We start from the raw sequence: 144,179 nt of genomic DNA, 5'->3' as shown, positions 1-144,179 counted from the left end.
AGGTTATGGATAGCATTCTTGGGTATCTGTATGCTGCACATCAGTGGGCAATAAAGACACAATGTGAGTCACATGGAAAGATTTAACAAAAATGTTTCAGTTCCCATTTTGATGCCTAGACATCTACACTCCCTTGTGTTTAGTAGCATTAAAATGTATGGGTTTTTTATGAATCCCCAGATGTGCTTGTTTTCCATTTTAGGTGATAGAGATCTTGCAAAATTGTCATTTGAACACTGCAAAATTCCCAGTCTTTTAGCTTACTTTATTTGGGTGGCAGCTCTTTGGTGTGGAATTCCCAGGGCTGGGAGAGCACCACTGATGAAGTACAGTTCATTATAATGAACTACAGCTTTTGTAGCCTTGAAACTGAAAGAGACAGTGAGGATGAGGAAGGAGGAAGCTAATGAGGTGAGAAAACAAACATAGATTAAAGATGTGGGGAAGCACTACCATCAGTTGGAGTCCTAGGATAGCTACAGGAAAAATGGCCACACTCGTTCCAAAGCAAGAGGGAAGCAGTCAAGGCTGTATCAAGGTCCAAAGCATGATAAAAGGTCAAACACAAACAGAAAATATTGAGCTGCCGCCTCCCTTCACTGCTGCATTAATACTTTTGGGAAGTCCTGTTACACAAATCCCTGCTCGCTGGGCTGGATAATGCCATTAGTAGCTGTTTGCTCTGAATGAAACTGTGGATCACTGATTGTATATGATGAGGCTTCCTGCATGCAACTTGTGCTACAGTTCCTGAGAGCAAAATACAGTTTTCCCTCAGTACAAAATATTCCAGCATTAAAAAGGTGAGGTACCTGGATTCATAAACTGTGATGGGTATCTCAGAGACGCCCACTTATCCCAGCTGGTTGCCTGTTGGTGTGAGATCAGGAAAGAAGGAAAAAAGTGTACGCATCCTGTAGGATGGCAAGAATGTGACTGTAATAAAAATGTTCCCTGCTTGAAATATAACAGCCCTTTCAGTGTAATTTGAAGGCCTGCTGTTCATTTAAATTACCCACTGTGTGGGCTGTGTGCTATTATACTGCACAACATAAAAGGAATATATAGTATTTGCTTTCCCTAAAAGAAATAAGGAATGCTAACCTAGAACATTTTCAGAAAAGCATAGTCATGTTTATTTAAGAAAATTAGTTCTTGAAAAATGAAGAAAAACTTTAAAAAATTTACCATTTATGCAAGCTATTTCTGCCCTTTGCTCTGCCACTGTTACTGTACCACAGGTTATTAATATGCAACAATACGACTTTGTTTGGAGTATTATAGGCTTCAGAAGACATGGATTGTAACTGTGATAATGAGATTCTTTGTGCAGACAACCAGCTAGGCACCTGCTAAATCAAAACTTGAGTTCTCTGAGCATTTCTCTTGAGAAAAGGTGGTAGAATTGGATGCAAGAAGGTGTGTGACTTTTGTTTATAGGCTCTGCGTCATTTAGAGTATGTCTCAATAACACAGTGTGGACTGTGCAGAGATATCTGAGCCTATGCCAGATAAGCTAGCTCCAAAATCAAAAACAGTACAACCATCTTGGCTCAGCAGTTCTCTCAAAGTAATTGGCTCTACTGAAAAGTACAGTGTGATGCCTTCACTGACATGATGATTGTACATCTGGGACCTCTGCTAGTACCTGGATCCTGTGCTGCACAGATGTACACTGCCTGTAGACATGTCTAAAGAGCCCACAGGCTACACAGTGACCAAAAGATTAGTTTGCATTGGCTGAGCTAAGACTTAAAAGAGCTTTACTTACTGTGCAGCAATGCAATCACTAACACTACCACACCCATGCTGAGGGAAGTCATTCAGGTATAAAAATGGTGTACCTAAGAATATAATTTTCCTGAAAAGCCCACCTAAGTATTAGACAGTTATGGCATGGCCATAATAATAATTCTTGCAGGGTGAGATTCTCATTATTTTTACAACGGGGCTTTGCAGACTTCAGCTGAAGTTAGAGCTTGGCTAGTAGAGTTGTTTTTTTCTGTAATAGCACCTACTGAAGAAATGGGATTTCTCAGAATAATCTGAAATTTTATACAGAATATTCTTATGTAGAATAGCAAAACGTGTGCCTTATCTCTGGCCAGTTTTATAAAATACTCCAGGGCTAGCTCAAAGAAGGCTGCTGTTGCTATTGCCCTTTCCAGGGGAGATCTTTTTGTAAGAAGTAAGCAGCCTTAAACCAAATATGCAGTGGGTGAAAGCCTAGCTTCATTGAAATTAGACTTCAAGATGTGCCAGTTTACAGAGCCAAGAACTGGGGCCTTTCTGTAAGTGGGTTCTAAATAAATGATCCCTTTTCATTCTGTAACACTGCTGCAGTCCTGGAACAAGGATGAATGCAGGTATATTTTGCTCAAATCAATTGTGCTGGCATAGACAGAGAGAATACACTTGCATTAACTGCTACCACTTCATCATTCTGTGAGTAACACAATCTCACTAAATCTAGCAAATGTTCTTTCCCTGCTAAATTTGCTGACGTTTCACAGATTAACTTGATCATTCTAATTCATTGCTGAGCGAACATTAAATGTTTCATTTTATAAAATATTCTCGATATAATTTCAGGAAGAACTATGTTGATACACACAAATTGGAAATAGGCAAACAGTTTATTGAATCAAATTTTGGATGGGAAGATAATGGATAGAAAAGATTTGCTCAGAGATGGTTTGCTAATCTGTTACAGCTAACCGTGACAGATTCTCCCTAGGGAAGAGAGCTACCAAAGAAAGCAAGAGGGAGAGTAAAAGTTTGCAAGGTTTCATTGAAGTCCTTTACCTGTCTCTAAGCAAGAAAGAAGCTGTGCAATCCTTTCCCTAGCTAGTATTTCATTGCAAGAGGCTTCTGTCTTGAGATTCATGTGCTTCTTTAAAAAGCTCTTGATTTCAGTGAACTTTACAGGTATTACCAATGAACGTAACAACCATGGCATTTTCTCTGGGCAGAGACCAATGCTTCCCATTACCAGAAGGTCCCAGTTTGAGCTGCAAAGTCCATTTTGAGGTTGGAGGTTCATTTGTGTAGACCACATAGGTGTGTAATAGGAGGTTCATTATGGCAGACCATATAGGTGTGCAATTTGTTACTTCAGTTAACCCAAAATTTTACATCTATATGCTGCTTCATTTGGGGAGTTCGACTAAATGCAGTATCCCAGCTTCTTTTTCTGATGGTTTTCAGTGTACTATTATTACTTTGCAAAACATCAGCATGACCTTCTGATCTTCACTCACTACAAAAGTAACCCTAAATACAGCAGTTGAGTCCTTCACTAAGTCTTTATTGACAAAGTATTATCTGGATATTGTCAGAGTTGTCCCTTCCTAATGATTTCAGTAATCTTAAGTGATTGGGATTTTTTTTAAAATAAATATTAGCCCAGTAGTGTCGAATTTGCAGACCTTGTCACAGTGCCAACAGCCAAGAGGTGCTGGCATTGCTCTTATTCCACACAGCAAGATCTGGAGCTCAGTTCAGAAGCGCACTTTTGATTTCTTGTCAGCAAGGCACAGGATTCCCAACCTCACTCTGATGAAGCAGTAACCCCAAAAAAGCATCTCCTTGGCCAGTACAGATACATATTTTTATCTGTCATTTTATAAAGTGACCAAAATAAGAGGTTATAATAACCAAACGAAGAGTTTACACTGATCAAAACAAATTGCAAATTACATTCCAGTCTTTAACCAGCTGGCATCTTTTACCAAGATATTCTGTGTGTTCATGTCATGGCCTCACATTACTAGTGGTAGGCTACCGTGTGCTCACTACCCTTGCCTTCACTGCTCACTTTTGGACAGATCTGTGCACCCCACACCATTCTCCTGACCTCATTAGCATGCATAAGTCTGCAGAAGACATGCACGTTTGATGTTCAGTTCCCAAAAGTCCTGCATCAACCAGTACTTCCGTGAAGCCTCTACATGATCTAATGTTCTGATGAGGTCTGTAGTGAACATCATTCCACTACAAAGGAAATAAGCTTCACCACAAATGGCCTGAGCTCTTAACAGCTGTCTTCAACAGCTGAAAACAAGGATTAAGACACAGCTTCTACAATTAAATCCACCAAACCCCTTCTACCCTCAGTACAAGAGTAGCATAAGCTACATTGAAGGCTTTCCCTCCCAACCTGTCGGTCTGCTTTCAGGATACAAATGTTACACTGTGAAGGGCCTGCATGATCCCTAATGTTATGTAAAAATGACGTATTTCTTTTCACAACAGGGAAAAGCTGACCCCAGCAACTGACTGCAGTCCTGTTCCCTCCAGGACAGCTGACTTGGACATGATGGTCAACACCACCTCACTTTGCTGATTACTTGAATCTTTTAGACAGGTTTCACTGAACAACATGGCTCAACACTAGTTATTTTAACTTTTCTGTTAAAGGATTTTCCAGAAATAGTTTCCAGGCATTTATCTCAGGAATCAGAAAGAGTAAGTTTCCCAATGTCTTTTTTTCAGATGCTCTCTTGAAGTTCATCAGCCTGTCTTGAAATTCAGTACAGAAAGCTACACTGACAGAGGTTACAGTCACCAGAATAAATTCCCGTCTCATCAGACCCCCCCAAAAAGTTGTGGAGGAGGGTTTATACCATATTTTGGATTACACCTTCTTAAGAGTTTAAAGATTGAAACTTTGCTGTCTGTTCCATTTTCTGCAGTTCTTCAGTGCCTGACTAGCCAATAATAGCAACCTAGTGTGTCCCCTGCTGCTGCAGCTGTGAAAAAAAATCTATTTAAAAATATCCCACCCTGAAACAGAACAAGCCTGGGGGAGAATAATTTTTTTTATTTTTAAATTGCTAAGTTATATGTGGGAGGATATTCACTTTGGTTCTAATTCTCCAAGGAAGGATTAAAAGGGCAATGTACAGAGTAATTCAGTTGCAGCTCTGTTGAAACTAGTAGTGTTAAAATGATTTACTCCGGCCATGAATTTATCCTATAGGATATATTACATAAATAGATTTTTAAAAATATATACCATTACCCAAAGGAGTAATTAGAATCGGAGAGGCAAATCTGGATCATTTTACAATCTATCTTTTTATCAAACTTTCAGTGTCAATAAGACTAACTTTAACTTCTGGTGGCTTAAAAAAAAAAAAAAAGTTGTTTTTTTAAAATTTCCACCTTGTATACACACAAACAAAAGCACTGACACTGTCTTAGAAATCTATCAGATAAATGAATGTTTAACCAGAAGCATACTGAAGAAAATGACTTTGAATCAGAAAAACACAGAAATATATTGCTGGAAATTACATATTTTTTTATATCTCCTTGGACAGTGCTATGTGGTATAACTGTTTACCAAACAGTTGTCATTATTATAAACATTTCCTCTTGATGACCTTAAAGTGTCTGTTACTTTAGTAGAAATTCCAGTACTATGCAAAGTCAGAGTAATAATGTACTACAGCAATATGCTTGTGAATGTTTGTGGAAGTTTGAGAAAAGGAATTTTTGAGTAGCCAGTAGAAAAGACAAAATAAAAATGTACTAATTAAAATAGCTAAATAACTTAATAACTTAATAACTAATAACTTAAAAATGTATTTGTGAGGTAGGTTAAATGAGATCTAGAAAACACTTAAGGGAATATTTCCTTCAACCTTTCCCCAAGCTGGTATTTCTAGACACCAGGCCACCATACTATCACCAGGACTTGTGCTGTGTTAACGTGCTTTGATTTTGTCAGTAGAGAATTTTTTTCCTTTTGTTCTGCCTTCCAATTGTTGTGTAAATTAACCTGACACGTTCTGCACTAATAATATTCTGACTAATCAGAAACAAAGCTAAGAAAACGAAAACAGACAGAAGTCCATGTGTAACGTATCACTAGCGCTCTGCTCTGGCTCAGGGTTTCTTGGCGTTTAGGTGCAGATTTCCACATTGCAGTGATCCATTTAAACCTTATCTCACAAATACCTCCTTTCAAATCAATAAAGCTATACAGACCTGATTCTGCAGACACTGCTTTCAGTGAATTTCTGTTTGACACAGCTGAATAACCTGAGTATAAAGCTCAAGCGTAAGATATCTGATAATAGGTCTATCGTGTACAGCTAACAGGTGAGAAGAAAGAGGCCCCACTTGCCCCCTGTTTGGAAGGGTAAGACTGTCTGGCTTCGGTCAAATTCTTTGCAACATGGGATTCAAAAATGGAGAGAATACATTTCATGGCATCTGTCAGTGCCAGGTCGGTGCCAGGTCAGTGCCAGGTGAAGCACCCTGCAGCAGCAGGCTGTGGATCTGCAAAAGGCCCAGGAGTAAAATGACTGTACTTGGAGCGCATGGAGACTTTTGAAGTCACACAAAACCATTGCTAGGTGGTGCCTGACCTCAGAATAAGCAATGCCAGTGTTGCGCTTGCTGATGTTACGCCTCATTTCTAACCAACCTTTCTGACCACTAGGGATGGCTAGAGCAATTATTAGAGTTTTCCCGCTTCAGACCCTTTATGATGCCTGTGCTGGATCTCTGGGGCTTCAGATGGGACACTGGGGACTTTGCTGCCCAGCTTTTAACCATCACTGGGATGTTTTTATCACCAGACCATGAGAGACCAAGTTGGTGCTATGGCCTTCTCTTCCCACCACATGGTCACAGAAGAGGTGGACCAAGGCCAAATATACAGCTCTAAGACTCCAGTGATATTTTTTATTATTTTTTCAAGATATTCCTTATCTAGTTATTATCTAGTTTCTATCTTCCATTTTTTTTTATCACCAAGGGTAATCACATCCATGCAGTGAAAACCAGGTATATGAAAAAGACTTCTTTATCTCCTTGCTGGGCTCATGATTTAGGTTTATTTCTCATTCATTTGAACTCAGGATTGGTATCTACCTGGTGAAATCCATGTCATTGTGTCAGCTCCCAGAAGATTTGCCTGTCATGGATTAAGAAATAGTGTGACAAGTCCATTGTTCGTGCAGAATATATTCATCATTCTGTTAAAAATAATTATCCAGAATACATTATTTTTTTCTGGTCTTTTTAAGGATGGCCTGTGTGAAGACTGCAAAGTGTGCAGTGTGAAGTCCAATAGATGTGACTCAAGCCACTATTAGATTACACTTTAAGCAACACTGGAAATTTAAACTAAAGTATCCTGGTGCTCTGTTCTGCATTTTCTTCAGTAATGCAGAGCAGAAGCAGGAAAAAGAATGGTTAGTGATACAAAAGGGCACAGATAATTTACGGCACATAGCACTTGCTAATGTCAAAACAGTTGCCCTAAAACTCAGCTTCTGAAATTGGGTGTATCTTTTACAGGAAAGACTGTCAGCCCTCTCACTGATTTCTTGTCATTAAGGGGTATTGCGTACATTAATGCAGTAGTTTTGGTTTGGGGGTTGGTTTTTTTTGCTTTGTCTTTTGCATCCTCTCCCAAAAATAGTTAATTTAAGCTAATGTTGTATTCATTTGGTCTCCCAGTGATCCTTTCACCTTTTGCCCTGCTGTCATAATTCTGGCCTTGCAAACCAGGACAGAGCAAAGCCAAGCAAATTAATTAGCTCTGTAATTTATTAGAGTGCTGTTTTCATTACAGGTATCTTTAAATTGCCTTTTCTCATAACAAAGTGCCTTAGAGAGGAGCAAGTTATACCTGCAACAATTTCAGAGCTCTTTTCATTGACAGAATAGCACAAATGAGTTTTCCATAAATATTCATCATATCTATTACTGGGTTTGGTGGATAAAGCTTAATCATAAAGTATTTCCCTGTTAGTCATAAAAATTATTTTTTACAAGAAAGTTATTCATCCACTTTGTTTCCATGTGTAAGGATTTTAAGCATATATGAAGAGAAATTTGTAGTCAGGAGCCTATTAAATGCAATGAGATTTCTGCATAATAGGAAAGGAAAGGGGGCTGCTGGACAGACTAAATTGTTTCAAATATGGTAGGGTTTCAGGGTCCAGCTCCCAGAAAGATCAACCTAACGTACTAAACAGGAAGACGTGATAAAGGTCAATAAGAAGATGGAATACTTTGAGTAAGAGTAAATAAAAACTATTGTGTCTGTAGCCCTTTGGAGGACAAAGAGTACAGGAAGAAAATTAAAATAACATCTTTGACTCTCATGCTGTGGTAAAGGGCATTGTGCCTCTAACAGACTGGACTAAAATGAAGAAAATCAGACATGACCACAATTTTAACAGATGATATGGAAAAATAATGAAGAAACAGTATAAAACTGCCCTGTTTAGTTGCTCTTCAGTGAAGCATGCAGGCTAAGATAGTGGGCATCTGTTTTTCTATAGCAAGTGTTTCTTCTGCAATTGTCTGAATTAGAGTTTTAGACAACCATAGCATGTCATCAAGGGGAATTGTACCGTCTGTTCCACTGATTTCAATGTTTTTCAGAACAGACTTATTTTTTTGCATTCGTGTATTGTAATGGTTAGAGAGCTCAAATTGAGTAACAAAAATTTCCCCATACCTGTGCAATTTTGTGGTTTTAATTAGACTGCATTTAAAAATTATGTATTTCTTGGTCTCTGTGTATATATTTCTCTGTATGTATTTATATATAAATGCATAAATAAATCTATTTTTTTAATATATATACACACTTAAAGCTTGAAAAATTTCACTTAGGTAACAGTACCTATAACAGAAATTAATGTATCTGTCAGATAATTATCCATTATTTCCAGTGTATGGTACCACACTCTGTTCAGGTAGTAAACAGAACATATTATGCTCAAAAAAACCACCTTCTTTGTCTTCATAGCTACTTTGTCAGTTCCCTACCTCCACTTCAAAATTCAGGGCAAACAGAGACATTTAAAGGATCCAGCCAAAATTCCCAATGCCTTGTTTATTCATTAAACACATGCTGCTGCCTGATTTTTTTGAGAATCTCAACTACAACAATCACTGAATCTGTGCTGGTTACTGGCCATATCACAGTGCTTGTTCTTCTTTGTGCACTGAGCATTTATGTATTCAATTTCCACAGGCCACCCAATAAAAAAAATCAAACATTTTGAAAGGATGTTTCATGCAATTTTTAAAATTTACCCATAAAATGTAATTAGCACAGATCTCGTAGTTTATTTATCCCCTGAGAGGATGGAGACAAAGTAAGAAAATGCAGTGCTAGTCTTTTTCTGCTTCAAGCAGTGAAATACGACTGATGTAATTGAATTTGAAACCAGTGGGCTGCTGCCAATCATGTGCTTCTGAAAACTGATCACATGTGAACACTTTCAGGAACTGAAACACACATAAGCTAACATTTCCTAAAGGTTTGGAAATTTGCTCAGCAAATAAAACCAAAGCAAAAAACATAAAAAACCCCCACCAACTACACTGGAGATGTTTAGGATACATCAGAACACAGATGTGAGTATTTTTAGGATTAGGTGGTACTGGGGACCAGCACCATACTCTTCTGATACCAAACCTACCTATGAGTACCAAACATCAGAAACCTCTGGAGAAGAATGGGATTTCAGAATTAATGATGATGATGATGACGAAACATTCAATCAGTTGCTTTTCATGGGATATTATCATATGAAACAGCTACTACTTCTGTGTCAAAATTCCCCAACATATGGCACTCTCTGTTTAAAGTAAAGTTATATGAACAAATACTAGTCCATAAACATATTACTGTGCCTTTCAGCGACATTTACATATTTTGGCAGAACACATTTAGGGTTATTCTCTTTCATTCAGTCTTGAAAAGTAAGATGGGAGTCAGGAGCTCAGACTGTGCTTTTCAGCTTTCACCTCATCACCTAAGGTTACTGCAGGTGAACGCTTGGGTTTCCAAACTTAAAGTACTAATGAAGTGCATCAGCCCCAGTGTAAAGTTCATTTCCCGCCAACTAACTAAAAATTCTGAGAAACCGTGCCTTTTACTCACCTGCAACTGCAGATACTGAACATATTCCCAGGCTCCTGTATAGCACCTAATGGTACCTACCCCCTTTCAGTTGCAGCCTTTATTTGAAATATTCTGATCCAATCAGAATATTTCTGTGACCAGAGAAAAATGTACATATCCAGCTTCAACGGGAAAACATGACAAAATATGTGTAACAGGCGTGCTTCAGATTGAGTCAGTTGTTTTGCATGTGTCTGTTTATAGCCATTCATGTTGTGTGACTGAGTCAGAGTAAGTGTTAGAAATGGTTATAAAAAGAATCAAGGAAGCTTTGGATTTTATAATGTGTAGACTATAAACATCAATTCATTTAAGTGTCATGAGGGTTAGGATACCTTTCTCACCCCATATCAACTCAGTTCTGTCATGCTGAGTAGAATTAAGCTGGACATATTCATCCTACTGGTATTTTACAGTACAAGAAAAGCATTATGTTCATGGAAGATGGAAAATGGTTAACTCCGACAAAATAAAATTAAGCAATTATCTTTATGGGTTGATTTACCTTCTATTTCCAAACAATCCTATCTTCTCCTAATGAATCATAGTTCCTATTGACCTATGATGGAATCTATAAGTCCTCTATGTAAAACAGCTTAAGCAGGTGTAAAATGTGCAAAGTGACATCCTCTCTCCAAATTAAAAAAAAAAATTAAACAACAAAAACCAGTAAAAAATCAAGATCAAGAAATTAAAAATTATCACTTCTGCAAGAGCTCTCTTTAAGCAAGACATTAAGTTCATAGAATCACAGAATCATAGAATAATAGAATCATTAAGGCTGGAAAGGACCTCTGAGATCATCAAGTCCAACTGGTAACCTAACTGCCTGGTCCACCTCTAAACCATGTCCCTAAGCACCACATCCACATGTTTTTTGAATACTTCCAGGGACTGTGATTGTACCACTTCCCTGGGCGGGCTGTGCTACTTATGAATTAATGACATTTTTGAAAAGAGTTTTTCTTTTTATGCACAAATGTCAACTATAACTCAAGAAGAAAGAAAACAGTCTTTTTGTTCTAAGGAAAATATTAAAGAGCAGTCATTAATATATGGTGGAACAAATCCATCCTTGGCTCATCTGTTTCTGAGTCAGTGCTAAAGAGGAAAGCCAACCAAAGTGAAACAGCTGAAGTAACAGCTTCTTAACCTGCAAAGGGAAATGAACCAACTTTATTTACTTCCATGTATCATGAGTGTTTTGCATACTGTTGCTGTTATTATTTAATAACTCCATTATGGTTACGTGCAGTGATTCCAGGACTTATTCTGTTCACGGAGGGGAAGCTGAAGAGTGAGCGACAAGTCCTGAGGGTGTGAATTCCTGCCCATTTCCAAGCACACAAGCCTGTTACTAATTCTCAACATATTGCTTCTGCAGTAAAAAAGAGACCACAGAAAACTGAACTTTCACTTCCACTTCTGATTTCCAGCAGAGAAAGGAAATGATAATAAATCCCTTCGTTCATCTGGGATAAGTAGCTGTGTGGGAAGTGTCTTGTTGATAAAGACACTTGTGTCTCTGACTCTGGGTCTGTAGCCATGTCTGTGTCACTGCAGATTGTGAAAATGCTCCTGTTTCTCTTCCATCAGTTTCTGCCTTAAAACAGTTATGATGACATATCAGGACACTATATTCAGTGCTGAAACATTGCATATTAAGAGAGGTTGATATCAGTCACCGTTATCTTCCTGATCATGACATGACTTGGCCATGGCAAAGAGTGTCTCCACTGACATCCTGGAAGTATTGGTAGGAGTATTTTGCCAGACACAGATTAAAAAATAATTGCAGTTCCCCAACTTTCTTCCCAGTGAATGTTATATTTAAGAGACAGAGAAGTGATACTCAGAAGTCCTATTGCTGTCAACAAACCACTTGAGCAAGGCTGTGGTATAAATAACAGTGAACCCTCATTTCCCTAAACCCAAGAGTGTCTGCTTGCTTCCCCCACCACATTCTTCTCAAGAAATCTTTTGCATCCTCGATATTCCCCACACTCTATTTAAATACTGATGAATGTGTATGTGTCTTTGTTTCTCTTGTGCATAAAATAACTTGGGACCTACTCTCTTTTATACCGCACTTGATGTTTTTGTAGGATCAAAGTTCTCTCTTCTGAAGACCTCTTCTCCATAGCCTACAATTTTCACAGAATTTATCAGCATTTCCTTCATGAAAGTTAAAATGCATTAGAGGAAAGGCACAGGACTGGCCTCAGGTTACTTTAGTTTACTTTTGATCACACACATTTGTGGCAGACCCTGGCAAAGGTTGGGGAAATTATTATCTGACCCTATCGCAGGCAGCCAAAGAGTTTTAATGCTGTGCTTGGTTACATACAGTTTTGTTATTGAGTTCTAGAACCACAAAGCTGGCTTGTTTCTTGAGAACTCATCTAACTGTTTTCATGAGTTATATATTGCTGAAGTTTAGAGAGTAGTGTTTTCCATGTTGCTTAAGCAAATAGCTCTTCTTCAAGGTAGTCATTGGCACCCTCTTTTTCTTTTCCCTTGTGGTTTCAGCTGGGTTGGAGTTAATTTTCTTCCTAGTAGCTGGTATAGTGCTGTGTTTTGGATTTAGGATGAGAATAACGTTGATAACACACCGATGTTTTAGTTGTTGCTAAGTAATGTTTACACTAAGTCAAGGACTTTTCAGCTTCCCATGCTCTACCAGGTGCTCAAGAAGCTGGGAGGCAGCACAGCCAGGGCAGCTGACCCAGACTGGGGAAAGGGCTATTCCATACCGTATGATGTCATGCTTAGTACGTAAGCTGCGGGGAGTTGGCCAGGGAACTGGCAGCAGTGACCACTGCTCGGCTGGGCATCAGTTGGCAGGTGGTGAGCAATTGCATCGTGCATCACTTGCTTTGTATATTATTATTATTATTATTAATTAATAATTATTATTATTATTATTGTTATTATTATTATTAATTATTATTATTGCTATTATTATTGCTATTATTATTGCTATTATTATTGCTATTATTATTGCTATTATTGCTGTTATTATTGTTATTATTGTTATATATTTTACCTTATTTTATTTCAATTATTAAACTATTCTTATCTCAACCCACGAGTTTTCTCACTTTTACTGTTTCAATTCTCTTCCCCCCTCCCACTGTGGGCAGGGGAGTGAGCGAGCGGTTGTGTGGTGCTTAGATGCTGGCTAGGTTTAAACCATGAAACATATGAACTAAATCCTGTTTTGGGCTCTGGTATCCTCCACCTTTAGCATTTGATGAAGCCGTCTTGTTAGTCCTTGGTATAGCAGTCTGGGCACTGATTCTTCACCAGCTGTCTTTCTTGCTTCATATTGGAGCAGCTGATCCCAACATGCTTTGACAGACTTTCATGGTTGCTCATGACAAAATACCTCCAGGATTTTTAATCCTCTTTTTCTTTTCCCACATTTTCATGCCAGGGCACTGAAAACAGCTGCATTGTATGTCTTTGCTCTCATACCAAGTACAAACTCTGTCCTGGGGAGATTTCTAGGGACAGAGGCAGAAGCAGAAAGGAGCTTGATGTGTACGTCCACCTTGACTCTTCTCACAACACTGAATCAATTAAACTTACTGGCTTTTGTTATCAGCTACAGCAGGTCAGTGATTCACCTCTGAATTTTTCCCTCAAAAAAAAAAAAAAACCAAACCTATCTGGCACTAGGTAAAAATCAAATTTCTGAAGAAAACAGAAATCACATAAAGATACAAAACTCTGTTATTTTAAAATTGTATTCCTTTTTACATGGTGTGCATTGAACAATAAAATTATTTTTTGTGCTTAGTGCACTAAAGATTTAGATTCCAATAACTCATTTTGCTTGTTCAAAATACTCATGGAAGCCAATGTTTTCATATCTCTGTTATGTTTTCCTTAATATCTCTATACAAGATACCTCTCTTGCTTTCTAGAATTTCCACCGTTTCATTTTTTAAAAAAAATATTTCCTTTAATTTTTTTTCTCCTTTCTCAACTGGAAAGAAAAAAACAAAATAGGAACAATTTGAGAGAAAAGTAAATATTATTTTCTAAATTCAGAATGAACTCACTGAAACATTCTGTTATTGCAATTTGAAACTGCCATCTTTCAGTCATTTTTGTTCAGGGGTTTCTGCTATAATACCTTCTAGAAGTCAAGGAAATTGGTGTTAATGAAGCAGAGAGTTTGCCTTTTCCTTTAATATTTTCTTTTTTATTGACAAGTTCCTGGCAGCAGATTTGGCCTTTGACAAGAATGCCTTTTCTAACAGACAGTTGCATCCAGTAAGGTTTCAAACAACTCTATTAATAAAGTTAGTACTCTATATGCACTTTTTTGCACATGCAATTCTCCTTGAAAATCGAGGCTGTAGTGCTAGGGAGCAGCGAGGGGCAGCAGCTCAGCATGGGCAGAGATGCCCCATAGCTGCAGTGATGGGGCAGGACAGGCAGTGGCCTCCCTGGCCACTGGGAGAGCAGGGCAGGGCTAGTGACAGTAATCGGGGTCAGCCAAGAGGCCAGTGACAGCTGGGCAAGTCACAGGGTCGAGGCAGGTCTGAGGCCAGGCTGAGGTGTCAGGTCTGGTGGCCAGCACCGGGTGGGTGGGTGGCCGGGCACGGTCACAGTCACAGCTGTGGTGCAGTCCTGGAGAGGGCCTGAGCTCCACTGTGGCTCCCGAGCCAAGGCACGGAGGCTCTACTGAGACATTTCCCAGCTCTTTCTCACATGGCTCTTTCCCAGGAGCATAATGTAAGGGCACACATCAGGGCTGTCCTTGAGGACAGGCAGCCGAAGGCCTGGGGCAGCAGAGGCATCAGGGGCTGTTGCTGCATGCAGACTCTCCCTGGCACTTATTTCCTCCTTTCTTCCAGGGAAACGGAGACAATTCCAAACTATAAAAGCTAGTTTGCATCATATCCCCACCCTGAGTCTGTGATCAGAAGAAGAAATCATGCTGACCAGCAGACAGCCGTAACACATGAATTGTTATACAGCTATAGGAGAACACTCCAGCACAGGGATGCAGTGTCAAGAATGATGTTATATTAGGATTTTGCAGGATGACTACTTTGTGCTTCTTTGCTTCTCCACCTAATTACAAAGGGGATCTTTAGGGCTGTGAGCATCAGTGAGATACATGTCTCCAGCAGCCATCAGCTACTCTGTGGTTCTGAAATAATCACGCAGCTAAACAAGGAAGACATGAATTTCTTTCATTAGGAAATTGCATAAGGCTTGGCATTGCTATCTTGCTTGTCCATTTAGATTGACATCGACAAGATAAGATTCATATGCAGTAATTGTCTCAGGCTGATGGTTTAATAATGTCTCTAAATTGCTATCAACGATAAACACTAATAATTTGTCTATCATTTCATAATGTAGAAATGTGAAAGACAACCTTTATTCATTCATCTTGACTCATCTTGAGTTCCTTCATGCCCACATTTTTTACCAAATCAACAATAATCAAAGCTCTGATGAGTCATTTCCTCCACACCTTAAAAGCAATTATTTTGGCTTATTTGAGAAGCAAGAGTTTGACATTGGTGTCAAATAGATTAAAAATTAGCTTAACGGTGGCAAACAATAGCACAACAGCTCCTCCGCAGTACAAACAATAGCATTTGGGCCTGTGTACAGGCAAAAGTAAAAGAAGAAAGAAGATTCTAAACAGCAGCATAGTGTGGGTAAGAATCCAGTATAAACTTCTACTTCTTTACAATGCATTATTTAATGACTATGTGTGCTGTGATTTGTGAGCATGCAGTGCTATGTACCAATGTTGAGGTGCAAAATTTCTTCTGCATTGCCACCCCAGCATACCATAAAAAACTACTCTGTAGGTTTTGCCATTTAATCTGGTCTGGGGACCAGCTGAAAACTACTTCCAACAGCCTTACAGACTACAAGGAGGATGTGAACACAGCTTGGACACTATTGGTAGAGTATAAGAAGAGAAAATAGCAATTTTAAACTGAAAGTGTAGGGAAAAAAAAGAAAGAGTTCTTTGTTTTATAACATCCAGACTCTAACAAAATTATATGAGTATCAAGGGAAGGTACAATATAAAGGCTGCACAATCAAATTACAGTGAATGAAACAGCCAATAAACAAGAGAGAAATCAGAAGTTTCCAGTGAATGTTAGCAGAGCAAAAAGTCTGTGCAGCTGGTAAAACAGTAACAAAATTTATTATTAAATGTAAAACTTTTATATTTTATGTTTTCTTTTTGTATTATAACTCAGAGGAGCATTTTTTTCTGTCTTGTAGACATTACCTGAGACTTTGAGGTTCAGGAAAATGACATACTAAAAATATTGATTTCAGCTGAAGACTGTAAACTGATGTACAAAAAGTCCCGACCTACCCCTACCACAACCACTTAAGGCTACACATGACACCTCCCCTATTCACAGTTTGAGATTCCTGAGCTGAAAATCCATCGTGGTGCATTGTGAGAGGAGCATGCAATGTGGACAAAACTCACAAAAAGACAAAACAAAATCAAAAGCCAAAACCAAAACAAAAATATCCTAGGAAGAAACAAGTAAATACCTTTTAATTTATGACCTATAAAGAATTAGGAACTCAAGTTTTCACTGTGTGTGAATATATCATATAAAATCTGGTCATCACTATGTTTCCATACCCCGTTTCACCACATCAAAGGTTAACATCAGTTTCAAAACATTACATGATGTGCTTCCATCTCTCCTCATTATTTAACTGTCTTCCGTGAGCCCCCACCGGAAAGGCACTGTACACAGGAACAACACAGAGAGGGACCCTCAGAGTCTTGTTCAAGTCTTAGTCTTGGCTGACATGCTTTCTTCTCAAGTTTTCCTCATGTTCCTATGTTGTCCTTGATGAATAGTTAAACAGCTTTTCCTGTTAACATCATTACCTTTCCATGACAGTCTGTGTGCAAGAAACACTGCAGAGGCAAGCTCAAGTCTCATTCAATCCTAGCATCCCTTCTACAATGAGAGCAGTATAAAACAGGCCTTCAGTAAAAAATGCCAATGCCCCAAAAAGTGAAACAAACCCATTCTCTCTGTGTAACTTCCAGGTATGTTTTGCTGAGAATGCCATAGCAGTTTTCTTCTTACATTACTCTTTTCATACCTTGTGCATATTGTCTTTTTACCCTTTTGTTACATCATGCTACACATTTTGTGGGATTTTTGCTGTCAGCTGTTTTTTTGGGAAGTACCTAGCAAATCTCAGGGCACTGAAGAAAATTATGGCGATCAGCAGGATGGTCAAAAGGTAAAGTCCTAAAACTAAAACGCTAACACTTGCAAGGCTTGAGAGAACACATAGTTTATGAAGGGAAGTTGTAAATTATTGACAGGGTGCTATACCACACTTTCTGTCACAGTGAACACGTTCCATGGGCAATTAAATTTACTGACAGATGGTTTATGAATGTGTTTTTGAAAATATAAATGCACATTGTGTCTACTGTTGCAAATGAAGACTTCTGAAAGCAAGCTGCAAAGAGCCTTTAACCTAACTTGGCTTTTAAGAATGTTTTATGTGTGTCTAAGGAAGCAAGGTGACTCCTTAGTATCAGCAGCAACGAACAGCATTTATTCATTGCTTCTGTCCCTTACTGAGTTTGAAGAGGCCTCCTGAACTTTGTAGTTATAATTTCAATTAGGACACCAGGACAGCATCTGCACATAAGATTTCATGCTCCCATCCTACTCAAAGACGCACACGTCTGTGCCAGACCAGCTTAATTGACCTAGCCAGTTGTATCTGAGGTAGAACTGTCTATGTCTAACCCTTCCTTTATGAAAAACTTTTTTGTATGTCTGTAAAAGCAATATTTGTGCTCTGTTTTTCAAAAGTCTGAGGCTGTATATATTCACTCACAAGCTCTCTGATTCATTCACAAGATCTGCTCCTACCAGAAAAAGATTCAGGGACAGTTAGGCTTCCCCTCTGTTATTAAAAATAATATTTTGGGTGGCAGTTTATATTTTTTAAAAACAAGAATATACAAGACCACACAGAAACTAGCTCAAAATCTTGTTTCCAACAGTGGCCAAAAGCAAATGACGAGGGAAGACTTTACGAAAAGGGCAAACCTGCTGAATATTTTCCCAGCTGTCAACTACTTGAGTCTGAGGGACCTCCTGATCCGGACATGGTATCTTCGAATAGAAAGATCTCTGTACTGAAAACCATTCAGAGGATTTCTCTTTTATAAGCATGGCCATTTGCCTCTTAATCTAGCACCAACTCTTTGAAGTCTGCAGCAATGTGTAGCAAGACCTCCAACAGTTTAACTAGACACTGTGTGAAGAACTATGCCTTTAATTTGATTTGAACCTATCCTCTCAGTTTTAATTGCCCTTACCCAGTCACTCTATGCAACTTCTTCTTTTATAGACCTCTATCAAATCTGTGCTTGACTGTTTCCTAGGTTGAAGAGACTTATTTTTTTCCTCTCTATCGTTATTATTGCTTTCAAAATAGAACCCCTCACTATAGCAGCTATCATAGTGTAAACAGCTGCATTTAAAGTACAAATTCAATGCAAAGGTAAGGATCCAGCATAAAACAGTAAAGTGGCAATATAGAAGGTTTTTCTACAACAATCATATGACACAAGACTATTCTTAGCCAAAGCTTGTTTCCCCTTAAGTGATATAGTAATGCATAAACAAAATCATAAGATCTGTTTGCCCCTCTACCTGACCTACCTAACCATGAGAGAGAAAATGTCATAATAAATTTGCCTCAGAATCCACTTTTCATGCCTCTTTCTACTTTACATTACGATTTTTTAGCTGGAGATTCCCCTGAACTCCAGCTATGGAATATAACAAGCAGGATATTTCTTCTAGTTTTTGCACGGTGCCAAAATCTCCAAAGATGTGTTTCATCTGGCAAATGAAAATCAAGAAATATAACTCAAAAGTAGATTGTATGCTCATACGTAAGCATCTATGTGCAAATGTGCCTTACATAATTTTGATGAGGTCAATATAAACAGATGCAAAATCAAGAGTCTAAAGATTGTACAGAAAAGCCTATAAAAAACGAGAATGAATCCGAAGTACCCAAGAAGAAACATAAGGCACGGCTTCCTCTACAGGCCTTACAAAAATTAAATTACAGACCAGATGTGGAACATAAATTATATAATACAATATATAGAGAGCATTAAATAAAGATTTCTATCTAGACAGAGTAAATAATTGTACAAAACCCCACATTTTCTTTATTTTTTCAGGGAAAAATATGTGTCAGTTTGTAAAACTGAAACAAAATGTTTCCTTTCAGATTAACTGAAATCAATTTGAGCTACATCAGATTGTAGTTCTCCACTGTCATGCACTACTTCATAGGGATTACTGTCCAGGTTGTTGGAAACCCTTATTTTTTCCTATGTGTTAGCACTCAGACCAGACTACATCCCATATCATATACCTAAAAACATGGATGAGAAAGGCTTTGCATTGTTGGACATGTAGCTGAAGAAGAGAACCTAAAATACAAGCAGGAACTGAATCCAAAATTGTTGTACTGATACATTAACTGCAGGCTAATGTAGGCAATTATATTTTTATAGATTCCTTAGCAGCCTGGTTTACCAAACATGATTTCTGCTGTTGTGTATACAAAAAGACTGTTAGGCTTATCAACAGAATACTGGTGTGCTGGGGCATTTCACAGACCCCAAGCTAATGTCGCTGCACAGTACACCAGGAACCAGGATTTCAGGAGGGTAGGAGAAAGTGCCATCAGGGAATCCCTAGACACACACTTAGCCAGTTTCATAACTGGGAAGACAAGAGGAAAGAATAGTAACTTTTAAAAATGCTGTTGAGCCCTACAGCACCAGGAACAATCTGGAGGCAGTGAGGTGTGGAGTACTGCCAGTTTTCTCTGTTGAGGCTTGTTTACAGTGAGATTGCAAACTGCTTTCCCCTCCTTTAATACTGGATTTATCTAGCGCTAAGTGAGGAACTGAGCTCCGACACCACTTAATGGCGCTGATGGCAATAGCCCTGTGAACCTGGCATGTGAGCTGTCTCCCAGTGCATGAACCTGGCGTGGCAGAATGGACGAAAGGGACCAAACAATCCGGTACCTAACACTCATTCCACCACGGATGCAGGCAAACAGCACCTTACTGAGATCTCTGACAAATCCTCTAAAGCATCAGAGGAAATGCTTTTCCTGCAAGCCATCAAATGCAGTAACGAATTCTGTAACCATCCTGAAAATCAAAGGATTTGACATGATTTAAACGACATCAAATGGATATGCAGGACACAGAGGAAAAATCTGCTTCTGTGACGCTGCTCAGAAAAGTGCAAACAGACGGAGGAGAAAAAGGAAGGGAGGGCTTTCAACAGACTTTGGTGCCTTTTAAGGTAAGTGGGAACTCCCTTATTAATATTCAATATGACATCTTACTCCTGCTAAAGCTTACTAAGGGCCTGCCCCGCTAAGTTTTGCTCAGTATTAAAATACGATGTGCTAGGAAGCATTGTTTACTTTAAAAAGATTACTTACGGTTTTCCAGACCTTATGTCCTACATTACAAAGCTCTGAATACAGCTCTTGATAGCCGATTAATTTACCTTTTGACCAGCCTAGAGTGGTAAGACATGGATGAAGTAAATGGACTGTATTTGAAGTGGTTATACTTTATAGCAATATTGGTAACAGTTATTACAATATGCTGTAACTGGGTAAAAATGCCTCAAGTCGTATGTCGAAGTTTTTCCACAGAAATCTCAGTATAATGTCCCCTGCTTGAATACTAGCGTATGCTCGCCCCCAAAGCAAATGATACAAAAGAACCAAAAAAATTACTTCAGGCAGGTGCTTTCCCACTGACAGTGAGGAAAGATGAAGACTCCATGAAGCCCATCAAGTGGTACTTCAGTGATGATAGCATTATAAAATGCTATGGTATGTAAGAAACTTTTACAGACATCTGATTGTGGAAGAACCTTTCAAGCCAGCTGAAAAAAGAAATAACCCTTAGAATTGGTGAATTTTTAGTCCTCGCTTTGGGTCTTTTTCAGAATTGCAGCCATCATCGTATCTGCCTGAAGGGATGTTACATAAAAGGCTGTGTCCTAATGGACACGAGAGAGCATGCTTTATGCTCACAGAGGAGGTAAATAAGTTATGAGTACAGGTAGCAGTGGACTAATACAAGTTCTAAAAAACAATAGTTGTCTTTTATCTGTAAAAGCTGCCTTGTAGGTGCCAGGATGATTTTATATTAATTTCTAAAAAGTGTGAAATACTAGTTAAGGCATTGCATCAAAAGCAGTGGTTCCCAAAATAACAGTAATGATCTCAGTAGGAGCTCCGGTGTGTAACAGTAGAGGGATGAACTGAACAAAAATAAACCTGCAGAAGCGAGAATCATAAAAGGAGTTGTAAATCAGGAGGTGAAACTGGAAGTGAGGTCACGTTTGGGAACTGAGAATCGAGAATATTTTGACTCTTTACCCAGTTCTCCTTTATGGATAATATATGCAAGTATTTGCTACAAACTCACCAAGATCTCACAGGACCACTTTACAATGCTGCTTTAGAGCTTACCACTCACCTGCCACTCTGCTGATTATTTGAAATGGCCTTGGCTACCGTGCTGTGTATGATGATACTCTGAATAGGAATCTTCCCCTGTAAACCAGAAAAGGCAATACTGAGCATTGTGGTTTAACCCTAGATGGCAACTAAGCACCACCACCGCTTGCTCACTCCTTCTGCAGCGGGATGGGGAAAGAGAATCAGAAGAGAAAAAGTGAGAAAAGACATGGGTTGACATAAAAACAGTTTAGTAATTGAAATGAAATAAAATAAAATAATAATGAAAATAGTAATAATAGTAATAATAAATTGTAATGAAAAGGAAAATAACAAAGAGAGAGAAATAAAACCCCAGAAAGACAAGTGATGCAAACAAAAACAATTGCTCACCACCAACCAATCAATGCCCAGCCAGTCCTCGAGCAGTGGCCCCCCCACCAACTTCCCCCCCAGTTTTATTGCTGAGCATGACGTCATACGGCCTGGAATATCCCTTTGGTCAGTTAAGGTCAGCTGTTCCAGCTGGGTCCTCTCCCAACTTCTTGTGCACCCTGAGCCTACTCACTGGTGGGGTGGGGTGAGAAGCAGAAAAAGGCCTTCACTCTGTGTAAGCGCTGCTGAGCAATAGCAAAAACATCCCTGTATTATCAACACTGTGTCCAGCACAAATCCAGAACATAGCCCCACACTATCTACTATGAAGAAAATTAACTTTATCCCAGCCAAAACCAGCACACTCAGTTAAGGCATCTCTGCAAAGATGTTTTGAATAAACCTAGCTCTAAATCCACAACATTTGCTTGCCACTGGTGTACCTCTCCCTTCTCTTTACCAATACTTCTGTCTTTTGAGGTCAGTGGTAGTTCACTTACTGATGTTTAACAGCAGAGTTTTTTACTCATTATGACTTGTTCTAATTAACAGGGTATTAAAATATACTGATATCTTTCTCTCCAAATACTGTGGAAGACAGTATTCTTGACTGACCCTCCTATTCATGTTAAAAAATAAACAAATAAAAAAAAGAAGACAGAATAGAGGTTTGTCATGCTGATACTTGCAAAATATTCTGAACCTACATTTGTTGTAGACACACCTCACAGTTAAGACATCGAGACAGCAGATGCAGTGTCAAAATAAACTCTGTAAAACCCATCTGACTTTACATATTATTCCATTGACCTTCATTTGGATTGCAAAAGATGTAGCCCAAAGCAGAAGTTAGTCTTTTGTTTTTAGACAATAAAAACTAGTTTGGGTATTGAAGACGTTAATAAGATTCTTTTTTTGAAAAAGCCGTTGCATGCTTGTCTTCACAACTATACCGATATTAAGGAAAATACATTGTACAATATCTAAGATCTATGCTTACTTTATAGATAAATTGATAGTGTGATAATCCTTAACTTTAACTAAATATGTAAATGTCTTTAGTCATTTATAAGAATACATGCAATTAACTGAACATGGAGATTTATTTAATTATTGGTGAACGTTTCCACACTTCACTGAAATAAATTGTAACATCTATTGAACTCATTAATTCAAGTCAGCTACAGTCTTGTCATCTTTAATCACAGTTCTTCTCCAACCACAATTAAAGATAAATCTCTTTGTTATTTGAAAAAATAATTTCTGAGTTGTTAGGAACTTCTTTTATTTTATCAGAGCAAATATTTACCTGCAGTATCTTACTCCAAGAGCAAGAAAATAGCTTGCATCTTCTGTTTGTCTATTTTTTTCTCTTTCCTTAACAATTGTCGTGGTTTAACACCAGCTAGCAACTAAGCACCACACAGCTGCTCGCTCACTCACCCCCAGTGGGAAGGGGGAGAAACTCTGAAGGGCAAAAATGAGAAAACTTGTGGTTTAAAATAAAGACAGTTTAATAGGTAAAGCAAAAGCTGCTCATGCAAGCAAGCAAAAACAAGGAATTCATTCACTACTTCCCATCGGCAGGCAGGTGTTCAGAGCCATCTCCAGGAAAGCAGGGCTCCATCATGCATAACAGTTACTTGGGAAGACAAAGCCATCACTCTGAACGTCCCCCCCTTCCTTGAAAGAGAAATCTATGAAAGAGAAACCTATATGTCAAAATGTATGTCCAATAACTTCAGTTTGGTACTCTTCCAACAATGTGATCCATGGGTACAAGTTGCTAACCTTATAACTGAGATGGCTCCACATGTAAATCCTCAGTTAGGCTTTCATTCAGCCAGTTGCAATGAAGAAGGAATCACGGCTCTCAGGTGGCATCCTACTCACACAACTTCAGCCATTCAGAAGTTAGACCTACAGCTTAAACATTCTCCAGTCTAAAGAGAGAAAGAGTAAGATATGCAGGAGGTGGGTTGTTCCACTTACATTAGACACTTACCTTGCTATATAATCAATCATCTTTCAGCACTGTCTTTCTTCTTTGTTGGATTCTAGATGATTGACCTATACCAAATATATATGCCATTTAGGTGATGAAAGATGTCTGAAATCAGGTGGGGTGACTCTCACCTTTTTGTATGTTGTGGATTAACATGGAGTCTTCATGCAGAGTATGAACTGTATAGTGTAAATTTGCATCCTAACACAACACAAACTAGTTTCCTGAAGTAGGGTACCTCCAAGCATGACACACTCATTCTATCACCCAGAATTGTGTCCGTACAGATTCATCTTTTCACCCAGGCATTTTACTTCAAAAGATTGAGCCATGCATTATCTCAGTTTAGGCACTTTGCAGAATTCACTCTTGTACATAACAGACAAGGTAAATATGTGAAGTCTGGGTGAAATTTGGGGAAACTAAATGCCTCATGAATCCATAACAAATGGGTCACCAGAGCACCACCATGCAATCTTCAATCTCGTTCAGCATAGAATTGTTATCTTCTACTGACTTATCAATGGTTTGTGTGAAACAAGGGGGTGTTTTCAGTATGACTGCCAATGGGCAGGTGTCTAACTGTTTTACTTTTTGTCACATCAGGCATCACTGGCACCTGCAGAATGGCCAAGAACTGAATGCTTAGGTAACAAAGTAGTCCTGTTGTTCCTTTCTAGAGTAGGCTGGTTCATATAGTCTCTTGAACATATTATTGAAACTGTGTAGAATTCACATCTAAATCCATGTTGGCCAAACGAGCCATGCATAAAATGCTATCTTTGGACTACTGAACTGAGTAACTGGGAAGGAACCAATGCAGCAAATGTCAGTGACATCACAGTGAGCAGTGAGTCAAAAATTCCAGCTGTGAGAGCAGCCAGCAAAGGCTGTGCTAGCTTGCTGAGGAAGGCAAACACACAAGCGACAGTCTGAGTCCTAGAGCCAAAGAGCCACACAGTACAACATCACCCTTGAAATCCTTCTCAGTGAATTTACTTTAAACTGATTAGTCAGGCCCTTAAGCACCCTCCTTTTTCTCTATAGTTTAAAAAATATCTTTGTATAGTACCTTTTAATGAAAATCAACCATCAAAGTCCATTACCTGTAGCCTTGGCCTTTAATTTCTTTTTTCTATGAAACAGCGTAATGAACTAAGTAAGGCAAACTGAAAGCATCAGCTGATACTATGAATGATGTCAGATTATAGGTTACCTGTTGAGAAGCTGTACAAGTACAGCTTCACCTTTCAAATCTCCTTTCTTTACAGAGACTCAGCTAAGGACATCAGAACACCTATTGCTGGAAGATATGATGGTAATGGAAGAAATCTGCAAAAAGTGACATGTTACCACTGTACAGTGGTAGAGATCTTTCCAGCTTATTTTATGCAATTTATAACTTCCTGAATAACAGTTACCAAAATAACATTTTGACACCATTTTCTAGGTTATAGCTTTTTAGTGGAACAAGATTTTGATTTGGACTTCTGAGCCCAGGAAGGCCAAAAGCTCACTCCATGTGCAGTCAGAAGACAACTAAGGATTGTGAACATTTGCACATGGCTGGGGCTAGGAGTTTCGACAAGACGCCTGCTGGAAACATAATGCAAGCTAACATGTATTTCTATTAATCTCAAATACACTGTTAAGTAAAATTTAATACATTGCCTTGTACAGACTTGTAGAAAACTAGACTTGGAAAAAACAGTGAGAGGACTTCCATGTCAGGCTTCTTTCCCAACACAGGATCATGAGGTGGATGCCAGAGACTTGTTTCTGAAGACTTTCAGAGACAGTGATTACACAACCTGCCCACACTATTTATTCCAGTTACTCACTGCCTTCCTTATTAGAATGATTTTCCTCATTTCTATCCCAGGCATCTTTGGTTGAAGCTTAAGCATATTATTTCTTGTCGTAGTTACTTTTCAGAGACAGAGAGAACAGACTATTTCTTTCCTTTTTCCGTAGCCCTTTTGTTACATAAAGGTCACCATCATGTCTTCTGTTCAGTCTTTTCTTCTTCATGTTAACAGCTCCATAGGGCATGGTTCCTGGACCTCTCACCAGTTCTGTAGACTGGACTGGACTATCTCTGAATCTCTCTGCTCTAGACAGTTTCCCTACATGTTTCTGGAAATGCATGTGCGCACAACTGAAGACAGCACTAGCACTCCAATCACAGCTTTAGTAATGCTGCAGAAGTAATAGAACAAAAAGAGGATTTCACATGCTTCACTGGCTGTTCTTCTCCTCATAAAATCCAGTACAATGTTTGGGGTCTTTTGTAGTATCATGATACTGTTAATTCACATTGAGCTTGTTATAAAATGTAACCTCTGAATCACTTTCAGAAGAACTGTCATCTCCAGCTGACTCTTCTCCCCCATTTGTGCCATTAATACTCCTTCCTATGTGTGGTTCCTTGTATTTGTTCCTGTTAAATTTTGGGTTAATTTTCTTGAACATTTCTCCAAATTGTTTTCCATTTTGAATTCTAATCCTGCTTTCCAACCTGCTCCCACTTTCATTTCACTTGCAATTTTATTAAGCACACTTTGTATTCAAGCATAACTGGATAAATATTCTGTGCACAAAAATGACAGTACCATGAGCTCCATGTTCTGCTTTGTCATTTGAGTAAAAGCCTGCAGCTCTGTGTAACTATATACTCAACCACACCTCTCTGAGCATATGAGGTAAGGACTGTAGAAGTTGTTCCACTGCTGTTAGGGAAGTTTAGACCATCCTATGGCTTTTTATGTTCTTTTTTGTGCAAGCTACTTCTTTATCTTAGCTGCCACGTTTTAGAGATAAAACAGCAGCAGACAGAGATTTACTGTGGTGAATTGCACTATTGTGTCATACGGCTCTCTGCCTCACTGGCATTTTCAAGGCAATCTTTTCCTCACACCAGCGCTTCATTAAGGAGTGTGTGGTACAGTGAGAAGGCAGTTTGCTGCTATTGCCTGTTACTGTGACCGAGTAAAACTTATAGTGGGGTCAGAATGACATTCGGGGAGTCCTCGTCGTCACAGCAGCTGACTTTTCTTCATTGATGTTTGCTTTTTCTAAATTAACAAATATTAACTAAATATTATATACTGCCATCTCAGATTGACTGAAGAGCAGATTCAAAAAGCAATTTCAGACCCCAAGGACTGATTAATCCACTGTTTTTGGCATTCTACAGCTAACTCCCTATTAGGTAATCTAGCACTGTCATCCATTAAGAAAGTATATCAAAAGGAGAGAAAGTGTGGACAGACATGGCAGTAATTACTAGTACTGGACTGGCAGTCCAGAAGAAAGATGCTTTTTAACTGATTTACAGAACAGGCATAGTTTCAGCTTGGTAATACTATTCAAATACTGTGCCTCAGGGAAAACGCAACTCACTTGCTTTTAGTGTCCAGTGTATGTAGATCCCAGTGATCCCTCTGTGTTCTCCAAGGCTACCAACTGAGCTATCAGTTAAATACCTTTGTGGAGGTAATGATTTTCATTATGCAGACATTTCATTTTTTTCAAGTAGACAAAGACTTCTGTATAAACCACCAGTCATCAGCCATCCATTTCATGTTACTCATATTTAGCTGATGTATACATTGCCTCTCATCAGTTTGAGCTCCTGGGATGAAACAGTTCAACTGACCACGTGATTCACAAGTTTTCTTGTAGACCCTTAAATTGACAAGGAGAGCTTCCAAGAACACTTCTAAAACAGGAAAGAACATTTGAATAAAAGAAAATAATATTAAACACTTATTTAGCTTTTGCCCTTTCTCACTTTCTAGTCCTGAAATCACCTCTGCATATTTTTAGCCTTTGGGAAACAAGAATGTAAACAAAAAACAGAACAAGGCAAGTGCTGTAGATGGAGTCGTAGCACTATATAGGGCTGAGGTTCATCACCTTTCCAGAAGGCCCTGGTGTCAGTTGCTTATAACTTCATCAGACCATGACCTCTAAGAGTGATTTTTGCACGCTCTATTGTCTGAGTAAAATTGAATCTTTCATAATTTCACATTTAAACTTTATCAGAAACAGCTTGTCTTTTCCGCTCAAAAGGCCAGAATAAAGATATTTTTTGCCTATGTTAAAAATATTTTAAGCTATTCAGTGATGAACTCTAGTACCTCTGTGCAGTGAAACAAGGATTTGATATATGGCATGAGGCATTTTGTGAGAAAGATATTTGTTTTCTTGTCTTAGTCTGGCTAAGTTCTGTATAAGTTGCAAAGTTAGGCTCTCAAAACCTGAAAGTCAGGACTGAAGTCACATGTGTAACCATAATATACTCCACTGTGTGTATGCTGTACAATACTCAATCGCTAATTGTATAAACACAAACTAGTTTTCCACAAGACCCCTACTTCCTTCAGTTCATTAGGGAGTTGGCAGTTATTTAATAAGCAACTTGTCAATATTTCATTTTCTCTTAATGCCCATGTACAATCAAAATGTGCAGCGCAGTAAGCTATAATTCTGGCTGGCAGGGCATTGGCTGTCCTCCCAACCTCCCTGTGCAGGCACTCACAGCCACCCTCCCAGCATGGGGAGGGAGGAAGGACCTTCCTCTCTGAAAGTATGGTAAGCTAACATGCAGAAAGGCACTCCCAGGAACGACTACCGAGCCGCCTTTAATTTCTTTGAAAAACTGCAAGATGGAATAATTGAATACAATCATCTAGGGCAATGGTATCGGTTTATAGTGGTTTTATAAAAACCTGGTGGGATTCAATGATTTCTGGTTTCCATGGTCCATGTCTTCCACCCATGCAACCACATCATTTAGAGGTCAGATACAGACTTTGCTTTGGCAGCTTGGGCTCCGCACTGCTGTATGACTTGCATGAAATGAATCAGGAACTAGGGACCAAGCATCAGCTCTCCAGGTGACTCAGTGAGACTCAAAAACCCCAGCCCAGATCTGAGTGTTATTTGGCTATTTGGAGCCACCAGAACTCTTTTGAATGCATCTGCCTTCAAACTTTTTCTGTTACGTAGCTGTCTCCAGTCTCAAAGTTTAGTTTCCCCCTTTATAACATGAAGATATTAAGTACAGCATTCACACATGGTCCTTCAAGATTTGCACTCAAAAAACCGCTAAATACAGAAAAGCGTTTTTTGCCCAACACCTCATCAAAAACACCCCATCTTGCTACACAGGAGAGGCTGAAGAAACCTGGTTCTTTTAAGTAACTCCGAATTTCAAACTGTTTTATTTCAATTTTTTACACCTGCCACATCACATATTTAGAAGTTAAAAAAAAAAAAAAAAAGAAAAGAAGAGGCTAACGACAAAAGAACAAGCTTTTGATAATTAGCATATAGCATGCCTTGGTGCTTTACCACTCACATGCTATTAGAAGTGCTGTGGTGATGACACATCGGAAAGGACATTATTCATGTGTGATTAAGGTTGCTGGACATACTTAAGTGCTTCTACTTCCACCCCCAATGAGGGCTGCCTGCGGTACAGTGTCTAAGACCCCCCAGCGCTACTCTTTAACTATTGTTCTTTTCGACTCAACCATCATGTCTACATTTTTAAAATAATCTAGATAAATGTTCCTTTTTCATATAAAGCTCGTTCATTCAGCTTCTCAGTGCAGCTTCTTAAGAGTTTCGTTTCGCTATGAACATGGCTAGAAACAACATATAGGCATAAAAGATAATTTTGACAGCATTAGTCAAGACAGTCAGTAGACATAGAGAAGTCATTGTTGTATAAAATCAATGTAAATAAGACTAAAATCACGCTACCTTCTGCTTTCTGTTTTAAAGCTACGAGACCCCCAGCAGTTTCAGTTCTCAAGAAATTACAAATGTTTTCATATGTGCACTTGCATCGCCTTTGACAGAAACATGGTTGAGACAATTTTTCCCATGTTCACATTCTGAAGAGAAGATAAAAGAGATCTTTCAGGTGTCCCATATTCATGATTAATTTTAAACATTTTTTAATTGTTTTGCCTTCTGGAGCCTCATTTTTAACTTAGTGGATGTTGCTCCTGGGTTGTTCCTCTAAAGGTTTTCTATGGCCGTGTGCTGCTTCCATTCTTGCACAGACCAGCTGGACCTTATCTGTAGTGTCACAGCGGAAAAAAGAACTATTACCATGCTGATTTAATTCTTTCTCATGGCTTTGCATAATTCTAAAGGCAAGTGTGTTTTTAAAGGTATGTTTGAGTTCAAACTGATTTAGTTCAAAATAAACTATTAAAGATTGTTTTAAAGACATTTAAAACATGCATGTGTGTGTACACATGTACACATACAGAGAAAAACATGTTATTAGACCCTACCAAATTTGGGGTTTATTTTGTATCTTTCTTACAGTAGGGATTAAAGAAAAATAAGAAAACTCGCCTAAAAATTTCAGCATTAGTAACCTCTGACTGTGAAATCCTTCTGCTTTTTGGCAGAAAATCTGTCTTCTTGATGACACGCATTTTTATAGCTATTAGGACAGTTTCTTTCTGGTAAAATCCTATTGTATGTCCAAAATTAGGAAATGAGTACCAGTATAAATGGCACATTCATTTGAAGAGCCATCCTTCTGCTCCTCCTATAGACTGAAAGGCATGTTAACATTTTTGCAATCCAGTGAGGGAGGGATTCCCAAATCAATTCTACTACGGAAAAGACAGTGGTGTTCACAGCATTCGGAACAGTTCAGATAGATATTTTTTTTTTAACGTTAGTGTAGTTTTTATTCAGAGACAGGCTGTGGAAAAGTTAAGTCAGTGCTAACTCAGGTCTCAGAAAACAAAATACGATGGAAAATTGAAAAGTGCTACTTGTGCAACTTCAAGATATCCCTTGGGTTAAAACATCTCAAGTATATTGCTTCAGCATGAAGGCCCCAGCTACCTTGCAGCAGCAAACAAACTAAAACTAAATTATACCGAGGACTCTGATATTAAGGAAGTGATTATTCCAGCTGTGAAGGCAGGAAAGTAGGTTATGAGAACAGATGGTTAATATTCTGCATTATAAAAAATATTTTATAATATTTTATAGCCTGATTCATTTACAGTGAATCCTGAGTTAGAGAAGCCCATGCTGTTTGGTTAGAGGAATATCTATGACTGGGATGCAAGGTCAGCTCATGTCTGACAGGACTCATTAGTTCAGGTGCAGTGATGTGGAAATGCATCACACCTCTTCCAGGGCTAGTATTAATCCAGAATTAGTACATCTGCTTTTTGTGCATCAGTCAGAATCTGTGAATATTATAAACTGGTTTCATGAAGATACATACTGGGTGTCTCCACAACCTGTTCTCACAAAGAGGAGTACTTCTTGCTATTGGGAACACTCTTTCTGCTTCCTGAGGAAGCAATGTGGGTCCAGCTTAGATTATTAGCTCTGAGCACTACGGATGACAGCTAATACAGTTTCTAGAAGGGTTTAATAGATAAGCATAAATGCACAGATGCAGACTGCGCCAGCACTGCATCTAAGCAAATATGAGGTCCTAGACCACCATTCAAAGATAGTGACTGGCTCTGTAGGAAACAGCTGACAAATGTTACAGAGAGAATAATACTACAGCTGGATCCAAGATGGCTCTTGCGCTCTCTCTGTCTCATGTCTGCTCCCCAATCCTTGAGATTAGAGAAGGACTCATTAACAAAGACATGACATGAGACACCCAACTAATAAAAGTCTCTCTGGACCATGAAATTTGGGAGAAGTACTGTAGAGAAGCCCCATAAGCTTAGCTTATACTGAATTACCTTTACACTATTTGTAAGTATGTATGTAAATACATACATAATACTGTTTAAGTACTTTGTACTCCTTACAGCTTATAGTAAGTCCAACCATGTTTCAGCTGAAAATAAAAAATTAGGAGTTTTGTGTGCCACTAGTAGGCTTACACTGGGAACATTTTATTCTATTTCTATTTCTACATACTCTTAAGAATCTGTAGTCTTTGTCCATTCGTCTCTATTCACTGATGTCCTAGGTTCGGCATAAGTGTGGCTGCTTTTATTATCCACATGCATATATAGTACCAATGCATAAGATCAGGAGGCATGACAGCTAATAATACACCGTGTCTCACCAATGCAGTCCCCCTTAACGGTACGTTTCCATCCAGTAGTGCTCTGCTTTCATATTCCTATGATGGCTGCACAGGAATGCCTATCTAGGCACTAATCATTACAGCATACAGGAGATGGAAATGTGGATTACCCCATCCATTAACTGGTCCCCCAACCAGAGGGAATCCCAAATGGAACAGGACCAAGAAAATGTGCTCTCCATGCTCTAGCATGTCAGTACACAACCAATAATGAAAAAAAGTCTTCCGTAGATAATATGACTTTATGCTAACGCAATTCTCAGCTCTGACGTAGAATCACAGAATCATAGAACCATAGAATTGTTTAGGTTGTAAAAGACCTTTAAGATCATCAAATCCAACCATTAACTGAGCACTGCCAAGGCCACCACTAAACCATGTCCCTAAGCATCACATCTACACGTCTTTTAAATACCTCCAAGGATGGGGACTCAACCACTTCCCTGCGCAGCCTGTGCCAGTGCTTGACAACCCTTTCAATGAAGAAATTTTTCCTAATATCCAATCTAAACCTCCCTTGGCGCAACTCGAGGCCATTTCCTCTCGTCCTATTGCTTGTTACTTGGCACAAGGGAGTCAGTCCCACCTCACTACGGCCTTCTTTCAGGCAGTTATAGAGAATGGTAAGATCTCCCCTCAGCCTCCTTTTCTCCAGGCTAAACAACCCCAGCTCCCTCAGCCGCTCCTCAGAAGACTTGTGCTCTAGACCCTTCACTAGCTTTGTTGCCCTTCTCTGGACACACTCCAGCACCTCAATGTCCTTCTTGTAGTGAGGGGCCTAATACTGAACACAGTATTCGAGGTGCGGCCTCACCAGTGCTGAGTACAGGGGCACTATCACCTCCCTGGTCCTGCTGGCCACGCTGTTCCTGATACAAGCCAGGATGCTATTGGCCTTCTTGGCCACCTGGGCACACTGCTGGCTCATATTCAGCCAGCTGTCAACCAACACCCCCAGATCCTTTTCCACTGGGCAGCTTTCCAGCCACTTTTCACCAAGCCTGTAGCATCGCATGGGGTTGTTGTGACCCCAGTGCAGGACCCGGCACTTAGCCTTGTTGAATCTCATGCAGTTGGCCTCTGCCCAACAATCCAGCCTGTCCAGATCCCTCTGTAGAGCCTTCCTACCCTGCAGCAGATCAACACTCCCACCCAACTTGGTGTTGTCTGCAAACTTACTGAGGGTGCACTCGATCCCCTTGTCCAGATCACTGATAAAGATATTAAACAGAACCGGCCCCAATACTGAGCCCTGGGGAACACCACTTGTGACTGGCCGCCAACTGGATTTAACTCCATTCACCACAACTCTTTGGGCCTGGCCATCCAGCCAGTTTTTTACCCAGCAAAGAGTATGCCCGTCCAAGCCATGAGCAGCCAGTTTCTCTGGGAGAATGCTGTGGGAAATGGTGTCAAAAGCTTTACTAAAGTCCAGGTAGACAACATCCACAGCCTTCACTTTAATGTAACTACATATTTTGTAGTCATGTAAGTTCAGAAAACATCTTTTCTCAGCTGATCTACAATCTTAGCCTGCATTGTCCCACATAAATTTAAAAATGTAGGTATCATCCCTCCTCACATCATGATCTTTCACATGTAATGAATACAACCTGAGACTACTCTTACTAGTGAGCCAAACTATCAACAGTTTTATAACAGACACACATATGAATGTGATCCATTTTTTGTTTTAAGGTAAAAATAGAGGGGAAAGGTGAGAAATGTGGCTACTCCATGCAAAATTATGGTATTTAAATTGTTATAGTTATATGCACATAAAATAATGCAGGTATCATTACATTTACTGAGAGCTGATAAGGGAAATAGTTTGATGGCCCTGAATTTTCTAATTATTACTCGTAACTTCATATAGGAAGGAATATTGCTACTGACATTTCTAGTCAAAGCAGTAAATTAGTATATAACCAAAACAGTCACAATTTATAGATTCTCACAATGAGCAGCCAGGTCATTCAATTTGCTGCACATCTCCCCCAGTTTATTTCTGTGTAATTGTACTCAGCTTTCCCTAAAGATTGCCACTACTGTCTTCCACTTAAATTCAGCTATAAGTAAGTGAAATCCTTACAGAAACACAAATAGCTGGTATTTACAATGTATGAAATATCTTCAGGCCTAGTTCTTACATAAAATAGGGGTCTTTGCTACTCCTTGGATAACAGAAAGAGGCCAAAGGATATGAACTTATGGTCCTTACTTTTTCAAGCTTCTGATCCAGCTCAGTTCTTTCTGACTGTAATACAGGACATTTGCTTTTGTGTCACAACACTGCTTTCAGGCTATTGGCTTTTATTTTCTCTAAATGTTGTTTACTGCTATTGTGCTAACAATGAATCACTGCTTCTGTCAAAATTAAAATTAAGTTGATAATAAATAACTCCCAAATAGCATGTATTTTTGTTCAAATCATGACTGAATTCAATGAACTGTGCAGAAATTTTATATTCCTTAGGCAAAATGAGTCACTTATGCATTCTTCACTTTGTATAGATGTCGAGTCCCATCTTACTGACACTAACTGCTTCTACCGTAGAGATCCTTGACTTTTAGCTGTAGGTATGGTCAAGTATCAAGAATTTGGACCTCAAATTAGATTGTCTGTCTGTGGTGGTGTATATTTTGTTGCTATGTATTTTAGAGAATTTCACATTCAATCAGACAACGAAGCATCAGCCTAGCTTACAGCATTCCCTCCTATAGAAACAGAGACAGCATTTTAAAAAATGCTCAGCTTCAGCCTGTAAGTACTTTGAGAGTAACCCTTTGCACTGGAGCAGAATTCCACCAGTGCAAACTACATCTGCAAAAGTACATCTGCAAATTCCACTACACCTATAAGCCACAAACCAACCTAAAAATTCCCTCTGGAGAATGAAATAAATAATAATGCTTCAGTATGGTAGTTTAGCTGAAGAAAGGTCTCTTTCAACACACCTACTTTTATTTTCGTTAACCATCTATTCTCTGTAACGGTGAAGACAGATAGTGGGAAGACAACAGAACAGACACTTCATAACTCTAAAACTGAAGTTTGGAGAGGCTTGGTTACATAATTACTTTTTATAAATTATATTGATCCTAGAGTCAGTAGAGTAAAGAAATTAGTTTTGGGAATATTCTTTTAAATCATTTAATCAACTCTATTGTGATTCATGATAGGATAAAAAATAGATTTGAAACAAACCAGTGGTGTAAATTTCATCATCACCAACAGCAATAGCCCTCTGTTTCGATGTGTTAGGTCCTGTGACTTCAAGGGGTCATCCAAATTGCTTTCGCTATGCAGAAAAAAATGGCACATCACACATGGAACCACCAGAGCAGCTGATAACTGTAACAGTGTCATGGTACGTGACAAATTATTCAGGTTTTTTATATCAGGAGAAATCTGGACTTTGTCTACAGTAAAAGTTAAGTACAACTTCAGGGTTGAAGTTTTACCAGAAAGACACATGGCGTTTCACCCAGGCTCTATCTCTCTCCTCTTCTACCAGCATTGGTTGGCACGGCACATGGTCATGTAGTTGTAAAACCTCCCACCACAACAGATGTACCCTGGCCTTAAGCAAACTGTCATGCCTCCTGAAAGCAGAGGTCTTTCAAATCATATTGCAATAACGAAAGCATTGAAAGTCCCTCAGATGTTCCCCAAAAGTACAGAGGATTACAAAATCAATTACTGTAGCTATTATACAGCACAACTAGTGGGAGGCTACGGACAAACTATTGGTTTCTACTGTATGTATTCATATTGGGCAGGAGATTCCACAAATTTACTGAATCTTTCTAGAAACCCCAAATATACTCTGATCAAATTTTGCCAGATGAAAAGAGGAGTTAATTTACTTTAGCAATTACTGGCCTCCTATAAAGTCAGCCACACATCACAGAAAAGCTTCAGAATGATAACATGTATGTTAAGATATGATAATATGTAACATTACATGTGACACATTAAATAATATATTCCACTGTTGTGAGTCCCTTACCAAAAATCAGTACAGCAGAACTCCATAACACAATTATTTATATTAAACCTTGCATGAAATGAAAGAAAAAGTAAACTGCGGATGGCATCAAAAAATATTTATTGCCCTTCCTGGATTTGCCGTCTACTGCTGTTATGGGCTGACCCAGACCAGCAGCCAAGCACCCATGCAGCCAATTGCTCAACTCCCCCTGCCCAGCAGGACTGAGGACAGAATAGGAAGATCAAAAACATGAAAAGTCGTGTGTCAAGATAAAGAGAGTTTAACAGGTAGAAGGAAACAAAAACCCAAAGCCCAAGTGATGCATAGGTGGTCACTCACCACATCCCACAAGCACAGTGATGTCTAACAAGTCTCTGAGCAGTGGCCACCTTGGAAGATACCCCCACGCCTCCACCATTCTTCATCTACCCCCAGTTTTGATTGCTGAGTATGGTACGGGATATCCCTTTAGTCAGTTGGGGCGCAGCTCTGTCCCTTCCCAACTTCTTGTCCACCTCCAGCTTACACGCTGGGCACAGGGACAGAGTGGGAAACAGAGAAAGCCTCAACATTGTGCAAGCAGTGTCCAGGAACAGCCGAATTATTAGTGTGCTATCAATGCTGCTTTAGCCAAATTCCAAGACACAGCACCATATTGGCTGCTACGAAGAAAGTTAATGCTGTCCCAGCCAGGTCCAGTACAATTGCTCATGTATAATTTAAAGCCATGCAGTATTGATGATTTTTTCACCAATTCAAGATGAGATTTCTCCTTAAAAAACAGTTCATAGTCCAATAATGATTTTCCAAAAGCTATTTCCTGCAGATTATGCTCTGTTCACGCTTGGATGTTGATAGGAAAAGAACTGTGCCATCAAAATATGTAAGAAATGCATCACCACTACAGCAGTTACCAAAAGTCTCACTGAAATGAGTCAAAACCAGAGAACTTTTTAAGTGGTATGAAATGTAAGAGTTTTGTACTTCGGTGGGTCTATTAACTATAAGGGGTGTATGGTCCATTTTGCATTGAGGAAAGAGAGCCAGTGTTTCACCACTGAAAATAACGCCTGCATCCCACATTAGTGGTAACACTGATTTATTATGGGGAAGGAGGAAGTGGACTTTACCTCCCACTAGCACTGCCCATCACGGGACACCATGCCGTGTGATGCAGCACAGTCAGAGCTGCAGGAGACCTGCCCACTCGGGCCTCAGCGTGCCACGCATCAGCCCTCTATGACCCACAGCAGGGGCAGTTCGTCCCTGGACGGTCCCTGGCAAAGGACAGTTGCCGCCTTTTGGCTGCGTGGGGTCACCTGCAGCGGGAATTATTGCCGTGTCACACAGGGTGCGGAGGAGGCCTTGAAGAGGGACTTGCCTTCAGCTCAGTGTCTGGGCACACTGGAGTCTCCTCCACACTTGGAGTCGCTACAGAACATTTTTGATTGAAATATGGGGGGGGTTGAGTGAAATATAACAGGAAGGGGAGATATCGTGCACAGGGGAGGCCCCTGTGTTGCTCCAAAAAGAAACCCTCTAAGACTCATTTTTTCACCAAGGTACACAAAAGTACCGAAAGACACAGAACTTCAATATTCACCCAAAGTGTGCCTACTCCTTTTCTCCCTAAGAGAAGCCCACATTTGATACACTTTGATCTTCTGTCCCAAGCGTAGTGCTGAGCAGCAGCGTGTCCATCGTTCAAAGCCAGCCGCCTTCGAGGCGACGCCGCGGCCACAGGGACCCAAATCGCAGGGTGCGGAGGACACCCACATCATGGGGTCCCAAGGACAGCCACATCAGGCGGCACCAAGGGGACCCGCCTCACAGGGTCCCGGGCAGCCCCAGTGCCGCGGGGTCCGGAGCAGACAGATGCTTCCTCGCCCGCGGGAGAAGCAAACCCGGAGGGGCCGGGAGGCTGCGGCGGGCCGGGCCGTGCCGCGCCGTGCCCCCCCGCCGGGGCCGGGCGCCCTCCCGCCGGGGCCGCCGCCCGAAAGAGGGGGCCGGGGGCACGGCGGCTGCGCCCGCTGGGGAGGAGGGAGTGCGTGCCGACACCCCGTTGAGGAAGTGGCCGCGGCTGCGAGAGAAAACGAGGAAGCGGCGGCACCCGCGGCGCTAAGCGCGGGTCCAGCTCCGCTCCCGGCTGTACCCCGGCGCGGCGCGGCACGGCTCGGCTCGGCTCGGCGGAGCCGCCCGCCCGAGGGCTGCCTCCCTGCCGGCTCTCTCCCGGCGGCAGCGGCAGGAGCCGCCGGGCGGCGGGAGGAGGAGGAGGAGGCGGCGGCGGCGCGGGGCCGGAGGACCCGCAGGGAGCGGTGAGTAGCGACGCCGGGCCGACAGCACCGGGGCCCCGCCGGCGGCCGGCCCGCCGCCACCGCCCCTTTCCCGCCAGCGCTGCGCCGGGCGGCGGCGGGGCCGGGGCCGGGTGGGGCGGGCGGCGCTGCTGCCGGCTCCCGCGGGGTCCGCGGGTGTCGGGGAGTGCGGGGGGACCGGCCGAAAGAAGAGCCGGCCGGGGCCGCTGGGTCGCCGGCGGCCCGGAGCGCTGCGGAGCTGAGCGGCGGGCAGGGGGAAGGGGCGCCGGGCCGCCGGAGCCGCCTGAGGGGCGGCAGCGAGGCGGCGGCGCCGCCTCGGGGAGGGAGCGGCCGGCTGGAAACGCACCGGCCGGGAAGCCAGCGTGAAACCTGCCTCTGCTACAGCGTTTCTGAGCCCAGCGTTTGAAGAACTTCAATCTAGAACTTGAATACAAAAAAATATATTAATTATGTCTTGATACGTTGTGGTGGTAGGTTTTAAACAAAGTGTAGGGCTTCTTACATCGAAGATCTGATGCCTGACAAAACGTCTTTAAAAATGCGTTTCTTTCATATCAAACTTCCCTATTTTGTTTCCAAGAAAACAACTGTAGTCTACTACTAGAAGTGCTGAAAGTGGTTGAATGCTACGAGCCTGACGCCAGGGTCATTGCTCTTCATTTCATGTGTTTTCGCCAGCATTAGTCAATTTTCTACTTTAGCACTGTACTGCATAAACTTTGTGCTGTAGGTGGCCAGAGTAGTTTGAAGTGATGTTATTTTGGAGAAAGATGAGCAGTACTTTTGTTAGGCACCACTGACTCTGGTAGAAGAGTGGCAAGTGGCGTCCCAGTCTGGCCAAATTACATGCTATATTGTACAGTACTTCCATTTTAAAACACAATTATTCCTTGTAAAGGAATTAATTTTTTTTTTTTTAAATGTTCTTTTCTGTTAGGCTTCTTTCGTGCTCTTTTTATCCACAGAGGCTTAGATCTCCTGAGCCCTTGGGTTGAATCTGCAGCCTAATCCACGGGCACAGCCATCCGGTACAGAGCTAGTATCAGCATGCAAAGCTGTGTATTTTTACAGGCTTGGAGGCCATCAACTGTAGCAGCGTAGAGTACACTGAAGCGGTCCACTTAGAGGAACTGTGACTTTTTTTTTTTTTTTTTTTTTTTTTTTTTATCCCTGTGTTGAGCATTCAGCGATGAACAGACAAATAAGGAAGTTTGAATGTTCTTTATATTCTGACAGTTATCCTGTGGGGGAGAAGGAGTATAGTGTGGTGAAGACAAAATAGTTTGAACTAAAGGGCTTGGAATCAGTTACAATGCTCAAAAATGGCTGAAATAGATAAAAGTAAATAATTACTTCAGTTTTCACGTTCACTTGAAATAACTGCAAAATGCCCAGAGAAATGTGGTTGAAGTGTTCTGGTTTCGCTACTGTTACAAAACTCTGTCAATGTAAAGGTGAACTGTGCAGCTCTCCCATTTGCATGTTCTTGTGATTCTGATACAAGAGCAGAATTTGATCTGAAGTCGCAGGAAGACAAAAACCGAAATTTATTTTTAGCAGCAGCTAGCGGGTTATGTGGAGCACAAAATAACAGTTTAGAAGACCAATGCTAAAATTGTAAACTGAATTTAAGCACCTTTGAAGATACTGATGCAAAAAAAAAAAAATCATGTAGGGGCATTTCCTTGGTCTCCCGTTCTTTCTTTTGGATCTGTTATACCAGAGGCATTGGAAGTGGGAGAATTCACTTCTGAAATGTATGTTGTGTTCAGAGGTCATGATCTCACAATCATAATTATTTTTGCAAATTACACTTCTTTTTTCCTTCCTAATGCTTTTCCAATATGCAGGATTTAGCAGAAAGCAACGAGTCTGTTGTCATTGCTGGTTTGAATATTGTGACTGTAAGAAACTGTGTTTGTATCTGAATCCACTGAAGATACTAGGTAGTGTCATCCTTTTTCCAGCTTTATAGACTTCTGGATCAGTGCCTTGAGATCTGTTGTGTGCACATTAGACAGGCTGAGCCAGGATCTGCTTTCGGTTGCCTGTGTTTAGATCCAGAATAACACAGCTGAAAAGGGGAACTTGTCTATTTTTGTATCATAATTACAAGGAATACAACACTTATCTTCAAATGTGAGTAATAGTTACAGGAAGATCGTTCCGATGAGTTATTTAAAGTTACTTCTTTTTTACTTAAAGGTAAACACGTGCTTAAATGAGTTACTCCACTGGGGCAAGAGTACTTCATAGAATCATAGAATCGTTAAGGTTGGAAAGGACCTCTAAGATCATCGAGTCCAACCTGTTAACCTAACTGCCTGGTCCACCTCTAAACCATGTCCACGCGTTTTTTGAATACTTCCAGGGATACTTGTACCATTCAAGGTACCTGTTTAAAAGCTGAAGATGGTCTTGCAGGCATTTGTGAGTGTGAGTAGTGAGGTTCAGTCATAAGAAGGAAAAATTCTCACCTTTCAAGGATTTGCAGGATCAGCTTCTTAATTTCTAATTTAGGAAAAAAATAGCATTTTATTACAGGGAAACAGTTTCGTAATCCAATTTTAACAGTAGTTTTGCTTGCATTTGACAAGAAAATCTTGAGGGAGGAAGTGATGATAGCTCACTCTGTGTCTCAGCTGGCATTTCTAGAAAGACTTTTACAGGGAAACATTCCTAATATTTGCACCACTTTTACAGCGAAACATTATTAATTTCTGCAGTTTAATTTAAGCCCTTTCATCGCTCTTGTGAGAAAAAGAAGCCCTGGGCTTTGCAGGATGATTCCCTGCTCTTGTGTGCAGTAGAAGATAGTACAATACACAATGCTAATACTTACTTTGAGCATAGTAAAAATTATTTGATCACAAAGTTGTTGGTTAGTATTTGCATTTGCCTCCTTTAGTTTAAGGTTTCAGCAGCAAAGTTACATAGTTGATGTTGTCTAGCTTTTAATTTTGTGACACAGGGTAATATGGAGGTATACAATTAAGCAGAAGAAAACCTTTTGCCACTGACTTCTGCATTGCTTGTCAGGGTGATGGGGAAACAGCAGCATTGCAAGTGCAAGAAGTGTGAAGGAGCCTGTATGCTCCTGCATCAACAGAAACGATTCCAGGATTTGCTGTAGGAAAGGATAATTGATAAATATTCATAATGTTTGACAGAAAATATCACCTGCCTCAAAGAAATAAAATAAAATTTTGTAGTTTGTCTTTACGTTCTAAAGTTAAAATCAGGTCATAACTTCCTGTCCCTCTACATACAATGACTAAATGGCCACTTCTCTAAACATGGTTGTTGTAAAAAGGAAAGAAAGGGGAAAAATATTTTTGAACTCGCAGGGATCCTAATGCTCTAAGGAGACTTCAGTATATGCAAAATGCTGCAAGCCTTCCCTTTGTACCAGGTACCAGAACAACTAATAAAAAATTAACAAGTATTAGAACCTAAATAACCAGTGTACAGGAGTATGATACAGATAGTTTGTGCGGTTTCACTATCACTCATTTTTTAACTAGCTGATGTTGGAATGTATTAGTTTGACCAGCTAGGACTACCCTGCATTTTCTCCAACTTTGTCCTAATTTGCTTTGGGACAGTGTTCTGCAGAACAGATATGGGATGCCAGGTGTCCTGAATGGACAATATTTCCAGCAACTTCTCTTCCTTTCAAAATGCAAGGAGGCAATGCAAGGAATCTTTCAGCACTGATGCTCAGTAGAGGTAAGATGTGAGGTGCAGAAAGCTTTTGTAAAGAAGTAGGACTTGTGGCACTCTAGTATGTAAATCCAGCCATGTAAATCCGTGCGGCAACTCCTAGGCTGGGGATGGAGTTGAAATTGGCAGGAATCACAGTTGTGGCTGGAGGTAGCTAGAGAAAACACAGGCAGGAAGTGTTAGAGTAGAATATGTACCAACAAAATAGGCTTACAATTGCCTAAATATTTTAACATAATAACAGAGCCTTTTTTTTTTTAAATACTTAAAAATCCTTATCTTAAGCAACAGTTTCAGTAAAATGTGTGAAAGAACCAGGGGTCATCATCAAATACATCAGCCACAGCCTATCCCTACCCTCTGGGATGGTCTTTCTTTTATTTTTTTTCCCCTGTTTGGATAAAATAGGTAAGTGAGAAAAGGAAAAAAACACAAAACTTTTGAGACCACAGCCTCTAGAACATGTAGAAGCCAGTATACTGTCTCTTAGTTAAAGCCAGTGTAGCGGAGCGTCTGTGGGATGCTAGAGCCAAAATGTTAAAATGTGTGCTGCTGCTGACAACTGAGTGTATAGTTCTGCTTTTAAAAATTCTAGTGCCAATTTCAAAATCGGCTCTACAAATTTCAGAGTAATTAAGATCAGTTTAAAACAATGTCTTAATGTTTTTTAGAAACTAGTTTTCTTGATTTTTTGTTGGGTTACCCAAAAAGTTGATTTCTTGATCTAGATTGGAAAACTGGGGTTAGAAACCTGCTATAAAGACAATTCCACCCCTCCTGCCCCACACCCCCACCCCAACTCTTTTAAAATACATTACAGGAAAACTTAAACTGAAAAATCCTTTTCGTCATTTTGTTTGGAGGGAACATAGAAAAGGAAGCTAGTAAGCGTACTAAGCAGATGTTTATGGATAAATTCCTGCTCTGGGAAACTCAGCCCAAGTTTGATAACTTGGATCAAGAAAACAAGTTCACTCTATGCACAAACAACAAAACCAAGATTTTGGCAAGGTAAAAATCTCCAATATCTGAAATATGGGGAGTGTAAGTAAAGGAAGCAGCATTAATATAGTCATCTTGGACGTAAAGTGTTAGATTTCACTGCTGCATTTCAAAGGATACATATGAATTGCACAGTATTTTGCTCAAAAGTTAGTAAAGTAAGCAGGATGTTTAAGTGAGGATTATTTTTATAAATCAGATAATAGGATTAGCTATCTTTTGAATCAGTGGACCATCTTGTAAGTTTCTGAGAATGATGACTTATCTAAAATGAGTATCAAGAGGAAGAGCGCTGCTCTGAACAGTTCTGGTCGTGCACGCAGCAGGACACCCCAGAATTGAAGCGGGCATTGAGGGAAGCTTTCAGTGACTACGCTGTCCTCAGTTATCACGTGCAGTTGGTGAGAAACATCATGCTGCCTCAGGTGAGGTGAATGACTGTGTGACAGTCTTCATCCAGTGGATACAAGGATGCAGAGCTGTGTTCACTTGGAAGCAGTGGTGTGTTGAGGGAGTGATGCTGCGTGAAATGCAGCTGCCTCTGACTCCCAAGGGACAAGTTTCATCAAATCGAGGCAGCTTTTCGGTATCCTGGTGTAGCAACTATCTGTAGCGACAATTACCACTGGACCGTTTAGTAATGTAACCATTGATGCTGTGCAGGGAATGGCACAACGTGAGAAAAGAAGCCTGACTACAAGCTATTTTTTTCCAGCCTGGCAGTTTGTCATGCAAGAGCTAGGGAAATACTGCCTGTTGGCCCAGAACGCGCTGAGGCCAGGTGCATCCTCTCTCTGCCCAGAGTGATAAACGGGCCTTGTCAAGAGTATTTCACTGGTCCAGGTGCTGCAAATAGGCTTCCTCTGTGGGAGGGGAGGAGAAGACTCATGCTTCTCTCTGCATAGCCTTTCTGGAACATTCTCTTGTTTTACATGAGAAGTGAGGTTACAGTTAATCCACGTGGTCGTTTGCTGGCTTGAAGGGATTCCTGTCTGCTAAGAGACTGTTTGATCCACTCTTTATAGCAATGAGAAGTCAGCTTTAGCTGTGCTGCTTGTTCTGAGGATACAGGGTGGTATGGGGAGAGGACGCAGACTTAGTCTTCTGGACCACAGACTCACTGATGTGCTAATTGGTATGAGGAGCTTTTTTGCTATGCAGTCTGCCTTTCTAATGTATGTGTCCTCACAAAAGCTAGTCAGGAAGAGCTGGCTCCATTGCTGGAGGGTACTGTCTTTGGAGAGAAGCCTGCCTTTGATCTGGCTCCTAACTAGAAAACTGTTAAATAGATTTTAAGAAACTGACCCTTAATGTTGGCAGTCTGGCTGTGTGAGCTAGTACCACATCTTCAATTCAAAAAAATAAAATAAAAGTGCTTGTTCTTTCTTCCATGACTCTGTGGGTGTGAACTGTTCCTGAGTGTAATTGCCAGCAAGAGATGAGCCATTGTCAGTTACAGTGCCTCTATAGCAGAACATGAACCTTGCTATATCCTCCTACTAGGAGCTTTTCAAAGAATAAAGTAATGTGGCACAGCTTTTATAGACTCTAGAAAGTGGCACTGAGAAGTCTTGATCAGTTTTGTAGAAACTTGCCTATTCTAGGAGTATGACAAGCAAGTTGGGGGTGTTGGTTGACAGCCGCCTGAACATAAGCCAGCAGTGTGTTCAGGTGGCCAAGAAGGCCAATAGCATCCTGGCTTGTATCAGGAATAGTGTGGCCAGCAGGACCAGGGAGGTGATAGTGCCCCTGTACTCGGCACTGGTGAGGCCACAGCTCGAATACTGTGTTCAGTTTTGGGCCCCTCACTACAAGAAGGACATCGAGGTGCTGGAGCGTGTCCAGTGGAGGGCAATGAAGCTGGTGAAGGGTCTAGAGCACAGGTCTTCTGAGGAGCGGCTGAGGGAGTTGGGGTTGTTTAGCCTGGAGAAAAGGAGGCTGAGGGGAGACCTTATTGCTCTCTACAACTACCTGAAAGGAGGTTGTAGCGAGGTGGGGGTCGGTCTCTTCTCCCAAGTAATAAGCGAAAGGACTAGAGGGAATGGCCTTAAGTTGCACCAGGGGAGGTTTAGGTTAGATATTAGGAAACATTTCTTGACTGAAATGGTAGTCAGGCACTGGCACAGGCTGCCCAGGGAAGTGGTTGAGTCCCCATTCCTGGAGATACTGAGAAGACATGTAGATGTGATGCTTAGGGACATGGTTTAGTGGTGGCCCTGGCAGTGCTCGGTTAATGGTTGGACTCGATGATCTTAAGGGTCTTTTCCAACCTTAATGATTCTATGACTCTATGATTCTATGATTCTAAGTTATTTTTGTTCCTGGAATAATTTCTTTACTTTGTATAAAGCGGGATACTTCAGACTGTTTCAGGTGACAGACAGCCTTGGTCTGAAAGAGGAACCTGCCTAATTTTGCTACTCTAACTCACCACGAGGCCAGTCCATTGAGGCATCCATTCAGCAACAGGTTTTAGCAATCCTAGGGATACAGCAATTCATTTCAGAGAAATGAGTGAAGTATAACGGGATCTAAATGTTCTTGGTTTGTTGTTCACTTAACAATACACGATTGCTAATATTCATGGCTGTGGAACTGAGATTGTTATCTACATTTGTAGCCTCTACACCGGGGAATTAAGTACAGACAGACACAGCTGCACAAAGGAGGGGAGTTCATACCCTCGTAATAGCTTTGGAAATGTCAGCCTGCGACAACTAAACAACTAGTTTAAAAAAAAGTTAAATGAAGATACTTATTGGAACCCAAAAGCAAACATATCTTTTGGGTCTGCCCACTAGTAAAACCAGAGTGGTGTTTATCCCAAATTTTGAATGAAACATGTGGCATTTTTTTTTAGTCCTGTGTTGGCTTTCAAACTTTGAGACTGCTATAATAATGTCCAATTGCTGCTGGGATATCTTTTATTTTCAAGAAGGAGGTATTACTTTTCTTCCATCTTCTGTTTGATTGTAGTGACTTACTTCTAGAACTGATGATGCTTTAGTTCTGACAGATGTCTTGTTTACCAGAGATTTTTCTAAAAATACCACAAGGAATGAAAAACAAAGTTATGGATTGTGCACGTATCCACACTTGGGGCCTGCTTCTTCTGAATGAAGCCAGTCTTTCTCGGTTCTCATGGTAATAAAAATCCACAGTATCGCGAGCTCTGTGCTCAGGGCTGAAGTTTTCTTTTTTTGTGCGTGTTTGGAAATTGGGCATATATTCCAGGTTTTGCTGTCCTGGAAAATGAGGAACGTTTCGGTTCAACATTGTTGTTGGTACAACATTCTGTTAGATCTGCTTCTTCTGGCAACTTCTTTCTGAGTTGTGAAAAACAATTGACAGTAGGGAACCTTGAAAAAAAGATTTTGGAGTAATTTTTTGTGAAAGTTTAGTGATAGTTTGATGTGTCTTGTCCATAACAGTTTTGTCATAGCCGTCTCTGTAAAAAATCTTCTGTAAAAATAGTATATTCCACCTGGAAACAGGCTATGCTGACATACTTAATGTCACTGTATCTTTGAACCCGAAAATATCCACGCCATTGGGTGGGCAGTTCCATCTATTTTTAGTGATTCTCCTTGCAAGTAGGTTGCTAATATTTTTGTTTTGCTTTTCACATGTTTTCACTGACTTTCTAAGTTCATTTCACAGCTCGCTCTGCGCAGCTGTAGTAGCCTCTGTGGTACATAGAGGAGTTTTACTTTTTACTGTATTTCTGGAAAGGCACTAAACTTGAAACAAAACAAGAGAGGAACTTTATATATTATGTAACTCAGCTCAGTAGTTCATGAAGTATTCAGAGGTAGTTTTGGGTTCCCTGGGAAAGACTTTTGTAACTGCACCCCAACCCAGACTTTTTTTTGTCAGCATTGGGAAGAAACAGTTGTCCCTGTACCCTTCCGTAGTCACTGCAGAGCCCACGGCTGGTGTTGGTGAAGGTCTGTCTGTGCCCAAAGAAGTTTGCTCACACCTTGTCACAGTGGGAAAACGGGAGATTAGAGAAGGGTCTGCCTGGAGTATCTTGAATGCTTTCCTTCGGATGTTAGCTCATCCCCAATGGTTCCACTTTTTGTGTGGTGGTTTAATGGGTACCGATCACAGTAAAGTACTTTGCCCAAAAGGGAGCAGGCTTCCATACAAAAGATTCCATCTGTTTTAAGGCAGAAATGCTTGCTTTGACAGGACACATATTTAGCCAGAGGCAATGGTTGCATTTGTGATAGTGTAAGAGTTCCCTGGAAGAGGACGCACGGGAATGACTAGTAGAGCATGGCAAGGACGTGGAAGGAAGTGTTGATATTTTTGTGTTGGTGGGGTTTGTGTTTGTTTTTGGTTTTGTTTTCTAAAGGGAAAAAAAAAAGCCAAAACATTTTTTTTTTTTTTTTTTTTTTCTGTTTTTCTTAAGTATATGTGAAAGTCGTAGTTTCTACTGCCAGGGAAAGAATAATTATAATCCATAAATGCCTGGCGGCTTTTTTTTTTTTTTTTTCCCCCAGTAGCATTCTGAGCTTTTTAAAAGATCAAAGCAGAAAAACCTTTTTAGAGGAAAACTATGACATGTGAAAAGGTTATCAAAGACAGGAGAGTCCCAAAAGGAAGGTGGTGTGGAAGAGAGACAATAGATTCCTAGCATCAGTGGAGAATGTTTTTTTAGTCATCAATGCCCCTCCATGACCTCAGTACAGAAGCTTATATAGGAAACCCCTGAATAACATACGAACGCTGTGGTGCTTTTTCTAAGCATCTGTTTGCCTTATGATAGGGCAGTAATAGTGTTGCCAAGTCAAGTAGTATTTCCTCAGAAGATATTTCAATAGCTAGAGTTCCTGGAGTAGTCTGATGATATCAGAATGTCAGATGCAATTTAGAATAAATGAGGGCATTTCTGGCATGTTTCAGTGGAGTTTGGATCTATCTAACTGTCTTCAGTACAGATAAAAATGACTCTGGAAAGCAAATCCAAAGAAAAATATTTCTAAAGTCACAATTTTTTGAAGCTAATCATAATTTTAGGAGTGTTAGTGATTTTTCTTCAGTTCTTTGGATGAATAAGTCTTTGACACAAGAGGGGAGATAAATGGTGTTTTCCCTAAACCTGGTAGATGAAGCACCAATACCACCTGTTCAGCAGGCAGGTTTATGTGGCCAGAATGATGAGGATTTACATGAACAAGGGCAAACATTGTTTTCTCTTAAACTGAGAAAGCTGCTAGCAAGGCCACTAACTTTCAGAATCATGAGAACACACAAAACCTGCCACAGACTGGACAATCCCACAGGTCTCTGATGGTGTTATTAGATCCAGGCTGTGAACTCCCCAGCAGAAGAGTCTTCTGGGCTTAAAGCTACAACATCCCCTATTTGTTCCCAGAAAGACTTTAATTAAGCTACAGTTCTGTTAAAGAATACATCTCAGTGTTTAAAAACCCTAGGAGGAACACTGTAGTTATCCTAAAAGCATTGCAAGAAATCAGAAATATCTGAAAGAAAGAAAGTGCTTCTGAAACTGAATGGCTACAAAGCAAAATGTGGGACTTGGCACCCAAGACAGGTATGTCTGATAAAAGTGCAAAGAGAGAGACCAATGCTGAAGAAACAGTAAAAGTGAAATTTGCTTAAAAATTAACCGATACGCTTTATATATCTGTCAGCATTGCCCAGGAGTGTGTGTGGAACAACAGGAAAGCCTTCGAAGATGAAAGAAGGCATGTTGTAGAGTGTGAAGTGCGGGGAAAAAAACAGTGCAGCGTAATGCTTAGATCGTCAGTAAAAGGATGCAGAAATCAGAGACAGGCATTTGATGGCATGAAGAGAACTCCTCATGGAGAAGTTGGAGGAAGCACATGGAGAAGGAGGCCCAAGCATGAGTGATGGAAAGGTTGCCATAGGCTGTAAGCTGGTTAGAGGCGCAGTAGGTGGGGCTGAGACATACGGCCTTAGGCATCAGTACACAGCCAGGGCAATTCCCTGAGGAAGGTCAGCGTAGTGAAAGAGCCATGTTGGCGATCCCATGTACATCACTTTCCCCTTTGAGACAGTATTACGCACACCTCTTTCAGTATGATGAATGGGACGTTCTTTGGAGATGTCACTGTCTACAAAAGCTGTAAAAATCATCGGTGTTACTGGTTGAATAAAGTGGCATTTCAGATTTTTTTCAGTAGGTCAACAAGTTCACCCTAGTGTCCCAATCAAACTCTAGTTTGTTTGAATGACTTGAGAAAATGGCATTCTGCTTCATTTCCTTCCCTTCCCTAACGACTTACGTTTAAACATTTACTGTGTTCTTCCTTTATTTCTGCATAATTTTCTCATAAAAATTCCTCTCCTAAGGTCTGGATAGAAATTAAATCTTCATGTTTATGCAGGGAGGTAAAGAAGACATTTAAAGGTAACCTGATGAATCAAATTAAGACCGCCATTCAGCTGCCTAGACAGACTGGAAGGTGATTTTAAAGGTGAAGAAATGAGAACAGAACAATTGTTTAAATCTATTTTATTTGTTAAAATACTATAAAAATGTAAATATCTGCTTTCAATGTGAGGCAATCACAATGGGTTTATAATACCTTGATGGTAATTATGTCAGAATTTACATCAGTTTGGAGTATACTATTAAGATTATACTAAACCCTGAAAGTACTGAAATATTTAATATACCACATGAAGTCACCATCAAATGTATATTTCTAATTCTATGCACACTTCATTCCTTTCAGCTTTTAGGTGTGTTACGTAAGGTGCAAATGTGGAAAAGAATGTTAGAATGAAAAATTGTAGTGCTGTTCGCAGGGGCACACATCTTGATTACAAGAATCCTAATTAAACAAGAATATTAGAAAAAAATACATATTCACGTTGTTCTAATATTTTTTCTGTGTGTGACCAGAGAACTGTTGAAGTTCCAAGTTGCGTGCTTAAAATATCACCCTGTGCTAGAACAAATTGTTTCAGTCAGCATATTTTCATCATTCTGCGCTAATAAGCCTTTCTTTTGTCTTTTGCGTTAAAGCTTTGCTTTGCTTTAAACTTTACTTCTTTCATACATTGCTCACAGACTACTACTTTGAAAAACAAAGGAAAGGAAAACAATAGCTGTTCAGATAAAGAGCTTATTCAGAACCCTGCTTCACTACTACATGGCTTTTGGTCTTTTGTCACACTTCATCCTTTTACTCATTAAATAGTTGGATGAGTAAGCTAATCAATCAACTGTCCCTAAGTCTCCTTCCAGATTCCTGTTTGGTCTTTGTAGAAATATTCATACTCCTATTAATAATTTTTTATGTTAGAGTGGAGATCAGTACCTCAATAGCACTGTGTACGCTTCCATGCAAACCTTTCAGTAAAACAATTATTTTACCTTTATCCTTGTCTAAATATAAGAGATGAAAGAGAAGCAAGCCTATGGTAGCAGTATGGTTAGCAGAGATTCTTTCTAATGCTTCCCAGGTGAGTTTTTCTGAGTTTTGCTCCTCTGTTTTGTAAGAATATTCTGCTTCCCCGCATGCATGAAGTGTGTGAGATACTGAACTCTTGCGTTACGTCTGGAGTACCCACTGTCTGCAGCATTGATGAGGAAGTTACCTGAGGGGAAGTGGGTACCTAATTTTCCTATGTATTTGCATAATATTTTTTTTCTTTCATGTAAGATAACCATGATATTTGCTTGTATTTGTAGCTTCCTTAAAAGTCAAATTCAATGGCTACGGGGAGAGTTGCACTTTAGACCTTCTTTTACTGTTACGCTCAAGCGCATCTCTAAGGTAACCAGCCGCACTTCCTTTAGCCCTCTCAAGGCTAAAGCCTTACATTCAGCCCTCTGGGGACTTAATCTCCATCTTACAGCCTCACGTTTGTAACTGCGCTGACTTGACAAGCTCGGCATGGTTTGTTCCCTGGAGGAATTTAGAGGAGGAGAAAAGTGTGAATCCAAATACTTTTTCTTCTACTCTATTACTGATCTTAGAAGGGTATTAAACTCCCAAAAGGACGGCAAGATTTTGAAAGTCCAGCAAGAGAACACCCATCTCAAACTGAGAAATTGTTCCAAAATAGATAAGAAGTTTTTAATTGTTATCTAATGCTTTGTGTGTATATTTGGCTCCTTGCATGTCCATAGGACACTACATCAGATCAAATACTTCCTAACGTTGCTACACACTGAATATTCTTCATAAATCAGACATGGTGGAGAAACCTTGCCTTAAATCCATCAACATTAACGTGTTTTGCAAAATTAAATCAGACCTTTGTTGTCTGAAACAGTTATAAATAAATAGCTTGTGAAATCTAAGCGATCATAAGGATCCTGCTGCTGTTCTTTCAGTGATAATTGAGATATCTTCTCCATATTTTATAAGCTTTTTATATCAGGCCTTCTTATTTATTTGAGCTTTGAACTTCTCCATTTTATGTTCTGAAGAATTAGGAGGTAGTCCCTCACCACTGCCACAGCCATTTCATCTAAACTGCAACCAATGGATTTTTTTTTCCTCTTTGTTTTAGAAACTATAAACTGGCAAAAAGGAACAACATTTTTAAATGTACCCACGACAGGAAGGCATTAGGCGTAGTGTAGATACAGTGTTTTAAAAAAGTGAAGAAAATTAACCTTTAGCCAACATCTTGACTAAAAACTCATAGGATTATGAGAAAATAGAATCAGATGTGAGAGTTGTTCTGACTGATCTGTGAAATGCAGATTTCTGTAGAAGGAAATTTTCATAAACTTAGACTACTGAATTTGTCCCATTCCAAGTAAAACTTTTAAGTTGAAGTAGCAGAGTGAGAACAGTCAGCAGATGAAACCATGCAGTGCTTACCCAGCTAGAGTAGACTAATAGTGAACATTGACAGTGGAAGTTTCTAGTATTCCTCCCAAAATATTGCCTTGATATTTTTCATAATTTAATTACAAACTTTTAATTGATATTTTACAGGAGTAGCATATGGTAATTTTATATATGACATATAATGACATATATTTTCATTAAGGAGGTCACTGATGGGCTGTAGCCTTGCCTTTTTGTGAGAAGTCATAATACTCTGCAAAGATCTTAAAATTTTATCTGTATTTGTTGCCTGTTTAGTTTTATACATAAATATTTGCTCTCTGTGGAAGTCTGTACAGTTTTGGTTTAACTTTTGTAGGGAGTGGAAGGATTAAGTCACCTCCGTATGAGCTGGCTAGTGTTCATGGACTTCGTGGTCTGTATGAACTCGAACTCCAAATGAGCCTTCAACAAATGCCAGTTGAACAGAGCAGCTTTGTAGTGAACACTGTATCTCAAGATCATCATAAAACAAAAGCCTCTTACTGGTTATTTTTAAGACAATAAAACATTTGCCTGTACTCTAGGTCTTAGAAATGGGCATGCAGCATGCCTAAAAGAGAGTTTCTGTCCTCTCGGGTACCATCAGATAGATGCCTACAGCAGCCAGGTGAAGGGAGGAATCCAGAGATGACACTTACATTTGTTCTCACTACGATGAGATGTGAATAACTCTAACTTAAGGCATAAGCAGCATGACTAAACATAGAAAGTGTTACTTCTCGCACGTTTTGGCCCAGGTGAGAAGCACACAGAACATGTTGATAGACTCCTAGTAGCTGAGGTGACTGTACTTATATTTGTTTCTTCTTGTGTTTTGGGAGGTCATTTTGTAGGTATGATAAGCAAAGTCAAACAAACCAGTCTTGCACCTGGAATAGCCCTTTTTACTGTTCTTTCATTCAATGTGTTGGTCAAAGCTTCTGTCAGGGAAACTCTAGTCTCCTTACAGAGGGGTGTGTCGTGCCAAAAGTGCATTATTGCTCACAGACTTCATCTCAGAATTATAAGAAGTCTTTATGATGCCCTTAGCTCAGAGCATTCAGCACCTTAAAGAGGAGATATATTTTAATGTTTTATTGTGACTGATACCAAAGAACGATGACTTTTTGAACAAACATTCTGGGCAATTCTGGGATATCATAGGCAATTTCATCCTGCAGCTATGCAGGTTGCTGCAGCCAAGTCATTATCTGCGCTGGAATGAAGTCTCTTCACAAACTGGAGATTGTGGAGGGTATTGCCCATGACTGCTGCTAACAGAGGTCATAGTATCAATAAGGAATCCAAGATGTCCGCTCAAGACTCCACCATATCTGCTGTTTCTGTGCCATTGTCCTGCTGGGACAGGCAAAAACTTTGGCCTTTGTGGTATTTCTTGTACGTGAGAAAATTCTGAATTTGCTGTGAACTGCTAGATCTTATTTCAACTATTTTTGCCTGGTTTTCTAAAGAAACTGGCTCATGCGGTCACCATCCTGTCAGGCTCTCCCTGACAGCTTTTCACATTTGGCCTAATTTCTCAGAGGACAGGGTCTCTTGGATAGTCTGATCAATCATTTATGGGAATAAATAAAAGTGCCTGGAGGAGAACAAGCCAACACAGTACCTCCATTGCATGAAAGCATGAGCTCAACATGTGCCCGTTTTTCTAAGCCTGCAAACAGTAAATAAATAGCTGCAGCATGTTGTTTCCCTGCTATCAGTAGTTAATGGATGAGGATGAAGCTGAGGGTACTTGAGTTGGTGCTTGTGAGAATTTTGGAAGATGGAGCAAGTGCAAGTCTAATAGGAGGAGGCTGGCTTATCGTTTGGAGGCTGTAGTGCATGGTTTCATAGGAAACTAGGCCTTGTCCACAGAGCAATTTGCTGTTTCAAGGAGAGATTTGCAGGCTATTCATTAGTGGTAGTTAAAGATGAAAAGGAAAAGAGGATTGGAAGGCAAAATAGTTTTTCCTTTTTTTGCAAGCTTTTAGACAGTGTCTGCTTCTAAAAAATGGGTCCGATGGAGCAGTGTAGCTGATCAGCGAAGAATGGTTGAACTGCTTGCCCAATGTTTCTACCCCTGTGTTGACATGGTGCTGAGCCACTCACCGTGCTTTGCACATTTGCCAACAGGGCTGATACTTTTTCAGGATGAAGGAGTTTGTTTTTATGTCGAAGAATATGAAGAGGAGGACAGAACCCAATCTATGTCTTTAAATAACTATACAGAATTCATCTCAATGGCTTCTACAGCAGCCAATATCTTTGGGGAATTTTAATTAAACTCTTTTTTTTTTTTAATCTTTTATTTCTATTCCTTTGCCATGTTTAAATACAACTTTAAAAAAAAGTAAAAGAAAACTAGGTTGCTCAATGAGAAGCAAACAGCCCTTAAAAGAAAGATCCTTAGGAGCAGTTAAATTTGTGTCTTTTATTTCAGCAGTGCTATACCTGTGTACAACGGTGGCATTTCTGAGTGCCTCGTTTTAGTTAAGACTGAAGTTCTGACTCAAATCCACAAACTCAAATTGCATTAACAAAGCTAACTATTGAATCTAGACATAAAATCTGTAACTCATCTTCTAGAAAGGAGCATATAAAGACTGAATTTGTCAAAACTAATACCCTTTCACTTGCAGAGTGGAGCCTGACTGTTCAGGGTAACAGATTACTCCCTTCTAGCATAAAATGTATCATAATGGGCTTTAGAGGAAATTGAAGAACCGTGTGTAGAACTGCAGCCAGTGGATAGTAAGAGAGTCCATGCCAACACCATAATGTGTTAGCAGGTCAGACAGTTGAAGGTCAGTAAAACTGAAGCTCCAGCAAGAAGTAACAAGGTCCAGTTCCAGTCCCACAGTCTGAAGGATGAGTGTACAGGTGAGGAACCTCTGTGAACACGCTGTATCTCAGTTCTGACTGGGAGGATTCCAGCGTCAACCTTACTGCTGTCTATCCAGAGGTGACCCCAAAGGTGTGGCTACACCTTTTGTAGTTATACTTGAACTATTTTCAAATCTAATAGTTTGGCAGCAACAGCACTGCCAGAACAGCAGCATGAAGCTCATCACTGTCTAGTTTTTTGAGCATTTAGATTTCCAGGTCAACATTTAAACCCCAGTGAACGTCCTGATGTACCACTTTCTCTGCTTTCTGTATCTGAGATGAGTAGTTCAATTTAACTTGGTATGCCTATACATGCTCCCCCTTTGGAGAGTGGTTTGGTACATCTTTTAGAAAGAGTAGAGGGATTTTACTCAGAGGCTGTTGGTCCTATTGCTGTGCATACCTATCACTTCTGTTTTGTGTGTGACTTCTTAATGGATATATATGAGTTTTTTCAGTGTTTGTTTTAATACTCATAAATATGCTGAATTGTCAGTAGTGGAAAAACTTGGCATTACAGATTGCACAAAAAGCAGACCACCAAAGAGAACTTGTGTCTGGGTAACCCATCCTGAAGGGTGTATAGTAAATACTGAGACTCATCTGAGACTAAACAATACTCTGAGGAATACACTTATCTGAAACACATCAAAGTCAAAGTGAATTTTAATTTCAGTAGCCATTGCATCAGGATCTTCTGTAGCCAGGGAATGTGAGTTTCCCCACCCACCCCATTTTTATTTTACTAGCTCGTAATTTCATTCTAATGTTCTTTATCCTTTTTAGACATGAAGGTCCTACCATTTTTTTAAGTCTGAAACAAAAGGTATGGAGAAAATACTTCCATGAAAATAAATTCCCACAGATAAAGAGTGTGGTGGCATTTTTTTGTTTGTTTTAATTTTGTTCACTGCAACATTACTGAGGTGTTTTGAACAGGTACTGCAGTGCAGTACCATTCTTGGCATGAGAATTGTCTGGGATTATTTTGGCCTTTTCTCCAAGTTAGCTGTACAGTGGTGGTGAAGAGCCAGTGTGGATCATTCATCCATCCATACATCCAGTGTGTCTGTGTCCAGGCTAACCTCCACACCAATATCCCAATGGAAACCTCCTGCAGTCTCAGGATTAACATTTGGCAGCTGTGTCCTCTGTGTCCCAGCTGTCTCTGCTGCTGAGGACCACAAAGAATCACATAGAATAGAAATTATAGCAATTGTTCTTTTGTTTTGATTGTGGTGGAACATCATTTAAGCTCTTTCCTTACTGAAAACCTAGCAGAAAATCTGTTTTCTTCCACCTTTCCTTAAAGTGAGATTGAAGACTTGGAGCCTGCCTTCAAGGAGCCCTTTGCTGGAGGTGGGATGATGTATGTTCATCTCCTAACCAGCAGTATCTGTGCTGCAGAGTGGAGTAAAAAAGAATGACATGGTGACATGGGGGTGTCTGAGGGAAATAATTAAGTAGGAATGAAGGAAACAGGAATTATAGCATTCAAAGCCTCCATATTGGTAATGACCTTCAGATTAATAAAATCACAGGATCCTAGAAACATTTAGGTTGGAAAAGACCCTTGAGATCATGGAGTCCAACTGTAAACCTAGCACTGCCAAGTCCACCACTAAACCATGTCCCTAAGCACCACATCTACCCTTCTTTTAAATACCTCCAGGGGTGGGGACTTAACCACTTCCCTGGGCAGCCCGGTCCAGTGCTTGATAACCCTTTTGGTGAAGGAATTTTTCCTAATATCCTATCTAAACCTTCCCTGGCACAACTTGAGGGCATTTCTTCTTATCCTGTCACACTTGGGAAGAGATTGACACTGGTCCTGCCTGGGGCAGTGGGCTCGTGCCACTGTCCCTCTCAGCAGAGCTTCTCTCCCCCATGGCTTCCTCAGCACCTGTCCTGCCAAGAGAGACATGCAAAGTGCTGGAGCTTGTCTGATGCTAGGAGTAGAAAACCCAAGGAAGCCCCAGAAGGCTGTGGGAGGGGGGAGGTGAGGGTCTCCCAAGAGCTCTCCTTGCAGGCTGGAAAGCAGCAGCTGCAGCCCTGGGGCAGGGCAGAGAGATGCAGGGCCGGGCTGGGCTGTGCCTCTATCTCTGTGCCCCCTTGGAGGTGGGCTGCAGGGAGGGAGGGATGGAGAGCAGGAGGGGAAGCCTCGCTCTCCTCCACACCTCCCCAGTGCTCAAGCTGGGTCAGGTGAGACACCTGCGGTGAGCTATGATGAGCTGTCAGGGGACTCTGGGGGAAGAGCTGGCACACTCAAGACCCCCAAGTCCCCGTGCTCTCCCCTAGACACCACCTGGGTTAGCACAGGGTACCTGCAGGAGGCAGTCAGGGAAGGCAGGGGAACTGTCGGGGATCTTCATCACTGCCGATATCCCTGGCACTCCCATCATGCCCATGATCCTGGGACAGGCAGCGACGAGCCCTGCAGCACCACACAGGTGGGCAGAGGAGAGGGGAGTGCTGGAAGGTGCTGCCTGTGCTCAGCACCCACAGCTGCTGCTCTCCCCCACGCCAAAGCTCAAAGAGCAAGCCAAAGGTCCTGCAGGAGCCTGCACGCCTTGCATGTGCACCCACGGGAGCTCTGGACAAAATGCACGGGGACAGAGCCTGTGCCTGCTGAAAAGCAGCGAGGCCACGGGCAGTCACAGCCACTCACCCACAACATTACAGGGGTGTCTGGGGCTGCCCCCAGTGGCCACCCAGCCAGGAAGGCAGATGCCCCAAAGCGGGCAAACCTGCCCCACTGGATATTTCGCCTTGTTGAACTTCATTAAATTCCTCTCAGCCCGATTCTTCAGCCTTTCCAGATCCCTTTGAATGGCATCACAGCCCTATATGTCAGCTGCTACTTCCTGTTTCGTATCATCTGTGAACTTGCTGAGGGTGCACTCTCCTCATCATCCACCTCCTTAATGAAGATCTTAAACAGTACTGGCCCTGGGTTACAACACTATTAACTGGCCTCCAACTGGACCTTGTACTATTAATTACAACCCTCTGCAGCTTTAATGTCTCCCTTCTTTGGGGAGCTGGGAGCAGACCAGAAGATCTGCACAACATGTGGTTTGTCCTGACTGTGTCCTGTCTAGTTTTCTATAGTGTGTGAGCCTTGTTCATTTGACTTGTGTGTTCCTCATTGCTCCCTGCCCTGCCGCGGCTTCTTCACATATTCACAGAGCAGCACAGGTATTTCTCTACTGTTTCTTGACCCAGGCGCAAGCGACAGCAGATCAGCTATGGTCCACTGATGGGCCATATCTGAACTAAGCAGTAGGCACGCCACAGCTCTGCCTGCTGCAGAGCTGCCAGGGAAGGTGTCAGCCTGAAGCACCATGTGCCAAAAGGCCCCACGTTAGGACATCCATTCCTCAGTTGCAGCTTTGAACTGTGGACCCTCCCCTCTTACATGATCTTCCATGAAATCCTCTCCACCTGTGCTCAGGTAGCTCAGTTGCACGCTTTGGCCAGCTGCAAGCTGAGAGGGCTAGTAACCCCGTTCACATGCATCCTGAATTATTTAATTCTGATTCCACATACTGCTACATGGCTTCCGCAAAATCGTGCCCTTCGTTTAACTGTGAAGGGCACGTTGTTTTTACTGCTATATCCTGCACAGCAATAGAAACAGAAATTGAACTTCTGATCATTTTGTCCACTTCTAGCCGAAGTAATGGAAGGTAGGAAAGGAGAGCTGCAGTAACCTGAATAAAACACAGATAACAGTATTTTGTAGGTTAATGTTCATGGGTTTCGTATTCAGTATATATACATTTTACTTAATATATATGCATTGGAAGAAAGAATACAAGATGTGCAGTAATCTTGTCAATACGAAGAAACAACAGTGTTTTTCCTTTGATACACTTGTCGTGTTGTGTAGTTAGCCCAAAATTTGCATAATACAGTACAGATAACAGAGGTTGTCACCTATTTTGTATACTTGAGAGTATTTCAATATTGAGTTGTCACAACTGAACTTAAAAGACAAGGAAATAAAAATTCTGGCAATGAAGTTGTGAGATATTTCCTAAGGAAAAGTTTAATCTAACACACAGAAATAACACAAACATAAGCACGTATTGATAGTGTTATTCAGCATTTCACACATTCTCTGAAAGTAATTTTTCAGATGAAGTCATTTTACAGATGTGCAGGGAATAACACTTAGTGGGATTTTTCTTTTCTTTCTAGACTGAAAGAAGATGTTGAACTGTTCCTAAACGGAGTTCCTTCGTTCTTATGCCCCATAAACTGTAGATGTAACAGTCTGTGGCCAGTCCTGATTAAACAGTGATTGGATTGGGGAAGGATTTGGAGGAGAAAGTATATGAAAAACTTGTAATGTTGCAGGAAACAATTAATGACTCCATTGGTGAACTTGTGGTTACATAAGTAATTGCAGTTGTGGACTGCTTCATATGACAAAAAAGTGCTTGCAAATACTCTTGCAAGAATACAGGTCTCATTGGTGTCAATATATTCGCTTCTGATCCACTTAAATGTTACCAGCAGGTAGCTGGGGTATTCTTCCCAGTATCCATTACATAGTCATTTAAGTCTCACGAATATGAATAATAAACCAAATTCAGATTTTGTGTTCTGATGTCTCCTCTTCAATAACTTGGAAGAGACAAAAGTGATTCCAGCACAATACTTAGCTGTCCAGGCAGTGTAAATATGCCATGATGTTTAATGAAAATAAATAAATTTCTCTGCTGACAGTGTAGGTTAGGTGCTGGGATAACTCAGGGAAGACAGGACACAAGAAGGACAGTATTTCTGTAGCTAGAGTTCTGTAGAGTCCTTGTGCATGTTTTTTGAAAATCTATCATATATTAATACATATCATAATGTAATCTCTTATATACATGTAAGATATATATATTAAATATATATGAGACTATTTTTATTGTTAAATTAAGAATAAAAGAGTTGAAACCATTTCTGTTATATTCACTATTTTTCTTCAGAGATGCTGAACTTGATTCTCTTCTGTGTTTTTGTTGGTAGTGTGCCTTTGTATTATTTCAATATAAGCTGTTTGAAATTAAACTGTTCAAAAAGACACTATCTCTTTTTTTTTTTTTTACCATTAAAAAAAATTGGTAAATCTCCATGGAGAGGAATGTTAACTGTTTTAATATAAAGGACTTTTGTCCATACTCAGCCCACATACTGGCATAAGCTACTCGTATAAGCAAAATTATAATGGCACAGAACTGGAATGAAAAACTGTTCTCGCTGAATCTTTCTTACCTAGTTATTTCCTTTTACTGGGAAGCACCTCAAGGCCAGTACAAAAGGATGGATAGAGACATTCAGGCAACTGAAAATGTCAGGACCTCTATGTGACTAGGCAAAGGAGCTGAGAGGGAAAAAGTTAAAGGAAACTTGTGCAGTTATAGGAAACTTTTATATTGCTGTATAACAAGGAAAAACTTTCTATTGGCATTTAGAAAGACAACTTCTGACAATATAAAAACAAAAATGTGATCTTAGTCCCAAAATCTTTTAAAAAATGTATTACCAACATACCACATGTGAACTGCCACATTACTGGCTTATCCTCTTTTTTTTTCAACTGATACTCATGTCTCTGTCTTTGCTTTTCAGATATAGAATACTAAGTCTGCCACTTGGAAGAGAAAAAGCATGGCTTCCAGCATGGCGAACCCCGCTAACCATTTGCCATACTTCTTTGGCAATATTACACGTGAAGAAGCCGAGGAGTATCTGATGCAAGGAGGAGTGAGTGATGGGCTATACTTGCTCCGCCAAAGCCGGAATTACCTGGGAGGCTTTGCCTTATCCTTGGCCCACGGAAGGAAGGTTCATCATTATACAATTGAGAGGGAGCTGAGTGGCTCATATGCTATTGCAGGAGGCAAGTCGCACGCCAGTCCTGCTGAACTCATTAACTATCACTCAGAGGAAGCGGATGGCCTTATCTGTCTACTGAGAAAACCTTTCAACCGACCACCAGGCGTTGAACCCAAAACAGGACCCTTTGAAGATTTAAAAGAGAACCTCATCAGAGAGTATGTCAAGCAAACTTGGAATTTGCAGGTAAATCCAGGCTGATTTTGCTGTAAAGTGGTGTTTGAGTTAGGAGAAAAAGAGATCGCAGTGTTTTGTTTCCAGCTGTTGCTGTTACTACGTAGTATTTCTGGAATAATGGAATCACAGCTGTTTAAGTTTTGAATGGTGGGTTTTTTTTCCCCCAATGCAGGCAGTAATTTCAGTTTTCCTGAAATTTTACAGAACTTGGGATTTTTATGATGTCTTGGGCTAGGCATAACCTTATCTAGCGCTACATTGACTTGTGTCATCAGATTTCCACGTGCACCAAAAATTAATAGATATAATGAACAAGATACAGAAATGGTTTGTTTGATTGCTTTTGATTCTGAATTTTTATGGATTGATGTGCAGGCCGACATGGCGATACGGTGACATGTTTTACATCCTCCCCTCTTATCTGGCCTTGTTTCTGTGATGCTTATTTAGATTACGTCCAAAACAGAACTTGGCTTCTTAACTGCAGAGCACTGCCTATAGGTCTTCAGTACTGCATGTGTCAAGCAGGAATGTTCCATGCTGAGGAAGAGAGGCTGGATTTCTTCCTTAGCATGACTATGAGGAAGCCAGTCTTAACATGGAAACGCTAGTGTAGGAGGCTGCAACAGGAATATTATTTCACTTTGGGATGCCATGAGTTATCATTGTGAACATCATGGAGTTACACTGGGTTTTTAATCTCTTTTGGTACTAGCAAGTAACCCTGTGTGTTCTGCTGTGTAAAATATGTGGAGCAATGCCCAAAGTGGAAAAACCTGAAACTTATACTATATTTACTACAAGTGCTGAGGTTTACAGTTTTTTCTGATGAGTCTGAGCCCAATCTAGAAGGAAGTTGATGAACTCAAGTTGAAAACTGATGAAACTAGGGGGTTTTGCCCTCAGATTCTGGTCCAATTTTAGAGGTGATAGGTTGTAGATGGGTGTAGAACTGTGTAGATTATACCTAAAATATGAACATAGTTCATTCTAAAATTGGGACTGTCCTGTCTGCTTTGGGGAAATTTGCATTGATCTCTTCAACATTGACAACAATACAAAGCATGTTCAGTTTATTTCGGTAAACTGCCATAGGATATGTAGTATGGAGGTATGTTATGACATCTCAGAGTGACACTAAGTATATTTAGCTATGTCTCAGTAGCGTAAAAAGATGACATAATTTTCAGTTGAAATACTGATATATTAAGGGCTTAATTTACTGGTTATTTTTCGTTCCGTTTCTCAGAGGTAAAGGAAGAATCCCAGCTTTGTGATATTTGGATTACCATACATTAATTTCTGGTTTAGTATCTTTATAGCAACCAGATCTTTTCTTCACATACAATGAATACGTGCAGATTTTGGATGTCCCAAAAACAATCCAATACTGTAAGTCTACCTGTCGTGTTTTTATTGCAGAAGACAGTTTGACTGTCCCACTGTGTTTTTACCACTCTCTAGGGGCATGCCCTTGAACAAGCTATCATTAGTCAAAAGCCTCAGCTGGAGAAGTTGATTGCCACTACAGCCCATGAGAAGATGCCGTGGTTCCATGGGAGGATCTCTCGGGAAGAGTCGGAACACCGTATCCTCATTGGGTCAAGAAACAATGGAAAATTTCTGTGAGTGCTTTTTTCTGTGGTATTGCTGTTTGCCACCAGTGTTACTACACAGTTCCCTTGAATGAATCTCACATGAGAGTATGCCCGAAAAGGTGGCTCATTCACAGTGAGAGAGCCCAGTCCAGCATGATCTACATGACATAATCATTCCTATACTAAGCAAGTGTCTCCAAGATTAGGTTTCCACTTAACTGAAGATGGGAAAATATAGCAAAAGTGTGGGTCATTTTTTTTTAATCAAATACTAGGTTTAATTCTAAAGGGAGCATCAGAGAAACTCAATACCAAGAAAAATTCATTGAACTCTGTTTTATAACTGATAATCAGTACTACGTGACTGTGGTAGGTTAACCTTGGCCCACCAAGCCGCTGTCACACTCTCCCTCCTCAACAAAACAGGGGCAGAAATCAGGATGGAAAAGCTTGTGGGTCAAAATGAAGACAGGGAGATCATGTATCACTAACTTGCACGGGCAGAACAGACTCCACTTGGGGAAAAGCAATTTAATTTATTGTCAATTAGAATTGAGTTGGGCAGTAAGAAACAAGGACAAAAATGTAAAAAAACACCTTCCCCACACACACCCACACCCCCAATTTTCACAGGCTCAACTTCACTCCTTCACACCCAGCCCCTCTCCCCACCAAGCAGCGTGGGGGTGGGGGCTGCGGTCCGTCTGTAACAGCTGCTCTCTGCCACCCCTTCCTCCTCATGCTGTTCCCTGCTGCAGCGTGGGCTTTCCACAGGAAATATCCTTCAGGAAATATCCACCTGCTTGGAAGGCTGCAACGTGGACACCTGCTCCACTGTGGCCTCTCCCGCGGGCTGCAGGGGACTCTCTGCTCCAGCGCCTGGAGCACCTCCTCCCTGCCTTCTCCTCTGCCCTTGCTGTTTCTGGTTTGTGTTTGTTTTTTTCTTTCCATTGCTGCCTACCAGGCGTTTTTCTGCCCTTAATTAAGGATGTTTTCATGGAGGCGGAGGCGTCACATAGGTGGCTGAGGGGCTTGGCGGTGCCCGGCAGGGGTGTCCGCTGGTGCCAGCTGGAACCAGTTATGACCGGCTCAGGGCAGACCCTGGCCTCCTCACAGAGCCCCTGCAGGCCCGCTGCCAGAGCCTGGCCTCCTGCACCCAATGCGCTGACTTACCGACGTGGTAAAAATACCAGCAAACTGCCTGCGTTAACAACTGTTGGGATCTATAACTGTCAGTTTTCCTGGGAGCAGTGGTGGTGCTTTGTTTTGCAGTTAAGCCACAGAAGGAATTGCTTTGACCTTGGTAACGCCATTTTGTGTCTGCCACTGTCTGCGCTTACTCGACCTCATGATCTTCTGTTTTCTGAGTGCAAATGTGTCATTTAGGATAGTGACTAACAGCCGTCATCTCGTGACGATTAGAGCCAGTCAGAATCTTCTCACAAAAAAGTTTTTCTTTTGGAAAATCCTAATTTGAAAAAAATCAATGTTTTCACTGAGCCATTTTTCATGTCTGCCCCCCTGCCAAATGGAAGTGTTTATATAATGGTAGAAAATGAAGCTTAAAGGTCATGGCCAAGGAAGGATCACTCAGAGCTGTATAATTCCTGAAGTAAATTTCATTGCCTACCTACGTAGTCTCCTTCAGCACTCAACCATCTTTGACTTTTTTAGAGCTAGTCCAGAGTAAAACCGCAGGAGTGAGTGCAGGATGGATATGCTTCTTCAGTACCAACTCTTTCACTTTACTGATTTGCTGTAACTGTACCACACTAATTGCTAATGTAGATGCAACCTTCATATGTTTCCATGTTTCAGTTTTAGTTGTCAGAAACCAGAAACTCCGCTAAATCTTTATTTCCAGTAGAGTTAAACCCTGTCAGGTCTTACCTATGAATACTTTGAGTGTACTGACATCTCATTTCTTGAACTCTCTTTCATTCCCTCAGTCCTTGAATTTTTTCTCTTTCACAGTCACTCTCACCCAAGTTGCCATGCATCTTCACATTTTCAGCCTCATACTCCGTGTTTCTTGGGATCACATCCAGAGGGTCATTTAGCTGGTTGCTTTTGTAGCCATTTATGACAAAAAATTGTTATAAATTTGTTACAAATTTTGTTACATTTGTGACAAAAAAATTGTTACAAAAGTTTGTGGAGCCAAAGATTCCCCTTATCACAGATTCATCTTTTCTGAATGCTTCTTCCTATAGCACAGGAGCAGTTTCATCCATTTGATGAACATAGTTGCTGTCGTAGATTACCAGGACAGCATTACCATACCACCTCTCCTTTTCATTGCCCTGTGACTTTGCTAGTTACTTTTCCTACTTTTTAGACATAGAGGCAGGTTGATATGTAATCTGAAACAAAGCAGCAACCCTTTCTTTTAATGACCTGTTCTTTCTAAAAAATTATTACTTTCTATATTAACAGCTTACCAAATCAATGTTATATCAGCTGAGTCATGATGTTGATCATGTATTAAAACTTGCAGTTTTCCAGTTTACCTCTTGCACACATTTGTTTCTATATGGTCAAAGTGCTTCTCTTTGGGGAAAAAAAAGGAAGCTAATTTTTCTTCAAAGAAATGGATCCCTTAGCTAATATTTCTTAACAGGGATGGGCTTTGGAGTGAGGGAGTGGAATTTTTTGACGTTTTCAGTCTCTGTTAGAGACCCCAGTCTCTTTTTAATCTTCTATAAGCATTCCTACAGCTTTAAATATAAATACTTTCCCAGCATTTTCCTGTTTCCCTTAGAGATGGTGTAGGAGGCATTTCTGGTGCTGTTTGCAGTGACATCGTCGATGACCTGTGGAGGGAGCAGTCAGACCTTCTCTCGTGGGACTGGTTATGTCAGTAGGTGCATGTCTTACATAGTTCTGCTGGAACTCAGACGGCTGTTTTCATATCAGGTAGATAAACCCATAGAGGGAAAATGCTAACTTTAAGGCTCTGTTCAAACTATGAGAAGTGCCACTGGAGCTTAAATAATATGAAAATACAACTGATGATAGTATGTTGAGCTTGGGTCCCTCTTACTAAGGAGAACACTGTTTACTTCTGCATCTGTAGGGTGGTCTCCAGTGCATTAATTGTTCTTTCACAGACTGCCTATCTGGCAGGTTTAGAGGTCAGTAACCACTTAGCTGCCATTTATTCTTATGCTCCCAGGGAAGAAACAGGGCGAGATCTTCATCTGCCCCATAATTCAGCATCCAGAGCAGCAAGAAAAAAAATGTGTTGTTCATTTGTATCAGAAATCAGTTATTTTTCCTTCCAGAGCTTTTCTAGCTCTCAGATTGGTAGACCTAGAGGCTCATAGCAAATAACGAAAGAACTGTCTAATTCAGAGAGGTTTTCTCTTTTCTGCAATGGTTTGCCTAACATGGGCTTGCTTAGCAGGTGTTGAGAAATAAACCACTTGTTTGTTAACTAACTGAAACAGTAGCAGCAAAATTGTTCAGTGCTAGAGAGGTGCATTGTTTTACATTTTGGGCAGGGGCATCACATACTTTTTCCTTACCCACCAGCAGCATGTGTCAGAATCTTCTGTACGTCATCTGTGGACTGATGACTGAATTTGTGCTCATAAATGTGGCTACTTAGGGACTGTTTTTCTCACATTGGTTCAGACACTCAAGCCTGGTAGCTCACTGAAAGGAAGAACTTAGAAACATTTAATTTCTAAAAGAGAAGTTCGCTTGTTGAGTAGGAATTGGCCTGGGAACATAGAGGGAAACTAGATTTTCAATGAGATGAAGTACTCCAAGGCTATTCAACAAGTCCACAAGCGGGTGCTGGTATATGACAAAAATAATCTTGTTTATTATGGAAAAAATAATACATTTTAGAAGGCTAGAATATTTCTGTATATTCTTTTATAAGGGTCTCTAAAACTTCATTACACCAGAAATCTGCTAACTGTTTGACCTTGAAACAAAATCCAGTACAGTGGTCTCTGTGAGTACAAATCTAACGCCTAGGTTTCTTAAGCGCTGCTTTGCAGCGCTACAAGATTATCAAATCTAGAAATTTTTTTTATCTAATAAATATGGAAATAGTTTAAAAGCTTCCTGCTTGCAGTTCAAAATGTCACAAATAGCATTGTATATCTAACACTGCAACTCTTCCAAGCTGCTGGAAAAGTTCTGAGCTAACTGAGTGTCCAAAGAAGGGCAACGAAGCCAGTGAAGGGTCTAGAGCACAGGTCTTATGAGGAGCGGCTGAGGGAACTGGGATTGTTTAGCCTGGAGAAAAGGAGGCTGAGGGCAGACCTTATCGCTCTCTACAACTACCTGAAAGGAGGTTGTAGTGAGGTGAGTGTCACTCTCTTTTCCCAAGTAACAAGCAATAGGACAAGAAGAAACATCCTCAAGTTACACCAGGGGAGATTTAGATTGGATATTAGGGAAAATTTCTTCACCGAAAGGGTAGTCAGGCATTGGAACAGACTGCCCAGGGAAGTGGTTGAGTCCCCATCCCTGGAGGTATTTAAAAGACGTGTAGATGTGGTGCTTAGGGACATGGTTTAGTGGTGGACTTGGCAGTGCGAGGTTAACAGTTGGACCTGATGATCTTAAAGGTATTTTTGAACCTAAAAGATTCTATGATTCTATGAAACTGCATGTTTTACTAGGGAATTTTTAAAGGTCTTTTTAAAGTTTTTGCCATGACTGAAAAGTCAGTGAAATAAGGATGTACGTAGGTGCTATAGAGTTTGTTTTCAAAGACAAATATAGAAACAATGTCATGAAATGATGTGAAAGAGGAAGTGGTGCCCACTTCTTCTGGGAAGAACGCTCATGATAGATTGCCACTCTAGCAACAAAATTTGGATAAAAAACTATAGCAGTGGAATGGAAGGAAAATATGATATCTCTAAAATGACCTGAAGAGCAACTGAAAACAGAGAACTTTATTTAAAGTCTCAAGCCCCTGTTAGCTTCATTAACACTACTTTCCATGCTATGTAGGGTGCTGGTTCTTACCAGACTTCTGTTTTTTCATTAGACTTTACCTGGTAGGGGGCATAATTGTAGAATATAATGATCAATATTGTCTCGATGATCACAGATAATACTATTAATATTATTAATACTGTTATTAATATTTTAATAATATTATTAGTAATATTGTTAATATTATCTATGTGAGTGCATGCATGTGTAGACCAGTTGAAAAATAAACTAAAAATCTGCTAATAGTAACAGACCAGCAGTATAAGAAATGTTAGTTTTCTCTGCAGTTTCACATAGGAAACAACTGTGGTAAATGTGAGGTAGCTCTTGGCACATCTTAGTTTGTCATCAGTAGTAACCATTTCAGTTACACAAACATGTGATCTTGTATATGTGTTACGAACCAGAAATTCTGAAGCTGAAGAGAGATAAACTTCAGAAATACTGTTAAGCTTAAAAATTAAACAATAAGGAAAAAGTGAGTGAAGGCATTGCAGAATTAGCAGTTTAGTCTCTATAAACCTCTTATATGGGTTCATAGCCATATGTAGTTCACATAAAATGTGAACAGTTGTGTAAAAGGAAAATAAAAAATAATTTTAATATCACAAGAATGTCTACAATATGCAACGAGATACACTAAAGAGGACAAAACTAGCTTAGACTATTAGAATGACTCACAGCACTACTCATCATGGCATCTCATGACATCTAGAGACTAAACTGTCTCTTATTATGTCACAATAGTTAACACTAGTAACACCATTTCAAAATAACAAGTTTTGAAGTGCAATTGTCCGTAAGAGTTTTCTTGTCTTTTGTCTGACCAAAAATTTGTGTTTCCCATACATGTAGCAATCTATATTTACATTAATCTTTTGTCGTCCTCTAGGAATTTACCACTACTGGCGTGCATCCTGAGCTAGGTGGTTTAGCTGACCTTGGAGAGTGTTCTTTAGATAAATCTATCAGTATTATGTTTGTATCCATAAATGGAACTGGACATTGTTGACGTTAGACAAGGTGAAAACAATCCTACTAAATATGACCTTAATTCAGGGATATTAATTAATGATGACGTTCCTCTTCAAAATGCCAAGCAGTTGCTAGGCTTAGATGACCATAAAAATTTCCCAAGATAAATGATGAAATACAGGCAGTGAACCATGTTTCTGGAGGTGCTGTATTCCCCTGCACAGCAGCCTAGATGATGCCGACAGCTCTTTGGGAGAGCTGTTTACTGATCTTCAGTTAGGTACATAGTTAGGTGCCACTTGCAGACCACTGCAGCAGGGCTGTGGCTTCTCGAGGCTAGCTCTGCACTGTGCACTTCAGCAGCAGAGGTGCTGAAGAAAAGATGCAATCCCTGATGGGGATAGCTGTACTGAGAAGATCCCCTGTTGCAGGTGCAGTTACACAGCAAAGCTATTTGCTAGGGTTTTGGTGGAGGTTAGTGTATTTTGCTGGCAGGGCAATGCCAGCAAAATAGACTACAGTGATGCAATCCTTCTCGCAAAGGTGTTTCATCACTGTGCAGCATACCACATTAGCCTTAGGAGGAGATGAAGTTTTAGGTTCCATTGTAGATACAACAGTGTGTGGCTGAGCTAGCTCCTAAATTCTGTAGTGTGCTGACATTTCTGAAGCAGCTTTGAATATGTTACTCAACAGGGGAGAAGAAATGATGTAAATGAAGACTGTAGTCAATCCATTTTTTCCTTTGTATGATCCTTTTACAGATGGCACAAAGTTCATTCCGTACTGCCCTCTAACTTGGAACGTGTGCAGTGTGCTGCAGATATTTGAAGTGATAATGAATAGCCATGTTGTTAATAACATTACAAGAGAGATGGTCATAAGGGCAGACAAGCAGGGAATGGCTGGAGTTTGATCAGCAGTGGGGAATGTCAGTATCTCTAGCATCAAAGCTGCTATCACTGAGAAGGCAAAGCAAGGCCAAGAACAAACTTTAACACGCCCTTGGATTCAGGACTGAGAATAATTTCACGCCATTCCTAAAGCAAGCATTTTGCTAGTTTATTTTCTTCATTATTCTCCACTGTAAAATGCTGTGACTTCTTTTTTTCTACACAGTCAATGAGGCATGTTGTAATAGCAATCTATTTTTTTCACCCTTAGGGATTTTTTCCTTTAGAAAGAAAGGGATCATTTGGCTTTTCACTTGGAAGCAGAAAAAATTGGGACTTTGTTCTTTTTGCTTCTGAGCAAAAATAGAGACTTCACCAAAGGAGAGAATGGATAGCTATTTACACAGTCTGTAGTGATACTCCAGATAGTTATTGGTTGCTATTTGGGTTACATTCACAAAAACATAAAAAATACTCATAGATTACATGAAATTAAAATCAATAACTAAACCTTCTTTGCATTTCATCATGTAACAATTTGAGTTTCTCAGTTCCTTCTAAATTGCTGTTTTAAAATGTATGTCATAGAAAATCGAGATACTTTGTTGCTTTTCTAATATATCTATGAATTCAAAGTTGCTCTCAGTGAAGTTGTTCATGTTTCTGATTAATCTCAGTGGAGGAAAGGACAATATTGTTCATTTATAGGTGTTTATTATCTTTTATGTTTTTCTTCTGTAGATTTGTAATTCTCTGCAATGGCATGAAATGGAAGACAAGGTGATATGTCACTGCTGACCTCCTTCCTTGCCAAAATGCTTTTTAAAAAAATATAGCTTTTTAAAAATTAAGATTTTTTTTGTTATCAGTTTGTATTGAAGAACAGTAAATATTGTGTGTAATTTCAGAGCACGTTAAGGCAGATAGTGCGTTTGGAATTTTGGATTTTTTTCCAAAATTATGAAAATTGTTACTTTTCATAGAAGAAAATTTCCATACGTGAAGAGAGACCCCAAATCTGATGTGATGACCCTGACTAGTACAGGCAGCACCATCAAGAAGATGTGAAAACCTTGATTTCCATTTGAAGAGATTTCAGTTTATAACCTTTCAGTTTGAACAGCCTTTTTCTTTGATTCCATTTTTTATGGTAACTGTAAGGTACTAGATACTGTGTACCCAGCTGGAGTTCTGGAGGCTTAGCCTAACCTAGACAGCCATTATCACAGTCTACAAAACCAAAATGAAATTGTGAAACGTGGCCTGTGACAATCTCATCACCAGAGGCAGTAGTAGTTTTTGGTTTGGACTGTGATGGTAGGTTCTACGAGAGTGCTTTTTGGACCAGTAAGGGATCTGGTTGCCAAAACTAAGACTTAGACCATCATTTGGCTGTTGCTTCAATGCTCTTGATACTTCCGCTCTTCAGACATGTTTTGGAAGATAGCAGTACCTCCTGTTATTGTGTTTTGTAGGGATCCAAATTGTGCTGGAGTTGACAGGCTACAGTTTAAAAAACCACCTGGACCATAACCCCACAAGAACGAGGCTCCCTCTGGACCCTGGTCAATCATAAGTGTTAGAATGGAGATTTTTTGCATGTGCAGTGATAGAGCTGTCCAACAGAAGTTGCCATGACTGTGAACTGCAGATGTCTTCAGGGTCACGTAGCTGTTGGGTTGGGGGAAGGAAGAGCTCAGAAATGCAATTACAACCTTATAAACCTGAACTCTGCCTAAATCCTGCACTGGATACCGATAGGGCTGTTTGGATTTGTGCCATGGTCCTCAGAAATCAGGACTCTCTTCTCCCATTGATGCCTGTGCTCTCAAGAAATGTTTACAATGCCTCTTGTGATAGTAACAGCTCTTCCAAATGAGAATCAGTTTCGGTAGAGCTAATTATATTGGAGTCACCATTTCCCCATGTGAAACATGAAGGACATTTGTTATCGGGAAACAATCCATTGCATTTTTATAATCTTACTTGTGCTGTATTCTGAACAGAAGTCTGAATGCAATGAAATGCCATTCATTTGTGTTTTAGAAACAATGCCCTCTATTCCAAAAATATTTTTTCAAGCCTTATTTGCTAAGAGCAAGCTGGAAGAAGACAAAGTAAAAGTCATTCTTCATTTTAGCAGAACCTGTTGCTTTCCACTGGTCAGTCAGCACAGGAAATCAGCATGCTGAGAAAATACCTGCATGTCATGAAAAACCACAATGTGTTTTCATGTTGCTTTAGAGACACTAGGCAAGTTACTTCGGTTTCTGAAAAAAAACTGACCCTACTTCCCTTTTCCTTTAGCCAGTGTCCTGTTCACATCTTAGGCAATAAGAATCACTCTGCTTGAAAAAATAGTTGTCTGGGTAGTTCAAACAAAACACAATTTTAGTTCAGCCTTGAGTGAGTCAGCTGAGGAGCAGAATTTAATGCTTGCCTCTGCAATCTTCTGAGGTGTGATAGCAAGTACTAGTGTTGCACCAAGCAAAGCTTCCCAACACTTTAGTGAACATATCCTGCTATATTTCTTTTCAGGGCTTTTTAAAAATTCAAGGGAGAGTCAGTAGATTTCTGTGCACACTGGAACAAGAAAAGTTTCAGTGTTGCTGAATCTGAGGTTTTGGTAGGAAAAACCCATTATTCCAGAAAATTTTAATCTAGCTCTGCTGCTGTCTCACTGTCAGCAGCAAGTGAACAGAGGCAACTCAAACTAAAAGAAAAAGCCTACTTTCTAAACTCAGAAATGCTATGCCAGCTATGATGGAGGTAGTAGCAACTTCCTATCTACTCTGGGTCCCGTCACCAGAAGATGCTCGTCTCAGTGTGAGCTAGCCTTGAGTACATGTAAAACAACTCTGCAACGCTTTACAGGCATCTCAGATGTTGCTTGCAGATCTCCTGGAAGACGGAGATCATCCTGGCTACCTATGAATTTTAGACAATGTTTTTATGTTACATTCCATGATCTCTCCCTGGTGAAGTTTAGACCAGAAATATACCCCAATACCATGTGAAACTTCATGTGAATTTTATGGGAAATCTGCAACAAAGCATTCCATCTTTACAGAAATTATAAGAATTGATGATTACAGAAATGTGTGATTTAATTTAAATCCCCAGCCAAAAAACGAGCTGTTTCAGTGCATGAAGATTTTCCCTTTATTTGTATTTCAAATTATATTCTTTAGGTATTTTATCTTCTGCCCTTACTGTCATCTCTTTATTTCAAAATAAAAGATATGAGAGAGAAATCTTGCTTTGATGAAGGCACTTATCTGTTGTTTTTAATTTTAGGTCCACTGTAGTGGAGATTGAAGTGTAGCTGTTTGTATACGCTGGATCCTGGCCTCAGACTACTATGAGCTTTGTAGGCCTGCAGTGCAAAAACCTTCAAACACTTCCTTGCTCAGAGAGTGCTTTGTGCACTGCACAGTGTTCTGTAGCTGTCTAGCAAAGAGCTCCACATTGTGGATTTTCTACTGTCATCTGTTGCCTTCTGGGGGGGAGAAAAAAAAAGAAACTTCAGGGAATTCTATCTGAAAACAAATGACACTAAGAAATAAATGAAAGGCTTAACAAAGTGTCTTCAGAAGTTGCAGTGCTGCTTTTGCTTTGTTTTTAATTTAGAAGCTTAAAGGAAAGGGTAATTTAAAAAAGAATTTCAACCCATATGCTCATTCCCAGTAAAGAATAACCCTGAAAATCTCTCTTATTCCTACAGTATCCGAGAAAGGGACAGCAATGGTTCCTATGCCCTGTGTCTGCTGAATGATGGAAAAGTACTGCATTACCGTATTGACAGAGATAAGACAGGAAAGCTCTCCATACCGGATGGAAAAAGATTTGACACCCTCTGGCAGGTCTGTTAAATTTGAATCACCTGGTTATCTGTCATCATGTTTCCATATAACTGACTAAGGCAGCTTGTTTTACTTTGCTGTGTGACAACAGCCTTTAGCTAAACACCAACATGTTTTGGCAGGTTATTTGTCACACGTTTCCAACTTCATGTGGTTTCTATACATGAAGAAAATATATGTTAATGTAGAAAGTTATGTAAGTATAGAGAGTTTAATAATTTTTAAATGTGATGTTGCAGCTTGGCTGAGTTCAGCATTGCTGTAATTATTATTCAGTTGGCTGAACATTCTCTAGAATGGAAGACTGTTTGCATTTGCAAGTGACCATATTCAATAATAGCTATGCTAGGTATAGTCTTTTGCTAATGTCCTTTGTGACAGCAATAAACAGAATTCTAGGAAACACAAAGGGGATGGTTTAGGATACTGTACACATGCTGCATTCTTTAGCTTTGAAATTCTCTACCTTCAAGGCTGAAAAAGCATAGTTTGCTGAGGGCTGCCACCACTATATGTCTGAACCCTGGAAAATATTAAGCAATTAAGGAATGCATAGTTGACTACGCTATAGTTGCTAATACAACTGAATACTGGAGAAATGACTGTGTAAATTGAAAATGCTAAGGGAATTGAAACCCCTGCAGAAATGTCTTATGTCCTCTTGCTTAAAATTCTATTAAAACAAGTAAAGTGAGTCACAAATCTAAAATATGAGTCTTTACTTGCATATATTAATTCTTAGCCTTTCCTGTAAATGTCCTGCGTATTTGTTTCCTGGAGTCACTGGAAATTTAAGAGAAACTATGCTATCTTGTAAGTTTTTTTAATATGTCTGCAACTCTTTCACTCACAGACCCCCTCCTTTCTACCTAAATGCACCAAAGCCAAAATAGCAGTAACGAACCTATAATAAAATGGCATGGAGAGGACAATCCAGGAACACAAATGGACACAGCTATTGGTACTATACATTTATTAACTGCTTACATCCCTTTGCGACTTTGAGGTCCAAAGAAAGCATTGCGTATTAGGACAATTCCTGCACTGTAGTTATACGCATCTTGAAAAAAAAAAAAAAAGAGGGCAGGAAGCCAGAGGTATAAAAAGAAGTGATTTACTCAGAGTTGCAAAGCTGGTTAGTAGCAGAACTGGGCGTGGAATGCTGAGTCTTACAAATCCAGTTGCTGGATCAGGTTCCAGATTCATCCATCTACTTCAGAAACATGCACCCCTGCTAAACAGAAGTAAAGATGGGGTAAGAACATGTGCAGCAAAGATCTGCTGTATGCCCAGTTCATTTGCTGTGATATATACCAATTATAGTACATATGAACACAATTTTACAGAGATGATATATTTAATTATACCTCCCTTACCTTTTAATATCTTTTTCTCTCCTTCTCTCTTTTTTTTTTTTTTCCTTCTCATTCTGGTAGTTAGTTGAGCATTATTCATACAAACCAGATGGATTATTAAGGGTTCTTACCATTCCCTGTCCACAACTTGGCTCAGAAAATGGTGAGTTATTCGTTTTATTTTGATATGTATAAATAGCCATGCTAATGATGATAAAGATATGTGCATTTTTTCCACTTGCCATGTAGGTGGGTGCAGATTACGGTAGATTTAAGTTGGATAAAAAAAAGTCAGATGTTCAATTTCCAACTTTTCAAATGAGTTAAGATCTGCCAGACCACACAGGATAGAGGCAGATCCTGTAGCTTAAGGGAGGCTACCGACTCCGGTTATTGCTGGCTCTAAATTAATGTCAGATCCAAAACATGCTTTGCTGCTCAAAGTGGCAGTGTGCATTCCTTGGCCCACACACTAACAGGGTGGTCGTCCCAGCACTCCTCCAATGGTCCTTACTCCAAGCTGAGGCCAGCAGGTCAGCAGCGCTGCTCTAGGCATTCAGGTTGGGTGTAGTGAGAGGTGCACCCAACAGGTGAGTTTCTGGTAGATGAGGCGTTACTTCCCATGTTGGGGAGAGCAGAGCAGAACAAGGGATTGGCTGCACCAGATGCTGAAAATGGGGGTCAGAGAGGCATTCCTTGATAACTTGGGGGAAGGGGGGGCGGGGAGGGAGTGTCCTGGGGTCCAGTATGCTGTTTGGCCTGTCTCTTCTTTAATGTCATGTTAAATACCGATAAGACCTTGTCCTCTCTCTTGCCCTGACTGCCAGGGAAAAAAAGATGCTTCTGCTTGATCCTTGTCTAACTCGTGCTATTCCAGAAGCGGTGTTCTCTCTCTAAGGCTGCATTCCGTCATTCTGACTGGATACCAATGCCATGGTGAGAGGATATGCCCATACATTTTCCGCTCCTTTGAATCGTTTAGGCACTGCATATACTTCTGTCTCTGTGGCAGCAAGTACCGGAGTCTGATGCACATTAGAGACAAAAGCAATGAAGATGAGCCAGGAGAAACACTGTAATGTGATTTAAAAACTAGAAAGTTGGTCCCCTATGTAAAATTTTGTGTTCTTGCAGTACCTTTCTTACCTTGCTCAGTATTCTTCTGCATTTGATTCTTTTACAGATAATGTTGTTTTTCACACTCGTCCTCCTCTTCCTGGAACTCCTCCTAAGGTAAGAGTAGGTGGTGATATAGCAGTAGCATTCATTTGAGAAGGCTTCCAATCACACACTGCTCTAGGAATCCTAATGCTTGGATATTATTGCAGCAGTGAGTTTGTTTTTCTAAGGATATAAACAGTAAGTTGAAAGGAATAAACTTAACATATTCTAGCATGGTTATTGCTTTCGTCAGTGTTTTGCATGAGCTATTTATCATTTAATTTTCTGAACTTCTTTTATACATATAATGTATGTGAAAATCAGTATTTTTGATACACAAAATGCCTCATTGATGGTCATGTTCTATAGTAACTGTATCAACACAAGGCGGAGAGATACTGATTTGTTTACATTGTCCATTTTGAGAACGTGCTGACTGAAGCAGAAATGGAGGTTCACTTTGTTTTCATATTTGGTGTGTGCAGTTAACAACAGACTTTGCACAAGGATTTGATTCCTTGTGCAGTGAAATCAAGGGAACACCATGAAGAGTGAGCAAGCCCATCTGTGGTAATAATTGTGTAATTTCTTAGAGTCCATTGGTTAGAGGAGCCACCTGAGGTGTGATACATAACACCATCTCATTCAGCTGTAGTTGATCTCATCTGAAATACGGAGTTTAATTTAATTGTTTCACCACTCCCTGGAGAGCCTAATCATCTAGGTCATTATCTTGATGCAGTCTCACATTATAGAAAAAAAAATTTTTGTTCAAATAGGCAATTACATTTATTTCAGTACTGTTGAATCCCAGGGGGTCCCTGAGCAACCATTCTCATACCACCACTTTCTGAAAATCAGGTGCCCTTTTAAATCATTGGAAATTACGCAACAAAAATCAGTGCCACTTTTTTTTTAATGTTGTCCTGAGGTTTGGATCTATGCCATTTACAAGGACGACTGTGAAGTTTAAACACATGAGACCACATGTATATCATCTGATATACACACAGTTATAATGATGGAGCAAGCACATTCAGTGTGGGAGTACTATGTAGATTTCAGATTATCCGTAGAAAATTTTGCAGTTTAAGTGTAAATGAGAGTAAATTCAAGAAATCTTACTTTAGGTATTTAATTTATCAAAGAAGTAACAAAAAAAACTTGTATGTGACTAAGTTGACTGATGTTTAGGACTGTGCAATGAAAATAAACGGGCCAACCTCTTTTCATCAGTGCATTGCAGTAATACCACCCCAGTTGTTCATGATGCTTTACAGTTGAAAGACTCAGTCATGCTAACAGGGTGTGATTAATCTTGCCTAACATTAATGAACTCAAATGAAGAGCCAGTCATTCAGCAAATCACAAAGGCTCCCTTTTGAGGAATTTTGAAGCAAGAGAGAGACACATACCCATCCACATGTGACTTCAGCCTAAAAGTGGTGGAATGACTTCCCACCAATATGTGCCTATGTCTTTCCACTCAAGGGGCCTAGGTGATTCGCCAAGACTATGTGCCTTGCTTTTAGGTAGCCATTTAGGTGAGATTAATTCCACCCTTGAACATGTACTTCTTTAGCAAGTAGCTGACTTAAATATGCTTGGTCACTTGCACATTTTACACACTACCATCAATGTTTTCAGGATTGATCAGTAGTAGTTACATTTAAGACTCGTCATGATGGATAGAAGGAAGAGCACCAAAGATATGAGCGAGAAGCGTTGAGTGCATATTTTTCAAATATTGTCCTAAAATATTGTTTAAAGCTACAATATGTTTGACATTCTGAACTTCTTAAAACTGGAATCTGAATTTGATGTTTTCTTTAGGAGTTTTATAAAATAAGCTTGCTAAGTTACTTTCCTGTAGTATAAACATGAAAATAGAAAGTGGAAAATTTTAAATTAAAATTACTATTTATGGAGCTCAAAGGCTTCAGTTAATATTGCCAAATTCTCATATCTTTGTGCAAAAGCAGTAACTCACTAAAGACCACTCATATAGCTTTTTTTATATGCAGAGCCTGAAATATAATTAATTCAGATTGCAAAAACAAAAATGCATCCTGAAAAGAGCAAATACAATCACAAAGTCTAATGTAGAGGATGTGCAATCTATCTTCACATTATTTACACCATCATAATAAAGATTTAAGTTTAAGAGTTTCTGACACTTCTGAAGTACTGCATCTTTTTTATTTTACAAAAATGGATTGCCAAAATATATTAATTGGTATTGTGAGTGTTTGAATTGGGACTCAGGATAATTGTGATGAATTGGAGAAACGTCCTGCAAAAAACAGGCTGAAGTTCAGTAGAAACTAGTGCAAGATATTGCACTTATAATAGTCGGCTGTAGAACACAGGATGGGGAGCAGCAACAGGTTTTCAGAGGATGTGATGCCTGTAATGGATCAGCACAGGAACAAGGCCCAGCAATCATCATGCTGGTAGAAGAAAGGGAAACATTAAGAGTGTTTCCAGTTTGTTCAACACTGGTAAGGTTGGAATACTTTCACCAGTTTTTGACACTGCACTGAAGAATGTTGTCCAACAGGAGATAATCCAGAGCAAGGCAACAGGAATGATCATGACTTGTGAGAAAAGATTGATTAGAATAAAGAAGCAAAAGAGAGAGAGTAGAGGAACAGAACATGATTAACAGCTGAAGAAGGGAAGTGAATGGCCTGTTCTGAGGGACAATCTAATACTGTGTACCCATCCAGACCAATTTTTCAGTAATTTTTTATTTTTATATAAATAAATACACAGGTGAGATTCCAAAGCCTTAGTGAAGAGCATGCCCAAATCTGAAGTTGCTTTGAAGCTAAGAGAGTGTATGACCGCTGTAGAAAGATCTGCTGGATGATATGCAAGGCAGACTGTCCAACTAATTTAGCTACAAACTGTTGGTGTGTAAGGGCTTAGAGTAAAATGTACAACATCAGGGAAGGGATTTGTGCAGTATTGCTAATGCTCCAAGAACAAACTTAGAGTAACAAAATGTTACTGTTTCTTGTCCCCTTTTCTGTAATCTGGACATCCTCTGTTTAGTGATAATAATATGCTTCCTCTGCAAAAGGAAGGACTTTCTGCTGAAAGTCTGTATTGGAGATAATTTCTCCATGCAGAGTATGGAGTCTTACTCCTCCTTACTTCTTTCAGCACATGTATGGACTAGGACTTTTCTTGCTTTTCACCAGAGGCTCCATAACTAGATTTAAGGTGATTTTGATCCCCTTTGACTTTGTAAATTACTTTTTTCTCTGTGCACATGATGCCAATATGGATTTAAACCTGCAGAGGAGCTTTTGATATGAGCCTAAAATCAGTTGTTGACATTACAGTGAAGCTGCCAACTTCTGGCCACTTCCCGAATTCTCCACTTAACCTTTTTCAGTATTTTATTTGTTTAGCCACAGTTTATCAGATAGTAATAATAGACCTAAACCTTATGAGTACACCCTAACTTTAGACTAGTACTGTTGCTGTCCCTGATGATGTATTCCTCTTAGCATGCATTTGTATGTGTAATACAAACATTTGAGTTAAGCAGTATTACCATCAAGGCAGTACAGGTGGCTGCTTGGTCAAGTGCTTGGTCAAGAGTAGCTTGACTCTTGTCAGAAAAGTATAATGAACCGTGTTCACCATGTGCAAAAGAGCACTTAACCTCCTAGAGAATTTATCTGTTGCAAAACTATAGCTGAGAAGTGCTTCAGGTTTCATTGATTCCCAATATGGAAAGAGAATTTCGTGAGGTAAAAGAAAATAGCAGATTCAGTAAGCTTTTTCAATATGCAGCAACTGAATTTTTAGGTATCACACCTATGAAGACTGTCAAGCATCAAAAAAGTTTCTATTCTTCCAGCAGGAATGGGGACTGCATGGCTATCCTTGGTATTTTAAAACAAAAGATACCTTTTTTTTGTGAAATCAAACTTTTTTTTTAGAAGAAAGCTAGGAAAAATACCAACCTTATCCATTAGAAAAGCTATCTTTTCAGAAAAAAAAAAAAAAAGTCCAAATGGTTTATTGAAAAGTTCAGATCATCTAACTGTAAGTCAGTTCAAAGGCTGTTCAAAGCAGCTGGATGGCGCATCCACAGCTTCTCTGGGCAACCTGTTCCAGTGCCTCACCACCCTCATGGTGAAGAAGTCACAAATTAGTCACATTTAATTAAAGTAATGTATTATTGTAAAGCATATTGGCATTTCTTTTAAAAGTATCTTTATACAGAACATAAGTATACATGTAAAATCTAAAGCCTGTTCATTTTTGTTCAGAATTAATATCAGTTTGCGTGCTTTTTGCTTCAATAACTACATTGTTTGTTGTAAGACCAAGGTGTACTTCAAATCTTGCTTGATACATTAGTCATACTTCAAGACACTAAAGTTACCAACTGATTTACATTGCTAAATATGTTGGGGGGTGGCTAAAGTTCAAAAACAGAGGCAGGAGAAACATACTGTGTAAAAGATCTGGGGAAAGGGCAATGTGCTTGAATTTAAAAATTGCCTTAAGGTATATCTACAGATTCAAGATGGTTTGAGAGTAATATAGTTGAAAGAAAATTTAGTACTGAGATTTGCTGTACTACATTTGTTTGATGCATCATATGTGTACTTGCAGGCACACACAGGAGAAAAGCTGGGAATGTTTTGTTCTTGTATACTACGTCTGTTTTGTAAAATACCTTTAGGTATTTTCCTGACACGTTTACTGTTCCTCTTTGACATTATGGTTTCTAGATTTGGGCAGGAGGTGGAATTATCTCAAGACTCAAATCGTACACCTTTCCAAAGGCTGGCAGCAAAAAGGTGCCTCATATAGTCTTTTTAGGTTTTTGACTGAGTTAAAAGGACTTACACTTGACTAATTTCATTCTTTTATTTTCCCCCTTTTGGCTTGCTGTTACTAAATGTGTGTCTTGGCTACTAACAATCAGATTGTGAAAACTTTGTAAGCTTTCTGCTTCTTTCCTAATCATCTGCATAATTATGGCCTTGATTTTATAACTGAAGCAATGGTTTTAAAGAAGTTTTAAAAATTGAGGGACTATTTCTAAGTAATTTCTCACATCCCAAAACATTAGTGCAGATCTCAACATGTCTGCAAATAAAATGTGATAAAATGTTTTTCAAAAAACAGTCACTTATAGCAGAACAAAGTGATATTTCTACTGTGAACTATCATTCCTAATCAGAAAATTGGCTTGCTTACACAATGCTATTACTGAACACATTTAGGGAGCAATTTGTTAATAACAACCCCAAAATACATTCTTACAAAACCTGTGCACAAATCTTGTTATGCATTGACGTTAATTACATTTAGGCAAGTGTAAGATGTCACAAGACCAAGCAGAACGGGAGAGGTGATAAGATGTCAGGGAGTCAAGGGGAACCCAGCCCTGTACTAATGGAAATGCTGCTGCATGGCCAGAAAATTATGCTGTCCAGTAATTGATGTAGTTGCGAAGCACATAGTTATGAGCTTTGTTTGCATGCTGAGAATAACATGTGTGTCCCTGTTCCACCGTAAGTCTCTCTTTTTGTTTGTTTATTTATTTATTTATTTCCAGTTGCTCTTCAACAAAAATGAGCAGGCATAAAAAGCCCTAGAGGTACGCTGCTGTTCAGAGTGAAAAACTATGTTTGACATGTACTGTATTTGATAATCCTGGTAAATAACAATTATTCTTTTTTTATAACTTCAGTTCACTTTTGTACTGAAGCACCAATAGCTCTTGTCATCTGTATACCCTTACAGGACCCATGTCTCGTTTTTAATGTGCTGTCATCTTGTACAAATACATATACAGTGTCAGGACATGTTCTAAAGCCATCTGAAAAAAATTGCCATGCTATCACACACTAGACAGGAGAAGTATTTTGGTTTTGTTCAGAAAAGTGACTGTGGAGTCTGAATTCTCTAGACATGGCTTTGGTCAGTCTGCTGTCTGTTCCCCTGGTAAAACCTGTGCTTCTCTCTGGTTGCTTTCTGCAGTCAAATACCTATTTCCTACCTGCTGGGGAACATACACGGAGTACAGGCTGAAGTATACTGGCAGAGAAAGACCAACCATTTAAAAAATAATTTCAGAAATCTGATTTGATCACCGTTCACGTGCATTTAACCCTGAATACTCAAACCCACAAATTTCACCATACTGCCAAATGTTAGACTCTAAACAAAAGTCTTGCTCTGAACATTTCCAAGATTTACCATCCATTAACCCCAACATGCAGAGTTTACTTTAGACCTGGTTAATTAGGCAGTTACTTCTCTTATGTCAAAAACTTCCAGAAAGTAAAAGGGAAAATTTATGCTGTTATATTTATTCAGTCTTGGAAATTACGGATTTTTTTAAATGTCACAAACTGGTTATTTGGATATAATTTTAGCATTCAGATCAAAATTTTTGAAGCTGTTTTGCTCACTAATGTAAAACTGGCAATTTAGACAATTTAAATGAACTCCTGCCACCTAGTGGCGACTAAGATGTCTTAGCCAAAGCTCATAATAAGGTCTTTGTCATTCAGTGTTTTGCTATTCAGTTTGGTTTAGCAAAATAAGATGACTTTATAGCCTTACATATACATTCGCGTTTTTGCAAATCAGAATTATTAACCTGAAAAGAAATCTCACTTGCTGTACTGATTGCCTTCATAAGCATATTCTTTACTATAAAATGATAATCATTACTATAAAAATCAGAGTAGTTAGAGCCATTTCATTTGTATTTTAAAGCAAACAGTAAGTGGGTCTTTTTCTCATTGCATCAACTAGAGGCTATCAAACCTGCTTGGGGATTATCCTGCTAAGGCCTTATCCATGCGTAGAAAGTGGTATTCTTTTTACTAGAAAGATATCCTTGAGTCAATGCAAACTCTCTGCCTCTTGCTTTCCTCTCATTGTGGATGTGGCTATATTACTATAAAAGTGCCACACTAGTGTAGCCAGTCTCTCATACGGGGAAGAATGGCAAATTTAGATTAGCTTAATTATGGGTACCTGAGAAGTTCAGCCAATGAAAATAAAACTCTAGCAGAAGAAAAAAAATATATTTATGTGAAAACAGGAGAGGCTCACAACAGCTCTAGTATAAGAGCATAAAATGACAGCCTGCCTCATAGTTTACAAGTGTACGTACCACAAGGTGTCACGTAGTACTTGCCATTTTTAACAGGCTCCTCTAGTGGACTCTTTTCTTGTATTCTGACGAGCAAATCCATGGTCATTGTGCCCATTCTCTGCTTCTTGTAAGAATACAAGGAGTAATTTCCTACCCTATACCTTGGTTGTATTAAGACAAAGCTCCCTTTGTCAGAAAAAGATCTGCAGAGTTAAACTTGCTGGTTTTAAAGTGTAGGGCAGAAAGGACTCTGGATTTAAACGATAGTTAAATAAAAAGGAAATTTTATTGTGCTGTTACCCAGACCACTGTACATGCAATGATACATACCTTGTGCACCATTTCTAGACAGCCTCACTTGACTTCAAGAGAAAAATTTCAACCTTTCTGCTAGAAAATCCTAATCAAAGACGTGCAGGGTGCTACATGCCACGAATACATAACTGGCAGAACTAAAGAAAAATGTTTGAGGTTTTCTGAGTGCTGCACAATATTCCCAAGTTACTAATATGAGCTGAAAAGGTGCCTGTGAAACATCAAATTGCAGTTCAACCAGAAATATTAATTGAAAAGCCATTGTTAAGCTGTTTAAGCAAACTGCAACAATGGGGAATATCATTCCACACATACATATATATTAGTTAACTAAGCTAACGCTAATGATATGTAAGACATTATCGCTCGTCTTAAACGTGAGCAGCTCTCTGAGAAAGAGAACTCACTTTGTTAGATTTGGTGTCACTGTGTCATTTCCATTTCAGAGCTGCAGAGTTTTATTCACAAGCACAGGAGTGATGCACTCATTTTTTTAATGCAGTTCCTGAACAAGAGCATCCAGTCCTTTCTGATTCTTTTATTTTGTTCTTGAATTGCAAAGAGCAGAAATGTCTCTATACGTCCCATTTGTGCAGCTATGTCATGGCCAGAGCTATATTTTTACCAGCCACTCTGCACTAGTGAATGGATTCTTGACATGTATGAATTTGGTGTACATGAATTCTGTTTGGCCAGTCCAGAGTATGCCAGTTCATACACTGAGACCTAGCATCAGGGATATTTAACTACCTTTCTAGTCTGCAACTAATACTGATCACATGAGACCTTATGCCCTCCAAGTTTTTTAAAATTTGTGGGATTATCCAGTACTGGCCGAGTGCTTTTTAAGTGTTTCTGCCCTGTTGTTCAACAGCAATCAGATGAAGCTTACTTATCAGACCTGTACAAGGTGTTGCAGTGGAATTGGTAATTTCCATCATTATGATTCAGCCTGCAGGGTTATATTGCCATCTAAAAAGCATCACTTCTTCAAACAGTAAATTCAAGTCCATTTGAAATCTTGAGCTTATAATTTTCAAAGGCCTTTCCCAAAGTGCTTGCATCCATTTCTCATAAGCTTGGGTTATGATGAGGAGATGTGGTACACAATCTTTTTACTCGTCCAAAAACAAGGAAGGTCTGCTGAAGTCGCACCCGTCTGTGGGCTGAATTTATATTCCTCGTTACGTAACAGCAACTACACAAACTCTATCCAGCACTTAACTGTTCGTGGAAAGAAAGAAAACAGAGCTACCGTGCTTCATTGGTTAGCTTGGAGCTACAGCTACACCTGTGTGACTTTACCTAATTGTGACTACAGAAAAGGTTTCAGTGTTTTAAGTGAGGGGTGTGCTGTAGGACATTTCAAGGCTTGTGTTCAGATATTCCCATCACACTTTTTGGTGCACAGTTGAGGTACTCACCACAGTGAACAGAGGACACAATTGATAGTCCTGTCAAAGCTTTCAAAAAGCAAAGAAGTCGCAGAGCAGTCTCTTCTAGATGTCATTTTCTGAACACTTTGCATTTCTATCAGAAAGGTTATTTTAAGGGTAAAGTATGCAAAAGGTATCCTTTGAAACTGTGATTCTATCATTCCTAAGTATTTCAGAACTTTCCTTCCAGTATCCTGGAAACTGCCACTGAAGATTCAGCATCTCAGTCCCTTTCTTAGGTAGTCACCATATATTTATCCTTTTTTTCCCACTCTACTTGTGGACCCCTTGGCCAAGAAGTGTTGACCAGAGGCTTCCTTAAAATCCATGCAATGTTGCAATTTGCACCCGCTTCCTTTATACTTGTATCTGTCTAGCAACAGCTATTAATGTAAGGCCATATTGCTTTGTATCCACTCAGTTAATTGATTCCAATTACCTTTTAGAATGTAAAATGATGTCCCTTTTAAAGTATAAATATAGTTAATGTAGAAGCAAGAATACATCGAGGAAGCTATCCAGTGGAACTATAATCAGTTCTTAGTAGTAATACTGAATGGGTCATAGTAACTAGCAATAAGATAAAAAAACCCTAAGAAGTCTTGATGGGTTATGAAGCAATACAGGATATATGAAATGCACAAACTAAAGTCACTGTGGTTTCAGTAAGTATAATTCCATCCGATTTGTTTTTGCTTTGAAAAAGATGATTAATGTTTTTGACTGAACATAAGCATTTCCCTATCCATCCTGACGTAGTATAGGGAAACACTGTCCTAGGTGTTCACAGTGAAACTGCGAGCCCATCACTTGAGAGGTTTAGGATTGAGTTCTAGTCTTACTGGGCTTTTTTGAGTTAGTGAATGCCCTGTGTGTGAAATAGAGTGATACAGGTCTTGGAAATACCGTTCTTAACTTGCAGACCTGGCAAGGTGCACCAGCCTAAAAAAACAGAACTAGAGCTCAGGATCTTAGAATCATAGAATCATAGCATCATTTAGGTTGGAAAAGACCTCTAAGATCATCAAATCCAACCATTAACCGAGCACTGCCAGGGCCACCACTAAACCATGTCCCTAAGCACCACATCTACACGTCTTTTAAATACCTCCAGGGATGGGGACCCAACCACTTCCCTGCGCAGCCTGTGCCAGTGCTTGACAACCCTTTCAATGAAGAAATTTTTCCTAATATCCAATCTAAACCTTCCCTGGTGCAACTCAAGGCTGTTTCCTCTTGTCCTATGGCTTGTTACTTGGGAAAAGAGAGTGACACCCACCTCACTACAACCTCTTTTCAGGCAGTTGTAGCAAGCGATAAGGTCTCTCCTCAGCCTCCTTTTCTCCAGGCTAAACAACCCCAGTTCTCTCAGCTGCTCCTCATAAGACTTGTGCTTTAGACCCTTCACCAGCTTCGTTGCCCTTGTTTGGACACGCTCCAGCACCTCCATGTCCTTCTTGTAGTGAGGGGCCCAAAATTGAACACAGTATTCAAGCTGTGGCCTCACCAGTGCTGAGTACAGGGGGACGATCACTTCCCTGGTCCTGCTGGCCACACTATTCCTGATACAAGCCAGGATGCTATTGGCCTTCTTGGCCACCTGGGCACACTGCTGGCTCATATTCAGCCAGCTGTCAACCAACACCCCCAGGTCCTTTTCCACTGGGCAGCTCTCCAGCCACTCTTCCCCAAGCCTGTAGCATCGCATGGGGTTGTTGTGACCCAAGTGCAGGACCTGGCACTTAGCCTTGTTGGACCTCATACAATTGGCCTGGGCCCATCAATCCAGCCTGTCCAGATCCCTCTGTAGAGCCTTCCTACCCTGCAGCAGATCAACACTCCCATCCATATCTTCTTTTATCTCCTGCATATCTTGTTTTATACCATTCATTTGCCTCCTTGTTCTTGAGATTGGCAGGTCAGTTTGTTCCCTGACCTATCTCAGAACCATCTCAGGGCTCTTGTGTCTTGCCCTGAAAGCAAATGGCCTTTCAGCACTGTTCCACAAGACTGATTCAAGTCAGAAGCGTTACCCTTACCATCCCTGATGCCACCATGCTCGTTCCACTAGGCCAGAATCTTGCCGAGTGTTGGCATTCTCCTCGGGGTTTGCTGTAAAATCTATATAGTGAAAGCTTTTCGGCTTCATCCAACTGGGCAGATCACTTCATTACAATTTAAAGGTCTGTACCACACAGGTCAGGCATTTCCCTACAAAATGCAGTTTCCAAGTGATAAAACTTCTATTGCACCCAATAATTCACTCCTGGACATTTCTCAAGCTCTGTTTCTCTTTACTTGAAAACCACAACTGTTTCAGGCAGGAACTTATGCCACTGAAAGCTTCAGTTATTAAAAAGAAGAATCATGTACTCAAATATTTGCACAATAGCCCTATCCAGTGTTTGGCAAGTACAATATACCATTGTTTCCTATTTGAGCTGAGCAAATTTGTGTTGGTGTTTGAATTTCTGGTTTTAAAACACTCTCTTAGGAGGGTGAGGTCACTCATGAGTAGAGTAAAAATTCTACATTGAGAAAGAAAAGGGACTGAACTGCAGAAATAAGTTCTGTAATTCCCTGTTCCTGACAGTTCACAGACAGAAGAGAGCAGATTATAAGTTTCTCTCATCTATCCTTTATTGTGCCAGACTCATCCTACAGCCAAGGAGCTCCAGTACACACTGTGTTTCTGCTAGGGTTTTTGTGTGCTCCATAGTATTCCTCTGACAAAGAGGAAAGGCAGAGGGATTGTATTTGAACCAGATGTTCAAGTACAGTAGGAATTAGGTCATTTTTTCCCTCCTCAGAGCAGACAGACTGGCCTAGTATCTGGTCCATGATGTTTGTCCATGACGTTACACAAGCCTATTAAAATAATTACTTTTTACCCCAGTTTCTTCCAAGTGGAATCACTCTATAACATCCACAAGAGAAATAGGGAAGTAGTTTTTGTTTTGATTTGTGCTAGGAATTTCTCTATGGCCTAGATATGGAGAGAGATAACTTGGAGAGGGAGGAAAGGGAGATTAAAGAGGAATCCTTATGACTACTTGTGTTACAAGGCAGATCTGAAAAGAGCATGTAAATTTAATATCTGCAGAATAAGATTTGTGCATGACCCATTCCAGTTAATTCTCTCAGATCAAATGCTCTGAAATATTTGCAATAACTTTTTATGCTTTAGCAGTGTATGTTCCATTTGGCTTGCATATATACTCAAGCAATAACCTCCAGAATGAAATAAACTTTGTTGGATCCCTTTCTTACTTTCTGATTCTCACCTATCTGTCTCTTGCAATCATTATGACATAATCATCGGGGAAGAAAAATGCTTTTAACTTACCTATTCATTGTTAAACATAAAAACTCTATTTGTGTGCTACAGCTTCAGCCAACTATTGGCCACGCACCTGACGAAGCACCTTTTAATCCTTACGTGCTGCAAAGGAAGAGAGGCCTTGCAGGAGCAGAAAAAGGTAGGCTGAGTAATTTATGTCATTATACAATTTCCTTCTTTATGTCAGAGATCTCTCCTCAACCCATATTTCTTTTTTCTTGCATATATTTCACACCATGTTGTGTATTAGTATCTCCACTATCATAGCTCAAGCCTGGTAGCTGAAACTGCCAGATGTCACCATCTGTCATAAAAGTCATTTAGCAGAATTCCCTTTTTCCATGTTGAAGTGAAAGATTATTACTTCCTTGACTCTAAAGGCTGCATCCTTACACTTTGTAAAGCCCTGTTGCGTCCACAGTGCCAAGTTGGTGCTCAGGCTTTCTGTAAAATGCAATTAAAGATGCGTGCCTAAGAATGAGCTACATATAAGGCAGCATTTGGAGTGAAGAATTGTCTGAGATAACTGATGGGAAGTACTAAGGAGAAGGGCCAGCCTTTAACGCTCCTTCTGTCAAGGAACCTCCTGGTTTCACATTATGCAGATGCTCAATAGTTGGAGCATGTCACACGGTGGAGGTCACTGTCTTTTGGGATGTTCTAAAGTGCCTGTAGCTGGACTGCATGTGGTTTCTTTATAATGCCCTCATAAGTCAAACACATGATGATCCTGAACATAGAAAGGGTGAATATAGTAGCTGTGGCAGCAAAAATGTCTCACATAATGTCTAATTTTTTCATTGACTGAACTGCAGGTGATCAGAGAGAGGCCTTACCCATGGATACTGAGGTCTATGAAAGTCCATATGCTGATCCAGATGAAATGAAACCAAAAAATGTCACTCTTGACAGGAAATTGTTAACCTTGGAGGAAGGAGAACTTGGCTCTGGCAACTTTGGTACTGTAAAGAAAGGGTTCTATAAGATGAAAAAGTAAGTGTTTCCTTCTGTTTTCATGGAGTCTAACATGTAAAAGCTCTAGCCTTTATTTTTCAGAGCAGCAGTAATCTTTGCATGCCATTTGGGGTGACAGACTGTACCTAAGTAATTTGGGCTAACTTTCACTGGTTTCTGTTTTTGTGCATACAATCAATCATACACTCATTTCCTATACATTCATTTTCTTTCCCTCTGTTTGCAGACACCTGTCTGCCTGCAGCATAGTCACCTCCCAGTCATTATTTTTGTCTGTAAAGTGGGAAAGTGCCCCTTATGACTATTTTCTCTCCTGTCAGGGATAGTAGAGTGGGAGGTCTGCTGCCTTCCGCCATAGTTTGTATGGGCAGTCATGCTACTCAGTATTTCCCATCTGCACAATCTCTCTTTAAGAAATAGTGTAGAGTGCCATGGACAGCTTACCTGTAGCAAAGAGATTTTCACCTAAAATAAGTATGATAAATACCTGCTTCATGAAGCTGGAATGTTGATTTTCAAGAAGACAGAACATGTTGTGACCTCTTTTATCATGTAACTGCAGTAGGAACAGACCCTGTTTACACTGACAGAAGTGGGAGCACCTGACTGTTCATGCATTTTCATAGTAAAATGTAATCAGTATGTTGTTTAAGTGCATGGGCTGATTATGTATACACTTTCACCACTTGAAGCTGGAGGCATTTCTTTAGCCAAGGTTTTCAGAGCCAGGAAGGATTTGTCTTTTTCCAGTACAATCTGAGGGGATTTGAAGGGCTCTGGTCCCAGCTTGTGTATTTGCTAATCTTGTTTCACACTTGAGCTCTGTTGATCTCATCAGTCACTCTCTCACTTATGAGCTGACGGCTGCAGGAGTAGGCTTAGTTTCTCAGGATTTCAGAGCACTGCCTTGGGGCCTTGCAATGCTGCATGTTCTAGTCTCACCCCCAAAACACCTCAGTGCTTAGAAAGGGCTTTATAGGTTTTCTTGCCAAAAAAAGCTTCATGGCATTCCTGCCAGAATAGGCAAGAAAAATTTGTCCAGTACATTTGTTTTCAGGCTTGTTAAGACGTTTTTATGACTATTTATAGTTTTCTCAGGTTCTTTCCATTCTTTTTCTTTTGCTTAGCTGTCTTCTGAGCATTTGATAGAAGGATGTTCCTATTACAGGCGGGTTTTTTCCCCTCTGAATGTTAATTCTGTCTTTTGTCACAGTTTGTATTATGCGCACAGAAACATCGGAAGAAGATTGTGTGCCTTTGCACATGGATTTTTCAGCAACTAATCCCAGAACTGGATTCTTTTTTGTAGGGGTGCCAAACCAGTGGCTGTAAAAATTCTTAAGAATGAGAGTAATGATCCAGCCATAAAGGATGAATTACTGAGAGAAGCAAATGTAATGCAGCAACTGGATAACCCGTATATTGTCCGAATGATAGGCATATGTGAAGCTGAGGCCTGGATGTTAGTAATGGAAATGGCTGAACTTGGGCCATTGAACAAATTTTTGCAAAAAAATAGGTATGTATGCTTTGATTCCATTTCATCAGATTTATCCAAAGGGGAAAAAAGGTCCTTTTTTTTTTTCTTTAAGGGCAATTTTAAATTGACATGTTGTTAATGTAATAACTAATGATTGTAGTTACTCTTCACTGGGACATGATTATCTTGTACATGTTTCCCAACTGCCAAATATTTCTGGTAAAATAGTGCATTTTGAATAAATGAAAGAATTTTCACATGTCCTTTAATTGCTCATTTATTGATATGATCACACATCATCTTGCTCAGGACATTCTTATGCTGCCTGTTCTCATTAAAGCTTAGCTAAACGTAAGTGGATCAGGTTCCTAGTATGATGTGGGGAAGTTCATAGTAAAGATTTATATTTGAACTCTATGAAAAGTCATGAAAATGAACTCCTGACCTCTTAAAAATTCAATTATGATTTTCAGACATGTCACAGAGAAGAACATAACAGAGCTGGTACATCAGGTTTCCATGGGGATGAAATACCTGGAGGAGAATAACTTTGTTCATAGGGATCTGGCTGCAAGGAACGTGCTATTAGTCACCCAACATTATGCCAAAATTAGTGACTTCGGACTTTCTAAAGCTCTTAGTGCTGATGAAAATTATTATAAGGTAAGGTTTTCACAAGACATGAAAGCTGTATAGTAGCATAGCTTAATCAGGTTATTTTCAGTTGAAGTGCAGTTGTTTTTAGAAGTTTAAAATTAGGAATAATATGTATCATCTGTTATTTTATAACCTGATTGTAGGTCACTGATTTTTAAAATTTGAGATCCACATTAAGAGATGTGTAGGGAGGAAAAAGCTAGTCCCTTCTTTTATTTGCTTACTTCTTTCATTTACTTTGGGCAAATTTGTCATTAGAAGGCTGAAATTTATGGTGGAAATTAGTACCTCCTTATATAAAAGGGGGAAAATGTCTTTGTTGCAGATATGAACTTTTGGGCACTTAGAGTTTTCACCATGTCTAAGGAAAATTTAGGCTAGCACACTGTACTGTTAACTAACAGAACAGAATTTGGGGAGTGTTTTGAAGGAATACCATTGGTAAATAATCATTTGATCTAAGCAGAATTTGTTTAGTTTGGTGTTAAATTCATTGGATCTCTGTACAGGTAAAGGGACTGAAATTACTGCCACATTTAATAAGGTAAAAACATCCATGGGAAACAAAGGCTCTAATCATGTCTGCATCTTTTTTTCTGATATATTGCTCTTGCAGTTCGAATTATTTCTTCCTTCTGCCAATTCCCTTTCATCAGCTGTTTAAAACTAATAAGCCAGGCCATGAAACGCTGCAGAGGAGGAGCAAGCATGTACTTCCTTCTGATGACCTTCCTATGGGAATAGTAACTGCTGGCAGAAAAGGCAGTAACATCTTAAATCACTGTCGCTAGCCTAGCCAGAGCTGCTTGTCAGAGGTTTGAGAATTGGTATCAAAGGCCCATTCCCTTTACAACTCCACAAAATGCAGTGGGGTTCTTTCACTAGATTGAGCACTGTGCTGGGATAGCTTGACACTTGCATTGACGTAAAACAGTGTTATAGCATACTTTAATCAAACTGCAGTTTGCCACAAGGTGGTCACTGTGCTTTGAAATGGAGCATCAACTTCAAGTAATAATGAGACTCAGTGTGGCTGGGTGTGTGTCTCTTACCCTCTGTGGAGAGCCTACATGAAAAATCTTACTTTTAAAGAGCAACTTTAAATTAAATGCCACCAAAAACATGACTCCAGGTCATTTAGCTAAGCTTTATTTTACCGTAGATTTCATTTCAGTGCATTATTTTGAAAGTGGAAGATTAGGAACAATTTTGTAACACTTTTGAAGAAGCTGCTACCCATTCTGTCTAGTGCCAGCTGCATCAGAAATGTTATGGTACTTAGTAGAAATGTGTGCAGATTTAAGTTAACTTGGCTTATATGAATGCTGATGTTGTTTACTACTTACCACTGTCTCTAGCCTGCTTTTTTTCCTTTCTGTTATGACTTACTTTAGGCACAAAGTCATGGAAAATGGCCAGTCAAGTGGTATGCTCCAGAATGCATGAATTTCTACAAATTTTCCAGCAAAAGTGATGTCTGGAGCTTTGGGGTTTTAATGTGGGAAGCTTTCTCTTATGGGCAAAAACCATATAAGGTGAGTAGTTCTATCTGGTGATTTTTTTTCTGTAAAAATTCAGAGCAAATTTGAACCAATGCCTTTTCCTACCTAAAAAGAGTTATTGCCAGTCAAAGCAGGCCTTAGTGCCCCATCAGTTGCAACAAATGTGTCAAAGGATAGCCCAAAAATCAACTCCAGGCCTCTATTTGTTTTATACTAGCATGTGTGCTGTAATCATTTGCAACTCAGCTGACTGTTCTGGTCACCCTGTTCCAGGGAATGAAAGGTGGTGAAGTTGCACAGATGATTGAAAGAGGAGAACGAATGGAACGTCCTGAAGTCTGTCCAACAGAAATCTATGATCTAATGAAATTGTGTTGGACGTACAAGTAAGTGTGATGTGATGCTCGCTCTTTTAATAGAAGTATATTTTAATCTACTTTGTTAATAGCCAGAAACGGGAGGGGAAAGGGTATTTCAAAATACATCGTTTCAGCTGGTGTTTAGCTTACAAACAACCTCCAAACTAAGGAGTCAGTTGCACTTTCAAGTGAAAATTATTTGAGTTATTGAGTGTACTACAAGAAGCTGATTTTGCACAGCTGATTTTGCTGGAACAGTTACACACAACAAATAGGGTATCATGAAAAACAAGTCATTCCACAAAAAGGTCAGTCTGATGTATTTTGAAAAGAAAATTTGAAATTAAGCAAATATTTTTGTTTCATTTTGGATTGTATTTTGTTTAATTTTCATTTCCAAGACTTTCGCTTTACTGAAATGTCAAAGTCATATTGCCATATTATTCCTTCTGTTCCTCAATAATTAATTGTTTTGACCTATTTTTCTCTTCTGTCATTTCTGAATATAGTTAGATTGGATCCCACATTGACCTCCTATTAGTGAGATGCAAAACATCTTTTCAGATCATACCTAATATGTCAGAAACAGTTTTTCTGATTGATAACAATTCAGAAATTAGAATTATGAAATACAGAGAAGAAAGAAAAGAAAGCCTACCTGATATTCTTTTTTAATTAGTATATTGCAAAACATTATTAAAAATGTTTTATGATTTATCATTTTAAACTATTTTGTTGAAGTTACTTTTAGCTCTAGGAAGGTCTCCATAAAGCACCCAGAGTCTACTGTAATGTCACTTATTCTTCCAGTTCACCATCTGGAGAATATGTGTGTCCAACAAAGGTCTCTGGATTCCGTTTAAGGAGCTGTGGTATTTCACTTTTAGGTACCTTGCTTCTTCGTTAGTTTTATTACACCTAGTACTCTAGAAAGAATGTGGAGCCATAAAATAATTTCTGCCTTTTGGTTTGACTCAAAGAATGCCGTAACAGTTCTAGAGTGAAAGGGATCATTTTTTGTTATGATTAATAAACATATCATAAAGCATGCTGCTTTTTATTTGCTTGTACTCAAATATCTTTAATATTGGAAAGAAAAAGAAAAAAAAATTAATAAGAAGGCTCAAGTCAGGCAGTGTAACTATCTCAATATGTAATGTATTATTGTAAGGGCTTGTTGTCAGTTTAATTATGTTCTCCCAAATCAACAAAGAGTTGCAGATATAGAGGAAAGAAATACAGTACAGCCATATAGTGTATGCGTAGGCTCCTCTCAGTGGTGCTAAGCCACTCTATATGACTGTAGTACCCATTATAAGGCAGATATTGCACTGTAAATATTCTTTTCTCTAGATTACTACTGAAGTAAATGAAGTAGAAAATGAAATGGAGCTGATTTACCATTTCTTTCTTGAAGTACCGTCACCAACCACAAAGTAACAGGCATGATAATAAATCCACTGACTGGATGCTCTGTAGTGACATTTGCCACTTGGTATTCATTTGTAGCATCATTTTGGTAGCCCTAAAATATTGTGAGCAGCTTTGAATGAACTATCACTGAGGTAAAGTCCCAAGCGTTACAAGGCCCATGCACCTTTACGGCTTTCTCCTTCCTATGCAGTGATAACTTGTCATCTTTCTACAGCGTTGATGACCGACCAGGATTTGTTGCAGTCGAGATGAGATTACGTAACTACTATTACGACATTTCCCACTAACAGCATGAAGAACAGCAGCTTCCTTGCCTCCAGCCAGCACCCTCTGAGAAGCAGTTCAGTTTCCGAAACCAAGTGACTTTGATTTTTGTACTGCCGCTTTCACCCTGCAAAGCTCAGAGCTAAGCCCTGTGTCTGTAGGGTTGCCTTTTCTGGCCTTCTGCGCAATATCCAGCCCTGAAATAGAGTGTTGAAAGTGGAGAGGCCCCAAAGCGAGCAGCAAGGACGTCAGAGCAGATGCTTATACTTCTGCTACATTCCTTTTCATTTTATTTACAACTTTATTGGCATTACATTTTGTGGTCATGTAAAACCTATTTAATGTCTTTCAGCCCTCTTCCTGTCTTGTGTCTGAATGCAGATTGGGATTTAGATTCTTGTTATTAATATTCTTAGCCCTTAAATGCATTAAGAGTTGTTCCATCCTTCCCCCTCCCCAAGGAAGAATAGCATAAACATTTCTCACTGTGAAGGAAATTCACTGTGAATGTGTGTCGGTTGCTTTGACTGACAGCATGTTTGATTTTACTCCCAAGACCCTTTAAAATCAAATCATATTCTTCTCAGTAGTAATGTAGGCAGAGGGGAACTGGGAGATGTGAATTTCTAACACTGTCGTCTCCTTTAAGTGTGACCAACGTCTCTAGTTCCTCATCTCACATGGAAGCCCAGCTGTCCCTCAGGGAGTTATTTTTTTCCTGGTGAAACCTTTGAACTCAGGGGCTTGCTCTCACGTTGGAACAAAACGTATCAGCACCTAAGACAATGATTCTGGGTTTTAACATAAACTCCATCACTGCATTCCTGAAAAGACAGCTGTACAGTGAAAGGTGATGGAGCAACACCTTTCTTTCTCTGTGCTGTTTCAGCCTTCTCCAGAGAGATCTTTTCCATGAATCTCTTTGGCTATACCAAAGCTCCTTGTGTTGTGTTTTGAGCAGCAATCATTTCTATCTTTTTTCAAACCTTTCTTGAAAAGCATTTGTGAGAATTCACCACAGCTTATCACCCCTAGCTCAATATTTTAAAACAGGCATATGGACATCGTTTACTTTTGTCCACTCCTAAATGTTAGTATTTGTCCTGTTATTAATCCCTGTGAGCATCTCAGGAAACGGTATTTGTGTTATCACTCTTTTGTAACACACCACATATTTCCATTAATGTGCAAGTATAGCAACAGTAATAACAAATAACGTAATGAACTTCTGATTCTGTTTTTACCCTTATGCTTTGTTTGTCCAATCTCATTTTAAATATTACAGATATCAAAATTTCTATCACTTATTCTTTACACGTAGCTACTTTACTGGCATTTACATATATCTCAGGAGTCTACATACATTGCATCTACTAGATACAGAGATTTTAGAAGAATATAAAGAATAAGATTTAGAGTTAGATGTATTTATTGCATATGGCTGGTTAGAACATAAGTGTTTAATTGTGTGAACAGGGTATTCTTAGAGATGCAGTGATATTTTTTTATCTAGCAAAGAAACTGTGTGGGCAATTACAGTGAGAAAGTGTGAAATAATATTCATAAAAGAGATGACTATAAACAAATGTAGGAGTTACTGTATTTTTTTTTCTTTTTACCAAGTTTATGGTCTATTTTTCAAAAAATACCAGGTGATTTTTGGTAGTTTAATCTTGGGTGTGCAGTGCAAGACACTTCAGAAAGCACATGCTCCTGAAAGATACTGAGTGCAATAGACCATGTTTCAAATGTGACCAAACGTGACTTATATTGAAGACGATTTATTTTTTGTTTTGTTGTTAAGAAACATTTTTCTACAAGAACAGCTTGTGTAGAAGTTAGCCATAGTTACATGTAGGTGTTTTGTCGCTTTAATTCTGTTGCATAGAACTTGTTAGCTCTATGTATGCAATTAGTACATTCATGGGGATATTAGTTATAAACAAATTGCACAAATCTCTACTAGCCAGTGAGTGACAGTACTCAATTTCCCTGAGATAGATAGATAGATAGATAGATAGATAGATAGATAGATAGATAGATAGATATACAGCTCTCTTAAAAGGTGTTACCTGATACAACAAAACTGGAGGAATATTTCTTTCCCGCTCTCCTGAGTGAATGTCACTTTCTGGTATTACTCAATTATTTTAAACTTCGCTATTATGAAATAAATGTTTACAATGAGAATATAAAGTATTGTGAAATAAATGGATTAGGTTTTGAAATTGAAATTAAAGACACTGTTTTACAAAATATGTTGTTTTAACAAGAATCCTTTAATATTTAAGTGCTTTCTAAAAAATGCTGGTGCTGTGCAGAGCGTGTATATTTACTGAATTACTGTGATTGTTGCGGAAGATTGAGATTCCTCTGTTGGCACTGAAAGGTACCTGACACGACAGATAAGCCCACTGAAGCCTGGGCTGCTTTTGGAGCTATTCAGGACTAGCAGGAAAATCTCCCAAAATACGCATGTTGTTACTACACCGAAGGCTTTCCGAGATCGTGCTTTTCAACAGCACTGTGCAGCATCTGGAAGGTTAGAGGTGTCAGGAGTCGGTGCAGCGTGTCAGCTATCCAAGGATTTCTGCACTACAGGTAGCAGCTACGCAGGATTTAAGCCACATTACACCCCACGCAGCCTCCCTCAGGGCTGCAGGCAACTGTTCTAGGTATTCTGAAATAACAACAGAGGGATCCGAGTCTTTCATTTAGCTTTTGCTGCAAGCTCAAGTCCTCAGGAAAGCAAAGGCTGGATGGGACTGAATGTGAGTCTGAATAATAGAGAACAAAGGCCGAGAGGCAGACAACTCCTCAAGCAGGTGCTTACCTTTGGGGGGGATCAGTCAGTGACTGACGGACACTGTGCTGCTGTGGTTGTTTTCCTGCACAGCAAACCTGGCCTAATTGTTCCACCTTGCCCCTCGTGGGACTGCGCCATTGACTGATATGAAGGGGCTTTTGTCTTTTGGCTCGCTGGGTTTGGTCGTCTTAATTTTTAGATTGACGCGTATCAGAAATGCTGTTTGGCAGTGTAGCCCCACAAGTAATTGTCACAGCAGAGTTCAGGGGTAGCAAAATGCAGCGTGGAGGAAGGGAGGCTGGTATGAGTAGCTTGGAGAAGAAGGAGCGGGTGAGAACATGTTAAACAGGTTTTTCAGTGAAGGAAAACTGTAATTACAGCTTTAGGTTAGGGCTCAAATCTACAAAATCATGGAGTTTCTTCGGAGCACAGGAGGCCACGCACCTTTTCCTCCAAAAGACCCACCCGAACTTCTTAAAAACCCCAGCGCAATCCCCACCTGCTTCAAAGACTAAGCAAAAGGGGGGCTTTTAATCAGACAACGAGAGCGGCCAGCGGAGCCGGGCTGCAGGCTGGGGCAGCGGCACGGCCCGGCACGGCCCTGCCGGGAGGTGGCAATGCTTGAACGCTGCAGACCGATGCACTTGAGCGAGCGTTTTTGGCACTCTGCCTTCCACCCTGGCTCTTGCTGTGCCTCTGCAGCAGGGAGGAACTTGTCCGTCCGTTTGCTGCTTGCTGTGAAGCAAAGTTCCATGTGAGGACAAATCGTGAATTATTTGTATCGTGAATAATCATTAGCTGTGGGTGATTGACGAAGACTTTTAAGACTCGGTGTCCCCATGTCTGCTAAGTGATACCAGCAGTGGGGAATTGCAGGCAGAAAGATATGGAATATGTCCCACACATGCATAGAAGGGAGCGAGGGTGGCATCTGGGTTGAATAGCACAAGGGAACACATTAAGCTAGCACTTGTAATTACCAGCCCTCAGTTTAGTGAGGAAAGAAAGCCTGTAAGTCATGCAGAAAAAGAAGAAGAAAAAAAAAAGAGAAGAAAAAAAATGCACCACCTGATTGTGGACAGTGAAGAAAAACAGCAGTGAACAAAAAGAATATTGGACTTAAAGTGATCCCAGACTCAGATGGAAAAGAGCCACTTCAAGAGTCAGTATCACCGTTCCCCAGCAGTGTGTCCCAGTGCTGCACGCCATGGTGCGACGCGAGACAGTGGCACCACCGCATTTGCGCCCTGGCTCTCCCTGCCAGGGCGGCTTGCGGGCCTGGTGGTAGCGGGGACTGGTTGTAAGGCTGATGGGCAAGACTCAACAGCCGAATGCCTCCTGCAGTAACTACGGGCGGCTGGGGGCTGAGATGGAAACACCTTTACTGGGGCAGCCAGGTAACCTGTGAAGGTTTGCAGCTGGAAAAGGAGGGGAGGAATGAGGGTGGAGCATGCAGCGACTATCAGAAAAACAAAATGTGTAGGGAAATAAGTTGTCTCCTGTTAGATTGATTAATAGTGCTGGAAAAAAGAGACAAGCCTGTGGCATACACGTCTTCCTTCAGGCTTGTATTACACCATGGATTCCTGTGACACAACGGTCAGAGTGATGTAGCGCAAACCTGACTGAAAACAAGAGTCCTCCAACTACCCAGAGCGCCCTGAAGCCAGGCTAGCACTGTGCATCAATCTCCAAATGGGTATTTTTTCTTTTCTGTCATATATTTGTTAATTGAGGTGAATACCCACTGGGTTCCATGGCGTATAATTAACTCTGCACCGAGTATAACCACTGCTTCCCTGAGGCAGTGGAGATGTGCACATTTCTTGATAACCAAAGCAGCAGAGGAAATGAGGCAGCTAGGGAAGGCATTACGCTGCTGTCCATTAAAATTCATACCTTCAAATGTAAGTAGCACCTGGATGACCAGTCCAGTGTGAACATGCATAGATCATTAACTCCCCACATTTGTCTACCCCTGTGAATGCCTTAAACAGTCAGGATAAGAGCCCGTTTGGTCCAGGCCTTGCTTAACTGTAACGAAGTGCTTGTGGAGGAGTCCCACGGCCCCACGGGTGCAGCTCCAGCTGCTCGCCTGGCACACCCTGGGCAGCAGCGGGTCGCTAAACTGAGTGCCAGGCTCCCTGTGCCTCTGTCACGTTAGAAATACACACTGCAAGAAAAAAAAAAAAATAGAAACAACTTTGCAAAGAAGGGTTCAATACCACAGAAAATAGTGTGAGCCATCAGCCCACGCTGCAGCACAGGCATTACTTTGCATGGATACTCACTTGTCGGTCCTGCCGCGCTGGAACCAGCCAGTGGCTGCATTGACGTCAACGTCTGTTATTTCTTCTTCCTCCTTTGTTAAAGTGAAATTGTGCCGGTTCCAGCCACAGCAAGAGTGCCAAGACTGTAACTGCGCACCTGAGCAGCAGAACAGGTAGCAGAGGCCTTTTATAGCTGTATCTTGCACAGTTTGAAGACTTTGCTTTAAAAACATTACACACACACGCGTGTGTAGTTTCTCGTCATTTTTTCCTACCTATGTTCGATAACGCCCTGCCCTACTGCCTCAGTTCTTACTACACAGCCACTGTAGCTGTATCTATCTTCAGACCTTGTTCTAATTTATGTGCAGATTTCATCAATGTTATCAAGTGATTTCCATCTGACTGGTGTATCCAGTACCCTGAAGCAATGACCAGCTGGCAAAGAATCGCTGATGTTGGTCTTGAGTCATATTTCTAGAAGATAGCAAGGAAACTGCATGGAAGGGAATGGCTGGGAGGGGGGCAGGGTTACATCAAGAGATGCACCAGAGAAACAAGCTCGCTGAGCTTGCCAAAGAGTGGGACTCCGGGGTATTTTTTCCACTCTACTTTGGAGTAGTTGTAAATTGGCTGTTTGGCTTGGTTTAATGTTCCTTTTCCCAACAGATGTGTAATTTGGAGCCAGTGCTTCCCTATTTTTCCACAGTAATAACACATCTTAGCCATAGCTGGGTATAAACACCTGGATTATCAATGTCATTTTGTTTCAGCAAGATTTCCACTCTTGCCAGTAAATCCCCCAAACTGGGCCGTTTATACGTGTGTAGCTACATGCCTCTTCTAGCAGCTTCCGTGGGCCTTGTTCTGACTACTATGCAAACGGGTGCTTAAATGACATCAGAAGCATCAGCAGCCAGCCCTCTCCCAAAGCCCTCACACTCCCTCTGACAGCCAAAGGACAGCGCAGAGAAGTGATGCACAATAAACGTCAGCCACCACCGAAAGGAAGGCTCTTTCTCCCAGTGTGACTGGTTTTCTAGATAATATGGCCTCTTTAAGAGAGCAAATACAAAATGATACAGGTATTTGGTATCAGATGGCAGTGGTGTAAGAGGACCCCCCCCACACACCTTGCACTGGGGAGCCACCTCAATTTTTGCAGGCTCCCAATGCACTAGAGCATAAACTTCTTTTTCTTTTTCTTTTGCAAATGTGTTGTTGACTCTGTCATTGATACATGCATGTCTTTGGCTATTTTAAAATCTTACGTCCACTGGTATTACTGCTTCCCCAGGGGCATGAAGTAACCAGGTACTATTTTTAAACTCTTCAGTCAGCCATGACTTCCTTTTTATCTGTCCACTCTGTAGCTGCTGTAGGGAGTGAGCATGGCATTCCTCATCTTTTTGTGGTTTCTACTTATAAGGAATAGGCAGGACAAGTAGTGATTCTTGTTGGTGCTGGAGTACTACACAAGTTAGATTACAGGATGAAGTACAGATTGAATCATGACTCAGAAATTCACCCTCTGGGGTCACATTGTACCCGAGTTAATGCAAACCAGAACTCACACTACACAAGCACAAGTACAAAGCTCTCAGTTTGTTCCCAAAGCTCCCACAGCTTTTTCCATGCCAGATACATATATATATATTTTTCTTTATATATATATATATATTAAAAAAAAAACCAGAAACTAATAATACAACACATTCCTGTGTTTGTTTGCAGAAGTGTATGTGGGCAATTTCTTGAGTCATTTAATTACAAGGAAGCTGAGGTCTGAACAAAGAAATACACTCAAGGTTTGTTTGGTTATTGAGGGCAGTCATTGTCTTCCTTTCCCCCCAGATGAAAAAGTCCCAAGGTGTTTGAAGCACAGCTAGAAGGAATGGAGACATCAGATGCCACACCAAACCTGGACACTGATACAGCTGTGAGATTGCTGGTACCTACATCTTTTGCTTGAAAACTGCATTATTTGGTGGTAGTATACTGCTGGGCCCATGAAGGCAGTACGCCTTTCTGCTTGGCCACCAAGCATCAGCAGGACCCTGCTGATTACTATCCATCGTGAGTTAATAAGCATTTGGGGGTGAGCGGGTGTGGAAAATACTGGGAGAACCTCAAAACCGTATCTTTGATTACACTGTAACACACACCAGCTGTGCTCCCAACATAGTGCTATGTTGTGGGGAAGGAATCGATCAGCCCTTCATCCTGGGAAGACCAGGGGACTATGACTCATACACCAAAGCACAGAAAACAGTTAAAGAAAGAGCTGCGTCCAGGTCCAGGGCACTGTCATACAGTCCTGCAGCCTCTCAGCCATGTTTCTGCAGGAGTGTCTCAAGAGCAACAGGATGAGTAGAGCCACTTCAGGAACTAATACGAGAAAGCGTCAGGAATAGCAATCATAGCTCTGAAATACTAATATTTGTTGCAATTACCTGCTGACAGTATTTAAATAAGGAATGCTATGCCAGCAAAAGCAGAGCTATGTGAGAATGTTCTGTCTTTGTTTTACTGAGTGCATTAGCTTTTCTTTATTGCACAACATGCAGTTACCTCTTAATTTACAGGTACTTTGCTTAAACTGTTGTACAGGACATGATGTACCAAGACAGCATTGCTGAGGACAGCCACCTTGAGTATGTGTTTTAAAGATCTGAGTTATACAAAAAAATAAAAAGCAGGCATAAGGCCTATTTTTTTTACATATGTTCCAATCCTATTCTTTCCATTTTACTATATCACATTCCTACTACCTTGGGCAAAGCAGCAGTCTTGAGTCTGAATTTCATGGTTTGTTTTATTGCCAACTAACATAAACTTTAAATTATCAATTCTGGTATTGAGAAACAAAGAGAAGCAATTGAAAAAACACGTAGGTGAAATACATCAGCTTCCCCCCAGGCACCTCTCCTGCGCCCTTCCTGGTCTCCCATCCCCTCAGTGCCTCCAAGGAGGCCATGGATGGCACAGGGGGTTGGGGTCAGCTGCTGTGGTCCTCTTCTTTTGCTGGTCCGTGTTTCTCACTGCACTGCTCTGCTGTGGTCTTCTCCATGAGCCACAGTCCCTCTAGAGTCATACCTCCTCCAGTATCTTCTGTGTGCCTGCCCCTGCTCAGGGTGTTTCTTTGCTCCAGCACTTGCTGGTGGCATCTCTTTGCTCCAGCCCTGCTCAGGCTGTGGGCCAGCACAGGGTGATCTATGACCTCCTCCTCCCAGGTCACCCCTGCAGGCCCCAGCTACCAAGACCCTGCCAATTATGCCCAATGCACCTGCTCACTTCTCGTAGGACTTTGTGCCACATATCCCAGAGTCACCAAACCACTTTACACACATGAGTTACCTACGGGCACAATGGATCGTTTTTTAAGTAGTTTAGAAGGTCACTGGTACATACAGACAGCGTAAGAGAGAGTGAGTGAGTGAGTGAGTGAGTGAGTGAGTGAGGCTTGTTAATTCCTAGATCCACCTAACTGCTATGTTATCTGGGGTTAGGGCAGCAAGGAGGACATTCGTGAGTGCTATGGGGCAAAGAGCAATGTGCTCTGAGCAAGTGTTGTGCCTTGAGCACCCGTCATGGCCCATGATGAGAGCTTGTAGGACTGGAATAGCACAACTAAGTAATTCTTCATAACGTTAGCAGAAACTGTCCCAAAGGTGTTGTTTCTGTTACCGCTAAAAGCTCAGTTATGCTAAATTCAGGAGACTGAAAGTGCTCAGCAGGGAAGGCAGCTCCAGTGGGCTGAGAGCTGGTCACACATGCAAGGAGCTCCCCATAGCCCTCTGCTGCCCAGCAGTGTGTCCTGGATGAGTGCCCACACTGGGCACCCCAAAACTGGCCACACAGCCACAGACCCAGCAGCAGGAACAAGAGATATGCTAGTCCAACCAGCCTGCAAAAATGCCAAGGGGAAAAAACAAATGCACGTGTGATTTTAAGTCTTGTCAGCACTAGAGATCTCGTAAGCAACCACAGCAGTGGGGATGGGAGGCAGAGGGGGAAAGAGAGAGGAGTTGGGGAAAGGATTTGGGTGCAGGCAGAGCTTGCAAATCATCCTCCCGCGTACAGAGAGCCTGCTATGCTCCACACAGGCCTTCCCTCCTTCATGATCCCCTGCACCACAGCTCTTTATTTGCTTTCCTCAGACTCACAGACTCTTCCCCAGCTGCCAGCATCCTGAAACCTACGGAAACAGTAATGAGTGACCTTGCCAAGTGCTAGGAACAGGTGAAAGGGTTTAACATAGGGGAAGGGGAAAGCAAAAAGCAGGAACTGGTGTTATTGGTACTCCTCCTCTCTCCACAGTGTGGTACATGTTGCATCCTATGCCCTGCAAGAGTGCTCTTTTAAGGTATGGTCAGGCACCACTGGTAGGCTACCTGCCACCAGAAACCATCATCAACTCAAATGTAACCCAGGGCAGCTATACAAAAACATGCACACACTGGTTCCCAAGCCAAAAATCACAGCAAAAAGTATAGCATGTTGGGAGGGGAGAATAAAAATAATTAAACAAAAAGTAATAATAAAAATATTCAGAGACTAACCTACTGTTCACTTGATTGGAAATGCAAAGCAGTGTGATGGCAGTGAACTAGCTGGCCCAGAGAATTTCCTCGAGAAGGCTAGCTTGTACTTGGATTTAACACCACCACACAGCAATCAAAGCTGTGGTCAGATGGGGAACCTGCTGCACCACTCTTTGGAGTCATCCAGTGCCCACCCCATGCATTCCCACCCTGTTGGATTTAGGGTGCACAGACACAGAAGGTTGGTTGCATGAGATGTTTATTTGCCTTTCCTGCCATGTTATAGGGGAAAAGTCCACGTTTCCTCAAGCAGTTTCAGTCCTAGTGTGTCCGGTCGTACGTGCCAGCTCCCTTGTAGGCTCCAACGTAGCCACTGTTGTCCGTCAGATCCTGGCGGCCAGCAAGACCCTTCCCTTTGCCACTCTCATCAAAACGCTCTTTGTGGCTGCCGGTGTATTTGCTAGTGTCCGTCAGCCTCTCGACCCCACCAGCCTTGGTGGCTTTCTGCAAGAAAGGAGGCCGGCAAGAAGCAGCCAGCATTAGGAAACAGCTCACAAACAAGCTCTTCCCTACACGTGAGAACAGCACACGTCCCTACAGCAGGAACGAATGGTCCTGTGGCAGCTCAAGGTGCACAGCAAGTGGGGAAACTCATACTCACCGTGGCGCCCACACTGCTGGGCTCCTTCCCCTCGATGAGGCCATACACTGCCTGCAGCGCTTCCTCCGGTGATTTGCCCTTGAAGCGCTTGCCGCAGAGCTCCTTCATGGCCTGCTGGAACTCAGCAAAGCTGATGGTGCGGGCACCCTTGGTCCTATGGTGAGGGGAGACCAAGAGGAAAGTTACCTCGCTGCTGGGTGGCAGCCAGGTGGGAACCCCCCGGGGCTGCCCCTCACACAAGGGTCTGCCTGCCTCCGGCCCAGCTGTGCTGCCCACCGTGCCTCCCTGCAACACTCACTTGACTTTGTTGAATACAATGTCAACGTCAGTGCTGGTCACGGCTTTCCTATCCATAATTCCACACTCTTTGCACATCTTGGAGAAGTTTTTCCCCGTCATGTCATTGCCACTGGCAGATGTGTCACCATACATCGCAAATTTACGGAAAGCATTTTCTACCTCTGACATCTTGCTGCTGTGGAGAAAAGAAGTTGGCAGGGAAGGAGCTGAGGACCATCTGCAGCTGCTGGACACACACCCATGTCCCACGCACCTTGTCTTCAGCAGAGCAAGGGGCACCACCCACAGGTATCTCTCCACCATGGGACAAACATGACAACCACACAGGTATTGACATAGAACACCTGGGATCCAGGCAGGATTAGGGCACGGATCAGTTGGGACCCAAGGCAAGGCAAAGGAGGGGTGGAGGTGGGGCTCTGGGGTGAATTAATGACCACTGCATGTGAAGGAACAAGGCATCCAAAGCTTCTGAACCTTTTTGAAATACAAGTTTCAGTTAGACTGTCTAAATAACAAATGCCTGCATTTGTAAGCTGATTTATGCTTTGTCTGTTATTGGATGATAAAGAGTCTAAATTTGTCTTCTAGGCCGCAGATAAGTGCCTAAATCTCACAGATCATCTTGCAAGTAGTCACCAAGGAGTTGTCCCCATCTTTCCCCATCACACTTCATCCCCTGACTTGCTCCCTTAATTAGGTTGTCCTCATCCCGACACCAGTAAATTTTCCACTACTGATCAACTTAGACCACTGCAACCAGGTATCAGGGGTCTCTGAGAACACAAAAGCCATTGCTCAGGTTGTAAATCAGTCCACCATGACTTGAGCAGCCGATTTCTGCTGCTTGTAAGACACCCTTGAACCCTTTTGAAATACCCAGCCTCTCCTACAGCCTTGTGCTTCACCCAGGGGCTCTGGGTCTCAAGGCTGTTTGCAGACTGCCATTTAACATAAATTTTGTGTGGGTCTATACCTCTCCAGAGCAAAAATCAGGCAACTTTGTACCAGGGAGGCTGTGTGCTGCAAGCGTGAAGGAGGCTCCAGGTGTCCTTGCTGGGAGCCCTCCCAGGGCCCTTCCCTCCGTCCCTGGAGGTGTGGACCCAGCTCACCTGCGTAAGCCAGTGGTGATGATGCTGGTGCTGGCGCTGGCACTTTCCCTGCTGTCCTGGAGGCAGTGGGGACTCATAGCCACCCCTAGTGCCTCGCTGGCCGATTGTCACCTCAGCACCCAAATATGTCACAGTCCTTGGAAGGCCCACCACAGGGCGGGGGGGGGGGAGGGGAGGGCGGGGCAGAGAAGAAGGGGGGACAACCCTGTGCCACCAGAGACATGGTGGCCCAAACTCCTTGTGGGGGGTTATTGGACCTTCAGCCCACTGTGGGACAAAAAGACAAATACTGCACACTCTTTAGCTAACATAGGCATCACACGCTGGAAATGTCATCTGTACTGGGACATGTACTCTGAAGGGAAGGGGTGTTTATCCCTATAACCAGTAAATGCAGCCAGTTCTTGCTCCTCCTTCCTCAAGGAGCTGATCTGCTGCCAGCGTGCTCATGCCCTGGCTAGGCAATGTGCCCGCACACCTTTGGGGGTCATCAGGAAATCAATAACTCCAAAAAACAGGGTGGGGTGGGAAGGGGGAGAGAAAAAACACCCATCACCTATGAAAAAGCTTTGAGAAACATGGTTTTCCACTCATATGCTAACAAACAAAGAAGGTGGAAATTGGATCTGGGAAGTTCAGGCCAGCAATAAGGCTCAGATTGCACCCTGGCAGTTGTACCATGTTTGTAGGGTCACTGTGATAGCGCACTGTTAAAAAAGGCATTTCATCTTTGTGGTTCATATAAGATTAAATTAATGTGCCTTCATTGGTTGATTTATTTATCTTCCTTAAGCTGTGCTTAGCAACATGGAACCATGTATAAATACATCTTATTTCAGAAATATTTTATTCTCACCACTAATTAACAGGCATGTACTTTGCAGTCTTGCTGTTGGTTGCAGCAAGCCCATAGCAGCAGCGTGAGGTCGGCCAAGCTCTACCCATTCCTGGAGGAAAACCTTGCAGATACTGCCGCATGCTCACCGCTCCTGCACTTCTGCGTGGCCTTTGGTCTTCCTGTTGGACTGACCATAACTCTTCACCAATTACATTGCCACCCAGAGACATTGTTTGCCCCTTGACAGGTTTTGTGTGAAGGGCACTGGACAGCTGTCAGCCTTGAAAGGTTCTGGGGGTGAGGGGGGGTGGTCCAGGCAAGGGTGAAATGTCAAAAACATGCCTGGTGTCACCTCCTGCCGCTGCTGGGGAACACAGCCTGGCATCCCACCCTGTCAGGGGGACAATGTCGCAGCCCTGGCACAGCCATGCAACTCACCTGTTCTGCAGTGCCACATGCTGCTGATGAGCCAGGGGCAGAGACTAAGGATGCCAATGTAAACCTCAGACAAACGATTGGTGGCAGTGCTGTATCTGCCTTTTCGACAAGTGCTAACCACCCCAATGAATTGTTTCCTCTTGCCTTGTTGCAGGTGGCCTGTTTTGGGGCTGTCCCAGCAGGAATGCCAGTCTCACTGCCTGTGCAAGGAAAGCAGGAAAAAAATGAGGCACTAGCTGTTATCACAGAAATGATGATGTGCAGGGCAGATGTGCACGTTGTTGGCCGGGATTTTTTTTATATTCTGGAAAGGTGTCTCTTTTCTGTGGCACAGTGTATTTTTGGAACTGAACTTTTTTTCCCCTTTTAGTTACAGCATATGACTTTCTTTAAATTGAAAAATATATACCTAGCTTTAGGTGATTAGGTGAAGCTGAAGGACCCAGAAAGAAAGCAATACTGTCTTAGAGTGAGCAGCCAAGTGCCCATAAATTTCAAGGTCAGGAGTTCACCTCTCTTTTTTGGCCTCTAACTCAAAACCACTTCAGATCGATTCTGTGATGCCAACAGCTTATTTGTTTCTGCTCCTCACGGCCTGCATGTAAAGATGAATAAACAAAAAGGTCACTTCCCTTAATGCTCTTGGGGCAATGCTCCCCAGCCATAAACTCAATAAAGCCGTAAACAAAAGCAGCTCAAAACAGCCATGTTTCCAAAACTGCAGAGATTGCCAGGGAAGGTGGGGATCCTGTGGATCTGGATGGAAGGTGGGGATCCTGTGGATCTGGATGGCCTGATGGTCTCATCCAACCCCCATCTGACCCAAAGGACAAAGCCCCCTCTCCAGCTATGCACCTCGCAGGCAGAGTGAGCATGCAAGAAGCTCACCAGAGGTCACCAATGTTTAACTAAAAAGAGAACTATGTTATTTCCAACCTTGTGCGCGCACACACACGCACAGAGGCACGTATGGTCAGGGGTTTTTATTAGCCAACATCATATTAAGAAAAAGGCAAATGACTAGATTGGTGTTCCTCTGAAATTTTCTGCCTTCTCTATACTCATATTTCTCTAGCAGATCTCTATTCCTGTTGTCATCTGCAAATTTTATTAACAGCAATTTTTCCTGTATTTTCAGCTCCCCGTTAAAAACATGAAAAGGCATTGGGCTTAACACCCAAAGCAACAGATTCCCCCCACAGACACCTCTAAGGAATAGCATCTCCTGTGATCTGTCAGTTTGTCGTCACTAAATTCATTTAACCTGGAGGACAGGGCTTTAAAGAGGCAATCTCTAGAATGATAGCACGTAACTGACAGATCACACAGCAAAATTGTTTTAATATGTTCCAGATGTATTGCTTCAGTGAAGTTAATGCAGAGATTAATCTGAATCACTGTGCCTATGGTCTTTGCTCTTCAATTTTCTCATGGCTGCATGCCAGTTTTTTTCTGCTTTCAACTGCAAAGCTTTCAACAAATTTGGGCCAAGGGAGTACACAATTTGGTCCCAAGTAACTAGTTAAGTATTTGAAGTTGTTGCCAGCCTTTTATGAGCTCAGTTTAAAATTACATTTAGGGAAGTTTGAAGCATCTTAGATAAGACAGGCACTGAAGAAATAGAGGACGGTCATCAGAAAAATTTAAAAAAAAAAAGGAAAAAACAGTATCCTACTGAAATAATATAAATAACATATCTAAACAGACATGTACACACACTATTCCCCTATTCCTTAAGCAAATGCACCATCAACAAGAAATTCTCAAATTATGAAAGGATATGATAAGTTGCTTAAATCTTAAATCTTCAGTTGTAGGGAAGTGATTTATTCTGTATCAGTAAAATGCTTAGCTGCAAAACAGAGACAAGAATTCAGCATTATGTTCAAATACTTACATAAATCTGCAGGAAAGTTGGAAGACAGCTTTGATACCATCTTCATGGAAGCAACATTATTTATTTAAGGAAAAATAGTATTTTGAAGAGACTAAAAAGGACAAAAAAAGAAGTTAGGGCATCTGTAATACTGAAGCAATCCAAACTAGCTCTGCAGAATAGCAGAAATCCAGGAGAAAAGATTAATGTCTGAAACTCTTTTGTAGGCAAGAAGAATATTAACCTCTGCTGTTATGAATAAATGAATTCTAAATTATTCTTTGTGTGCTAGATTTTATGAACTATTACCATAATCACATAAACCTCCTTTTTTCACATAAACCTATGTATAGCTTAAGACTTCCCTTTCAGTGCCCCGATCAGAGAAACTGTTTGAATGAAGACATTAAAGCAGTGAGATTCCAATTACTGTATGAAACACTCTAAATCTGTCAAAACGAGCTGCTCGGATTACTGCTAGACCCAGAAAAACCACAAATGATGGAGGATGAAGGTGAATCGAAACTCAGATGTGGAGCTGTACCCACTCCACAAACCCCCTCCCTGCCTTGTTTGATCCCAGAGCATGTCCTTTTGCAGCCAAATTGTCCCTTTCCTGGTCTCCGAGTAGATGAAGAACAAAGTTTTATTTAAAATGAGAGTCAAGTAGGAGAATGTAATACATTGCACAAGTTTGAAAGGCAGTGAGTTTAGCTGTCTTGCTGAACGAATATAATCTGTCTGATGCAGATGTATGAGGAAAGAGGAGAAAAGAGAGCAACGTGTTGGTGCCTGGGCTTAAAAAGAGAAGTTTTACAGAATAGCTGAAAGAACAAGAATCTTGCACTGAGAAATTTGAAGCTACTTGTCAGAAATTAACATCAAGCTAAAGAGACCAGACATGCAGCTGTTCTGTGTAAAAATATTTTATCGGATTTCTTTTCAATATCTTCAGTTCTTCAGTGTATCTTTTATTTATGTCAAGCACGTACACACACATACACCATCAGGAGACCTTTTATGGACGTGTAGATCAAACTGTTGTTCAGAGGAGTAAATTAGGACAAGTTTAATAATCCTGCACTGAAGTGACCTTCTGTATGCCTCAGTCTAGCCCACGTGAACTCAAGAGCCTCATCATCTACTTGAAAACCAACATATAGAAAACTAAGTTTCTGCATTGTCCTGGGGTCTCTGGTGAGCCGCAGACCACACAGAAATAAACCAAGAAATTATCTACCCTTACCCCTGTGCTGAACCACTGATCTTACCAAGCATATCCCTCTAGTAGAAATGGATAATTACAAAAAAAAAAAAACATATTCCCTTTTTGTCTATGGAAATCACCTGCTTCTCGTTTCAGAGGCTGAGCACAGGAAGAGTTGATGATTTCTTCTTTGACCTGTGGTCACTCTGAATCTGCATCTGTCCAAGAAATACGTGCTTTAGGGGGACACGCATGGGACAGTCCTTCTTATGGGAATTTGTCTGCGGTGGGTGATGTTTTGCGGTCATTGCAATGGGAGATGCCTGGTCCTGTCTGAGCCAGGCTCTCCGCATGGCTGGCTGCGCTGGTGCGGTAGGAGCCGAGGTGTCTCCCAGCAGTGATGGGATGGATGATGGAGGACAGGCACTGAAGCCTACAGCACCAATGCCCAGGAACCACGTGGGAAAATACCTGCTGTGCACCACAGATGCGTCAGGTTGCCGGTGTGGCTGCTGACCCCTGCCTCCCTTGGCTGCCTCAGATGTGATGCTGTGCAGCTCCTGTGGCCAGTTTGGCCACAGCAAGGCTGAGGAGGAGGTAAACTGAGCCCAAAAGCTGGGCTGCATGGAGCAGCCATGCAGGGAGGAAGGGTGATTACAGTGAGCGTGAAGCAGCATCAGACTGCATTTCTTTAATGCTTGACATCCATTATTATCTCCTTAAGAGAAACTCCACATGCACTCTACCACCTTTATGTGTTTAGAAGGGGCAGAGGCAGAAACGAAACCATAACCAATTTTCACTACCCTCCCTTCAAATTCTGAGTACTTAAACATTTTTTTGTTTTTTCTTAGTGCTAGTACTACTCTGCCTAGTAGTCATACTGCAGGTCTGACAGCTCATGGAGGCACTAAGCAAGATCATGCTCAATGCTTGATACAGACAAAAGGTAAATATAACTTCTCTCACCACTGCCCTTCAGAGCTTTGTACAGTTCCTTTTATTATACAAATATTATCCTATAGTTTAACTTCAATGTCGTCCTCAAGCTGTGAGTAGGAGGATGTGGACTGAAAAGGTACATCAACAGATAAACTGGAGGTTAAGGCAGTTTTCTTAGCAAGTTTCAGCCACAGCTTTCTTCTCTTCTTGGGTGCTTTTGTTCGCTTGAACTGATTTTAGCTGGAGAGCTGAAGAAGCTTTGCTCCCCAAGCACCATTCCCATGTGAGGGCTCCGGCACAGCCCTCTCTCTTGATTATTGGATTTCACATGCCTCATTCCTTCACTTTTCTCTTTAGACAGTAAAAGCAGCGTGAAATCTTCTAGTGGTCTAGATGCAACTCATGATCTTGACCTCTATAAGAAGTTTGTTGCTTTAGATTGAGCAGTTTTACACAATGTCCTCTTATTTTCATGAAAACTTGTGAGCATTTTTTCCCCACAATTGGCAGCTTATTTCAAGAATCATCTCAGTCACAAAAAAAAAAAAAAAAGGCCCCTTAAAGACATTGACCACAGAGGAAAATCAAATGCTAGGACTAGTCAATATATTCTGATCAGAGCACAAAACTTAATTTTAGGGACACTACAGCTGTATGTTGAAGTTATTGTTTGTTACAGGAATATTGGCAGAATAACCATCCTCTCTCAAATTAATTCATCTAGGACAAATACATGTTCCCCTTGGCCAGAAGGCCTACTTTCCTATTACATTGGGGTTTCTTGGAATAAGTGAAAGTGGACTATGGCCAATGGTATCACATGAAAATGCTGGAGTACTAAGCAGGTGTGCCACTTTGCTGAACCTCTCCCAAGACTTACAAAAAAATCTTAGATAAATGTCTAGCTAAATCATCAGAAAATATGGCATTTAATAATTGCATTATTAAGAGTGATTACTAACATATTAAAAAAGGTCATTTTCATATATATTGCAAAGGTCATATTCATATAGATATAGATATAATTTCCATATGATAATGTGAGTCATATTCATTGCCAGTGTACTGATTCCACTGAAGCTATATTAGGAACTCATTTTGGTCCTGAAGTCTGTTTTCCTATTCTGTATTAGCTACATTATATTATCTCCCTCCACAGGCAAAATTGCCTTTACCTCAAACTTGATTTGATGCAGTTATCCAGGAATAAATGATCTTGTTTTGGCTTGTTTCAACAAGTTGAGCCATTTGCACACTGTTCCAATAACATCCTTCTTCCTGCAAAAGTCTCTTGATAGTTCTTCAACTCTGATCTAGAAGTTCACCTGAAAAGGTACAGAACCTTTGTGTGTATTTATAATAAGTTGCTGCTTATTTTTTTCCACAACATGTCAAAGCATTCTGTAGGGGGAGAGGTACAAGAAATATTAAGTTAAAGCATTTTTTAGGGCTAATATACTTGCATACAAAAAGCAAGTGTGCCGTATGCTTTTTTAACTAAAAAATATGTCAAAACACATTTTAGATGCTTCTGAGAAACATACCTCTAGATATCTATTGTAACTTAAGGTCCTAAATTGCTTTGATCCTTATAGTAAGGTATTTGCAAGCCATCTGTTGTGTGCTGTCATTCAGACCAACAGAAAACTCAGATGCTGGCATGCATCAAGTACCAATAGGACAAGGAGACTTCCTCATCACTTATCACTTAGCCCCTTTATGGATAAATTCAATTATCTTCTTGAGATATTCTTATTTATACCATAGCTGATGTTGGCCCATCATTTTCCTATGTTAGCTCAAGCCTTCTGTCCTTTTCTGACCAGCTGCACAGGCCTGTTTCAACCAGAGAATTCTATTTCAAGCTTTTAAAAGTAAGTTTCAAGCAAAAGAAGAAAAAAATATTATCAACTAATTACCAGTGTTATTTTTGTGCCTTATTTTATCAAACAGCAATATTCTTCAATATCAGTCCATAAAGGCCATGGCTTAATTAATACTTAAAAGCACATACGTGACCTTATTTGCTGAGATACTAAGCAACACAATGGCCAATTCACAAACTGCAGTCTTAGTATTACACTGTTCTTGCACTATACTTTTACCTTCTCTTCTACCTTGCCTGCCATAAAAGCACAAAAATCACTTACACAACATATCCCAGCTAACAGCACTGAGCACAACCAGACTTAAACAACACAAGAGGATTTACATTATGTTTTAGATCTTTCTGTTTGATTGCTTAGTTTTTCTGCATCCTGTTTAGTAAATAAAGTTGTGTTAACAGCAGGTTGTAAAGTCCCAGAGCAGGTGTAAGGATGGCCCAGGACACCAGACTTCTAAAGCTGCAAACCTGTTCCTTTTGTGATCTATCAATGAAAAAAATAAAATAGGGGTTATGTTTTTATTACTACTAAGGAAATTGACAACCTATTTCAAAACACACTGCAGCTTGCAGAGGAAGAGCCTATCTTTTCTTCGCTGTCAGGCAATGGTTCAGACTTCAAACATCTTGGTGAAGGCAAAGAGCAAAGAGAGGGAGCTGGGCACCCTGCCCTTTAAACACCTTCACAGGGAAGTGCTGTGTTGGCTAACACGCAGATACACACTTCTGTTGCCTTTCTGAGTGGCTAGTGTTGACAAGAAAAGAGTTTCAGTTTTGACTGAACTAACACCTTCCAGGGGTATCAAGAGCAGAGATGAATTTGGCAGATGTGTTGGACACAGCCCTGCGCTCCATCCCAGGGCAGAAGGTGCTCCTTAAAGAGCATCGTAAGGAGCTGAGAAACCAACAGGCCTTCTCATTTTTCTGGTTATGGTCTGACAGGTGTTCCCAAAACCTGCACTGTCTAACACCAACTCAGGCATCCAGCAAATCTAGAAATGACAAAAGAAAGGTAGTGGCTATGCACACACTTGAATCTGCCTGCTCTTGCTCACTAAATATTTCAGTGGCCAGCTCTCGGGAGCTGAGCTGTCTTTTTGCTGCATGTTTACTGCATCTTGAAAATGCAGATCAGATCCAAGTTTAGGACCTATAGGTACTGCTGCAATAAAACTGATCAATAGTACTAATACCCTAGCAGTCAGGGACTCACCTAGCTAGACCAGGACCTGGCACCATCCCTCTGTACCACTCTAACTTGGAGGCTAGCAAGAACATTTATTTAGTACTAGGTGTTGCTTCTCCATGGCACAGACAAATCCCACTCCACCTGGCATCTCTGATTTTCACATCAGTGCTGGGTGCTGACACAGTCCTGTGGGGCTGCTGTTTTCCTGTGCTTTCTGTGCTTCCGTGCTCTCACAGCATGCTGAGAAATGACAGCCCCTCACTCTGTCCTCATAGTGTGAAATGGTGAAACTCACCACCACAAGGTGCTTTGTGCAACAGAAATATAAAGAGGTTGAAAAAGCAATTAGGAAAAGCCAGGGAGGGGAGGTCCTTAAAAGGGCTACCGAAGATAGAGAGGCAGCAACCTCCAGCGTGGCAAGTCTCTGAGCCTGACTGGTAGCCAGAAAGTTTTATACCAGCAGATGCTCTAGGAGCACATGCTTGTTCTGGTCTAAGCACATGCCAGAGACAGGACATGTGAGTGCATGAGCTTTTCTTCTGATCCTGGATGGTTATTTTCATACTGACAGTCAATTTAGTTGTCTTGCTTTCCAAACCTAGGGAGACATTAACCTATTATATTTTCTCCCAGTTCTCATTCTTCCACTTTTGGCCTACAGTGCTTCTCCTAGAAAATGGAAAAAACTGCTGTGGTTGGAGATTCTTCTAAAACAAATAAACAAACAACAAACTGCCAGTGCACCACAAAATACTCCTTCTTTTAGACTGGGAAGGTTGTAAAAGCCATGAGCTGCTGCAGATGGGAGCCAGAGCAGCTCACACTTGCAACTACACTGAAGAGGATTACCAGAGTCCTGGACACCAGAAACTGAGAGAGGACAGCTCATGAAAAGCAGGAGAGTGCAAATGCTCATTTTCCACTGCTTTACAGCTTGTGAAATAACTTACATTTGATTTAAGCAACATTGACATTTTCCAGCCTGCGTCAGAAGAGCTGACACCTGTTTTCGCACACTCTGCGTTACTCAAGCAGTACAAGCTGACGGAGGCAGAGACTTGGGGCAGCACGTGTGGCTGCAACACATTTGAACTTCCCAAGGGGGATTAACCTAGCTCACTCTGCTTGCAAGTCAGGCAGCACAGGCTTGGTCACATGCAGCGGCCCAGGAGAAGTACCAAGGATGCTGGGCTGTGCTGCCTTCACTTTGCTGATGATGGTACCAGGTTATTGCTTCTCTGGATGTGGTGCTTGGCCCAGTTTCACAGCTCAGACTGACAGTACACATCCCATAAAATCAAGAGAAAGGACAAGAGGGGCAGAGCCAGTTTTCAGCCAGGTCTGAAACCCACTGAACAAAACAGAAGGCCTCTTCTGGGTAAGAACATTTTGTTTTCAAAAGCAGCATTCCTGCATGATTTCACTGACCGATTCACATGGGACTATTTTGTGGAATTGGGACAATTTGTGGCATGATTTTTATGGTATGATTTTCTGAAAAATATAGGTATGCAGTGGTCAGTAGCGGTTACCAGCTTCGAATTATGCAATGGCACAGCTCTGCTCCCGGCAAGGCTAAAAAAAAGTAGAGAAAGTAGCGTTAAGAAGACCAACAGCAGTCTTGACACTAACGACACTCCTGAGGGTGTGGACTCCTCACCACCTCATGTTGTGCAACGCAAAGCACCCTGCTTCCTTCACGCTTCTTCTCTGGGGCCAGATCCCCAGCAGGTGTAAATCAGCTTCCCAGTGCTGCGGTCACTGGTCTCTGCCAGCTGACACCAGCTGAGGGTTTGGCTGTAGGTCCTTATTTTCCTGAAGGCACAGCAACACTCCTGAAAGGTGTCAGAAGCCTTAAACCCTGCTGCCTTCCCTCTTCCATCCCTCCTGGCAGCAAAGCTAGGTGCCAGCAATCGGTTAGGAAAATGCATGTCAGTTTTTAAAAGCACGACTGTAAAAGAGAAGGGAAAACTCCCCCATATCTTCTCCCTTTCTCATTCTTGCACAGAGGCACCTCGGTGCCCCATGGAGGGAGAAGGCTTGCTGGACACAAGCCACAGCCCTGGCGAGATGTTTCCACCTGCCCAGTGAAGCGGAACAGTCCCATCACTGTCAGGCCAGAGCCAACACACAATATTTTACGCAACTATTTTTGTGGTGGGATCGAATGGCTTGGTATCTGGGACATCTGCCGGAAGCAAGACACCCTTTGTGGGAGTCTACACAACTCAGCTGGCCTCACGCTGCCGGTTGCTGAAGCCACAGCCTGGGACTGCTTTTCAGGTCTGGTTAAGGGCAGAAAAAAACCTAAAACCCAGCTTGCTTCAAACAGATGTCAATCATGCTCAGTGTTACCATGTTAGGTGCGCCTTGTGCAAAAACAAAGAACCTGCGACATCCCCTTGCATGCCTCCCCGCTTCCCCAAATCCTATTTTTGAGTGAGGAGCCAGAGTGAACGCATGGTTGTGGCAGGACCTCACCACCTGCCACCTCTAATTATAGGGGAGTCCTGGTCTGCATTAGCAGAAAAACATCCCCCCACACACACGCATTCACACTCACTCTCTGTGAATACAACCGTTTAACTGCCAATTTCAGGCACTGGTTCCTTCATGGCAACAAAATATAAATATAGACCTTGGTGGCCCCAAAGTCTTTTTTTTTTCCCTTTCACTTTAACCCTTGTATTATTTCCATAGCTAATTCTTAAGGTCCATTTTGTAATATGAAATCCAATACTTAGGGCCATCTGCTGTCTTAAACCCAGGTACCCATACTGTTAAACCAGAATCCATCAGCAGCAATGGGTGCTCCAGCCACAAAGGGTGGGCAGTCAAGTAGTAGAAAGTTTTTTAGACTGACCCACTCAACCTTTGCTGAGAGAAGAAAAACCTTGTCATGGTCTAATCGCTCTTCTGCTTGCAGCAAAGACACTTGCCACTTGTGCCTGCAGTGAGATAAAACACACAGATGTTTTGTATTCAGAAGGAATCCTGTTTGAGGCTATGAGAACGTAGTGTGGGGTCAAGATTTATAAGTCCTCCTGACACCTTCTTGCTTTATCTGTGGCAAATATTCAAAACAAAGTCAGAAGACTACCTGCGTAAGAGCCGCAGCACCCAGCCCTGGCCTGTAGGCTTACTTACTTGTGGGCATATTCCCATATATGAATGCATATAGGCATTAATACTTTATCAACAGTCCTGGCTAACCGGTGAGGTCCCAGTTGATTGGAGGTTAGCAAATGTGATGCTCATCTACAAGAAGGGCCAGAATGAGGATCTGGGAAACTACAGGACTGCCAGTCCGATCTCGGTGCCTGGGAAGGTTATGGAGCAGATCATCCTGAGTGCCATCATGCGGCATGTACAGGACAAACAGGGGATCAGGCCATGGGTGTATGAAAGGAAGGTCCTGCTTGACTAACCTGATCTCCTTCTATGACAAGGTGTAAAGCTTAGTGAATGAGGGAAGGTCTGTGGATTTTGTCTACCTGGACTTCAGTAAAGCCTTTGACACCATTTCCCACAGCATTCTCCTGGAGAAACTGGCCACTTCTGGCTTGGAGAAGTGTACTCTTTGCTGGGTAAAAAACTGGCTGGATGGCCAGGCCCAAAGAGTTGTGGTGAATGGAGTTAAATCCAGTTGGTGGCTGGTCACAAGCGGTGTTACCCAGGTGTCAGTACTGGGGCCAGTTCTGTTTAATATCTTTATCAAGGATATGGACAAGGGGATCGAGTGCACCCTCAGTAAGTTTGCAGATGACACCAAGTTGGGTGGGAGTGTTGATCTGCTGCAGGGTAGGAAGGCTCTACAGAGGGACCTGGACAGGCTGGATTGATGGGCCCAGGCCAATTGTATGAGGTCCAACAAGGCTAAGTGCCGGGTCCTGCACTTGGGTCACAACAACCCCATGCGATGCTACAGGCTTGGGGAAGAGTGGCTGGAGAGCTGCCCAGTGGAAAAGGACCTGGGGGTGCTGGTTGACAGCTGGCTGAATATGAGCCAGCAGTGTGCCCAGGTGGCCAAGAAGGCCAATAGCATCCTGGCTTGTATCAGGAATAGTGTGGCCAGCAGGACGAGGGAGGTGATAGTGCCCCTGTACTCAGCACTGGTGAGGCCACAGCTTGAATACTGTGTTCAGTTTTAGACCCCTCACTGCAAGAAGGACATGGAGGTGCTGGAGCGTGTCCAAACAAGGGCAACGAAGCTGGTGAAGGGTCTAAAGCACAAGTCTTATGAGGAGCAGCTGAGAGAACTGGGGTCGTTTAGCCTGGAGAAAAGGAGGCTGAGGAGAGACCTTATCGCTTGCTACAACTGCCTGAAAAGAGGATGTAGTGAGGTGGGTGTCACTCTCTTTTCCCAAGTAACAAGCCATAGGACAAGAGGAAACAGCCTTGAGTTGCACCAGGGAAGGTTTAGATTGGATATTAGGAAAAATTTCTTCATTGAAAGGGTTGTCAAGCACTGGCACAGGCTGCGCAGGGAAGTGGTTGAGTCCCCATCCCTGGAGGTATTTAAAAGACGCGTAGATGTGGTGCTTAGTGACATGGTTTAGTGGTGGCCCTGGCAGTGCTTGGTTAATGGTTGGATTTGATGATCTTAAAGGTCTTTTCCAAGCTAAACGATTCTATGATTCTGTGATTCCGTGATTAAAGAGACAATAACCTTCAAATTCTACTCTGGAGGTTTTGTAAAATTCTTCAGGAGAAGGCATGTCTAATATCTCCATGCAAAACAATTCTTTTGGAGAATGGTTCTTATCTTTTTAACATCACAGGGGAACACAGCTGTCCCTTTGGCTTCATGACTCAACAGAAGCTTGGCTTCAAGCAACTTGATTGAAGGACATATAGTGAAATGTGTTGTTTACGTACTGTGGAAAGAAGCACTCTTCCGTCTTTTCCCTTGCTCATCTGCCAAGTGGGGATTTGCATAGTCTGCAAATCAGCCAGGCTGACGGATGAAGGCCACCCAGATGATCGTATGGCTGATACCCTCCCTATGATCCAACCCATATACTTTGTGGCTGAGGAGATGGCTCACTGGCCTCTGAGTGGCCTCTGAGGACCTTCTACTTCAAGCATACCATGTCTTTCTTTGGCGGGACAGGAGCATGAGATTGGTTTGTTCTTTGTCAAACTCCAAATCCAAAACTGTATTTTTTGTTCTGAACTACGGTTTACTGAAGTGTGGTTTAACAAGGTCATATGCTATTTCAGATATGTAACAACCGAAATGTAGCTGAAAAATCAAAGAAAATGAAAACAGTTTATTACACTCAAATACCCAACAATTATGTGTGAGTCCTTCATAATATGCAGTTAAGAAAATAGGAGAGGGCAAGCGGAAACCTCAAGGAAACATAAATCACAGGGAAAGGAGAGGGAAGGAGGCAGGAATCTGGAAGAGATTTCAAGAGGCCGTCCTCTCTTTTTCTTAGGGCAAAATCACTATCTCTGTTGTTCCCTACAAATGCTTGTATTATCATAGACGAGATAAGACAAACATCAAATACTAGTAATGGGGATTCCACAGCCTCTCCAGGCAATCTGTCCCAGCGCTTCACTATCTCTGCTTTTAATGCCTTGCCTAAGTCTTTCTTCCCTTACTTTGAGTCTGTTTCTTCATGTCATATCCACCAGGGACAAGAAAATGAGCAGAAGTCGATTTAAAGAAATTACACTTTGTTTTGAAGAAGGGATGGCAAATGTTTTTTCTTTACAAGTTCATCGTAAGTTGCTCTGGCTCACAAATACGGATTTTTTTTTTCTTTTTTTTTGTCTTTTTTTATGGCCAAATTCATTTCCACGTGCACACTGCTGGCAAAATAATCTGCTGCAGAAAAACCACCAGTAACAGTAAATCCCTGCAAAGATGTGAAGATGGGCAAGAATACTGAAATCTTTCCTGAACCTATTTAATAGTGTCCCTGTTAGAAGTCTGAATCAGCAAGACCTGGAGACCTGCTGGGGTCTTCAGTCCTGACACCTAGAAAAGTAGGAGCAGATTTAATATTCTTACCTGTAAGAATATATGCTGAAATTTTTAGATGTATTCTGGTTTGGCCACATAGTTTCTCTCAGGCAACAGGAGTTTTACCACTGATGTAATTTGGTAGCTTTTAATAATTGGTAAGAAATAGAGTCTTTCTGAGTGCAGGTTGCAGCATCATTGTATTGCATTGCCAGAAAGAATCCACTTCCTATGCAGGACACAGTTCGCAAAAGTAATGTGGTGTCCTATTCCCATGGAAGAACATTAGTCAGTGTGGATGGCCACATTCAGCTTGTCCCACATTACCCACACAAACCCACATTTACAGAAGCAAAGGGGCAGATCCGCTGCAGGGAATGAGCCGTCATAGCTTCACTGCCTTCCGCTGGGTAGCAGTGATTTCCATAAATTAAGAACCTTGTCCCCAGACATCTACATGCTTGGTTTCCTTCTGTGTTTACAGAAATACTCTCCACTGGCTACACATTAAAGGTAAAGTCAACCCTCCATATGCAGGCTGATCTCAACTCCTTTTGGATGTGTCCACGAATATATTATGGTTGTGAAAGCAGGCCTTCAGCTCAGCATGATTCTAACCACTTCAGTACTTGCTAGTAGGTAAAGAACAGCCTGATTTTTAGAAACTGAATGAAAAAACCTATGCTTTACAATCGTGCCAGTTCTGCATTGAAAAGAACATATTTAAGATGGCATTACTGCAATTTATGTGGGACAGCTATTACAAGTAAATATTCGGTGTGCCATAAGTTTTGCCATAGAAATGGGTTTGATAGCATAGTGGGCAGAACCTTTTCAGACTTCAATACTTACATTACATATGCAATGAACACTAATAATGCATATGAAAAGGTTTGGCATTTGTCTTTTATTGAGATTCTACTCACAAGATTTGAACTATGGCATAAAGATAAGACTGCAAGCTGGTCTAATTATGGGGAAGAAAAAAAATCACACCCAGACATAAACTGATTACAATGGCTTAAATGAAAATAAGTCAGGTTAACTGTTTTAAGCCTCTTCTGAAAAGACAAATAGCTTTTTCTTCAGGTATCTGCAGTGAGAGAGCAAACAAAAATACTTCTGTCAGCAAGGCAATAACAAGCAGAATTTCAGCTTCAGAATTTTCAGGTTTTGGTGAGAAAGGGCACAGGAAACTCCAGGTATATGTAGTCTGTGCACAACCCTGAACACTTCCAATTTTGTAGATCAACATTCTGCCTGCCACAAACATTCAGGGTGATGCTGCAAGGCCCGGCACAGCTGGGCACTCTGCTTGCCAAAGCCTCCTGTCAGAAATTGTCTCACGACACCTAACTCTAGTAACAGTGTGAAAGTTTGATGGGGCAAGACACAATCTGCTACAAGCACCTGATCTATAGAAACACAGAAGTACATGTACAACTTTGCTGTCCATGGTCAGATCATGTGCAGTGCCAGGTCTGTTCTCTTACACAACCCATCCTGAGTTTGAGTTTTGCAAGAACTGACTTTTCATCTTTTGGTTTTGTAAATGCAACGCATCCATCACCTGCATTGCACAATATTTTCCCTGGACTGGAAGGGGAAAAAACAGAGACATAATAGACCATTTTTCAGAAGAGTATGTGTCTTCCTTTCTTTTCTCCATGACTTAATGCTATTACTTTCCAAAAGAATAGGGGCACATATCCAACATCCCGCAGCCCTGAGAGACTTTCCTAAGCAAACTGCTCCACTTTATTGTTCTGCAGCATCTCTGCATTGCTGGAGCAGAACGTGGCCTCGAGTCTTACTCATCTCCCATCTCTGTGTGTGATCATAGGCATTCCTCATCAGTGTTGAAAGGTACTGTCAGCGCAGCTATGATTTCTTTTTCATTCGTTGCCTGACACGCTTACAACGGCATAAACTCTAGATGCAAGATCCATTTGGCAAAAAAGTCGCAATTGCCAACACAGCCAAAAGGAATTACTTTACGCAAAAAATTCCCCTGTTGTTTTAACAGAGGTCCCTTGGAAATCTGTACTAGCAAACTCTTTCCAGTCTGGGCAAGATCTCAACTTCATTTTTGCTTCCTTTCATTACAGAGCCCCTGTATGACCATTTGAGGCAGCTAGAAGCTCATATACAGCCTCACAGTTACATGGGGAGTCCCAGGCCTTCTTCCCACCACTCTGCTGCATGCCTCAGCGGCGTGGGGCAGCATGTGCCCAGGAGGCTCTGCTCCCCCACCCTGTGCTACCAGAACCCAGGCTGGGCTTGGCAGCTCAGGGGAGGAACGCCCTGAAAACCTCAGTGGGACTTCCCTGCATTGGTGAATCCCTGGGAAGCTCTGCCAGCCTCCCAGTCACTCTTAGCAACGGGCAGTAGCAAGCCAGATGTAATAGTGTATTTATTACGTTAACATGCAAGGTTTAATAAATGTGTTATAAGGAAGGAGATATACAACTAAATAAAAGGTGTGTATTTAGCTCAAGAGGGCTTCTCTGCTATATTCAGCCAGTAGTTCCAAAGCCAGCCTAACCTTTGGGACAACTATCACAGCTCTGAGCAAAAACAAAGATAAAGGCTTTCTTTATATTGTTCTTTTCCTTGGTGGTTTTACATGCCTGTACATGCATCCCTAAGGATTTTCTGTAAACCACAGCTCCAATAACTGATTCAACCAGGATGTCAGCTTGTATCTATCTGCCTTACTAATTAAATCCCATCTATCACCAGCTCAGCAGCTGGTGGGAAAATGGCTTTTGAAATACATCTTCACAAAGGGCAGGTGTAGAGGGGTGGCTGAAAGCCACATTAACTTTGAGTTCATGGAAGTCTATGTGCATAACGTCTCTGACAAGAACTATTTATTTATAAACCCATAGAGAGAATAAAGAACGCAGCCCATTAGTGCTGTGCAGTAGAGTTTAAACATAGGGCAAGCAAGTAAGCTTTGACAAATAGTACCCTTGGGAAGGTGATCTCCAGACATAATTTGCTTAGTGGAAACAGGGAACAACCAGTAAGTCTCCTTACATGGCAATATCCTCTTTTACTCCCTGAAATCATCAGGACTTCCTCCCAGGAAACCAGAACAAGGCACTTTCTGCCCTGTGGATATTCTGTGGTGCTCTGTCTGCCCAGGTCATTACTTTTCCTCAAAAGTCAGCGAAATGTGCTGTTGCCATGTAAACATAAAGTTGAGTGGTCTTGTATCAAATTACCCATCATTTGCTATTGGGATTATCAGTTATTTTCCAGATGTAATCAGGACTCTCTTCTAAAGTAATGAAATTAATTAGGTTCACCAATAATGTGAGAAGTTTTCTAATTAACCTTCTCCATAGCATGACAAAACACCTTTCTCATTCTGTCCGGGTAACTCCTGCCCAACAGGACTTCAGCAGCATCCAGAGCTGGTACACCTGGGGAGAGACATCAAGCGCCTTATTATAATTAGTATTTTATGACACTTGAATTGGAGATCTCTGACTAATGGCATTAACTTCCATGAGATTAATGTTATGAAGAGCTAGAGGAAAGCTACATTTTGGCCCAGGGAATATTGTTTACTTCTGCTGAGTAGCAGGGGGAAGGGGAGGCCTTGCTTATCAGGATGAGAAATCAGAAAAGCAGCCACCTAATTTCTTGTCATTTGTCAATTTACAAAACTTACTTGGATGCTGCTCCTTTGTATAAGTCAGAAACAAACAACAAATGTGCAAGGCAGTTTACGAAAAGCCGGCTAACAGTGCCCTAGTGCTAGATGCAGGTGGCTTGTGCCACCATGTCTCCCTGCCCATCAGGCTCACTCCCAAGTGAATCACCACCTTTTTTTAATCCAGCCTCTGGTTTGTAAATCCTTACTTCAAATCTCTTCAACAAGAAGGAGGGGCCCAGAATGGGGAGCACAGGCATATCCCCACTACTGTGAAGCTGTTTTGAGACATGAAAGAACTACCAGGCTCTGTCTCTTGGTTTGAAAGATGGGAGAGGTTAAGAGCCTGGCAGAGCAGTGTGGATGCTACACAGCTGCTCCAGGTACGTCTGCCGTGCCAGCTTCATCCAGTCATCGGCACCCAGGCATACGGATTCAGGTTAGCATCCTCACACTTGGCATTACAGGAAAATCTGATGTTACTTTTGTCCTCACTGGTCTTTGCATTCAGCCAGAGGTAGCTGTGAGATATAGGACTCCTTCCAAGCCCCTCGCAGAAGATGTTACCTACCTAAGGCCCTATATGGAAAGCCTTATAAGTCCTATCAGACCCCAGGTACCAGCTCCCCTTGGGTTGCATCACCTTGCATGTAAGCAAAACCCGGCCCCAACACCTTATCCCCACCAGACTAAACTTGCACAAGCTTAAAGCATCTCCAGCCTCTAAGCAGAGGCAGCTCCTGGAGCCTTTGATCTAACAGCTGCACAAGTCCCCATGTTAACATGGGAATGAAGGCAGGGAGCTTTCTCCACCACAGATGATAGCACCAAAAGATTTCTATGCCATGAGTCCTTAGCACTGTAGCTGTAACCATAACTCTGAAATAAACTTGTTTCCTATATTATTGTGAGAGCAAGGTTCCCCCCTACACCTTACCTGTAAGGCCAAGGTAAGCTAGCTTTTAAGAAATACTGTTAATACTTCACTATAAACAGAGGTACAATTTTTCAAGCAAGTAATGCTTGTGGCTGAATAAAAAAAATGTCACTTGCCTAGTGAACAGCCTGGAAAGAACCAGTGTCTTACATGTAAAGATGAAAAAATATTGAGTAAGATGTAACTGTTCATTCAAACCCTCGTGAAGTTTAGTAATATTGTGTAGGGTGTGGCAGTTAATGTAAACTGTAAATAATTAATTGGAAGTAATTTATGGGAAGGGACAAAGGTCTTGTGTTTTTTTCTCCCCCAGTCAGTCACAATATCTTACACCAGAACAGCTGTGCAGAGGCTTGGGGGTTACTGGGCTGAGTAAGTTAGGCCCAGCAAGAGCAATACTCCTGAACTGAGCTAGCAATTCTCAGGAGTTTTAAGGATGGGGTTATTGGTGCATCACAATGCACAACACCTTTTTGTGTCAGTAAGTCCTTTCGATTTTTCATTTTTTCCCCTTCCCTTTTACTTTGGAGAAAAGTGTGGGAAGTCCTGCCGATTTTTGCAGTGCCTTGGCCAGCTGCTCTGTGCAGGTACGTGCAGCAGTGACATCCTCCATCCATCCACCCATTCGCAGTGGCAGACAAAGCCAAGCTCCAGCTCCGCTGGTGGCGCGGATGGCTCCGGGGCCACACTGTTGTCAGTCTGCAGTTGCTCCAATTTAGAATTCCTCCTCGCTGTTATTTACAAATACCTTTTTCTCTCTCAAATCTTCCGTTTGTGGCTATACTTGCCCTCCATCACCAACACGAGAAACTGCGTGCCGGTTTTAGTTCTCCTTCCTGCCGTGGTATTTGTAACTGCCGGCAATTAACGCCTTTCTGAAGCACGCTTTATTCATATTCCTGTAACTGTAAATACCACCCAGCATGCACGCAGGGCAGCTCTCGCCTCATCACTGCCTTTGGGCCTGTTAGGGTTTGCATTTTGTGGTCAGAGCGGAAACAGAAGGCGGGATTATCTGTCAGTGCTACCATGGTTAGCCTAAACCTTCCCTGTGGTCACCATTAAAGCCCCATTCCTAAAACTGGAGGTTTTAACAGGAAAAAGAGGTATATTTCAAACAGAAGTGGATATTTTAACTTCCTTTCCTCTCCAAAGTCATATGGCTTTAAGATCTACCTTTCCCCCCCCCCCCCCTTTTTAACCAACAGAAGTAATATATACGAGAAGTCAGCACACCTGGATAATTTATCTCCAAGACTGCCTTTGCCTTGTGGGGAAACACCTCATTTTTCCTTGCTGCCTCAGTCTCCCTGTAACAGCTGTTCAGTTTTTCTCAAAGGTTTTCATGGGAAAGCGCTCTCTGTTTGTTAAACACTATGGTAAAAACTCTCTGGTCACTCTGGTGAGTGAGCTGAACAGGCCTACCTCACAGACAGGGCTGTTGATCTGCCTTGACCTTAGTCACCCTCCTCCAGCTTCGGTCCTAAGCCTGAGCCCCTTTTCCTTTCACAGGAGGCCTCATTTCATATGCAAGCTTTATCTCTCAAGCGTTGTCATGACCAAAGTCTCAAGCATACCACAGGAAAAAATGACATTTTGAAAGCAAAAATATTGATTTTTCCCTCCCTATTTTAAGCTTCCTGCCTGGAAATAATGCACAGATATTTTTTTTTTCTTTCCAAAAGGATAGCAGATGGATATTTCAACCATTTTCAACCTGGTGAAACTCTCCCCACCTCCTCAAAAGCCCCATTTCACCCCGATTTAAGATCCACCAACCAGACCTACTCTGACAATTTTGGCAGGGCTGTGAGAGATCTTCCCTGCAGGATGAGCTGCACATCCCACCTGCCTCTGAGCTGACTTGTTTACAGGGTGCAAGTCTCTGCAGTGCCCTCCTTCCTCCTCTGCTATGTCCTCCTGCTCTGCCAGTCTCCTTCCCTGTCTCTGCCTGAAAAGCAGCTGCTCAGAGCCCACGGGCTGGGGGCCCAGCCAGGACCCCCAGCTGCCCAGGCTGTGCCAGGACCCCTCCAGTGGGAGTGCAGGAGGCAGCTGGGGGTTAACTTCATTTACTTGACAAGTATGGTCACTCAGGAGATGCGGATGGTGGAATAAGAAAAAAAAAAAATGTCTACTGAAAGTAATACAACGAGGAGCCCAGCTGGAAGATTAGGTATGAAGAGGCAGGTTGGGAACTGCCAGGAAGAAAGAGGAGGAACCTGCAGAGAGGCAGGAGAGCAAGGACTTTTCCATTCATTGTTATGGGCATCCTCAATGCTTTTCTGTCTGTGCATGTCTTTATTTCTAAAGCTAGAATTGTGGAAGGAATAGTAATAGACTATTCCTGTTAGTTTACATGTAACTGTTTAAACTTTATCATTAATTTATGCAGGAGATACGTAAAAACAAGGTGGAGGTATATGTATGTAATCTCATATGATGAGACTCAAATCATCAGCTCATCCTCAAAATTTAAATATTTTTCGGTATGTATCAAAACTGCTGAGCTATGTCACAGACTGAATATTTCCACTGGAGGAAAACTTAATCCTTTTAATTAGTTATGGAACATATCGAGAGAGCTTCAACTACAAATTCCTGGCATCTCAACCTGTATGAAATCACGCCCAAGCCCAGAAAAAGCAATAATAATTTGAACTGATATTACCCTGCTATATTATAATACTTGAACATACTGCGTGTGTTACTGGTATTACTGACAGAAAATAACTAGTGCAAGCTCAGTTGTTGCACTCCTTAACAGGCACCCTTCCTATACTTTTCAGCAGTTTTAAGACTGTCACTCAGTTTACCTAAAGTACTAACAAAGCTCACTGCAACAGGCTGGATTACATTTTACATAACTGTTCAAAGCATAATGTGAATTTCACTCAGAGAGGCAATGCTGAACCCGCAGTGAGGAGAAGAAGAACATGAAGAGCTGGAGAAGGAGGGACACTTACAGCCTTCAGACAAAGAAGAGTTTGCAAGGAGAAACAAGCACTCTCCGTATGCCTGTCCAGAAAGCTGCCAGCCTTCCTGCAGCACGGGGTTGATGTGAGGATGGGAAGTAACAGCCAAACACAGAGAATGGGTCTAGAACTGGGCATCTGTCACAGAGCATGGCTCGCTAACCACCAGCAACATTGGCCTCATGGCGCTTAGGCAATACGTACGAGAAACAGTACCAAGCATTGTCCTTGTCCTGTTTCCTTCACAGATAGCTCTGTTCCTCCCTGTGCTATTATGGGGTTCCTTCTTTGCCAGCATGCCTATCTCCTGAAACGCTGGTGCACACTGGGTCAGGAAGCTCAGCAAAGAAGGGCAAGAGCTAACCCCAGCACCCCGAAGGGCTGGGGAGGCAGCAGAAATCAGAGCACCAGCAGAGGAAAAAAGGCTGGGAGGTACAGCATTTATGAACAAAAAACAGTCTAATTACAAGTGTAGACAAGGGACTAACTGCAAAAGCTAAACAATTAGACATGTATAAATTAATACTTAATTCATACCACTAGTGATAATGATTAGCAACGCCTGTAAGAACTAAATATGTAGAAATAGACTCTTATTCACATAGAGAAATATCTTTCTGCATGGGGAGCCCAACTAATTATTACAAATGCAATTGGCTCAGTAGTTCACATGTTCAAATTTGACTCCAATGGCCAAGGACTAACGGTCATTGCTGTCTAGGCTGGATGTCAGTTGCAGTCATCCACCAAACTTGTAATCAGCTCAAAGTCTCTAGCAGACCCCAAAATTAAGGAAAAAGAGGGTGCTTTTTAAACACAAATGCAGAAATCCAGCTTCCACTTCAGGATGCCTGTGAGACACCCTGGTTGGGTGACCCTTACTGTGTGCCCCCTGCACAGAGCCTAGTGGGGCTCACTCGCAAGGAGGCCACGCAGTAGAGAAGGAGCTGAATGTGAGATTCGAGTAACTGCCTGCTTGGCCATCAGCTTAACCCTTGTTATCAACAACCAAGCAAAACTCTTAGCTCTGTGAGCTGCCTTTGACTTTATTGTTGTTTCCAATCAGGGGCAATACAGCAGCTACAAAGCACAAATGCAGTCCAGGGCTGCCTCTACTCACCACCCTTTTTCTTGCACTTACATGAGCAATAGCAGCACTGCGTAGAAACGTATCTACAGTGCATGTAGAGACACTCGCACTCCCTAGTTTGATTACCTACGCTGCTTAAAACACACACACACATACACACAAATGCACACATTCACAAAATCCTTATTTTTCCCAAGTCCTGTATTCAAATTAAATATTCATCTCCCTTAAAAAGCAATTAAACTCCACTGTCTAGTAATTTGCAAATCTAAACAGCAAATGTAGAAAAATAATTAGCATAGTAAGAAATCAGTTATTTCTCTGATAAGCTCATAAACCCTTTTAATTAAAATCACAATATGTTTAATTGCTAAAGGGAATATTTTGTTTATAATAGCAAACATTTCTAAGTTTTAATTTAAGTTCCAATCTAATATTGTAATAATTGAGAAATGGCCTCCAGGGGGCAACAGTATCCACCAAACAAAATAATGTGCGTCTCAACTCTACCAAAGGATTTTCTTGCATGAAAAAGTATCTTCTTGGGATACAGGAAAGGTAAGTTAGCCTATACAAACTCTGACAGATCTCCTGTGAGCACACACCGAGGGAAACAATTGCCATTCATTTAAAAGCACACTTATTTAAAAGGTTATTATTAATCAAGATGCGAGACTATACTTCCAGTAACTGTATGCATGCAAAATAAAATATAATTTCTAACCAAACATATAAAAAAATGTGATTTGCTTTTTAAGCTTTCAGACATGCTATTTTGAAAACATCTGAAACACCTTGGAACTGCTGTATTGTGTCACTTTCCCTGTCAACAGCAACCTAATGATGTGTAAAGAATTTACGAAAGTTAGGGGTTGACAAACCTGGTGGCTGGACAGAGGTCAGGCTGCCACCATTCCGTGTTCCCAAGTAGTGAGTCTGAGCACAGGTATACGTCCACATGGCCAACCACACATACAGGCACACTCAGCCCTCACGCAAACACAAACACTATCAACGGCCTCATCCTGTTCCTTCACTGCCTGGCCAGGATGATGGTCTGTTAGTGGGAATACATAGAAATATATGCACCATGTGGATCCCTCCAGTAGCTGGCTCCTGGAGTAGCCCAGGGGAGATGGGGCAGAGGCTTGGGTCTCTCACAAGGTTGTTGGGGCTCTCCACCCTTCCAGTGGCACTCTGGGCTCCTCTGTCAGGCTCAGGAGCCACATATAATCCCATAATTCATCACATAACCTAACAACGAGCACATCCAAATCATACACAGTGGATGGTAAGAAGCATGCGTGTCAGTGCTAGGCCACTAGCATTCATCAGCCAGAAGAAATATGTTAAAGAAAGCATTGAGTTTCTGCCTTGGGTACCTCTGAAACTGCCATCTCCTGGGGACATTGATCACAAGGTGTCACTATCAGGCAGCTACTTACTGGTAGCTGCCTGATAGTAACTTTGTAAAATATTGTTGTCCCTATTTCAAGTAATTGTCATCACTGAAATCCACCTTTGCTACTATAGAAAAAAAAAAATCATTAATTATTCATTGTTTATTGTGCCATTATGTTTAACAACCTAGTCAAGATCCTGTTGCTTAACTTTCTGAGAAAAGAATTATCCCAGAGAGCCTACAGTCCAAAACTACAAGGACACACATGGGACTGAAGGAGAGGAAAGATAACGAATTATACAAGTCTGGTCACTATAAGTTGATCCCATTTCTACATGTAAGTGCAGGTACTCACCTTGTGAAGCAGTATGAGATATGAAGTTAGTAGCTGAAAAAAAAAAAAACAAAAAAAACATCTAAAGGAAGTAGAATATGGACATATCTCCAGGTGCTGTTTCTTAAAAATTAAAGGAAAAGATAATTACAACAGAAGATGACTGAAGATAGGAGGAAATCACAGCAGTCAAATTAAAGCAGCAGACCAAAGACAGGAGGAAATCACAGCAGTCAAGAACTGATATTCAAGGAGACAGAACTCCCTTCTTCCTTTTGGACACTGTCCCCAAAGATCAGGACTGAGGTAGGTGGTAGGAGAAGAGTCAGTTTAGTGCAGGAATGTGGTCGGATACTGTCACTTGTCTTTTGATTTTCCAAGATGCTTGAGTAATGTTGAGATCCAAAAGGTTCAGTTGCTACTTGGGTGTAACATTGTCCACTTGGCGATCTCTTGTTTCTGTTTGACTTTTCGATGTCTACATGGCAGTCAGAACATAGCCTTAAATTAAACTTTGTCATGCTTTACTTGGTAGTTTTATCCTGGATTTGAGATCCCAGTGGAATGTTTTCCTTCATTTTGATCATAAAGAAGGAACTATATTTTGAAACACATTTTAGCTTCCATTCATCATGTTGCTTTTGTAGTTTACCGTGTCCAGGCTTGACTAAGCATTGATCAATCATCCATTGAGCACATGACTCAGGTAGCATAAAGCACAATGAAAACTGTGTTTCTCTGACTGCAGATTTTAATAAAAGGAAACTGCTCTTTGAAGCATGCCAACTTTTTTCACCCTACAGTCAAAGGGAGTTCCAGTCAACCTCAGGATAAAAAGAAGTCAAAATAACTATCTTCCTACATGTAAACTAGTATTTCAGAGTCCATTCCAAATGCCTTTAACTGAAATACTTCAAAAGAAGTTGGATTAAGCATCAATTAGCATGGTGTTAGTAAAGCTGTCCTCAACAAAAAAAAAATTGTATGTAATTTTTTGTTGTTGCTATTAGTTAAAAATGGAAATTTTTTAATTGATTGGAGGAGGGAAACTCTGTGTCACATAATTATTTAAAATTATTTTTATATTTTAACATAATTCTGTGTAATAAAAAACATAATACTACTTGGTTTTTTAAAAGACAAAAGATTTGACAAAGATGTATAAAGGTATAGTTACATTAAGAAGAACATGGGAGAAAAGAGTCATGATATCAATATATTCCTGCGTGACTTAATTAAATAAAAACTAAAGTAACCATAGTTTGTTCCAAAACCAAAATCATACTGGCCATTTCATTTTGAGAGTTATTCCATGGCTTTCTACTCTGCAAATTGTGCTCAGTGATCTGGTTTTCGGTTCATTTACTTATTCACAGGTAATGTTTCTTGTAGCAAGTTCTGATGAGTGCAAGATTTCATATTTGGGCATCAGCTATTGATGAACTGGTTTGTATAATTTCTGAACTTCTGTAGACAGATATTAAGATATATTAAAATAGTCCTTCATACGAAAACCCACATCGTTAAAAGTCTAAGAAACAAAGGAAAACCAAACCATCAGTAAAACCAAACTTCAAAAGCCAGCTAACCTGAGTAGAAATATGAAAAAAATGCTGGTAGGTAGCACAGAAAACTGAACACCTGAAGCTGTGTGCATTAAGGAGGAATGTATCTGGGACCAGCTACAGCTGTGAGGATCTCATCTTATACCTATCTAATAGCTGAGAAGTGGAAGCTGAGAATATCTTTTGCTACAGATAACTGATTGCGAGTGTGGGACTGCCTTGCAGGGCATGTCTGCAGATATTACACATCAGTTGTCATGACAGCACAAACTCTCTTTGCATCAAAGTAGACCATTACTGTGGGTTTTCCACCTGATGCTCACCAATGCAACATGTCCAATCAACTATGCAACTTGTTTAAGTGATTGTCCACTGAGGCTATTAAAGTGGAAGATTTACTGGAAGTTCAGGCCCTGTGCAAAGCTTTTCCTCAGCAGAGCCTCCCCATTCATGTTTATTAATTATACTGGGTCCCAGAGCTCTTATTTCCTTATTATTTCCTTATTTAGTAAACTAGTATTGTTGGCTAACAGAAGAACAGCTATCTGATCGTTTCCTTTTGGAAATGATTAGTCTGGGTTTGTGGGAGTGTCCTTTTTTTCATAAAATCTGGAAGCATCTGAAATTGTTTCTTAGCAACCCTTTTCAGTTTGCCATTTCCTTCTATTCAGCTCCCCAATGGGTGTTTCTAAAGCTGTTCATTGGCCATTTCAGAGAAGAAGCTATTATTTTTCCTCTTGTATGAATGGTGAGATCGTGCCCAGATACCACAGCCCGATACGAATATTCTCCAGTATATTAAAAACTGTCCTTGAAACAATAAAATACTCTTAAACTGAGATAATAGGTGAATTACTGGCAAGAATACTGATAACTGAATCTATTGTGCTTGGCAAGGACACAAGAGGAAAAAGACAGCTACTTCCTTATTGTTCTGTGTAGAAGGTTAATTTTGTCCAAACCAAAGCTCAGACATTTAACTGAGTCTGCAAATGTACTTCTCACCTTGCTCATATACTTTCAGCACCTTCCCTTACCTACCCATATGCAGAGGGCAGCTTAGTTAACTACCACACCACACAGTGGTGCTTAGAAAGCCCTGCATACTAGTAAATACCAAATCAATAGCATGTATTTCACCTGTTGTAAGACCAAATGCTTTGGCCGGTACTTTATCTCTATACTGATTCATGGATGGTGGCAAATGTTCTGTGGGGGTGGTTACAGCAATGGAAACAGAGCAGCTGGGTTATTCCTGCCTCAGGCAAAGGCAAACCCATTCATGGGATTGCTTTTGCTCAAGCACTTGGGACAAGAATGTGCTGGCTTTGGCTGAGATAGAGTTAATTTTCTTCATAGTAGCTAGTATGGGTCTGTGTTTTGGATTTATGCTGAAAACAGTGTTGATAACATAGGGATGTTTTTGTTACTGCTGAGCAGTGCTTACACAGAGTCAAGGCCTTTTCTGCTTCTCACACTACCCCACCAGCGAGTAGGCTGGGGGTGCACAAGAAGCTGGGAGGGGACACGGCTGGGACAGCTGACCCCAACTGACCAAAGAGATATCCCACACCATATGACATCATGCTCAGCAAATAAAGGTGGGGGAAGAAGAAGGCAGTGGGAGATGTTGAGAGCGATGGTGTTTGTCTTCCCAAGTAACCATTACATGTGATGGAGCCCTGCTTTCCTGGACATGGCTGAACACCTGTCTGCCGATGGGAAGTAGTGAATAAATTCCTTGTTTTGCTTTGCTTGCGTGCAACGCTTTTGCTTTAGCTATTAAACTGTCTTTATCTCAACCCACGAGTTTTCTCACTTTTACTCTTCCAAGTCTCTCTCCTGTTCCACCAGGGGGGAGTGAGCGAGCAGCGGTGTGGTGCTTAGTTGCAGGATGGGGTTAAATCACAACGACTCCTTTGGATACTGTAGGTCCCACAAAATACACATCACCCATACATAAAGTGAAAGTCCTTCCAAATAGCTCAAGGCCACTGCACTGATTCCTGTTTCTGTACTTTCCAGTTCCACCTTTCATCATGCAAAGAAGTGTTACACACTGTTTCAGAAGTGAGGTTTTTCACAGCATGCTCAGACAGTGGTAAACATGACTCTTTTAAGTTAATTTATAGCAAAACAGTAAAACAGAGTAGAACAGAGAGCACTACAATGGAAAATTTGTGCCAGCAGAAGTCTGTTCATCCATTAACTCCTGTGGGAAGGCCCTGAGACATACAGTGGGCTGCTGATTAAACAGAGTGAGTCTGCTGCTCAGCCGCTGCCCAGAGTCCCCACAATGTATGGTGCTCCCTTTGGTTCCCTGGCACTCCTCCAAGTTTAATGGGTGCCATGTACGACAGCACTGATCAACTTATCTATATATAAATATAGTCCAGTAACAAATGTTAAAACTCCACATGCAGGCTTCAGCACATTTTGGGACCTAAAATATTTCTGTCATCTCCCAATAAGTACATTACCAGAACACTGCAATAAACAGTCTCTTTGGCTAGGCACTTGTCCTAGTCTACTCCCCTTCTGCTGTTTCACCAGCACAAAAGGCACTTCACATTGCCAAGGAGAGGTAACTGGTTTGTCACCCACCACAGGAAAAAATCTCTTTGTGTAGCTGCTTTAGACACAGTCTCTGGCTGCAGTGTGGAAATTCAGGCAATGAACTCCAGCATGACAAGGGGCAGTTATTATTGCATGCAACATAAAATGGCTTTTTGGCATCTCTCCTTTGCCCCAGCTGCCAGCATAGAGAAACATGACTGGAGTTTTGGCACACTTGGGCATCCATTGCTTGAATCATCTGAATTTCAGCAAGTTGTAAGACTAAAGATATACTAATATAAATCCTCCTTCTTTATTAACACTCATGCGTATGAACTGAAAATCTGAAGATCCATCAAGAACCTTTTAATCTACAGAGAAGCCAGGATGAAACCATCTTGGAGGACATTTGGCAAGGCTTAGCTTGTTTGGTTTGTTGAAACGCTGCTGTTCATACACACCCAGTCTCGGCCTTGCCCCCACTGCATCTATTGATAAAGTTGGCATTTGGATCAATAGTAGCAGAAGGAGAGCCAAAATGGAGATGTTAATTGCCAAATCTGTGACTTATGTCACCCGTCAGTAAGTCCTGTAACACATACCAGCCCTGCTAAAAGAAGATCAGGTATATGGTACCATCATCTGACATAACGCAGCACAGCCACAGACAGCGTAGTGTCAACGTCGAGCAGCACCAGTTACTCAGAGAAAACACCAAATGGAACAGACAGATGAACTGGATGGATAACCAGGGTTATGTCTGTATTTCTGCCCCTACCACAGATACTTCACCTGTGTCAGATCTCCAGAGATTGCTGTTGCACTTCAATGGGATATTAATTATAACCCCTCTCACTCTAACAGAATCTGCTGTCGCTGTGTGTCCCTCTCAAAGTTACAAAACTTTGTGGTGTAATGTTGTATTTCTCCCACTTAAAAACTGGGCTTTCATATACAGCAGGAGGACACTTGGTGGCACTCATTCAACACCATTTTTACTTCCCATACCACAGGTTCTGTGGGTTAACCTAAACATGTGAAAAATTCCCCTTAATAAGATTATCCCACGAACTCTGTCACGAAGACCAGCTCCTGCAGTCACTAGTCAATTTTGTCGTTAATGAAGTAAAAAATAATTCGGTTTGTGTAAAAGAAAACTAAAGATCGTTTATGATAATAAAGTGATTACTAAATTTGAGCTGAGATGTGTTTGCCTACAAATTATTCTGCAAAATCTTCACTTTTCTGCTTGGATGGGTACCTAAAATTCAGTCCCTCAGTAACGTGCAAATTCTTTGTCCCTGCACATTGCTGTTCACTGCAACTTGCATACAACTGTTTGAAAACAAACACGAAAAGACATAAACCCTGACTGAACCATCTGGTAACCAAGATAGCTATTGAGAAAGAGACAACTGCCAAGGAGGTAGAGAGTTGCACTTGGCTGTACCCGGTAGTCCTTCTGATTTATACTTCTGGGCGACTGCCATCTGCAACCCAATATTCATACTGTGTTTTGAGAAGACACATGGGAAGCAGCAGCACCCTAACCCAATTACATGAACAAATACCTATAACCCCTCTCTAAAATCCTTCTTTTCCAGGAATTACCCTGGTATCTCATGGACAGTATCCTAAAGTCCTGCCAAGGACCACGGCCTTATCGCTGACGCCTGGCAGTTATTCCTATCAAAGCCGCTGAAAGATCTGACAGTCAGTAGGGTATTTGTTTATTACCCTTAACAGCAGGACACTATTACATTAGCTAAGGATAATCCAACACCATTAGAGTGTCAAGCCCAAAGCTTGACTGAAGGTGCCTCCTTTGCGGGAGGGGGAAGATCAAGCCCAGATGTCCCTGCAACTCTCCACTTACTGCACTCGAAATAAAACTTCTGCGAAATGCAGGTTACAAATAGGTCAGCAGCCACCAGCAGCCAAGACATATTCAGTGGGAAATGTCTTAAAGCAATGGACCACAGCCAAGCACACAAGACAGCCCATCCTCTCAAAACACAGAAGCACCTGCCTTCCTTTAGAACAGAAACAGGGCTCGTCCCCACCATCCTTCAACAACACAACGGCCAAAAGAGTGACCCACAGCCATTGCTTCAGGGTCACAGCGCCATGGAGCTTGATTACTCCATGGACGCCCATTGGACCCAAACCTACAAAATCCATGCTCCCAGGAAACTCCTTTCCCAGCAGGTTTGCTTTTGTTCCAAGTTTTACCAGCTGCACCGGGGAAGCTTTAACTTCTTTGGACAAAGTACTCATTTCATTATCTGCATGTACTTGCATGCACTTTGTTTGTGTACTCAGTGATGTTTATATACTTGAGAAAATGCCTTGCTGACAAGTTCTGTACAGTTTTCCAATAATCCAATAATCTTTATTAAAACCCAGCATGCAGTTTTCAAACCAAGCAAAGATTATTGTACTCTAAAAGGTGTGCATCCAAGCCAAATTTTTAATTTCAGAACATTTTATTTCTGGCCTGTTTAGGAAGAGTTTTATATTTAAGAATGAGACGGTATTATCTTCTCCCTTTCCAAACTTTTATGCAACTAAAGGGCTTTTCCTCCAACGTTCTTCTAAAAAGAGAAAAGAAGACCCCACTGTTTTAGGAGAAACACAGAAAGGCAAAGTGCCATCCAAATGTGGGTTACAATTAATCAGCCGAAAATCATACTGAGCACTGTTTCACCACGCTAAGCACACGGTCTGCTACAAAGCACTTGCATGTGTGCTTCACACCAAGCCAGCATTCAGCATAGGCTGTGCTGGGCGCGGTTTGTCACGATAGTGGCACGGCCTTTCCCAGACCAAGTGCCGGAGCGTGAGTCACGAAGGGCAGAGCCTTTCCAAGTGGCTTCGATGACCTGTCCCCTCGCAGGAAGGTGGAGCTGCATTGTACAGAAATGCCGTCAGCACCGTTTCTGTGCATACAGGGAATTTTAGTTACGTCGTCGTTTGTTATGAATATTATTGGCTTTGTCAAAGATTAATTACTGGGAGATAATGGCCGGGTCGGACACCAGTCCCGGGGAAGCTTAGGGCAATAACCAAATAAATAGAAAGCGTGCTTCCCATCATCATAAACTCTCCAATAGATGGTGCTGCAGGGACAGGCTGGTTCATGGCCCAGCCCGGCAAGCCCGCGCCCCGCTCCGCGGCCGTGCCCGCCCCGCTCCGCGCCGCTCCGCGCCCGCCGCCCCCCACGCAGCGGGCGCCCACCCCGGGGCAGCGGCGCAGGGCGCTGCCGCCGCTGCTCTCGAAGGGTTAAAAGCCTGTCAGCCCCCCCCCCCACGCGTGGGAGGGGTGCGAGCAGTATGGGGAGAAATGCAAAAAAAAAAAAAGAAAAAAAAAAAAGTAGGTCAGCTGCGCCCGGCGGCGTGGCGGGACGGGACGGGGCGGGACGGGACGGGACGGGACGGGACGGGACGGGACGGGATGGGGCGGGCGGCGGGGGGCTCTCCCTCGCCGGAGGCTGCAGGCGCTCCGGCCTCGACTCCGGGCGTCTGCTGACAATTTGCTCCCGGCCATTAGCAGGTACTCTCGTAGTGTTTACAACCTGATAGCTCTCCCGCTCGATACACTTTTGCGTCTTCGTAAATACACAGGCACATTCAAGGAATTTCGGAGGGGGAGGGGAGAGGGAAAGGCGCTTAAAATTAAAAGTGAAGCATAATTTGAAACTCGACCTACACCACAGCTTTTATAATCAGCTTGTGACATGCTTGGCACTAAACACTGTTTATGTCCACAATTAATGCAGTTAATACTAGGTTAGTAACCGTGGCAGTCCGCCACGTGCATCGCCTGGCACATGGGCGCCTTCCCCGGGCTGCAGAGGCACACTTCCCTCTTCCCTGCACACGGGCAGGCCAGTTCGAGCACATCTGGAACCAGTTTAACTGGGGCCTGCCTCCAATGCAGCACTCGGCGTTGCCAGTGTATTCTTTCAATCGGAACGCCATGAAAAGGGGAGAAAGAATTAGGACAGAAATGGGAGTGGGAGAGGGTGAAAAAAACGGGAGTGCGAGGCTCTTTCCAAACGAAGCCACCCTGCCACAGCAGGTTTCATAGCCTGCCGGAACAAGACCCAGCATCAGGGAGCCCCTAACTGGGCCTCTATAACCAGTTTGCCCTGTTCTTGTTTCTCCTATCTCTCCAGGCAGTTGGACATCTCGGCGTGCCTTACCCACCTGCGGCTCCTGCTCAGCGTCTGTTGTCCCCGCCTGGTGAGGGACAGTGGCGATGCTGTTCTCAAAAGAAGGCAGTTCACCCAAGGGGTACTGCATTGTACACCTACCGAGCATAAGCACGCAAGGCCAAGTAACTCACCAGTGTTTTCCAACAAAAGCTTTCTTAAGACAGAGACACCATGTTGCAATGGGAGGACCAGCATCTCACAAGCTGGTTGCAAAACCTCATTTGTACTTTTGGGGCAGGAGGTGAATTTTGAAACTGCATTTTTACAAAGTTCAAAAGCTCTAGCAAGACTTCTGCAGGCAAGTTCAAGACTTCCTTGGGAAATCGAGCATCTTCAAACATTGTGCCTATGTCTAGTTATATGCCTGTGTACGTGCTCACTAATGCACCAGGCACACTGGTGTCATAACATGCCCTGATTTTCTTCTGTGGCCACTTACAACTTCAGTGAGAGCAGAATAAACGTGCAAATCAGTCATGCATTCAGTAACGTCACTATCATCTATCACGTGTTTGCTCACTTATCTTTTCCCCAAGGAGAGGAGCGTTTGTTTTGGGTTTTTATACACCCCTAAACATTTATGCCAGCAACGTCAAGGTCGAAGAAAGGTGCTCTTCACTTGCAGCAGGAGCTGGTAAAACCTGAGATAAGCTCCCAGAGGAAAGGAAGCCTACTTCAGAGTCATGGCTTGGCCATCAAAAACAAATGCCTTCTGCACAGATACACGTCATCCTTCATCTGGAAGGCTACCTCGTGCCAGAAGAACATCCCTGTCAACCCTCATCCTTTAACCCAATTCTTCAGATAGTCTGAGGTGATCTGTCATATCAATTCCTCCTTCCCTTGGCATGGTAACATTAGAGGCAAACTCCCTATCTCATTTCTGTTCAAGCCCAATCCCCAAAATAATAGAAAAGTAGCTTCTTCAATAATATTTTAATCAAAATTATTAGTATTCTCTTACTTTGAGTTGACCAAATGGGAAAATTGAATTTGTTTGGTTTCTTTAATTAAGTTAAAAATTCATTAAAGGGATTTAACACTTCATAGGGTACAAAAGACCGCATGTGTCTGCTGTTACTTTTCTCCACATTTCTTTCTTTAATTGCATTCTGGGTTACTCATTACTGCTTTTTTCACCTGCTGCAATCTATAAGCAAGAGGGTAGCAAATACTTTGCAACATATACTTGAAAGGATGATATTCTTTCCTGTTCCAAAGTTTTAGAAGTAACTTCAATCCACAAGCCTCCAAAATGCACAAAAACAAAATAAGTGGCTTTTTACAAAAAAAGGAAATCAATCACTGATCCCCACTGAAGATAACCTTCAGCTGAGGCACTTTTCATTTTGACATGCCTAAATGCCACAGAATTAACACTGCATAGGGACAACAGAAGGGTCACACACACACCATCAATTAAAAAAAAAAACAAACTCATCTAGCAATGGAAAAATGCAAGTGTGTGGAAAAGGATTGTGTCCAAACAATGCGAGGATTATGAGGAAAGAAACTTCTACCCTGTTAAAGGGCAGTGGCACCCTACCCAGGGTGCAGTCATTGGGTATATTAGAGTGATATTTTACCTCATAAATAATGAAGAAGAGGGATTAGGTGGAGTTCCCATTCATTGTTGAGTAAAGCTGCTCACCTTTTTTCCATCATCACAAACTCATATGTAGGAAGGCAGGATAGCGTAGAAGGACAGACCCTGCCTCTTCCTGCTGTTGAGCTCCTTGCTATAGTATTCAGCACGGGAGACTTCCCACTGTTTAAAATGTCTTTTCTAACCATTTGCCCACTGAAAAGAATCAGAGTGTTTCAGCATGGTGCTTAGCCTCACTGTCCCTGATTCATTGGGGCAGGGATGGGCTGACCAAAGCCAATGGAAATATACATTATTTAGCAGGTTTATAAGTAGTTGTCCTTGGACTCGCTGCTATTCATTATACAACATTTTAAGACTTTAAAGATGGAAATGCACAAAGCTGAGAATGGACATGGAATACATATTGTTTTATCATTCAAATCATTGCGTGTCCATTATTGTCACTATACTAACGAGGTCAGTCAGCCATGCTCTTCTGCTTGCAGCTGGAGGGCACTGATTGCAGATGTAGTTCACTCGGATAACTCCTTGTGGGAAGAGATACATGGGAAGCCCTGGTTTCAATACAGTGGTGAAGATTATGGAAATCATTACAATCAATTGGCAGAGAGGTCATTTTAATTTATAATGAAACCTAAGAGTAAGTTTGATGCATTTATGTGTTCATAGGGAGCATTTCTCTCTGCTCAAGTGGATGCAGCATGCTTCATTTCTTAGCAGCATGTTCAGGAAGAATCAATGAACGGGAGAGTGAGCTGAAGGACACCGAGGTAATCCTGGAAGGCGAGCAATGCCACCACTCACAGCCAGATTACCAGAGTCACGGCATGCCTCAGAGCAAGCACTGCCTGTGGAGGTCAGTGAAGAGTCAAACCCTATCTTACCAGCAGAAAGAGGGAGAAAGGGGAATTTTAGTCCCTTTCTACTTCTTCACCCTCTGTCTCCTCAGATAAGCAGGAGTTATGAGAGCTACGGATTTATAAAATAGTCTTTGACCCACAAGATAGAATAATTGCCCCATTAGCTACAGTTGTGTTAACTGGCTTCTACCCCATCATGTGAGGTAGAGCTGACTAAAATGTGTGCCTTCAGTCATTTGTTGACTAACAGAGTCTTTGCGGTGGACTCATGCAAGTTCCACTGCAAATGCTTTTGATAACACTGTTACAAAGGCTTGTGAATGTCAGTGTAGGAGGGCAAAATATTTTGAGCTGCTCAGCTTCGCTTTATAAATATTTTTGGAAGCCACCAATGTGAAATGCTCCATTCGCATTCAGCACTGAAAAAAATAACGGCTTCTTCTAAAACAAAGACACATCTGTCAGTGCAGTAGAGTATATGAATTTACGCAATCTGCAGCACAGAAAAAGTACTTTCTCAAACAAATTAAGTCAAAGCAGGCAGAGAAAAAACAGCATGAAGCTCTCTATGCAATGTCAACAATAATTAACAGAGCACTTTATAGTCTGCCAGTGTTTCCCGTGATTAAGGTACTCTCAGACATTTGGTATGAACAGGCTGCCCTCCTGTTCCTCTGCTCCTGGAACCCAAAGCCACAAGTGTTAGCTTTTAGCGGCTAGCCTATCATTAACTTTTTAAATGTTGTATGCCACCCAACATTTCCCCTTAGAAGGACAGAGGGCAGAGGGCAAGAAGGCATTGTTGCAACTGCTGCAGGGATTCATGGGGTTTGCTTTCCCATGTCATGCTGGGAAATTTGGGGGATTTGCTTCTTTCTCAGGTGCATCAAAATGAAAAAACAACACATTGCACCACACACAGAGCCTGTTAATCTCTTTATTCGCAAGTTTCCCCGTTGATAACTTGGGAGAAGGCAGCTTCCTTGTTTCCCCTCACAGATGCGTGCAACATTTGGAAGTTTTCTTCAACTCCTACTGATTCTCCGGGGACACAGACTGCAGACATTTTGCAGCAGGGAGTCTATTCTCTTAGGCTGCCTGTGTACAAAACGCAGAACTGATGTGAGCCTACTTTTGCATACAGCATTGTATTGCTCCCAAACTTCTGATTTAATCATGTTGCCTTTGCATGTACTTATGGATTAAATTTCCAGTATTGCCACAGAATGGGACACTCCTGACATCTTCCTTTCTTTACGTATGGCAAAACTGCAGCCTTGTCTAGAGCAGAGGGATTTCCACAGGTTTTTTCCTTCTAGACTGATTGTGACCGATTTCTTCCACATATAAGAGCGCTCGCACGGTTGTCAGGGAGACAACTGTTGGCACAACTTTGCCCTGGTTATTTGGAGGGCTTGGCCAGTCGATTGCTTTTCAGTGGATTGTGCATTCGTGCAGATGCAGCACGCTGGCAGACTGACAGGCCTGACTCTTTCATTTGCCAGTTTGAGCTCACGAGCATGCACTACCTCCAAACTACAGATGCGAGAGACGGCCAGCATACCTCAGCTAGTGTTATTTGAAATAGTTTCAGCAGCAGCACAGTAAAAAATGGGTGACCAAAAGTCAAGTGCAGCCAATGTGAGACATAGGACTTATTTGGGAGGTTGGCCTGCACTGTGTATATTGCTGCTAGTAGCTCAGCTGGTTGTTTAAACTAATCCAGGCCAAGATAAAAGGCTGTAATAATGCTTCTCTGATGCTGGTGTCCTTTGTACAGTAAGCCCTGAGCCCAGAAATTCCCATCAGCCTACAGTCCATTGCCTGCATCTCCTCTGCAGACCTCAGCACTTTCTTCCTTCCCCTCCTGCAAGCTGTGACCAAACCTAAATCAAAACCAGCCGTCACGTCCCCTGAATTGGTGTAAAGGTTGAAAACAAGGATAATGAACTTTGCACTGGCTGAGGCTAATTAGCGTGCAGGCAGTCATTTATGATTAAGCCATGCAAAACATTTGCTAGTAGCGCAAGAACTGAATGCTATAGTACACAGCAAAGGCCCAAGGTACAGAGAAGTTAAGTGACTTGCCCAGTTTGACACAGCAATTCAGTGACAGAGGTAGAAACAGGCTGCTCAGTTCGCTCTCTCAAAACAGGTCTAATCTGTAGATCATACTTTGATCTCCCTTTAGCAGCAGAAAATAAAACCCCCTCTGTTCATGCTATAAGTCATTACAGAAATTACTTTCAAGTTACAGACTCACCATTATCACATCACTGCAAGATCAAACAAAAAAGAGGGCAGTAGCAGAGGAAAAGAAGGGTTACTTTGTGTCATTTACTTCGACAGTCTGCTCAACAAAGCCAAAGAGGAAAACCATTTTTTTTTTTTAGACAGATGCCT

At 41.3% G+C, this 144,179-nt stretch overlaps 2 protein-coding genes across 4 annotated transcripts; one reads left to right on the top strand and one right to left on the bottom strand.

The window, feature by feature from the left end:
* The first annotated feature begins 38,101 nt into the window (after positions 1 to 38,101).
* Positions 38,102 to 96,757, top strand: SYK (spleen associated tyrosine kinase). 2 transcript variants are annotated; one of them, XM_087742502.1, is made up of 14 exons: positions 38,102 to 38,308; positions 60,370 to 60,822; positions 62,278 to 62,438; positions 72,966 to 73,104; positions 74,541 to 74,622; positions 75,643 to 75,692; positions 80,378 to 80,446; positions 87,904 to 87,994; positions 88,671 to 88,848; positions 90,140 to 90,349; positions 90,784 to 90,973; positions 92,362 to 92,502; positions 92,743 to 92,855; positions 94,477 to 96,757. In XM_087742502.1, the coding sequence occupies exons 2-14, from the start codon at positions 60,409 to 60,411 to the stop codon at positions 94,547 to 94,549; spliced, it is 1,911 nt and encodes a 636-aa protein (XP_087598628.1). In that variant the 5' UTR covers positions 38,102 to 38,308; positions 60,370 to 60,408; the 3' UTR covers positions 94,550 to 96,757. The 2 variants fall into 2 exon arrangements, with proteins under 2 accessions (XP_087598628.1, XP_087598629.1); XM_087742503.1 differs by lacking the exon at positions 80,378 to 80,446.
* A 7,710-nt stretch (positions 96,758 to 104,467) lies between these two features.
* Positions 104,468 to 107,593, bottom strand: LOC104013398 (tubulin polymerization-promoting protein family member 2-like). 2 transcript variants are annotated; one of them, XM_087742179.1, is made up of 4 exons: positions 107,496 to 107,593; positions 105,106 to 105,282; positions 104,808 to 104,961; positions 104,468 to 104,650 (listed from the first exon to the last, which is right to left on the bottom strand). In XM_087742179.1, the coding sequence occupies exons 2-4, from the start codon at positions 105,273 to 105,275 to the stop codon at positions 104,468 to 104,470; spliced, it is 507 nt and encodes a 168-aa protein (XP_087598305.1). In that variant the 5' UTR covers positions 105,276 to 105,282; positions 107,496 to 107,593. The 2 variants fall into 2 exon arrangements, with proteins under 2 accessions (XP_087598305.1, XP_087598304.1); XM_087742178.1 differs by lacking the exon at positions 107,496 to 107,593 and having other exon boundaries at positions 105,106 to 105,410.
* Between the last annotated feature and the right edge of the window lie 36,586 nt (positions 107,594 to 144,179).

This window comes from Nipponia nippon, unplaced genomic scaffold, assembly GCF_047370975.1.
Source record: "Nipponia nippon isolate SJK-2023a ecotype South Korea unplaced genomic scaffold, ASM4737097v1 scaffold_8, whole genome shotgun sequence".
In the NCBI taxonomy this organism is placed as follows: Eukaryota; Metazoa; Chordata; class Aves; order Pelecaniformes; family Threskiornithidae; genus Nipponia; species Nipponia nippon.
Note: the sequence above shows the minus strand (reverse complement) of the source record. Positions and strands in the feature narration are given on the sequence as shown.

Excerpts from the sequence above, each read along its gene's own strand:
- LOC104013398 (XM_087742178.1), bottom strand. The coding sequence starts at position 105,410 with ATGGTGGAGAGATACCTGTGGGTGGTGCCCCTTGCTCTGCTGAAGACA. Across the intron at positions 104,962-105,105 it reads ATTGTATTCAACAAAGTCAA|GACCAAGGGTGCCCGCACCA; the intron begins GTGAGTGTTGCA and ends CCCTCACCATAG. Across the intron at positions 104,651-104,807 it reads CCAGCAGTGTGGGCGCCACG|AAAGCCACCAAGGCTGGTGG; the intron begins GTGAGTATGAGT and ends CCTTTCTTGCAG.
- SYK (XM_087742502.1), top strand. The coding sequence starts at position 60,409 with ATGGCTTCCAGCATGGCGAACCCCGCTAACCATTTGCCATACTTCTTT. Across the intron at positions 73,105-74,540 it reads GATTTGACACCCTCTGGCAG|TTAGTTGAGCATTATTCATA; the intron begins GTCTGTTAAATT and ends TCATTCTGGTAG. Across the intron at positions 75,693-80,377 it reads TTCCTGGAACTCCTCCTAAG|ATTTGGGCAGGAGGTGGAAT; the intron begins GTAAGAGTAGGT and ends TATGGTTTCTAG.